The 144179-nt window shown below is 38.2% G+C and overlaps 7 protein-coding genes, 1 non-coding gene and 1 pseudogene across 13 annotated transcripts; 6 read left to right on the top strand and 3 right to left on the bottom strand.

Moving 5' to 3' along the window:
• Positions 1-18356: 18356 nt before the first annotated feature.
• LOC140856289 (uncharacterized) lies at positions 18357-18956 on the top strand. Its single transcript, XM_073253402.1, has one exon. The coding sequence runs from the start codon at positions 18357-18359 to the stop codon at positions 18954-18956; it is 600 nt and encodes a 199-aa protein (XP_073109503.1).
• Positions 18957-35489: 16533 nt separating this feature from the next.
• On the top strand, positions 35490-56125 carry LOC105041613 (calmodulin-binding transcription activator 3). 3 transcript variants are annotated; one of them, XM_010918574.3, is made up of 14 exons: positions 35490-35636; positions 35801-35931; positions 38762-38881; positions 40299-40414; positions 40951-41039; positions 44246-44288; positions 46438-46615; positions 46736-46861; positions 46962-47296; positions 48739-49125; positions 49288-49985; positions 50077-50659; positions 53842-54165; positions 55851-56125. In XM_010918574.3, the coding sequence occupies exons 2-14, from the start codon at positions 35892-35894 to the stop codon at positions 55956-55958; spliced, it is 3147 nt and encodes a 1048-aa protein (XP_010916876.1). In that variant the 5' UTR covers positions 35490-35636; positions 35801-35891; the 3' UTR covers positions 55959-56125. The 3 variants fall into 3 exon arrangements, 2 of the variants coding, with proteins under 2 accessions (XP_010916876.1, XP_029119343.1); XR_003800339.2 differs by lacking the exon at positions 35490-35636 and adding an exon at positions 55607-55744 and having other exon boundaries at positions 35650-35931; XM_029263510.2 differs by lacking the exon at positions 35490-35636 and having other exon boundaries at positions 35651-35931; positions 46739-46861.
• Positions 56126-58327: 2202 nt separating this feature from the next.
• Positions 58328-73922, top strand: LOC105041612 (uncharacterized). Of its 4 annotated transcripts, none has more exons than XM_010918573.4 (8): positions 58328-58803; positions 58878-59018; positions 65620-65847; positions 69054-69261; positions 70049-70185; positions 71238-71318; positions 72712-72778; positions 73515-73922. In XM_010918573.4, the coding sequence occupies exons 1-8, from the start codon at positions 58412-58414 to the stop codon at positions 73569-73571; spliced, it is 1311 nt and encodes a 436-aa protein (XP_010916875.2). In that variant the 5' UTR covers positions 58328-58411; the 3' UTR covers positions 73572-73922. The 4 variants fall into 4 exon arrangements, with proteins under 4 accessions (XP_010916875.2, XP_010916871.2, XP_019704455.1 ...); XM_010918569.4 differs by having other exon boundaries at positions 58331-58803; positions 72868-73922; XM_019848896.3 differs by having other exon boundaries at positions 58336-58803; positions 58882-59018; positions 72868-73922.
• A 579-nt stretch (positions 73923-74501) lies between these two features.
• Positions 74502-75201, bottom strand: LOC105041611 (multifunctional methyltransferase subunit TRM112 homolog A). The gene has a single exon (XM_010918568.4). It carries the CDS (start codon positions 75093-75095, stop codon positions 74727-74729), a length of 369 nt encoding a protein of 122 aa, XP_010916870.1. The 5' UTR covers positions 75096-75201; the 3' UTR covers positions 74502-74726.
• A 3937-nt stretch (positions 75202-79138) lies between these two features.
• On the top strand, positions 79139-85309 carry LOC105041609 (ubiquitin carboxyl-terminal hydrolase 4). The gene is made up of 6 exons (XM_010918567.4): positions 79139-79480; positions 81634-81750; positions 82785-82883; positions 83560-83745; positions 83866-84047; positions 84603-85309. The coding sequence occupies exons 1-6, from the start codon at positions 79358-79360 to the stop codon at positions 85000-85002; spliced, it is 1107 nt and encodes a 368-aa protein (XP_010916869.1). The 5' UTR covers positions 79139-79357; the 3' UTR covers positions 85003-85309.
• Positions 85310-88080: 2771 nt separating this feature from the next.
• On the bottom strand, positions 88081-89467 carry LOC105041775 (transcription factor MYB93). The gene is made up of 3 exons (XM_010918805.4): positions 89318-89467; positions 89078-89207; positions 88081-88942 (listed from the first exon to the last, which is right to left on the bottom strand). Exons 1-3 carry the CDS (start codon positions 89448-89450, stop codon positions 88264-88266), a joined length of 942 nt encoding a protein of 313 aa, XP_010917107.1. The 5' UTR covers positions 89451-89467; the 3' UTR covers positions 88081-88263.
• Positions 89468-100838: 11371 nt separating this feature from the next.
• Positions 100839-106663, bottom strand: LOC105041608 (tubulin-folding cofactor C-like; annotated as a pseudogene).
• Positions 106664-127087: 20424 nt separating this feature from the next.
• Positions 127088-136365, top strand: LOC105041607 (signal peptidase complex-like protein DTM1). Its single transcript, XM_010918566.3, has 2 exons — positions 127088-127533; positions 136095-136365. The coding sequence occupies exons 1-2, from the start codon at positions 127295-127297 to the stop codon at positions 136180-136182; spliced, it is 327 nt and encodes a 108-aa protein (XP_010916868.2). The 5' UTR covers positions 127088-127294; the 3' UTR covers positions 136183-136365.
• Positions 136366-137769: 1404 nt separating this feature from the next.
• On the top strand, positions 137770-137841 carry TRNAM-CAU (transfer RNA methionine (anticodon CAU)). The gene has a single exon. It is a non-coding gene; the product is annotated as a tRNA-Met (tRNA).
• The last annotated feature ends 6338 nt before the right edge of the window (positions 137842-144179 follow it).

Below are 144179 nucleotides of genomic sequence, written 5' to 3' on the forward strand. Positions count from 1 at the left end.
CTTCCGGTATTCAATACCCAGGCAGTAGTATCACAAATCGAAAAGTTGCAAGGAGTTATCATATAATTACCTTGCTTCTTCTTTGGCCTGTTCGGGTCCAGGGAGGCAATGTATTGAGGACAGTTCCTCTTCCAATGCCCGTGCTTCTTGCAAAAGAAGCACTCCGCCTGGCTCTGGTCATGCTTGCGCTTCTTGGTCTGACCCCGTGCTACTGTCCCAGCATGAGATTGCACCTTCTTATTTTTCTTCTTCTTGTTCTTCTTCCCCTTCCCAAAGGGTTGTCGACGAGAAGAAGACCCTCCCACTACATTCACCGACTCCTTATGGAGTTGGTGATCCTTCTCAAAGTTCTGCAGCAATCCCAACAATCCGTGGTAGTTTACTGCAGGCTTTGTCATTCGAAAATGAGTAAGGAATGGGAGGAAGGACTTGGGCAAGGAATTAAGGATCGCATCCTTACCGAGCTGCTCGTGCAGAGGAAAGCCCAATTTGCTTAGGCGCTCAATCATCTCGATCATATACAGTACATGATCAGTGACTGAGGCCCCATCCCTCATCCGAGCATTGAAAATAGCACAACTAGTTTTGTGCCTTTCAACGTCGTCAGGCGTGCCAAAGGAGTCGTTCAACATTTGAAGCATCTCCTGTGGCTGGGCGTTCTCAAACCTTCGGCTGAACTCGTCATTCATTGCTGCCAGCATAATACATCGAACGGTGGTGCGGTCATTGAGCCACTTCAAGTAAGTATCTCGGATCGCTTTACTAGCGTTCGGGGCTGGCTCCTCAGGTGCTGGATCCGTTACTACATAAAGGATCCGTTCATGCTCAAGGACGATTTTCAATTTTCGATACCAGCTATCGAAATTGGGTCCCATGAGCTTGTCATTATCTAATAATGATCGGAGCGACAGGGTAATGGCCATAGCTGCTTAAAGGAAAACGAGACCTCTATTAGTACATAAATTAATACTAAAGACTTGGACTTTAGTCTAAAGTTTTTTCCAATATTTTTACGAACTGGTAGCCTCATCCTCCAATTCGAGGAATTACTTTAATTCCTTAATGGGTATTAGAATCCACACAGACTACACACGAGCCCAACTTTGGTTGGTCAACCCATGTGCATCTATGGGTAGGTTCTTAACCAGTTGTTTCTCTAAACAACTTCTAGTAATTGATTTTGCCCCAGAACCTAATCAGTAGGCTTTGGCCTCCACTGAAAAGATCTGGTTAGGTCCAACCATTAATATGACTTAATTTAGTGAATCGGACCAATAAATGATCAGGCCCGACTTTGGCCGGCCAACCTAACCACCATCAGAAAGACTCAATCAAATTATCATATTATGAATAATAATTCCATTGGCCAATGAGCACCAGGCCTTTGGGCCTCCAATGATCATTGAACTAATAGACTCATTATCATTCACTTAATAGGAGGCTATGACTTAGTTATCATTATAACTTAATCATTTTAGGGACCTAATAATTTTGAGGATTTTATTAAAGAATAGTAGAGAAGAAATCATCCAGCCAATTTCAATCCTCCCACTGACTTCACCAAGTCAGATTAAAAAAGATTTAATTAAAGCTGGCATTAGGAGCACCTAAATCAGTCTTACTGATTTACCTAATGACATGGGTGAGCTCTAATCACCAAGTGATCTAATCAAAATCTAACTTACCAGATTGGCCAGGTAAGTGAGATCAGTGGTGGGGATTTGCCATTAACTCGTCAATGATCAAATCAATGCGAGTAGCTCCCGCTTAAGAACCACTGGTCAAAACTGCCGAACTTACCTTAGACACCAACCGGTTCATTAGTTTTAATTTTGATCAACTTAGTAAATAGAGCTCCACCGCGTAGCCATGAATTAAGTCCATCTTGGTCTAGTTAAAGACATGGACCCATTCAACTACAACTATTGAAGTTGAGTCTAGAGTATCCTTGACCTAATCTAATTCAACTTTTGATTAGATTTGACCAATTACTCCAATTCGTCTATTTTTTAAACTAACCTTAGGTCTAACCCAATTATGGACCTAATTCATCTAACCCATTGACCCAAAAGTTTATGCAATTATCTTAGGTCTTAATTCACAATTCTAGACCTACTAGACAACACTTAATTCCTTTAATTAAGTACTTGGGCTGATGGGTCAGGGTTTGGCATTTCGAAAATAATTTTCAAATTTGAAAGATTTTATTTTCTGTTCACCAAATGTGTTAACTCATTTCACAAACGGGTCAGCATATTTCATAAACAGCAATTCTATTGCTTATTTCATAACAGAAAATAACTCAAAATAAATCATAAATTTTCTTTTAGATCTAATCTAACATATTCATGATAAATTTCTTAATTAAGTCCTTTCGCTGCTTCATCGGCATGGGATATAATTGCATCAGCACCCCTACCGCCATAGGAGACCCCATCGAATGGGAAGAGAGGGCCTTTAAACCTTACTTTTCTCCTATGACCGGACGGCCATGGCAACCAACCCAATTAGATTACTTGCTACTTGGATCAAGTATATCTAAATATACAAATTTTAAAATTTAAATTTTGAATTTCAAATTTCAAATTTTAAATTTTAAATTTTAAATTTCAAATTTGAGATTTCAACCAAATTTTAAATTTCGAATTTTCAATCTTTGAATTTTAAATTTTGAATTTTGAATTTTAAATTTTAAATTTCGAATTTCAAATTTCAAATTTGAGATTTCAACCAAATTTTAAATTTCAAATTTTGAATTTTGAATTTCAAATTTCAAATTTCGAATTTCAAATTTCAAATTTGAGATTTCAACCAAATTTCAAATTTCAAATTTTGAATTTCAAATTTGAAACTTCTAACAAATTTCAAATTTCAAATTTCAAATCTTTTTGAATTTCGAATTTCGAATTTTGAATTTCAAATTTAAACTTATAGATTACACCTTAATCTACGCATGCATATGTATATCATATTCTAGAACCTGCTCTGATACCAATTGAAGCGAAAATTTAGTACAGGGGCAAAATGGTAATTTTAAAACTTTTTCAAAATTACTATTTTACAGTGAAATTATTAATTAATCTCATTAATTAATACTAATTAACCCTACACTAGGATCTAAATAAGATACAACAGCATGCATTTAAATTTGAAATTCAAATTTGAATCAGTAAACGTTTTACAGTACTGTGTTCAGAACACATCATCTTTTGCGGATAGTCGATCACCGCAATCTGATCACCGTCGGAGGGCTCTGATCATCGCGTCGCAGCCACCCAACTGTCTAGCCTCTGCGGATCATCCACACGAAGCTCCCGTCTGATCAGCTCCTCACGAATGCTAGTTCGTGATTTCACCCTTTTGATGGCAGATGTTGATCGAACTCCTTCGATCGATGTGTGCCGACTTCTCAGATGCTCTGGATCGTCTGCACAATTACTTGAGAGGCTGATGGATCTCTCTCTGAAATTTGGAGGACTCACGATACTCGTGGCACACCAATCTCACTTCTCGAACCCTAGGTAGAAACCCTAGGGTACACACCAAAAACCCTGCACCCAATTTTCTCTCTTTTCTTTCGTTTTCTCTCGGAAGGTTTTGAACCTTCACCTTGCGCAGAAGCCTTCCTCACGCCCCAAAGTTTCTCTCCTAATTTTTCTACCCACGTCCCACCTTTCTCCTCTTTTTAAAACAACGTCGAACGTGTCTTATCCGCGTGAGAGGATAAAGACAAGAGGTTACACATTTGAATTCAAATCAAATTTGAATTCAAACGAAAACCAACTTATCCCTATCCTTTTGGGCGTGAGAAGAGAAGGGGCGTGGCTCTTTGTGCGTGAAAAAGTTTCACGAGAAACCTTTTCTCGTGTAAGTAATGTGGCGCACAAAATGGATAAGGATGAAAGGGCAAGTGATAAGTTATCCATTCAAATTCAAACATGCTTTGAATTTGAATGGCTAACTAATTAATTTATCCATCCATATGGCGCACAAATGAGAACGTGGGGAAGGGTTTTACGTGAGAAAAATTTCACGAGAAGTTTCTTCTCATAAATTCAAATGGGTGCAAGGAAGTTGGGTGACGCAGGGAATTTAAAACAAGGTGGTTTGATTCAAATTGAGCCAACCTAGTTTAAAATAGGTTGAGCACAATTAGACCAAATTAAACCTAACATAATTAGGCTTAATTAGGCTTAATAAAATCCTAATCAAATCAGGAATTAACTAAACCTAACCCCTGATCAAATCAGGGACTAAACCACCTTAGCGATTAGGTCAACATTTAACCTTTCGGGTCAATCCAAACTGAATCCAATTCAATTGGACTTGATCCAAAAATAATTACTCAATCAAATTGAGTTAATTAGTGATTAAATTACTAATTAAACCTTTCATAAATGTTGAGTCCAAATTCGATGGGCAATCAGGCATCAGAGACCATCGATATGAAACCCTGATCAAAGAATTCAAATTTCAAATTCAAAATTCGAAATTCAAAATTTTGACCTCGGTACCCAAAATGTGTGGAACTCATGATTAGAGAATCCTAATTCTCAATCATAGAGTTCCAGATAGATAAGACTCATAATCAGCCATCAGATCAGAAAGGAACCTCTAATGTGTGTGACCCCGCAGGTTCGAACCTAAGCCGGTAGCACAGGAACCAATTTCTGTACTAATCGAAGTGACCATCTAGCAATGATACCCGACGACCGGATAGGTCGAATAATCGTAATCGCAACATTCAGAACCTACGTGAATATGGTTACCGTATAATTCATCCCTTTTGACCCCTGTGTTTAGGATGACTCAGAGTTAAACTGTCAACCCTGATGATATCTTCCGAATCGTGCTCAACTCAATTAGTCCTGTGACTCCTCACTAGGACTACCCTGGCCAAGGTTTTGCTAAATTGAAACACGACTGTACACAGCTCCTAAACTGGAGTGGTCAATCCCATCTTGACACACGCACCGACAAGTCAAGTACTTGACTACACCCAGCAACCTTCCGTCACTGAATTAGAAATTCAGGTAGTCCAGTGCCTAAGTGCAGTGAGTTGCTTGCAAGTCACCGTGGCGGTCTCAGATCGGAGAGACATTTATACCCATATCCCATCGGAGCAAATCTTGACAGCAGAAATAGCTCCGGAGTTGGTCACGTTCAGTGCAGATGTACCATTACATCTCACCTGTATGCCATACCAGTGTCTCCACACTCTTTGGTTATGAGGACAACCAACCCATATGGCACACAACGACCTATGCTCGATAAATATTGTCGTCCTTGGTAACAACGTATCATTTGGTCGCGAACATGTTTAAGGACTAAACGACAAATCCTCCTTTGTCGAGTCTAAATAGTCCTAAGGACTTCACCACAACACAGGAGTTCATTAGAAGATGAAACATTTGTGATGAAAAAATATTAAAATAACTTTTATTTATTTATAATTCATGTACTAATACAAAAGGAGCACAACCGTCAACAGGCTGACGATTGACTTTGGGACACTATTCCCAACAAATAGAAGTTCCGCCAACGTGATTTTCTATGACTGCTTCTCCCACATGCGAGACTTTCTTCTAAACTTCTCAAATCAGTCAATATTCCTCTAGTCAGATTTATAGGTGACTCGATCAAAGTGGAGGGCGAGATCGAACGTCTCGTCACAACTAGACAATCACCTCGACAGTCGACTGTTCACCTCAACTTTCTCGTAGCTCGGGTCCCATCCGCCTACAACATCATCTTAGGATGATCCGAATTGAATGCACTTCGAGTAGTTGTCTTAACTTACCATTTGCTTGAGCGCTTCCCGACAAGAAATGGATCCGATGAGATACGAAGAGACCAACAGTTGGTTCGACAATACTACTTAACCACTCTCGATGGAAACAGACAAGCTGAAGCTCTCCTCATCAATGACAGACTGGATTAGAGAGAAGTTGAAAGTCAGAGAGAACCCACGGAGCAGCTCATCTTAGTTTTCCTATACAGTGGAGACCCGACTAAAACTATTCAAGTCGAATCTTCATTGAGCAAGGAGCTGCGGGAGAAGCTAATTAATTTTCTAAGAAAAAATGCTGACGTCTTTGCCTGGTCTGCTTTCGACATGCCAGGCATCCCTCCAGAAGTCATTGTCCACTGATAGGGTTGCAATGTTATCCTTAGGACACCGTAATTATCAAATTAATTTTAATTTTTAAAAATATTAAAATCATATAGAAAATAGTGAGTCAGATTAAATCCATAGAGAAAGCAGTACTTTGATTTAAAATATTTGATTTTATAATATAAAATAAAATTTTGAGAAAAGCTATTTAAGTCAGAAAATAAAAATTAAAAGTATAAAAAATAAATCAGATACTAAGATCTACTATTTAGATCCTAACTTCTACTTATAATAAAAATAAATAATAAAAATTTAAAGAGCATAAAAATAAATTGATACTAAGGTCTACTAATTAGATCTTAGCATCTACTTATAATAAAAATAAAAGATAAAAATTTAAAGTATAATAAAATAAATTTTATATTAATTAAAATTAAAATTTAATTAAAAAAATTAAAAAAAATAATAAAATAAAATAAAACTGTAACAAAGATCTGAAGTCGATCAGTACAGTCTCGTCGGAAAGATGGTTGATGACCTCTTCTTCTTTTATACTTCGTGGAGAGAACTGACTTTTCTTCTTCTTCTCCTTAGATCTCTAAACGTTTCTTAATTTTTTTTATTTTTTTACTAATTTCTCTATCTTTTTTTTTATTTCTAAATCTTTTATTTATAGATGAATTTTTTACCTTTTTCTGATAGTAAATGGAGTTCTAAAATCCCTCAAAATCGTGTTAAATCCGTGTCATCATTTCTGGCCGTTGGATCACATTTGGACTGCCTAGATCGCATAAAAAATCTTTGTTCAAAGCCTTATCTCAGTTGGGATCAATGACAGCCATTGGATTGCCTGATGGATTTATTTTCGATCGTTGATCAGCGCTCAACTTCTCCTATTCACAGTCGGGAATGCTTCTGACTGTCAGATCAGATGATGGATCGAATTTTGACCGTCGGATCGCACACAGGAATCCTTCTTAGTTTTCAGCCGGCAACCAACCACAACCATTGGATCTCGCTCAGGATTGATTTGGATCGTTGGATCGTGCACTGAAAGTGGATCCCACCGTTTAATATGGTAAAGCTCGTTCTGGACCGTCTGATGTCATGTTTGGATTGATCTTGACCGTCTGATCGCACAAAACTCTTCCACCTACCTGTGAACCACGTCAAAGATCGCGAACTGTTTCTATGAACCGCACCCCTAATTCTGTGGACCAAGCGGCCGGTCCTCTGTGCACCGAAGGCTATTTTAAATGAATTTTTAGATATTTTGGCTTGATTTTGCTCAGATTTTATGTCTGAAAAATAAAAAAATATGAATTAAATTACTCATTAATTTTTTATTATTTTAGTACTTAAATTGCTCAATTAACTTGACATCTATTTTTCATAAATATATTCTAATTTTATATTTTTTTAAAAAATATTTATTTTGATAAAAAAATTTAATTTATTTATGAAATTAAGATTTTTTAGAAGATGTTAGCACCATTAATTACCTAAAATACCTAAAATAAATTTAAAAATATACGACTTACGATGCCCCTCAACTTGAATTTTGCTTATCTTCGAGTAAAAAAAGAATCTAGAATTAAGTACTGTTTAACTTAGAGTTTTGAATTTTACAGGACAGTTTTCAAAAAGGATTATTATATTTAGTAGAGTGTGAGTGAGATATATCATCGAGGTATTAATACTAATCAATGTGGGAGTTAAGTCAAGAATACTAAATTTTTTTTGAACTTTTTCTTAATTATTCTACCTTTATCTCCAAATCATCTAACTTTCATATGGATGAGTATATTGTTACTTCTATTTTTTATTTATTGATTGATTTTTTTTAACGATGTACTGCTATTAAGTGTCTTAACCCCTTGAGCTTTCTGTTTAATCCATGTAGCAAGCTTTCAGCCAATGACTCTTGAATCAGATGGCTTTAAGACACTAGGTATAGAATACCCCTCAGACTTACTTACTCGAATCAAACAGGTTACAAGTTAAAATTAGTTTTATAATAGAGTTTCTTTGTCCTTCATACCTTTTGACATGAAACTCAATACTTGCTTAGGCAAAGAGGTCCGATTACTCAGCATGAAGTACTTGAAATTTTTTTTTTGGTATAAAAAAATGTATAGTTATCTTACATAAGTTCATAAGAAGTAAACTCTTCTTTGATATTGGTAGAAAAATTTAAAAATACTTAAAAAAAACTGTTTAAGTTCTAAACTTAACTCTTTATTGAATTTTCTTAATACTTGATCCCTCGATATCTTATAAACTCTCTGGTCTATATATTAATTTTTTTTTAAAAATACTTGATTTAACTTGATGTTTAAGTGTAATCAGATGCTTAAATGCTATAAATACTAACTTACTCAAAGACTTAAAATTTTTGATTATTATTATTATTCTCTTCTTCCAACTTAATCGATATTATCCTCAATAGAGTAAAGAAAATAAAGGGTGCATACAAAGAGAAAAAAAAAAGAAAAGATGTCACTTGATCCGAAAATCTTTTCAAAATTAGTTCTTCCCCCTACTTAGCCAATATTATCTTCAAATCTCTACAAAAGATACTAAATAAGACTCGATTAACCTAAATAAAATGTAAAAGATATCAAAAAGTAAAAGCTAGATTGTCTCCCAGAATGTGCTAAGTTTACTGTCTTCAGCCAGACACAATGCAACTCAGTTCAGTATGGATCTATTAATGCTACTTGGTCAATGATTTGATTTAGTGACATTCCTTCAATATATGGTTTCAATCTTTGATCATTTACTTTAAAAAAAATTATAAATATAGGATCATAAAGTTTAATTACATCATGTGAAAATACTTGATTTACTACGTAAGGTCCATCCCATCTAAACCTTAATTTTTTTGAAAATAATTTTAGCCTTGAATTAAATAACCAGACTTATTGATTTGGCTCGAAAGTCTTTCTTGAAATGTGTTTGTCATGAAAAGCTTTCATTATTTCTTTATAAATTCATAAATTTTCATAAGCCTTTCATCTCAATTCATCCAATTCATTCTGTTGCAATCTCTGGTTGGAACCAGCTTGTTTCAAATTAAAATTCAGTTGCTTGATTACTCAATATGCTTTGTGTTTAAGTTCTATCGGAAGATGATATGCTGTTCTATAAATCAATCTGTAGGGAGACATTCCAATAGAATTTTTATAAGCTATCCTATAAGTCCATAATGCATCATCTAATTGATCAGATCAATCTTTACGATCAGGCCTGGATGTTCTTGATCTTCCTATTGAATACTTCAACTTGGCCACTTGTTTGCGGATGGTATGATGTAGCTATCTTATGTGTGATCTTATATTTTTGCAGCAGTGTTCGAAATTGATAGCTTGTGAAGTGGATACCTTCATCACTAATGATAGCACGTAGAAATCCGAATCTAAAAAAGATATTTCTTGGAATAAATTTTATGACTACCTTATGATCATTGGTTCATGTTGCCATTACCTCAATCTATTTAGAAATATAATCAACGGTCACCAAAATATATTCAAAACCATTAGAGGGTGGAAAGGGTCCCATAAAATCAATTATCTAAACATCAAAAATTTTAACTACCAAGATGGAGTTCAAAGGCATCATGTCTTTCTTTAAAATGTTTCCTAAAGCTTGACACCTAAAACATTTCTGGCTAAAATTATAAGCATCCTTAAACAATATGGGTCACTAAAATCTACTTTGTAATACTTAGACCATAGTTTTTCATCCAGAAAAATATCCTCCACAAGCAAGAGTACGATAAAATTTTAAGATATTCAATTGTTCAGTTTCAAGAACACATCTACAAATAATCTGATCAGCACAAATTCAAAAAAGTTTAAGATCTTCTCAAAAATAATATTTAATTTGAGCAAAGAATCAATCTTTTTCATTCTTAGACTATCCATCAAGAATTTATCCAACTACTAAGTAATTCACAATATCTGCAAATCAAGAGACCTTTGTATGTGAAACTACTAGAAGTTGCTTATCTAGAAAAGATTTTTCAATTGATGTAGATTTACAATCTTCAACTAAGATCCTCGATAGGTGGTCTGCTACAATATTTTCAGATTTTTTTTTGTCTCGAATTTCAATATCAAATTTTTGTAGCAGTAAAATTCATCTAATCAATCATGGTTTAGCATCGTTCTTTGAGAGCAGATATCTCAAAGCCGCATGATCTGAATAAATCATGATTTTTGATCCTAACAGGTATAATCGAAACTTCTCTAGGGCAAACACTATAGCTAGTAACTCTTTCTCAATTGTGATATAATTCATTTGAGCTTCATTCAGAGTTCTGCTAGCATAATAAATCACTACGGGATATTTGTTTACCCTTTGGTCTAAGACATCTCCTATAGCAAAATCAGAAGCATCGCACATGATCTCAAAAGGTAGTGACCAGTCTGAAGGTTGGATGATTGGAGCTTTGATCACAGTTTTTCTCAAAAATTCATAAGTCTTAAGACATTCTTCATCAAAGTTAAAAGGAACATCCTTAGCGAGCAAATTACACAAAATACAGAATATTTTAGAAAAATCTTTGATGAAGTGACAGTAGAATCCTACATAGCCAAGAAAAGATTGGATTTGTTTGATAGAAGTGGATGGAGAAAGTTTAAAAATTAGTTCAACTTTTGCTCTATCAACCTTAATCCCTCTCTTTGACACAATATGCCCTAAGACGATCCCCTCTTGAACCATGAAATGATTTTTTTTCCAACTTCAAACTAAATTGGCCTCAATGCATTATTGTAACATTCTTTTCAAATTGTTGAGGCAACTCTCAAAGAATTCTCCAAAGACTAAAAAATCATCCATAAATATCTCTATAAAATCTCCTATCATATTTAAAAATATTGACATCATGTACCTTTGAAAGGTTGTGAGTGTATTACACAGTCCAAAAGACATTCTACGAAAAGCAAAAGTTTCATAGGGATATATGAAGGTAGTCTTTTCCTGATCTCCTGGGTAGATTGCAACCTGATTATATCCTGAGTATCCATCTAAAAAGCAGAAATATTGTTGGCTAGCTAGTCTCTCTAGAATTTGATCAATAAAGGGTCAGAGAAAGTGATCTTTACGGGTAGTTGCATTGAGTTTTCTATAATCTATACAGATACGCCACCCAGTGAAAAATTATGTTGGCACTAGATATCCATGGTCGGTACAGACAACCATGAGTCCAGATTTTTTTAGAACAACTTAAGTGAGACTCACCCAGTGACTGTCAGAAATAGGATGAATGATACCAGCATCTAACCATTTAATTATCTCCTTCTTGACTACATCTTGCATATTCGGGTTGAGCCGTCTTTGTATTTTTCGAATGGGTTTGGTATTGTCCTCTATGTAAATATAGTGTATGCATATTGATAGACTAATGCCTTTTAAATAAGCAACGGTTCAACTTATGGTCTCTCTATATATTTTAAACACATTCAGTAATTGGTCTTCCTGCTCAGAGATTAGGTTAGAAGTAATGATTACTGACAGAATTTTTTCAAGTTCTAAAAATACGTACTTAAGTGATTCAAACAAAGATTTCAGTTCAAGTTGTGGTGGGGCCTGAATTGAAGGACGTAGTGGTAGCTTAGGTAACGGCTCAATTCTCATTGACCAAAGTAGTGAATGTGATGGGTGAGGTGAATCAAGCAAGACATTGAACTCCTAATTTTGAGTTTCTTCAATGGGTTCATCCTGAAAATCATCTTCCATCAAATCTAAGGAGGAATCGATTTCAACTATCTCATCTATTAGATCAATTACTGAATAGCTTTCCTTCTTTTGAGCATACTTTGAGACATTAAAAATATTAATTCTCACCTTTTGATCCTCAAAAGAAATATTCATAGCTCATGTTTTACAATTGATATTGGTATTGACAGTGGCTAGGAATGGATGTCCTAAAATTATGAGATTTTGATTCAGTTCTTGAGATGGTTCCATATCAAGTATAAAGAAGTCTACTAAAAAATAACATGTGTTTACTTTAATTATGACATCCTCGATCAGATCACATGACATCTTTACAGATCTATCAGCTAGTTGTAAAATAACCGACATCAGTTTCAGTCCTCCTATCTCAATTTTTTTGTAAATCGAGATTGGAAGTAGGTTAACACTAGCTCCTAAGTCTAACAACGTTCGGTCAAAGGTGATGCCTCCTATAACACATGAAATTAAAGGAGCACTAGGATCTTTCATTTTCTGAGATAATGGATTCAACAGGACTGTACTTACATCCTCAGACAGCATGATTCTCTCTATTATTCTCGATTCACGCTTTTGTGTACAGAGTTTCTTAAGAAATTTTACGTAAGTCAGAATATGCTGAATCACATTGAGGAGGGGTTGATTAATATGAACTTACTTAAATAACTCCATTAGTTCTTCGTTGCGTGCTCCTTACTTTTTGCGGAAAGAACCAGCTTCTAAGGCTGAAAGAAATGGGACTCTTAGTTTATATGTCTCGGGTAACTTATCTACTCTCTTCTTTCCTTTATCTTTCTCACTTAAATTGAAACCAGCATCAGTACCGATTTTAGGCTAAGATTCTTCTATTGAGTTATCTCAGTACTAATATTTTCTTCCAAATCTCATTTTGACTCGCATCAGTACTAGCTTTTCTCACCTGATCTTGATATGGGTCCTTAAGAATCCTACCACTTCTAAGTTCAGAAATTGCTTTGGCATTCTCAAATTGAAAATTCTTAGGTGGGATATTGGATTGATAACTAGGTCTAAGTAGTTGGTGGGTGGATGGATTGTTCCTGAGATTTGGTATCGATTGACTTGGCAATTGATCTGATTCTCTCCTAATGGTAGACTCAGCTAACTGTCTTATTTATACTTCTAGTCTAGCGATAGATTGCTGTTAGATCATAATCAATTGTTAGAGTTGATTAAATCTATCATCGACTAGATTGATCTGTTGAGGAGGTGGGTATGACGGCTAATTATGATATGATAGCTGGGTAGGCTGACCTCTATTATAGGCATAATCTGATATTGGAGCCTATTTTGATAGTTTTGCACTAAAAGAATTTGGGTCTAAGCCTGAGTTTGTTGGGGTCTCTAAGAAAAATTAGGGTGGTTCCTCCAATCTGGATTATATATATTTGAGAATGAATCATTGACAGGCTTGAAGTAATCTTAGGTAGCTTGAACTTATTTTTGGATGAAAGGTGAAAACTGTGCAGCCATTGGACATTCACTCACATGATGGGCTAGACTAGCATAGATAGAACAAATCTTTTAATAATTGAGAGGTGGTATGTATTACGCAGGAGATTATTGACTAGGATTAGAAACTAATCTAACTTTTGGATAAGAAGATTGATTTTTTCTAATTTTTGAGCTATTAGGTTCAAGTTAGCCTTAGAACTAGAGTCTGTTCGTTTGATCTCAAAAATTTCTGTCTGCTTTTGGTGAGGGATCGATCTTTTATAGGAAGATAATGAAGCATGGTTGATTGAGTTTTTACTCAAGATTTCAAATAAGGTATAGGCTTCATCGTCACTCTTACTCATGAATGTACTTCCACAAGAGGCATCTACCATATGTCTATACTAGTTACCTAAATCCTCATAGAAAGCTTGAACAATTTGCCACTTAGATAGACCATGGTATGGATATTTTTTAAAAAATTTCTTAAGTCTTTTCCATGACTCGTGAATTTGTTCCCCTGAAAGCTGAGCAAATCCAGTGATGGCTCACCTTATGGTGTTAGTTCGACCTATAGGATAGAATTTCTTAAGAAACTCATGCTACATTTCAGCCCAAATTTGGATTGATCTTCCTATTGTGCCAAGCCAGTACTTGACTTTGTCCTTAAGTGAGAAGGAGAATAGAGTCAGTCTAAGTGCATCATCAGTAAAATTTTGAATTTTTACCGTAGAACAGATTTCTAAAAACTCATCTAGATGCTTGTAAGGATCTTTATTGGTATTCCTATAGAAAGATGGGAGCATCTGAATTGTGGTCGACTTGATCTCATAATGGCTTGTAGGGATATCAGATAAGTAGATACAAGTCGATGGATTATAGGTGGAAGGAATAAAATATTTTTTCATCAGCCTAAGTAGTTTTCTATGATTTTCAGTCATTTGATTTTCAGGTTTAATGTGAATCAGTCATTCAATTTTTGGATTAAGTTCAACTAGATCAGGGTAAAGAGATCTCCTACCATGCATGTACCAGTGCAAATCCTAATGTGCATGGTTGAAATTTTTTTAATTTTATTATTTATTATTTTTTAATTTTTTTATTTATTTTTTTAAAGTAGAAGGAGAAAGGAAAAAGAAAGGGAAGAAAGAGAGAGATTCTAAAAGTGAGAACTTTATAAATGCTCTAGACCTAAAGATAATAGATGAGAAGAATTAGTTGTGGTTAAGTATTAATTACAATCAAGTTAGCAAGCAATTAAACCTAGACACCTACAGATTTCTTAGACCTAATAATTCGATGTAGAGTGGCTCGGTCTAGATACAAGTTGGGTATGTTCTCACTTCCTTCAACTAGCCAGGTAAGAGATGAGGTCGTAGGGGTCTCCCATTGTTTGCCTTAGACACTAATTAGATTGATCAGATAAGCTAATAAAATTAATTAAATAACCACGAGTCTACTTAGGTTTAGCTTTTGTAACCTCTTATCGTAGACACCAGTTTCAGGGGTGAGTTCAAACTTACTTTGCACTTGACTTCACCACAATACTTAAATTGAACTTAATTGATCCTAGGAGTCAATGTCTACTTAGTTTTAATTAGGCTTGGATTAATGTGGGATGCTGGTTGGTTATTTTTGGACTAAGTAAGGGTGATAAAATTTTTACCTTATCTTATTAATGGGTGTTGCCCTTAAGTTGATTTGAGATGAATATGCACAATCAATTTCAAACAAGAGATTCTATGCAACTAAATTAAATACATAAAACTAATTAAATCTAAAAGCTTATCTTATCTCCAACAATCAGCAAAAATAAATCTAAGTAATGAATGCTTCTAAATAATTAAGTTTCTACTCTTGTCATATGATTTTTATTAAGTTTATATGAGTGAATTTTATGTTAATTTGAAAATAGTAATTAATACTAAAAAAAAAATTTACGGTTAGGAATAGGATTGATCTCATCAACTTGAAGCGTGTCACTCTTCTTTTCTTCTCTTTTTATTTTTTCTATTTTTCTGCAAAAAGATAAAAAATTAAAAAAATTAGTAAGCTATATTCACAAGAAAATTAAAAAAAATCAAATGTTAAAATTGGTGCCCTCCCTGACAACAGTACCAAAAATTGATAAGATCGCGATGCTGTCGTTAGAACACCATGATTATCAAATTAATTTTAACTTTTAAAAATATTAAAAATATGTAAAAAGTAGTGAGTCGGATCGAATCCACAGAGAAGGCAGTACTTTGATTTGAAATTTTTGATTTTATAAAAAAAATAAAATTTTGAGGAAAGTAATTTAAGTCAGAAAATAAAAATTAAAAATATAAAAAATAAATCTGATACTAAGATCTACTATTTAGATTCTAACTTTTACTTACAATAAAAATAAATAATAAAAATTTAAAGAGCATAAAAATAAATTGATACTAAGGTCTACTAATTAGATCTTAGCATCTACTAACAATAAAAAATAAAAATTTAAAGTATCATAAAATAAATTTTATATTAATTAAAATTTAGTTATAAAAAATTTAAAAAAATAATAAAATAAAATAAAACTATAACAAAGATCGAAAGTTGATCGGCACACTCTCGTTGGGAAGATAGTTGATGACCTCTCCTCTTTTCTTCGTACTCCGTGGAGTGAACTGACTTCTCTTCTTTTTCTCCTTAGATCTCTAAATCTCTCTTAATTTTTTTTTATTTTTTATTAATTTTTTTTATTTTTTTATTTTCGAATATCTTATTTATAGATAAATTTTTTATCTTTTTTTGGTAGCAAACAGAGTCTTAAAATCTCTCAAAATTATGTTAAACCCATGTCATCATTTTTTGATCGTTGGATCACATTTGGATTGCCCAGATCTCATAAAAAATCTTCACTCAAAGTCATATCTCAATCAGGATCAATGACAGCCATTGGATCACGTGATGGATTTATTTTCGATCATTGATCAGCATTCAAATTCTCCTATTCACAGTCGGGAACACTTCTGACCGTCGGATCGGGTGATGGATCGAATTTTGACCGTCGAATCGCACACAAAAATCTTTTTTCATTTTAATTTTTAGTCGGCAACCAACCACAGTCATTGGATCTTGCTCAGGATTGATTTGGACCGTCGGATCACATACTAGAAGTGGGCCACCACCACTGGATATGGTAAAGCTCGTTCTGGATCATCCGATCTCGTGTTTGGATTGATCTCGACCGTCTGATCATGCAAAACTCTTTCGTCCACTTATGAGCTACGTCAAAGATCGTAAATTATTTTTGTGGACCGCGCCCCTGATTCTGTGGACTGAGCGGTCGGTCCACCATGCATCGAAAGCTATTTTAAATAGTTTTTTTGGATATTTTGGCTTGATTTTGCTCGAATTTTGTGCCTGAAAAATAAAAAAATATGAATTAAATTATTTATTAATTTTTTATTATTTAATACTTAAATTATTCAATTAACTTGACATCTATTTTTTATAAATATGCTTTAATTTTATATTTTTTAAAAATTATTTATTTTTACAAGAAAATTTAATTTATTTATGAAATTAAGATTTTTTAGAAGATGTTAGTACCATTAATTATCAAAAATATCTAAAATAAATATAAAAATATATGACTTATCATCCATCGATTTAATATTGATCTCGAGTACAAGTAGGTGAGATAAAAGAAAAGAAGCTTTGTTCTTGAGCGACAGAAGGCCATCGATGAAGAGGTTGGTAAATTGTTAGTAGCTGACTTCATCCTCAAGGCAACCTATTCGAATTGGCTTGCGAATGTCATGATGGTCAAGATGATAAATGGTAAATAACGGATTTGCATCGACTACACTGACTTGAACAAAGCTTATCCCAAAGACAACTTTTCACTTCCATGGATTGATCAGCTAGTCGATGCGATATCCGACCATCAGCTACTCAGCGTCATAGATGCTTTCTCTGGCTTCAACTAGATCCGGATGGTGTCCGAGGATGAGAAAAAGATGGTATTTATCATCGACAAGAGTCTATACTGCTATAAAGTCATACCTTTTGACCTCAAAAATACTGCAGCAACGTATCAGAAGCTGATCAATAAAGTCTTTAAAGATCAGATTGGATGCAACATGAAAGTCTACATCGACGACATGCTCGTAAAAAATATTGAAGCTGTCCTCCATATCGATGACTCGATGGAAGCTTTCGATATCCTAGAAAAGTATCAGATGAAACTAAATCTAACTAAGTATGCCTTCGATGTTACATCAGAAAAAATTTTTGACTTTATGGTGATGAAGCGAGGCATCGAGGCCAACCCCGAGAAAATCAAAACGGTCCTTGATATGAAGCCTCCAACTTCTCGGTGGGATATCTAGAGATTGGTAGGATGCGTCATGTCCTTAAGCCGGTTCATCTCCAAGTCTGCACAGCGATGCTTTTCCTTTGTCAAGACCCTCGATAGATGAAAGACTTCACTTGGATGGAGGAATATCAAAAATCCTTTGATGAGTTGAAGTAGTACCTTAGCTCTCCTCCACTTCTGACAAAGCTTAGCACCGATGATGAATTACTCATGTACGTGGCAATGACTTCTGAAGCCATTAGCTCGGTGCTGGTCCGAAAAGAGGATAAAGCACAAAAGCCCATCTATTACATAAGTCGGGTGCTGCGTAATGTCGAGATAAGATATTCTCAGATTGAGAAGGTCATCTTCGCAATCATAACGACTATTCGGCAATTACGACCCTATTTCCAAGCCCATTCAGTAAAAGTCTTGACTGACCTCTCCTTGAGGACTCTACTTCAACGGCCAGATACCTCAGAGAGAATGACCAAGTGGGCGGTTGAGCTCACCAAATTCGACCTCTCTTTTATTTCAAGATCTTCAATAAAGGTCCAGATTATCGTCGACTTTATCATCAAGTATACCCCAACCAACAATGGCCAAGTCGAAGATCACTCTCGAGAAGACACTTAAGAATCTGTGTAGATTCTACACGTGGATGGGGCTTCAAATGCCCAAAGATGTAGCGTGGGCCTGATTTTGATCAACATCGACAAGATGGTGATTGAGTATGCTCTTCAATTCGATTTCAAGGCTTCAAACAACCAAGCAGAGTATGAAGCCCTAATAGCCAGACTGAAGATCGCTAAAGATCTCAGTGTGAAGCGCCTATGGGTATTCATTGACTCGCAACTCGTCGTCAAACAGTTCCAAAGAGAATATGCGGCTCGAGATCTTGTTCTCTCCAGATATCTACAAAAACTCAAGTCTCTGCAGTCATATTTTGACTACTTTGAGATCTCCAACATCCCTCGCTCCAAGAATGCCCAAGCCAACTCCCTGTCTCATCTCACTACCTCCGATTGTGGCGAGCTTGAAAAAATTTTCATCGAGTATCTTGAGAGCCCGAGCATCGACTCAAAAGAAGAAGTTCACCAAATCCAAGTCGGACATGAGCCGAGTTGGATTGACCCGTTCATCGACTTCTTGACGGATGGAACCTTGCCGGCTGATCTTGCTGAAGCACGTCGACTAAAAGGATTGGCAACTCAATACATGATTATTGACAATCAACTCTATAGAAAGTCAGTGTCTTTACCTTTGCTCAAGTATCTCCGACCTTCTGAGGCCGACTACATACTTCGAAAGGTGCATTAAGGTATTTGCGGTAATCACTTGGGGGGCAAGTCACTGTCTTGTAAAATCCTCCGACAAGAATACTACTGGCCAACTGCATAGAAGGATGCTTACAACTTGGTGCAGAAATGTGACTAATATCAAAGGTTCGTCAACATCCAGAGGATTCCGTCCAATCATCTTGCAGCCATTTTGACACCCTGGCCATTCGACCAGTGGGGTGTCGACATACTCGATCAATTCCCATCTGCTAGCGGGCAAAGAAGGTTTTTCGTAATGGCTATCGACTACTTCACTAAGTAGATTGAAGCTGAACTACTGACTCAGATAATGGAGCAGAAGACTACCAATTTCCTATGAAAATCCATCATCTACCGATTTGGCCTACCCTGGGTGATCGTCACTGATAACGACCAACAGTTTAATAATGTCAAATTCGAAGAATTCTGTGCCAGATATCATATCATCCACAAACTCACTTCAGTCGGACATCCTCAATCTAATGAAAAAGCTGAGGTGACCAACAGGATAATTCTCCAAGGCCTAAAGACTAGAATTGGTCAAGTTAAAGATAGCCGGACTGATGAACTTCACAGTGTCCTATAATCTTACCGAACAACTCCTCAAATCTCAATTGGAGAGACTCCATTCAAGTTGGCATTCGGGACTGAAGTTATAATTTCTGTTGAAATCGGCTTACTTTCAACTCAGGTGGAACACTATAATGAATCAACCAATTCGGACAAGAGATGAGTAGACTTGGATTTGCTCGAAAAAATTCGAAAACAAGCTCGACTAAGAATGACCTCCTACCAACAAAAGATAGCTCGATATTACAACTCTTGAGTCAAATCAAAAATCTTTCGAATAGGAGACTTAGTCCTTAGAAGAGTAGAAATCTCCAAGTCCACTGAGCAAGGGAAGCTGTTTCCTAATTGGGAAGGTCCCTACAGAACCTCGATAGTTTTGCGATCGGGGGCCTACAAAATTAAGAACTTGGATGGCACCGAGATCCCTCGAATCTGAAATGTCGAGAACCTATGGATGTATTATCAATAAGAATGCCTTCATCAATAAAAAGATCTTCCTTTCTGTAAATACTATGACTTACATATCAAGTTCTCGGAGATCTACAACACAACCACTCCCTCGTCGGCTTGTATCCGATGAAGCGCTAGTCAGCTTGTACCTGATTAACGAAGGCGGGAGTGGGTCCGTTCCTAACAACGGATGGGTCACTCAACCATAAGAATGCTTGCCAAAAGCTACAATGCTAGGTTGAATACGAACCTAGGCAAAATCATTACGTTAGTCGGCTAATACCGGATTAGTGGGACCATGAGGTCCGACATCCGATAGCATACCTGCCCGAGTGCCAATGAGCCTGACAAGGTCCATAAGCCGTGGAGCCATAACACCTGATGAGACAAGTATGATGTTCGATAAATAACCAAATATCAGAGTCGCATGGTCTAGCAACCACCATCATACTCGCAACGGCCCAAGGGCCGCGAGCATGTAAGTTGCAGTTCATCATACGGTCCGATAAAAATAAATTATAGTAAGTCAGCTCAACACCGACTGGCCAAAGATCCACTGGTCCTAAATAAAAATCTTCTTTAAGTTCCTACTTAGTGAAACAATCTACGATGAAAGATCTACGACTATGACTTTAGTCTGATTGAGTTCGCCTATAAAAATCGACTACATGACTTAGAGAATTTTCTAAGTTCGTTAATTCGACTACGACCTACTTACTTTGCTGCTTCCTACCGATCATTTTGCTTTATTACCGACTTCATTACTTAGCCAATTTTATAGAAAGATTACTGAGTAAAGGAGGAAAGCATGCATAAAGATCAAGTCGGATAATCCATAAGTTAAAAGACAAGATAATTTTATTTTATTTCAAAAAAATTTAGTACAAAATGAGAAGAAAGTACATGATAGAAAATCGAAAAGAAAAGGAGTACAAAAAGAATCTAAGAAGTTGGATGGGGATGGTCCTCCTCGACTTCTGCTTTCTCATTGCCCAACGTCCGATTCTTTGTCAGCTTGTATGGAGCTCAGATCTATCTTAGACACAAGACGACAGATCTGCTTCTTACACTCTGTGAATCCGAGCTAGTATGCATCTGAGCTGGCATCGACAAGCTTCTCCTCATACTCCTTTGAATTACGGAACTCGACCAGTGCCCGAGAAATAGCTTCCTAGGTCCGAGTTTCTGCCATTGTTAATTTCTTTTGTAGCTTAGCGGTGGTCTTCTCAGCTTCCTTGGCAGTTTTCTCAACCTTCTGTACCCTTTTCTTCTCTTCGATGAGGGCGCTCTCAGCCGACTCCATCTTCTTCTGATAGTTCACCTTCAACTTTTTGAACTCCTCTTTTTTTCTCTGTTGGGTTGTCAAATTTATCAATTCGGCCTCCAATAGAGTTATTTTCTCTATACTTTTTTTCTCTCACTCCTCAGTAGCTTGGAGGAGATCGTTAGAGACCTTGGCCTGTGCATGAACAGTCTAGGCCTGGTCCTCCAAATCATGGTTGATCTGAGCATATTTGATCGATTCCTTTGATAAAAATATAATATCATGGATCATCTGTAAAACAGAAAAAATAGCTAAGTCATCTACTCTGCCAAAAATAATTCAAAAAGAAACTGAATAAGGAAAGATCGAACACTTATCCCGATCAACGATATGTAAGCACCCGACTGAATCTCTGAGATTGGGCATGCCTTCTTGACTTTTCAGTCTACGGGAAGCATCATCATTCTTGCCAACTCCCTGACGAGTCGGTGATCTTGAAGTGCCTGATCAGTGGCTCTGAAGCGTATTCCGATCGCGATAGTCGGCTCCTCAAAAGGCATATTTGGACCGTAGTCAGCAGTAAAACTAGAGAGCATCAGTGCCTTACTTTTATCGGCACCCTTGTCGACAGCTTTTCAACTAGCTGCCTTATCTTTTTCGAACCCAACTTGGATCAAGAGAGCTTGTACCACTTTGGCCGGTCTAATCGGTGATTCGATGACCACCACATCATCATCGGTCGAGGGAGAAGCCACAATTTTGACAACTTCAATGGTAGGTGGTGGAGATGAGCACTCCGACGGTAGTTGGGGCGGAGATGGCGGTACTCAGGATGGTGATGGTGGTTGCGTACCCCTCGATATCTGAGAAGAAGACTCTTCTCTCAGCTTCCTTGGTGGCCGAGAGGGACTGTCGAGCTCGGATGCCATCTTGGTCTTCTTCTTCCGGACCACCTCCTTGAGAGATCCCGTCATAACTCTCATGCCTGTACAAATACAAAAAAGAAGAGTCAGTCTACGAATAAAGCAAAAACTATAAAAAGTCTGTAAGAAAGAAGACTATCGAGATGACTAGTCGGGCTTATCCCGACGTCGTAAAGAGACTGCTCCTTGAGCAGCTCCTGATGTACAGGAACCTAGACTTCGAACAGCTTCTCGTATATCTCTCAATTTTTTTACAAGACTATTTTATTTCTATTCAAGGAGAGATTAGGAGTCATCTAAGTCCAGTCGAAGCCCCACGGGTAGTTGGCGGCAATGTAGAAAATTTGTCTTTCCATCCGTGGATGGAGGAAGAAAGCTTCTTGAAAAGTTGCTGATGGAGTCGAGGACAGAAGAACCACCATCTCCATTCTTGAGGATGTTTTTTCAATACAAAAATGGTTCGAAACATGAAAACTTGAGGCTTGACCCAAAGAAGATAGCAAAAGATGACAAAACAAATAAGGATACGAATAGAATTGGGAGCGAGCTCAGTGAAAACGACCTTGTGCAGGTTGAGGATATTGGCAAAGAGGGTGCAGAGAAAATCGAAGTCCCGATGGAAGGAACTCCTCATAAATGACAATATAGCCATCAGGAGGACAAACAACCTGACCTCTTTCGTTGGACGCCATCAACCGATACCGACTAGGGATATGATAATGTCTCCTTAGTCAGTTAACAGCTAACTCCATCAACTCGGACCTCTTGATAAGAGGTCCAAAGAGGTTCTTGATAGTCGGTTGTTCATCCAACTCATCCAGATCCGACTGACTCTATCGAGAAGATGCCTCATCGGGCTTATCCCGAGTAATCTCCTCGATCACCCTCTGGACAGTTGGAGTCTGAGAACTACGGTCTTTGATCGGGTTCTCATCTCTGGACTCTCTGCCAATAAAGGCCATGAGAAGAAGAAGGGACTTAAACAGAAGATCAAAAAGAGGAGAAAAAGATCAAGAAGAACACCTTTAGAGGAGAAGATCAATGACGATGATGACGGCAATGAAAGATCAATGCCGGAGGGAATGACTCGCCGATGATGAAACCTAAGCTCTCTGCTGGGAAAGGGGCAGACAAGATCTGAGGCAGAGCGAAGGCAATGGAATCGAAAAAGAGGACCAAGGGTCTCCGATTTATAGATCCCTTTGATGGTCGGAATCGACATCGAGTAACATGCCATACTCGAAGATCTTGACACATGGTGGCAATCTCGATCGATAATCTCGGCACTCATTCGATGCACCACCACTCAGATCTCGCCGAATAAGCTGAATCTGTGTGATGATAAGCTGAGCCAACTGACGCCCGATATGCGGATGACTTTGGTACGCATGTTCATTATTATCCTGTCAATCGATCTTCTGCCATCAATACGGAATATCGCCTTGAGCACCACGGTATTAACTGCTACATGACCTGTGATGGAATGACACTGCTGCACGTTCTACGAAAAGATAAGGCGACAGTCTACCCCATAAAGCGACATGACAATCTAGTGACAGTCGGTAAAAGCAACTCGGATCTGCTTAGAGACAAACTTCGTTCGTCTGACTAACCACGCAATCGGACTTGGGAGTTAGGGGGCAGGTATTGGGGTAGATCCCCATCGCTTAGTTGACTACCAAGCCTTCTCATCTCCAAGCCCACTAGAAGAGCCACACTGACTAAGCTACTGCTGCTCAACCTGACTAAGATTGATGAGTCCCGATCGGTAAGATCGATGTCGGCCACCATCATGGATATCCGACCAACTAAGGGCAGCATACTCCCAATCGGCACAAAGCCAACTAGGATTTACATGCTACCTATAGCCCACTATGTCGAGCAATGCTCGATGTGCAATCGACTTCATGTTCGGCATACGGTTGACTACATCAGTCGATAGCGGGATACCACCCCTTGATGGCCTCATTCTGACGACTCCAACAATATGGGTCTTTGTCGACTAGCTGAGCACTGAACATGCCCATCATGCAATTCTGACAGGTCACATTAACATTATATCACTCAGACACTATACTCCAATCGGTTAGCTGCACGCCGTAATGGGATACTACAAATTCATTAAATGTGCTCACAGAGTCATTTATTATACCCCACGTCTAGTAGCATCCATCGCTATAAGCGCACCGAGTAGAAGGCACATCCGTCGTCAGCATTTAAAGACGTCCATGCGGCACCATGCAGCACCATATGATAGGACATGATCGACATGATCACCTGTCCTCTCACCATTCATTTTACTCCCTCTATAAATAGAGATAAGCGGGGACCCCTTCAGGTATGCACACTATCTGCAACCCAAAGATTCTATTGCTTTTTTTTCTCAAACCATCTCACTGACTTGAATATTGGAGGATCTTCATCGGAGCCACCTCTGACGAGATTTGTTTTGCAAGCCCTTCCACTCCGATGCTGAGTGGAGCCCAGCACCACCCTTCTCCGATCAACTTTGCCACCCTCAATCTCGATCTTGACTATGTGCACCTTCTCTGATGATGGCACATCATCTTTCGACACTCCCGTCGCCTTCCAACAGGCGTGGATCCTAGTCGACTCCAGATCGACTACCAACTATCCATCGGAGAAAGGCCGCAACAATCAATTTTTTAGATCTTTGTTGTTTTGGTCGAGGAGACAAGGAGAGGGAAATAGAATGGATTCTTTTGCGAAATGAGAGCTCTTTGAGGGATTTCCTGTGATGATATGTGGATAGCAGTTGTTTGGATGAGTAGCTGGAGGTCTCTATGTCTACTTGAAGCTGTAGTAGCTTTTATCTAATTTATTCTATTCCACGAGCTAAACTCTAGAGTAAGAAAGGCAGGTTTGAGAATAGAATTTCCTTTCCTTTTGCTTCTCAAAACTTCATGGAGGAAGAGTCGGGTTGTATATTTTTGCCCTAAAAAAAGATTCACCTCCCTTTGCACCAATCTATCATTGGATCACCCATGAGAACCGAATCCATCCCTTCCTATCTCTCTCTCTCTTCATCCCTCCATGGACAAACCTATTTGGAATTTTTTTTTGAAAAAATAGAATATTTATACAAAATAAATATAAATACAGCCTAAGATATCAGAAAAAAGATGTCGTGAAAGGACATCAGCAAAAGACTAAATATCCACTCCAAAATGATTAGCAACATAGCTAGCCACCCGATCAGCAATGCTGTTCATCTTCCTATATACATGTCTGACCTCGATGGTGATGCACTCTGCAAACATGCACCAGACGTCGTGTATGAGTGCATTGGAGGCTGAGCTCCCACTCTGTCTCTGCAACCAACTGACCACTGTGACTGAATCTCTCTCCATCATCAAACGATCAGCTCAAAGCCATTACCTCTGAAGGATATGCCCTCCCCTATGGCCCGTAACTCAGCAGCTGGAACAATAGTCTGAAATAAATGACTCCCGCTCATCGCAATAAATTTGGAATCTGGGTCTCGAATCACAAAACCAGCACTACCATTTTCACCAGTCACACTACCATCAAAGTTGACCTTGAAGAAAGTCGGAGGGGGGAGCTCTCAAGAAATGAACACCCTACAGTGCATTAAGAAAGTGAGGGGCTGGGGAGGGAAGTCCCAAATGTCCTGACTTCTTAAAGTCGGCCTTAGTAGCAAGACTCCAGAATCTCAGTAGTCTAGAATGGGGCCCTCTTGAATACAAATCTCGCCGATATCCATCCAGCCTCAAATAAACCAGTGTTTCAGGCCAGCTAAATTTGATAAACCACATAAGCTGCCCTCATATTCTCTAACCTCATAACCTGATCTTGAGTACTCTACTACAAGACTTCCATGAAGGCATGACTAGACTGCCCATCAAGAATAACCATGGAAAGAAGCCCAGCAAGCTACCACAATCGGATCGCCCAAGCACAAAGAAAGAACTCTTATCTCCATATATAGGCTATCTTCTTCGGAATCTCTATGTATTTGATTCGTGTGGGGCCGATTTCATGGAAATGGTGCAATTAGCTGTAGAAATTTTTTGAAAAAAGACACTCCATCACTTCAAATTGGGTGCTTTATTTCACAACAGAATCATGGTTGCAGTAGAGATGAACATAAGTGACTGGGACATGGTAGCATTTGTCAACCTGATCTCAATCGAACTTAGGCATTACCTTTCATGCCAAAAAAAAAAGATTCATCTTTTTTGCATGGATCACTCATTGCTTGCTTTGAGATTTATGTAGCCAGATAAATAATAGAGTTCGGATACTTTGAAATCCATGTGGTGGGTAGTCTAGTAATGGAGGATTTTTTTTAAATAATATATTTTTAATAAAATATTTTTAAAATATCATGATTCATAAACTATTTTCAAAACTACTATCGAGAGGGCACGTTAGATAAATTTGTGGGTTCAACCCATGAATTTTGAGCCCAGGTGGATAAATCGTGGGTTGAACCCATGAATTTTGAGTCCACATAGATTTTTGCATGAATTTTGATATTTGAATTCATGGGTTAGAGCTACGAATTAATCTAAATGGATTCATGAGTTCAACCCACAAATTCAAGAATTCATGGGTTCAGCTCATGGAATTATCAATGAATTTTTTAAAATTTAAATCGAAAATTCATGGGTTGAACTCATGTATTATTGAATTTGTAGGTTGAACTTATGATTTTTGTTTAAAATTTTTTATCATTGGGACCGTTGTAAAAATTCATGGGCTGAACCCACGAATTCGAAAAATCATAGGTTGAACTCACGATTTTATTCTCTTTAAATCTACCCTAAGCCCTCTCTACTCCCTATTGAGATTTTTTCAAAAATTTTCTTATATTAGTACATTTAGTCCACAAATTCTGATCCCCTAATTGATTATGACTTCAAAAAAAGGTAGAGTTTTGTTGAAAGAAAAGAAGGCTCGAATAGAGAAAGGAAAGCAACCATCTCATAGGTATAAAGAGATATTTTTTCTAAATAGTGAGTGTAGTAAAAAATTTTAATCAAATTTTTTTGAAAAAAAATTGTTAGAGGTAGAATAGTCGATTTAAATAGTTTTAAAGATTTTTGTATTAAATTTTTATTTGAAAAGATGGGTTGGCTATTTATGATTACGCTCAACAAGCCAACATATTCTACTTTGATTTATTATTTTTATAGTAATTTTAGTTTTAATAGTAAGTCTAGTTCTATTTCATCTTATGTTAAAAGATAAGTGATCGAATTTGATTATGTAGTTTTAGGTTAAATTTTGGATATTTCATTAGATGGTAATAGATTTTTCAGTAGTAGTATTGTTTGGAATCATCTAGTGTTAGACTATGCTTCCTATATTAGAACTATTTTTGAAGACAATATAAGTGTGATCGTTAAACCTGATGCAAATCTATTACCACTTGAAACTATATTAATCCATCATATTTTTATGTTTAATTTTTTGCCCAGAGGAGGTCATAGAGAACACGTATCATATTTAGATATTTATCTCCTCAGAATGGTTCTTTCAGGTGATAGGGTTAATTTGTCCCATTTAATAATATTTTATATGAATGAATGTTTTCAAAGTTCAAAAACCATCTTGCCATATGGAGCTATTTTGACTGCTATATTTGAGGCATTTGATGTCCATATCACGGTTGATGATGAAGTTATCAAGGTTAAACGTAGTGACATTTACAATCATGCATCTCTGAGGCGTATAAGGTATACATTTCATGATGGGGTATGGATGCATACGTCTACAGTAGATGAAGAAGAATATGACGGTGAAGGAGGTGGTCAGCCTACCGATAGAAAGCAGCCTACACATATTACATAGTCCAATCAGCAGTCATCCGATCAACATGCATTGTCTGCTCGCATAGATGTATTGGAGATATCTGTTAGCGAGATATTTGTACATATGGATGCCCGATTGGATGAGGGATTTATATAGATGGGTGTCCGACTGGATGAGGGATTTGGACAATTAGATCAATTCATATAGTATTTGTATCATCAATTTCCTCCACCACTATAGGATCTTACTCCGGATCATTAAACTTCAGTAATTGGTTACAGTATGTGAGGCTTCACCCAAGATCTATCATCTTTTTTATTTATTTTTAAATAAATATACTTCGATTTGATGTAAGCATATGTAGTTTTTTTTTGTTGCTATCATTTTAGACGAGAAATTTTGTATTTTGATCAAAATTATGTAAAATTTAAGATATGATTTTGGCAGCAAAGTGGTTAATCAATAATTAGTGTCCAAGAACACCCTAAACCAAGAATGCATTAGTGTCCAATCAATAATTATAAAAAAATTGAGTAAAAAAATTTATAATTTAAAAAATATATTGAAAATTGATCAAACTGATCGACCACCTGAGGAAATCGATCGATCGAGGCCCACCAAGCCAACTAGTCGAGCCCGAAACCTCAGGCCAATCAACCACTATGGCATGCAAGTTGTGTCATTACGGTTGACTGCCTGAGAATTCTGATCGACCATCACCCATCGAGCCCATTGATCGAGCCAGGTAGCTTAGCCCAATCGACTAGGAGCGCAATTTTCCTTTACATGTGGTCGACCGCTTGGTGATTTCGATCGACCATTGTACACCGAGCCGATCGATTGAGCCAGCTTGATCTGTGTGGTTGACCACTGTGGCACGCAAAGTGTGCCAATGTGATCGACCGCAGGATCTAGTCGGTCAACTGCTAGGTCAGTTCAAATAATTTTTTAAAATTTTTTTTATTAAATTATTAGGACCATAATTTTTTTATTAAATTTTTTTTGCTTAAATAATCTACTTTGGCATGCCAAAATGCATTAAGTAAAATATGTGTGATACTATAAATCCATAAATCCATACATCCTACAAATATGAAAAAATATAAAAATATATACATCATGTGCCACAAGGCGGTCTTCATTTTTTTCTTGCAGGTTGCACTTGACGACCTATAGGTGGAGCCTCACTCGATCCCTCCTCAGTACGATGCTCGCCCGAACCCTCAGTCGGACCGTCGTGCTCCTTAGTACGATGCTTGCCTGGATCCTGAGTCGGACCGTTGTGCTCCTTGGCATGATGCTCGCCCATACCCTCAGTTGGACCCTCGTGCGATTCAGTATGATGCTCTATCAAACCCTCACTCGATCCCTCGTACTCAACTACTGCATACTCAAAATATGCTACAGTCTCCTTTATGGACTGAAACTGGATCATATCGTCATGCATATATACGGGCGAGGGCATATATGAACTGAATGATGGACAGTCCGGGATCAAAAATGATGATGAGCAATATCATCTGGTACCTCCTCTATGCAATGCAGGTGCTCCTGATGATGAGGGATGCAGGAAAGGTGAAGGAGTGAACTCTGCAGTGCCACGGCAATGATCGTAGATATCGATGGAGATATGAGCATGCTGTCGGACGGTGTGGAGACCTGAAGTATAAATTCTTGGATGAGTTGTTCGAATGTGGATAATAAGTCTAGACGAGCCAAACGATGAATCCTCGTCAGACTGTTACTCTGACACAAACAAAAGATGAGCAAGAGGCAAATAAACTTATGTTAATTATAGAAAATAAAAAGTAAAATATGAAATCTTACTAGATAGTCAATCATCGCTCCACTACGACAAATGAATCGACGCATAATGCGACGATACCACTCCATGTAGTCATTATAATAGTCCATCATACCGTCGGCTACTGGATCATCTACAATATAATCCTATCGATTTTGCCAAAGTGCAACCCACTGCTGATGAATTCTGTCCTAGTCATGATTGGCTCACCTCTGAAGATCGACATGATGAAGTCTGAAATCCGTATCACAAACCTCTAAAATAGTCTGTCGTAATCTAAACTGGTGCATCACTCTATCTGGATAATGTCACTCGATGATAAAAAAGTATAGAAGTGTCATCCGACACTATCATATATGCTATCCACTAAAACAATAATCTGGTAGACCTACTAGGACCAGAGAAGTATATTGCTGCCATACAATCTTTTCATCCATAAGGTTAAGTATAAGTAATATGAACATAGTCGTTCCAAGAGATTATCCAAATAATGTAAATCAGTTATGTTTATACCTACTCAAATTCAAGACAATCAAGATGATGCCGATAACTCATTAAAACATGGATGGAAACCTCAGTCACCTCAAAAGCATCTCTCCACCTGCATAATGAAATTATTTAAGTTACAACTATACTTTAAATATAAAAATTTAGAGTTTGAACATTATAATGGTACATATAATTACATACCTCATAGCTAGAGGACCAGCTGGTAATGCACCTCTACCTGCCAAATCCATAATAGGATCTATAGGAGGCTGAAGTAATCTACGATGAGCTATAGATGAAAACCTATCCCAGACCCACATCTGGAGTAAAATCAAAGGTCCCGTAATATCATGTGCATCTATTCTATTTGCCCTACAAAGCTCTCTATACAACCATACTAGGCCCGCACTACCCCAGTTGTAGTGTCCTGCGGCCTCAAAATCAACAAGTAATGGCAAAAATATTATATGCATCATGTTATTTGATTTATCTGCATATAAACACCCTCCATCAATTGCAGAATATATGTCCTAGCATAATACTGTATGGCTATAATATCTGCATCTAGTGGTAGCTCGAAAAACTGATGTCCCAACCATACAAGATTCAATCAGCAACCCTTAAGTTTATCAGCAGGTGGGACAACACCTAGCAAGTCAAAGCAGATCTGATGCCAGTCCTGATGTGTGCTACCTATCACTGGAAGACCATCAACTGGTAAACCTAACTGAATGTTGACATCCTCTAGAGTGATAGTGCACTCATCAGGTGGCAGGTGAAATGTTGACGTCCTTCAGAAAGTGTGCATTTTTTAATATATCATTAAAATATTCAGATAAATTAGTGGTCATCATTCTAAATCTTCGACCATCATCATGTGCACAAGATCATTTGTCCACGAGAATTTCATTCAACCATTGAATAGCTTCTGAATTCACCTTTTCAATCTTCATCATACATTTATTGAACATTCTAAGTTGTATTTGCATTCTAATTATTTTTACCAAATCTCGAGTCTGAAGTCCCAAAATCGAGTATTGAAGTTACTCGCTATGTGACACAAGTAATAAACATAATGTGCACCTGGTAGTTGCCAGTCAAGATATTCATTCTGTAAAGCCGACAATATACCAGAATGTCGATCTGAAATAAGACATATACTATGACGTGATGTAATACAGCATCTAAGACAAGCCAAGAGCCAGCCCCATGTATTAGTAGACTCTTTATCTACTATAGCAAAGACAAGTGGAAATATTTAGTTGTTTCCATCAATAGCTGTTGCAATCATCAGCTTCTTTCGATATTTCTCATAAATATAGCATCGATATTGATAATCGGTCTACAGTATTTGAAGCCTTCAATTGATGGTGCAAATGCCCAAAAAGCATGATCAAATACAGCCAATAGAAGATAATCGATGGAAGTGCTGATGAACTTCACCCAAGAGCTAGGATTAAATTTCTGTACAGCATGCAACCATTTTGGCAATAAGTCATAAGATTTATCCCAATCTCCATATGTCAATGCTATTACTTTTTGCTTCACTTCCCACAACTTTCTATAACTGGCCGTGTAGTTGAATCCATTTTTAATAATTGCACCGATGTCGGCAATAAAAATTATGGCCATTTCTTTGACAATATCCTCAATTTCATTGGCAATAAAGTTTGAATCAAGAGAATGATCGTGAAAAAGCATAGTGGAAATACATGTATATGGACCAATATACCTTGTGATTTTAAAGTAATCGCATCGCTTAACGGCTCGGAGCATCCAATTGCATCTTGACTCTCTATTTTTGTATTTTACCACCAAAGCTTTGGCTGCGACTTGACAACTCTAAATTCATAATGTCTCTCAATATGATACTATTTTACTGCAGTTTGTAGTTCTGCCTTATCTATAAAATGAAGTCCTTTTGACAACTCGATACCTCTTTTTCAGATGGTACATTGTGCCTCTAATCTAAAAGACACTAATACATTAGCTGCTGTCCAATCAATTGATCTAAATATTTCAGAAGGAGTTTCAAATATCCCTAAATTTGGGTGCTCTTCCACAGGCCGGCACCCTATATTAGTAGAAGTACTAGCTTGTTGAGGATAGAAGTCCATCTTATCTCCACTTCATATTTCATCTTCCTTAAATAATCGATTATCTATGTGCACCATATCATCGACGGGTGTATAAATTGATGATTGTTTGATAGTGACACTTGCCACATCAAGATCCACTATAGAAAATTGATCCTCTACATGTCTGAAACTTTGAGTTCCTAGTACATGGTCGGTGTCCTGAGTTGTTCTAGATGGACCAATCTATTCAGCATCTTGAGTTGTTCTTGTATCACTATCGACTACTTTATATTCATCCTGTTCAGCTTCATAGGCTGCACTTCTAGATATAACTCTATACTCGATAAACGTGAGTGCAAACTAACTGCTGAAAAGATTATTTTAATATCTTCATCTTCACTAATCGAAATCGGTTCATACTTTAATAATGTCGGCTGTACAACCTATGGATATCTATATATTATCGTAAGTCTATTCTTGCTTCTGTCTACATGAAAGACTCTGCATAATTTATTCTCCAACTCCTCAAATACTCCTCAAATTTAATTTCAGGTTTAATTCTAATTGCTCTTTAAGGACGACCAGTGTATTCAATGACATTTGGCCCATAAACTATAGAACCATTTATGTAGCATAAGGCTGTGATATTTCTTTCCATCACTACATGTATAACAAATATAATAATTTTAGCATGCTCGACATAAAATCACCAATTAAATATAAAATAGAGTAAACTATATAGCTCAAGATCAGAAATTAAAATAAAATCTTCTAATAACAATTCACTTGAACAAATTATATGGCTCAATAATTTTTTACAATATTGTAAAATTTTACGTACTTAGAAAAAATTTTACAATTATTAATTTTATTTTTTTTCACTTCTAACAATTCAAAAAAATAAATAATAATATAAAAAAATTTACCAGAGGGGGGATGATGGGAACACCGATGATCAGATCGGTGAAAGACAATCGGACCCAAGATCCAACAGAAGGAGCAGCCGAAGATGGGGAGCGGCTGAGTGATCGAAAGATGACCGGAGAGATGGGAAAGCGGGGGTGTGGGGGAGGGGGACCCCACGATAGGAGGGAAGGGGAGCAGCGTGGGGACTGACTGGGGTCAAGGGGGAGGGGGTGGTGGTGGGGGGTCGGAGACCGTGATTCGAGTGTCGAAAAGAAAGGGAGGGGAGTGGGTGGGGCTAGGGGGCATGATCCAACGGTGCGACAGAAGGGGAGCAGAGTGGGGACTGTGGAGGGGGCGGGAGGAGGGAGGTCTGAGGGACGCGATCCGAGGGTGATGACACAAAGGTAGCTGGAGGGGGGACTGTGGAAGGGGGCAGGGGGAGGGGGGTCCGGAGGGCGCGATCCGAGGGTGACGACACAAAGGCAACTGGGGAGGACCGTGGAGGGGGGGCGGAGCCCAAGGGGCGTGATCGTTGTCGGAGGGGAGGAAAGTAGTGCGGGACGGCATGGAGGAGGGGGGACTAGATGGTCAGAAGAGAGGGGCGCAAAAGCCCAAGGGCGGAGAAAAAGTGACTTGGGGCCATGAATTAAAAAAAAAATAATTCGTGGGCTCAAGCCACGAATGCTTGAATTCGTGGGTTAAACTCATGAATTAATCGTTTAATTCGTGTTTTCAACCCACGAATTTAAATATCAAAATTTGTGCTAAGGTTCACGTAGATTAAAAATTCATAGATTCGACCTACGAATTTATCCCATATGGAATATAAGTTCATGAATTGAACCTACGATTTTATCTTACGTGGTCTCCGAACGGTAGTTTCGAAAATAGTTTATGGACCATGATATTTTGAAAATATTTTATTAAAATAATATTATTTAAAAAAATCCTAATAATAGATTGATGTGAAGAAAAATAAATTCTTCTTTTGTGCTATAGATACAATCCAATGCCACCTCAACCTTGGAGGGGAACAAATTTGCCAACATAACTACGAAGGGTCAATCGAGTTGTAATCACTTTTCCTATCTTTCCAATAATGGGCTCTTCAAAAAAAAAAAAAAAAATTAAGCATAAGAGTGACAGTCAGATCAGGCTAGATATAAGCCAGCTCAGATACAATAGAGATCAAAAATCTATCAACCTAAATTTAATGTGTTTATTAAGCAAGTCAAAAATTCTGATCCAAACCGAACTCTTTTATCAAATAGATAATTCAATCCGGCCTCCATTAAGTAGAATTAACTAAACAGATTAAGCACTATGATTACTATGTTCTACTTTTTTTAAAAAGGCGCTATGACAAATGCTAACCAGTATTGTGTTATTACATGTCTTTCTTTCTTGGTCTAAAATGACGCTTGATGAATGATATTCCCAACTGCCGCATACAATGGCGGAATGACCGGGAGCTCTGGCAATGTAATAACAATACATTTTTTTCCTACGGAACCCAATCCAGAAGACTTGTCTATTTTCTTTTTTTTGGCTGATGTCTTCTTAGCAAAAAAAAAAAAAAAAAGAAAAGTCATGGCTTCTTAGAAGGCTGAACGTAAAGTGGATCTCAAGTCTGCAAAGGATATCATAACCCGTAAGACTCTGCTGAACAAATCAACAGATTCAAGACTCCGTTTGGAGACCGGCAGCCAGCAGGGGCTTGTGGGCGGTGGAAAGGAGGGAAATGGAAGTCCGATAACGATATTGGGACAAAGGAAACTCTTGTCCCCCCCGTGGCCGGGATCCCTTAATTTCAGGGACAATGTAAACCAGACAAGAAATATCATCCCAGAAAATTAGGAATAGTGATCCATTTCTCTTTCCGGAAGGCGGTTTATCAGTGCGCACATCCATCGGCCACCTGTCCCAGTCTTTTGGATGAACGGCGATGCATCCCGACCATAGCAACCTAATCCTCACCGACGGTTACCGCATCCGATCGGATGGAAGACGGCAGGACCCTATTGGTATTGGATGCTCGCGTTCAACGGCCGACTGTCACCGATAACGACTTCACCGGTCACCAGAACCACTCAGTCCCCTCTTATTTATCCTAGAGACCCCTCGCGTGTTCCACTCCATGCGGCTCTATATCTACCCTCCGATCCTCTCCCAACCACATCTGCTCCACCCATAAATCCCGTGACTCCTCGACGCCATGAACGAACGGATAGGATGCGCTCAGGGGGGAGATCGTAATATCGCCTGTCCAGAGCGGCATTTTCGTCAAACAGGCAGTGTCCTGCCCCCTTTCACGTCTTTAGTGCCCGTCTCTATTTTCTCTTTCCTTATTTGTCCTCCCAATTCCATCTCGGCGGCTATTATCGGCTTTCCTTCGAAGGTTCCCCTTCTAATCTCACTCTCATCTCTCGTTCCGAAATTAAAAAGAATTTCGATCTCTCCAAACCTCTGATCTCGAATCCCTTCTTCGTGGAAGATTCGCTGATCCCGATTCCTTCTATTTAGCCTGGAATTTTACTTGACACTGTGCTGTTTTGGCTGCAGTTTTGGGCTTTGACTCTTCGAGTTCTGATGCGAGAAGAGCTAGGGTCTTGAGATCGAGTCGTGGTTGTGGGATTAGTTGTTGGGTGAGACGATGGCGGATGCTCGGCGGTATGGATTGACCCCTCAGTTAGGTGAGAATTGGAGGAAATTTCCGCTAGCTTTTAGTTGCCCCTTTTTTTGTTGCTCTGAGATTGGAAATTTTCGATCTTGACGTTGGGGTTTCGTGTCGGTTTTGACGGATTTGGTAGTGGCTGTGGGGGGATCGGCGATTTGTTCTTGCTCTGTTTACATGTTGTATTATCCATATATTGTGCAGACGTTTCTTAGTTGCTGTTTTAGTCAATTTAGTAGTGTTTTTGGAGTGATCTGATGATATGTTTCTTCTTCTTTTCATTTAGAAGGAATGGTAGGTATAGCTGTGAACTGATTTATTGTGGAATATTAGCGAATTTGGTAGTTTGACTCCTTTACATGGCCGTGGATGATTTAATATGTCAAAACCGAATGTTAGATGGTAATATTTTGATGAGAGATTTTTTACGTGCAAGGACAATGAGTGGAATTGATGTTTTGTTTTATGTATTTTTTGGTCCATTGGAATCGCAGTCATAAATCTAAGTCATACATCGAGATCATTTTCACATAACTAGCGGTAGAAGTTAGGAGTATTATATGGATTGAATTCTAGGAGATTGCTCAGGTAGGCACTGTGCGGTGGATGTTTTGAGAAGAGAAAATAGCGGACATGTTGGTGGTTTATATACTATGTAGTAAAGGAATTTTCTTTTATATGATCTATTCATTCTGTATGGAGGTTAGCTTGTCAGAGACTATATGGAAGTAGTATGAGAGGAGCTTAGGAAATCTGTTTTGATGGAGGATGTGGTGTTAACTAAAAACTGATGGTGAAACAATAGTAGAGATGCCAAATTGATAAGACAAATTGTTAGTCATGCTTGTTGCTGTTAATATATTCTGATATAAATTTGATGTATGTCTGATTCAAAATCTGTGTACAAGATATTGCATCTGTATTTTTAAAAATATAATCAATTATACTGATGCAGTTGAGTGTGCAGTAGAGTTTATGAAATATTCTTGGTGCAAGTCTGTGAGAGATATCTGGAGTTTCCAACTAAGAATAGTTTACAAGTATGGTTCTTGACATCGAGTGTGATTTCTTGTTAAAAAAATAAATAATAAGGTCCTATATTCATGGTTGAATCCCACTGAAGGTGTCAAAACAATGATTAACGAAAACTGAAGTGTAATTGCAATGAGTGTGTTGTTAACCAAAGTGAATATGTCTGGGAGGGGATGGCTGATTAAATCAAGCATGAGTTATTGCAGTATATGTGATGGTCTGAATGGAGTAAAACTTGGATGCTTGTTCATCCTAAAGTGTTGTCAGGATTGCATTCTATTAACGTTTATTACCAGAGGAGGCTAATTCTGTAGTAAGTGAAAATGTAAAAGATGTTATGTTATCATTTGGAGAACTGTATTTCTGATGGCTGCTGAACATCAATTATTTGAATCCTATTAGCCAGGTCTGATGTGGATCAATTTTGAGAAGCCATGATGATTTTGCTGTTTTAGCTTTTTTTCTCCCTTGAAAAAGGGAGAGAGATTTCATTCATGAGGGAAAAATGATGGAAAATAATTTCTGAAAAGTGCAACGGATTGCAGTAGTAACATAAATTTTTGATTAATGATTTGACAGATATAGTCCTTTGATAGATATAAAGGATTAAGTATAATAATCTTTTTGTATGTAATTTTTGGAACTTGTATCACATGATTGCTTGTGGAAACATGTTTATATACTGGATTATGTGTCTCGGAATGATGCTTTTTCAAAATTTGTTATACTTGTTCAAGCAATATAATCTGAGCTTCAGCACTCATCATTTTATGCACGTTTTGTCACTATTTTTTTTCTTTATATCTATAGTAGTTAAGCTATGGCTTCTCCCTCCTAATTACTCTTTTGACATTACTTAAGCATATATATTTAACTCTCTTGATAATGACAGTACTGATATTTCTTTGAAATCACATTATACTTCATGTTTTAGGTTGTATGTGAATTTGCATTTTATGGTCTTTCGGTGGAGATTATATGTTCCTTTGATGACTGTTATTTGAGCATTTGAAATGCTCTCCCATTACACAATTAAAAGTATTGGCTTATCAATCTCCGTAACATTGACATGTTTATTGCAAGTAACTGATCATCTAAGAAATCTGCACTCTTGTTTCCTTGAAAATCCAATTGGAGTAATAATAATGCTTCTAAGATCTTGTGAGAACCTAGAAACCTCGTAAGAGGTTTTCCCTGTCCAAAGGAATAAAAATATAGAGCTATCTTTTAGAATCCGTGTGTGTGTGTGTGTGTGTGTGTGTGTTGTGCTTAGCAGCACAACTTTTTAGGTGACAGAACTGCCACTAAGTTTATTCTTTGCCTTGCCTTCTAATTTTAATCTGTGTTTTGGTCTATTGCTGTTTCACATATAGAAGTAAAAAGCCGGGAGCTTCCATTTTAGTTCAGACAAGGACAAGTTAAGTGGGCTTCACATCAGACTAGTATGATGCAAGAGCCTCTTGTGAAGGCATTTTAATGTTGATATGAATAATCTCTGCATTTCTTCCCTCATTAAAAAGTTCTTTCTTTGTATGCACACAACCTTGCTTTCAGGATTTAATTGCTACTATGAATTTTTCATGCATGAGCAAGTATTATCTGTTGCATTGCCAAAAGATCCATCCTAGGTTAGCTTTTTCTTTGCCCACTTTACAATTTTGATGATTGTAAAGAATCATTTTCCTAATAGTCTTTTTTTTTTGACTCTGTCATGTCTGTAGTGACCATGTGGATAGATCACTTTTATTCAATTTTAGGTCTCTCATTGAATATCTATGTATTGGACACTAAACTGGTAACTGACTGTGGATGTGCAGATATTGAGCAGATACTTTTGGAAGCACAACATCGATGGTTACGCCCTGCGGAAATCTGTGAAATTCTTCGAAACTATAGGAAATTTCACATAGCCCCAGAATCACCAAATAAACCTCCCAGTATGACCTTTAATTTCAGCTTCTTGTTATGTCAGTTGTTCCTTGATTAACTAATCTAAATTCATGCATCCTATATTTTGAAAAACACTTGATGAACTTTATTTACTTATACTTGAAAAATCACCATTTTTTCTTGGCTGCATGACTGCATGATTGAAACAATAAACAAAATTCCACATTTGGAGGTTCATTGTTTCTTACTAGGAATACTATAGAACATAGTTACTTCAGTTAGATTTTTCCTACTGACACTTTTGCAACATTAGGAAAACACGATTTTTTCCTGCTTAGGAGCCAAAATCTTCAAAGGCTATCTAGAATCTTGTACATGCTTATACTCTCTCTCTCTCTCTCCCCCCCCCCCCCCCCGCTGCCCCCTGCACCCTGCGCTCTTCCCGTCCTCCTTAATCAGCTACCTTCTCCTGATTCAGGCAAGTAAAACTTTTAGCCCTCTGTGTATGATATCCAGTCCTTTGGTCCTTTTTTTTTAAAACATATTTGTGGATGCATATACATGATGTTAAATTTAAATTTATACATCTGTCTGTTCAAATGTATCCACAAGCATCTAGAGTTGCATTTATACATGCAGTCATATAGTTGTATGCATATATGCATTCAATGTATTCATGCTGGTTATATATGCATATTTTTAGACCTATACTAGTCCATTAATGTAATTTATTACTTGACTTTCCTCAGATGTGCTATGATTGTTTTGTACTCAACCGTCCTGCGCTGCCGCCCCCCCACCCAAAAAAAAAAAAAAATTGTTTTCTGTTTTACTTGTAGATATTATTAGATTGGGCAAATTTATTTATTGGTAGAGCCTATGTCAATTAGCTGGAAGCCTGGGAGTCTGGGACAGTACTCATTAGAACTGGTTGTGGTGATCAGCATTTGTATTTGAATGAAATATTTGCTCTTTAGGATTTGATTATAATTTATAAGTTTTGTTATACGAGGCAGATCAGCAGGTTACTGATCAATGCCTCTTGTATTATCCACCATTTCAGGGTTATTGGCATCCGTTGCATCATCCTGGCTATTTCTATAATCAGTTGGCTGGCAGCCTGGCATTAGTTGAGTTCAGGCATTTGTACTAATAATTGCACGCATTAATGTATTGATACACATATTATCAAAAATAAAAGGCTATGTATATTCAGTTTTGGATATGGTAGATTTTGGTTTCTTTCTGTTGTTTCTCAAGTTGTCTATCTGTTGTTAGACTTGCTGTGATATTGCTTATATTCTTCTTCTTGGTGAATCTCAGAATAGGTATTAGAATTTGAATGGTAAATGTTCCTGAGACTGATATGAAATGATTATCAACTAAATAATTATGTATTACATTGTGTTATTTAATCAAATATTTGCTTCAGGCAGATCCTCACTTGGCATGTATTTGCACTAGGTGGTTCACTTTTTCTTTTTGATCGGAAAGTATTGAGATACTTCCGGAAGGATGGCCATAACTGGAGAAAGAAAAAAGATGGAAAGACCGTGAAAGAAGCTCATGAGAGACTAAAGGTATGTAAACTCTGAGTCATGCATTTGCCCATGACTCCATGTTTATCTTGAAGAACAGATGAGAAAGCTTGCTGCATATGGTTATCGAACAGATGAGTGTTTGTATTCTTTGTTGTTTTATATTTTTGTAAAGATATATTCTTGAGTGTTTGGGAGATCTTGTATGGCCATTGATGTTGAAACATTGTCTTGGTCCTTAGAAGTTCATTGCATAGGTCATGCCGTGCACATGCACATCTGAGTATTAAGTCTCTGCATGTGGTGCACGCACACATTGTTTAGGGTGAGCAGTTTAAGTCTTTAATTATCTAACTTTATCTTTTTATTTTTTAAAATAATGCTATTCTGATATAAATATTTTATTTGTCAAAGATTTATTTGCCACAAATTGCTTTATGATAAGTTATGCAAATATGGCTTAAGTTTCAAGATTCTGTGATTGAATATACACTTTTTATCCTAGATTATGTTCTGGATGTTTTGGTGCAAGTTTCATGAATGGATGCAAGAAAGCTGATGTGGTCTACATTTCTCAGGCTGGAAGTGTTGATGTTCTACATTGCTACTATGCTCATGGGGAGGAAAATGAAAATTTTCAAAGACGGAGTTATTGGATGTTGGAAGAGTGAGTATGGAGGCTATATTGTTTAGTGCCTCCTTGTACAATATCTATTGTAACTTTTGTCGTTCTATTTAATCAAACAATTGCCCATTTTTGACTATAATTTTGTTTTTCACAATTCATATTATTGTTACTACATCAGTTCCTTAGAATGCTGTATGATGTGGTGAATAGATCAGCTTATTGTGTATTCCTATTATAGATTTATGTCTTCTTATATTTTTATTTGGCAACTGGATAGTAACTTGTCTTTTGCTTTGTTTCATTAGTTCCTCCCCAGATACTGATTGTTTGTACGTTCAAGTTAATTCTGAGAGAACATGTTGATGCAGGCTTTGATGGACTAGTTTCATGTGGATAAGTGATGGAGAGAGCAAAAAACTAGCACTTACTTTCTGGTTGCTAATAAGAAATTCTAGGAATAAGATGTGTTCTTCTGAGGGCTTTGGGCATGAGAAGCAAATGCAAAGTGAAACATCTACTAAAGTGTAGTCTTGAAGGGGGGGAAAACTAAGGCTAGTCTCTTGCTGGAATATATACTATCATATTAGACTGACATCTAGGTGTGTATATATATATATATATATTCGCTGTGTTCTAGGATGATGTGATTAGATGTACATACCTCAGTGGTGTACCTAGTGCATATAAGCTCAAGATCAAGACACTAAATTATAGATTCAATGTTTCAAGGCTGTGGGGATCTTATGGAAGCTAGGGCTGTATGTTCGACATTAGATGCGTGTAGGAAGAGAGAATTAATAACTAAATTTGTGTTTCAAAGTAATTTCCTGTGTCAGTAAGGCCAACACAAGTAAGATCACATATAAAAATGTAGAGAACAACAGTGAACTACATCAAAAGGAGTGATTTTGATAAGGTGGGTAGAATAACAACCTCAATTTGACCATTAGGTATTATGACGAGATAACACCGAAGATTTTTGACTGGTTAAAGTGAAATTAATCATGAGTAGGAAATACAAGGAAGAATGAGGTTGCAGACTTATTAAAATTCACAAAGGAATGAGTCATCACATCCAAAAAAAAATTGGCATGATAGGGGCTGAAATTGTAGTCTCTAATGATTTTGGAGGATTATGAACTAATCTTGAAGTGTAGGAGATGATTAATTATGGAAAATATTAGGTTTGAAGAATTGTTTACAATGTGATGCAATGAGAATGACACACAGGATTCACTTGAAGGATCCCTACATGGCAAGGAACCAACCAAAGGCTCGTCGGTGAGTATGGATCTCATCAAAATGATGTGAGATCCCTATAAATTTTAAGATTAGATGGTGATGCCTGGCTCGAGGAGACCAAGCAATTAATGAATATTATAAATTCAACATATAGTTAAAGAATCATGCTTTGGTCCTATCATGAATAATGGGAAGATGGCCCCTCTTCAACACGAGAGAAAAGATGTTTTTAATTGAATATTAAACATGAGTTATATAATTTTATTGAGCAACCTGGACAGAAAAAGTGCTAGGAAAATTATTCTAAGGTTTTGTTTTGTAACTGGAGAGGGTCTGCAGCTGATCTTGAAATCGGGAACCGGTTTCTGGACCGTGTGTTGGAAGAAAACAACACTTCAAAGTAAAATTTATAATGAACATTTGAATACTTTTCTTTTTAGAGTTTAAGAAATGTGAGACAAATTTAAAGGCGCAATAATAAGAAATATTTATAGCTTTGAATCTGCTGTAGTAATCAGAAATAATAGCAGCAGAGAAATCAGAACAGCAAAAGAAAAAAAGATCAAGAGAAAAGGAGTTGAGAAAGGGTTGTAGAGGGGGAAAAGAATAGAGATGAAGGGAAAGGCTGATCGTAACCTTGTATATTCTTTATTTCCAAGAAAAACCATGTATATTGAAATGACTTTTTTGCTCCTCATTACACTGCCATGGACACTTTTTATAGAACTAGAATAGGAGAAATATTCCTGGCCAGAATTAGGGTGAGAGAAGAATTCAAACATAGGTCTTTGGTACCAACACTCAAACACTTCTCCAGCTGCACTAATTGGCACTGTGAATGCCATAGCCAATATTCTATGAGCATTCTAACCTTGAACTAGACTGCTAAACATGTAGGCTATTATCTCTCATACAGTGCTGTATGCTTACAACTCTCTTTTCTGACAATCATCTTTAATAAAATGTCACAATTCTACAAGGATCATACTTAACGCATATATTTATTTTATTTTATTTTATTATTTGTCAATCTTTTACATCAGTATTCAAGTCCCTGGACTCCTCAAAATGGAACAATTTCTCTAGACCGGACTAACTTGTGGCTCCTAAGTTTAAGCTTTTATTGGAATCTACAATAACCTCAAGTGCAGCATGCACAGTCCCATAAACTACAATTCAATTCCTCCCTTGTAATTATTACAGCACATTGTGTTGATTTGGCCTCCTGTTCATTCCAAACTTATGCACAAAGCTCAGAAGTGGACTCAGGAGACCTTTTGCTTCATAGATCCTTCATTAAGCTCTTTATTATCCAAATCAGCAATAATATGCTTTCTTCTGTAGTCTTATGGCTTAAGCTGTGGTCTTTTGAGCTCCACGTTACTCATCCTTGAACTGCTTGCACTCCTTGCGTTGGTCACCAGCACTTAGGCATTAGCAGCCTCTCTTCCAGGCAATTGCATTACTTGGTTATTATTAATAGTCTTGGAACAGTTTCTTGCCTTTGTTTCACACATATGAGCATTTTATAGGAATATTATATAATGGCATCCAAACCTTTGACTAATGATTTGCTGGGTAATTACGATAGCAACTCCAGGTCAAGAAGGTTTCACCTAATAATTGAGCAGATATCCATTGTAAGCTGTCTGGTCAATACCACCTCTCTCGCAAACTACTTCATGCCACTATTCTAGGTTTATGCCATTGGGGGAAAACCTAGAATGGCAAAAAAAAATTGTGTTCCTTTTTAAGGTGTGTTGGCTGCTGAAGTTAAGCAAAAAGTGTTTGCCGTGATCATTTTATTATTTTGTTAATGCATGTTTTAGTTAGCTCTTGATTAATTTATCTTTGTGTTTATTTACATTATTTTCTTGTATTATGCAAATATATGCAGACAAAATGTTCGGAATGACATCTAGTGCACATAATCACCTATTTGTTCAGTGTGTTATCCTACTTTTTTGACAACATTAATCATTTAATTTTATCTTGTGTTGCAGGGACTACATGCATATTGTTCTTGTACACTATCTTGAAGTCAAGGTTATACTTCAGTTCCCTCTTCAGTTGTTGCATCTTATCATGTTCAGTTTTAAATTTTAATATCATACAAGTTCTGTTTGCATTTGTCATTTTTACACCCTAAGGAAACTAACTTGAGTTCCATGGTCACAGTCTTCTTTCCATTTTCTTGTTCTTAGGGTGTGTTCGTTTACTGATAACTGAGGGGCGCGAACTTAACTTCAGTTGGAAGTGGGCACTTCCAACTATTTGTTTCCTGTAATAAGCTTGAACTTGGGACTCAAGTTCCCAGTTCACTGTTCACCAAAGAGGCCAAATTCAACTTTGGATGGATGGGGACTCGTAAGTCAAATTCCGGGTGAAAAAGCAAAGCATTTATGCCACTAATTTTCTCTCGCTCATTTTTTCCTTATAGATGAACCATTTAAGCAATATTTAGGTGAGATTTAGTAATAGTTAACGATAATTATGGTGTTTAGATATTGCACTTTCTACGCACTAAGTTCCAACAGAACAACCAGCAGAACTAATGTATTCAGGAACTAAAAGTTGTCACACTTCTCTCACTTGCTTGGAAATAAACACATCCTTTTTGTTTTTGTTTTGCATGGATTCTTCGCCAAGCCCTTTATAGCTGTATATATTTGTTCATATGATGTCGCATGCTAACCAATACTCTACTAATTTTGTGGTAATAAACAATGATCTTTTCAGGGCTTCTAGTATCTGTTGGGATATCTTTTAGCTGATCTCATGCATTTTCTGCATAAAGTAAAATTTTTATTTCAACTTGTCACTAAAATGCCTCTTTACATGCTTATTTTGGGTTTTAACTCTTCATATTTAACAAACTTCTTTTAAAATTTCTACTGTCTCGCTACTTAGCTTGTTCCATTTCTGGATCAATAATTTTGTAACAGATAATGTCTTCATGTATAGACATGCTCGATTCACCCCCATTTATTGATTGCCTTTCTTCAAATTATCCTTTTTTTAGTTCCTAGGTTCTGGTGGACCAAGCAGCCAAGCAATGTTGTCAAATCAACTGCGTCATCAAATTGGAGATATTTCTTGTTGTTTCATATATTGAACACACACATACACATGTATATATGTGTGCGAGAGAGCAAGAGGGGAGAGAAGGGGGAAAAGAAAGGGTGGGGTCATGGCAGCAGAAAACGCATTAAATATCGTGGATTGTTGATCCAAACTTCTTCCACTTTTAACATGTGAAATCAAAAAAAAAAAAGGATGAACACTTGTAACTCTTGTAATCAAGTGTTTATCATAGCACATTTCTTGGCTTTCAGTACACAAATAAATTTTAAAATATATTAACATTTGTAGTAGGCTGCATGTCAATAAAACCATGAAAAGTTATTATAGAATTTCTACACAGGATTTTAAATCCCGTGGGACAAAGATATCCCAGTTTCTCCATGGAATGTGACACCCCGCTGTCCCGTCCTGTCCTGTTCTGTCCCATCCCGACACCAGTTCCAGTCATGCATCCCAGTGGATATCCTTCATTTTTCTCCCCTTCTTCTTTCCTTTCTTTCTTTCTTTCTTTTTTCTTTTATCTTTCTTCCTTCTTTTCTTTTATTTCCTCTACCTTCCTTTAATTCCTTTCCTTTTCATTCTTTTTTTCTCCCTTCCTTTCTTTATTTCATTTTTCTTTTTCTTTTCTTTTCTTTTTTTTTCCTTTTCTTCATCTTTCCTTCCTCGTTTTTTTTTTTTTTCTTTTCTCCCTATGTGGATGGGTTTCAGAGTTCTGAGCCCGTCCTGGTCTTGTTTTCTTAGAGGAACAGGACGGGATGGCAGGGATGGCTCCCATCCTGCTGGGACGTAAAACTTTGTTTTTACATGCTATCCGATATTGTAAAAAGTATTTGTTGCCATGTTAATGGAAGATGTGTATATTTTATACAATTCATTTTCATTGTTACATTTGTTTTTTTTTCATTTGAAATGAAAACTATTCAAACCTAACACCTGAGGTACTGGTGCTCAACTAGTGGGATATTTCAAAATGTTCCATTCCAATATTGCTATGGTGATGCTAGCTTAACAGGAACTATCCTCTATATTTTTTCTGCATTTCTTTTATGTAATAGGGAATAGCTTTGATTCATTCATAGGTCGTGCTATAATGTAGAATTTTGCTCTTCAGGGTAACAAACCAAGTTTCAGTCGTACTAGAGATGTCGACGAAATTGCTCAAGTTGCCAATATGGAAAGTCCTGTATGTTCTAATTCATTCACAAATCATAGCCAGCTGCCTTCACAAACTACAAGCGCTGAAAGCCCAAATAGTCCACACACTTCAGAATATGAAGATGCTGAATCTGGTATTACTCATTCCATCTTGAATCTGTCGTGCATCATCCTACACTGTTTATTGATTCACTGATTCATACTTCAATCATGCACCCTTTCTTTCAGTGTATCTAAAGCGAAATTCGATGCAGCAGATAATTATCAAGCAAGTTCCAGATACAACTCTTTCCTTGAGATGCAGCAGTATGGGGATGGACCTGTGATGGATGCTCATCTGTTGAACCCTCATGTTCCAGTTGATTCCATAAACAACCAATGTGAGTATGGCAGTAAGCATTGTTGCTTTCAGTTCGAGGCTTGTACTATAAATGGCATACTAACAGAAAGCCTTGGTTTGGGAATTTTTTCTTCTTTCAGGTGATATTCAGGGAGCAAAGGCTACAGAACCTAAATCAGACTTTTATTCGGTTGTTCAAGAGAATATAACTAGAGTTTTTGATGAAACAGGCCTTGGATTCACATTTAGTGGGTCCAGAACACAGTTTGACCTGACATCATGGGATGAAGTCCTGGAACATTACACAACAGGGTTCCAAACACCATCTTTCTACCCAGCAGTTGCTTCTACACCATCATCCACAGTGGAGGACAATCTTAGACTCGAGACTTCAACACTTGGGGAACTACACACGGATGACCTTGGGTTCAAGCAAGTGGATGTTGCCAGTGCTCAAGACAAATCATTGTGGCAGGTATTCAGCTTTGTCCGTCTGATAAGGTTAAAACTTCCAGTTTGCCCTAATATGGCTTCAGATTAAATTAGGAATTCAGTTTGAACCATCAAAGGTAGCCACCACAGAACTTTAAAAATTAGATGATAAAAATGTCTGACTTTCCTTAATGCATGAAAAGATAGAAATAAAATCTGTTACGAAAATTGTGGTCAGTGATACACCATCATCAGACTAGTATCAAATGGAATTTCATATGGCTTACCATCTATGATTTAGTAAATGTCAAATTTATGAATTTATTCTCTGGACATTCTGATGGTATTTTATTATGTGTACTTAAATTGGCCATCCTAAGGTTTGGGCCATATTTTAAGTTGCATAGGTAATATTTCTGTCATGAAGTGTCTAGTGTAATTTGTCTGCAACAGTACAATGCCACTGCATGCCTCTTAGCTGCTGACTACTTTGTTAGCTGACATTGGTGACTAGCCTTGTTTACTTTCAGTGGTGTTAATAACCTGTTCATGTAGCAACTTCAGCGAGATAACAACTGAATCAATCCTTAGTCCTATGCTGCTTAGGCCATTATTTCCGAGTTTGGCATGGTTGTTTATTCTGTAGCTTGGAACCTGTAGAAGTCAACCCATGTATGCAACAGTTGTAATTGGATTGTCTCCATTACCATATTTCTTCCCTGGTGATGGGCCTTTTTCTTCCTTCCTTTTCCTTGTGTGATAGAAGAGCCCATAAGCAATGAGCTACACAATGGTAGGGTAGCCCTTCCTCAAATACCCATGCTAAACCATGGTGAAGGCAGGATTCAATCCCATGGTTCGTCCAACTGCCAAATGGCTTCACCAGCTTGATAAGCTGGCACCTTGTGTCATTTTTCATTAATACCAATTCTCACACACCCGGACCTACAGAATTACCTTCTTATTGTCTGTTCGTTCATCACCTGCATTACCTCCTATTTCTTGTTCTCCCTCATTTATATATCACTTCATCTCACCTTCTGGATTGAGCATCTCCACATTTTTTCCAACTTTGCCCTGTTGGCTATTCTTCAACCATGGTTTACAGCTGTTTCCAGGAGGTTTATGGAAAAACAAAGCATTTCATTATATTGTTACACTACAAATTCATTATTCACCCTTTTTTCTTATTGGATTATTGTACGCATTATGTTGGTTTGCCTTTTTCTTGTGGGGATATGTTGGGAATGACCCACCTAGTGTTTTGAGTGTTGAGATTGGTGTTAAAGAAGACATATGGGGCCTATTGTTTTGCATTTACTTCACTGAACGTTCTCATGCACTGTATGATTTTTTGCCTCATGGCATAGTCATTATTGCTCAGCAATAGTCTTTGCATGAATTTTGAGAAGCTTAATATTGTTGTAGAGTGTGAGCAACAATTGTGACCTTAACAGTTATCTGAAGCTATATTTTCTGTTGCAGCTTTCTAGTGCTGACATTGATCCACTTGTTTCATCAAATGTTGGTCTGCAAAATGGTGCATCTATAGAGGAAAATGTCAATGCCCCTTCCCTTATAACACAGGCATCATTAGATTTCTCTAATATAGAAGGAGAAGGCCTAAAGAAATATGACAGTTTCTCGAGATGGATGAACAATGAGCTTGGAGAAGTAGATGACTCACATATGAAATCCAGTTCTGGGGTTTACTGGAACACTGTTGAAAGTGAAAGTGTTGTTGAAGATTCTAGCATGTCTAATCGTGAGCACTTAGATGCATATATAGTGAGCCCCTCACTTTCCCAAGACCAGCTTTTCAGTATAATTGATTTCACTCCTAATTGGGCATATAGTGGCATGGAGACTAAGGTATGTCCACTCAGATCTTTCAAATTTATTATTAATTTAATTTCTTCCTGAATGATCTAATAGATCCTGAAATTTTAAATGATTCTCTGCAGAAAATAGATGTTGTAAAAGTAGACTAGCATTTAATTTTCTCCTAATTATCGTCTCCTGTTAATTGGACAGGTTTTAATCACTGGAACATTCTTGAAGAATAAAGCAGATGTAGAAAAATGTCAATGGTCATGCATGTTTGGGGAAATTGAAGTTCCAGCTGAGATTTTAAGAGATGGAACTCTTCGTTGCCATGCTCCATCGCACAAATCTGGAAGGGTTCATTTTTATGTCACCTGCTCCAACAGATTGGCTTGTAGTGAAGTGCGGGAATTTGAATTCCGGGAAAATGATGTTCAATATATGGAAGCTTCAGATTCTTATGGTTCCAATACAAATGAAATGCGTCTTCACATACGTTTGGAAAAGCTACTTACTTTGGGACCAGTTGACCACCTAAAAGCTGTACCTGATAGTACCAAAGAGAATCTTCATTTAAGAAATAAAATTAGTTCACTGATGATGGAAGCTGATGATGAATGGTCCAATCTGCTCAAGCTAACTCATGAGGGGTTCTCTCCTGACAGTGCAAGGGACCGGTTGCTTGAAAAATTAATGAAAGAGAAACTGCATTCCTGGCTTCTTCACAAAGTAGCTGAAGATGGTAAAGGCCCCAATGTCTTGGATAAGGAGGGGCAGGGTGTGCTTCATTTGGCAGCTGCCCTTGGTTATGATTGGGCTATAAAACCAACAATAACTGCAGGTGTAAGTATAAACTTCAGAGATGTGCGTGGATGGACTGCCCTTCACTGGGCAGCAAACTGTGGCAGGTAAGGACCCTTGAAATGTCATTGTCATTGTTACTCTTGTTGTATGGTGTGTATTGATATTTAGTACTGTTTGGTCTCCTTTTATTTTCAGGGAGCGGACAGTTGTTGCCCTTATTGCCTCGGGTGCAGCTCCTGGAGCTTTAACAGATCCTACTCCTGAGTTCCCAACTGGAAGAACACCCGCAGATCTAGCATCTACAAATGGGCACAAGGGGATTGCTGGCTTTTTGGCAGAGTCTTCTCTGACTAACCATCTTTCAGCCCTCACTTTGAAGGAGTCAAAAGGCATTGATGTCACAGAAATTTCTGGTATTACAGATGTTGAAGATGTTGCAGAAAAGAGTGCCATTCAAGTTGCTGAGGGAGATGTGCAGGCTGGACTTTCACTGAAGGATTCATTGAGTGCTGTTCGCAATGCTTCTCTAGCTGCAGCTCGAATCTATCAAGTTTTCAGAGTTCATTCATTCCACCGAAAGAAGGTCACTGAGTATGGAAATGACAAATGTGGAATATCAGATGAGCGTGCTCTTTCTCTCATCTCTCTCAAAACAGCCAAGCCAGGACAACATGATATGCCTCCGCATGCAGCTGCAATTCGTATACAAAACAAGTTTAGAGGGTGGAAAGGAAGAAAGGAGTTTTTGATTATTCGGCAGCGTATTGTTAAGATCCAGGTGCATTATTATTGACCCACCTATTAGGTTTGCTTATAAAACTATGCATTTTAAGTTTTTCAGCATGTCTTCTGTGCTTCAGTCACCTTTTCCTGTATATTGTACATTTATTTTGTTTCTTTCCATTTTTTTCCAGGAAGCCTATTTTATCTTCTGCTAAAATTATCAAGTTAGTGAAACACATTGAAAAATATTCTTTGTTGGAACATTCAGGAATATTATATGAGTTGGTTTTCATATATTCTGAAAATATTAGATGCTTATAAACTGATGAACAGAAGATGGTTTATATCTTCTACTAAGTTGGTTGGTAATCTGATTATTAACGGTGCGTACTGGTATACCTGGAATAAGATTGGTGATTCCAGCTATAGATTTAATTGTAACCATGTCTGTTCGCCTATCTTATAAAAATTCACTTCCAGTTAGCTCTGCTCATCCATGAACCTCAATAAGACTAGTTTTGGTTCATCATATTTCTCTGGAGTTTTATTGTTGATCATTAGTGCCTGCTAAGGCTTTAGATCTTCCATTTTTCAGAGACCAGATTGACATAGTCCACAGCTAGTCAACTTGAATATAAAAGAATGACAGCAGTAAGCTGTTCAATTAGATGGTGGAAACACTTGACCCAGCTGCATCACAATCAACTACTCCCATCATTTAGAAAAACCACGGATAAATAATAGCTGTATATTTGTTTGTTCTATATTTTTATTTTTAATTCTACCTTTGTTTTTTTTTGAGGGGAGGGGGTTCCGATTATGCATAACTCATGAAACCACTGGGATGAAGTCCTACATGTGACTAAGAAACCATTTGGAGATGGTTTTTTTCTTTGTAATGAAAATGCAACAGGAAATGATTGTTATTTAACATGCGGTGTTGGAGCAAATAATGCACCTGGTTTATAATGTGAATCCAAACCTGGATTCAATGTAATAACTTGGTGTATGGTTAACATACATTATTGAAACCTTTGACAGAGTTGACACCCATTGTTTTTTTTTTTTTTGTTTTTTTTTTTTTTTTTTTGAGGGAATTACACCCATTGTTCTTGTCATGGTAAAAGTAGCCTTTAGTCAAAAAGAGAACGACAACCACCTTGTGATATGTATAGGAGTTGACTTCAGATCTTTCCAATTCTCTCTTCTTCATCCAATATATTGATATTTTTGACATTGTACACCTATTGAAGTTCTAGCAAGGTGCAAGCCCTCATATCTGTGATGCTCTAGTTGCTAGAATTGACGGATGGAATTGAGGATTGTAATCTTGTTTTATGTCCATATTAGGCAAGGATGATGTCTTTGATAAATTTATTTTGCGTTAAGACAAGCAAGCTCTGTGTTTACTTAATTTTGTGATTCTACAACAAATTACTACTATTGGGATGATTATAACTTCAGTTTCTTTACATCCCTGAGAGGGTGAGCCTTGGTTCAGTGGTAAGGTTACTCTATTGCGACTTGGAGGTCAAGGGCTTGTAACATGGAAAAAGCCCTCTCCACACGCAGGGGTAAGGCTGCATATATTTGACTCTTATAGATCTTGCAACCGCAGGAGCCTCATGCACTGGGCTGTGTTTTTTCTTTTTTCCCTTTTTTCTTTTTTTCTTTGGAGGGATTTTTTGTTGGGGGTTGCGGGAGGGGGGGGGGGGGCACGCACCCCTGAACATTTCTGTTCCTAAATTTTCTTTGTTGCTCCTAAAGTTTTGTTTGATACCTGTGACTACAACAAAGTCAGAGTTGCTGATGTTTTTCACATCAATTAACATGTCATCAACATAATCAATAGGTAAATCAGGGAGTAATTTGCAAGTGTTTCTAGTAGGTCATTCAGTCACGTCGCCTCTATTGTACCCATGTCTAATTGTATTGCCAACTTAAATAGAAGTTGTCATCATGTATTGCTTCTGTGGTCAATGGAAGGTGAATTGGGTTGCACTTTACCGTCATTGCGAGTATCTTATTCTGTCAAATATCTATCGGTCTCCTTTGCAAACCTTCTTGATTAGCCACTGTCACTATTTCTTTTTTGCACCTATTTTATGGGACAAGAACTGCATTCTATTCTTGTGAGCTTTCATCTCCACCTTTCTATTTATTTGTTGATTGCCTACACCACTCTCTTGTGATTCAGTAATTCTCATCTTTTTATGTTGTCGATTATTTGAACATTTGCTGACTTTAGTTTAAGATCTTTAGAGATTTGGGCTTCTAACTGATTTGAAGTTCCTAATTCTGCCATAAGTGTATATAATATTTATGCCTTTCTTATTCAGAATTTCACTCCACCTCTTTCATGCAACAATATTGATTTCATGACTAAATCTCATCTGATTGGCTGAGGTGATTAAAAAGGTTTGCAAACCAAAACTTTATCCCTTCATCCACCTATATAATTCAGGAAAGATGTACTTCTTTGTGTAGTTGTTTGGATATCCATGCAAACAAGATTTTGTTAGCCTGGCTCATTTTACCAGGTGGCATGGGCCATCTGTTATATGCACGTGAGCCTTGTATCTGTTTTGCATTTTATTAGAACATATGCTTTTGACAAGGATGGCGTTTGAGCTCAAAATCTATAGATTCTCCAATTGTGACTGAGGCCACCACCCTTGCTGAACTTTCATGGAAAATGACAGAAATGAACTTTTCTTGATCATTTTTTTTACTTTATGATTTGTATTACCACAAAATGTGATCAAAGGGCCTTTTTTTTTTTAATCATACAAATGTTAGCTTCACACATGATTATAAACAGGTTAATTTTTGTTTTATTAATTTTATAATATCATTGTCTAAAACATGTTCTTTTAACTGGAGCTGTTGATGGCATGATATTGAGAATATGCCATGCTTTCGGTGGTCTTCAGAATGCTTGAAGTATCAGAAGCTATAAACAATTAAGTAGCTATTTTATGCCTTATATGTTAAAGTAATTTTCCTTTTCTACTAACCATGATTTACTTATTTCATGTTCTTTTTGTGAACGCTGACAACTCAATGAAAATCTCTGTTGTGCTCTCACAGGGTATCTATTGCTGTTTGTATAATTCTGATCTGTCCTATTTTCTGGTTCATTATCACACACAATACATAATTTTTTTTATCAACGTACATTTAATTTTTGTCAATAATATTTTTAATTTCAGACTATCACTTCCTTTTGTTGACTAGGCCCATGTACGAGGATACCAAGTGAGGAAACATTACAAAAAGATCATCTGGTCAGTTTTGATTGTGGAGAAAGCTATATTGCGGTGGAGGCGGAAAGGAAGCGGATTACGTGGTTTCCGGTCTGAAGGACTATTGGAGGGTCCTGCCATGCAAAACCAAGGAACTAAAGAGGATGATTATGACTTCTTGCAAGAAGGCAGAAAACAGACCGAGGCCAGGCTACAGAAAGCACTTGCAAGAGTTAGATCCATGGTTCAATATCCAGAAGCAAGAGATCAGTACCGAAGGCTTCTAAATGTTGTCACTGAGCTCCAGGAGTCCAAGGTAGCATCTTGTTCTCTCATGTCCTGAGCTATTTTATCTCCGTAAGTTTGGATTGTTATGGAGTTGCCATTCCACTAAATTTATTAAGGATTTGGGCATAATTATGGATTGCCCTCTTTTAGGTATTCTCTTGGTTTCTGTGCAATATGGGCTTCCAATAGGGACTGTTTGCTTCAGGGTGTTAGGAATAATGTAGATCGAGCTACCTTTGGATGTAAATCTTGCATTTTTAACGTGTCAGTTTCGTAACTGTACATTTGCAGTAAATAGAATAACATTGTTTGGCTTTACGTAACTAGAGAGAGATAACTATATAACTCTCTTTTACTTTATATTAATATTGTAGTATATGTTGTTATTGTTATACTCAATATTTTCATAAAAATATGTTAGCTGATGTACTAATAGTTTACCAATGTATTAAACCAGGATAATACTAGATGTGATGTACCATACTATTATAGTGTAAATTATTTGAGTAATATTATGTTTTAATAATACAGTAACGTTAATTTATTGATAAGAGCTTTTTTTTCTAATAAGAAGAAGGTCAAGGTTCTTTATTGATAAGGGAGGCTGGGATGCTTGTGAGAGCATTTGGCTCCAAATGCTTCCAAGTCAAAAATAATGAAGGTCCTTTCCAAATGAAAATCGGCACCATTGGTCATGATCTACAACATTTAAATTGACCAGAAGCCAAAAATTATGCACTTTTGAGTAGTATTTCAAGGGTATGATATTATATTTCAATTTGATCTATAATTTAGAACCATCCAAATAATCTAAAAATTAATTTGTACATTTTTTAAAATATTTAGATCGAGATCAATGGTTTAGAATTGAAAAATATGTAGATTTTTTTTGGGGGTGCTCTATAGGTATATTTCTACTGTTCATTTTTTTCCTAGTTTGATTCATAGGCAAGAGACCTTGAAATTTTTTTTAAAAAAAATATGATCTAAGTATTTTATATATCTTAAATTATGGTCAACAGTGCTGATTTTCATTTGGAGTGGTCCATTGTTTTTGACCAGGAAGTATTTAGAGTTGAAGCATCTCGGCCTATCTCTTATTCTTAATATCATTATCATTATTATTATAATATTGTAGTGTAGGTCATATATTGTAGTTTGGTATACGTCAAGGTGTAAAATTACAATGACATAAAATATCATCTCAGATATGATTTAAGCTGTACATAATCATGCTATTACAATACACTTACTATTATAAGATCATGTATCTACTGATATGTTATATGGTATAATCAATATTACTGGCATAATACTAAGTATATCAACATGTTCCTATATCTTATATATGGAACATTAATGTTTGTATTATAACAGCAGTGCTGTGTAGTTAATAAGATTTTTATATGATATGAACAATATTTGTTGTATAATGCATTCTACCCGCCTGTGTTGCAACTATATTTCAGAATGTCTGGTAGCTGTCTGGTCACAATATATGCTGCACCTTTATTCTTCTTCTTCTTCTTTTTTGTGGAGAACTATGATGAGACTAGTACCCAGCATCTGCATTTGCCAACCAGTGGACCAGCCTTGTTGGCTTAGTGGTGACTTTACTGCCTAAAAATTGATCTCATCTTAGTCTAATTATTCTGTCTATTATTTGTGGTTCACCTTATGGATACTTGGCATTCCTCGCAATTATTTGAACAGGCCATGCAAGATAGAATTACGAATGAGTCAGAGGAGGCTGCTGACGGCGAGTTCATGATTGAACTGGAAGAGCTATGGCAGGATGACACCCCCATGCCCACAGCTTAATATGGTTTCATATGATGAAGATTTGCATCTGTATACCTCCCAACTACTGCTGTAAATTATCTGCTTCGTGGGTTGTGCAATGGACGATCGACATATATGCTGTATATACATGTACTGGTCGTATGCAACTTAGGGATGAAGTTATAGATATGGATGCTTTGGATTAATTTCTCTCCGTCTGGTCTTTTGCGGTAATCATTTATCATTCTTTGAGTTTATCATTGGGTAGAAAGAAACACGACCACTAAATCCCATGAATTGAAGTGGGGCCGGAAAACAGTCGACACTGCAGACACTCGCTCTGATCTGCTAGGCTGAGAGCTGTTATGTTTAGTTTTGCCTCTGAATCAAATTTTTAACAATGCATGCTGACGAGAAGGGTGTATATACTGTATTAATTTCTCCTGTCCCCAATAGCGTTAGAGTCCTGTTTCTGCCCAACGAGTGAGCCATTGTTTTCTATTGTGAAGCTTACCAGTAATAGCTGGTGGTGATGTGATAGCTCGCATGCCTCCAGTCCAGTGTGACCATGCCCGGATGTTTGGTCAAGCACCAGTATCATGGGTTTTTTGGTGACTGGTAGATACTGAATAGATCTCGCGATTAATTTTTGGTTGGCCTACGAGGTTTTTGGTTTTTTCACTTCTCTTTGATTACAAGGGGCGCAAATCAAGATTCACTGCTTGGCTTGGGGCTATGGTTATGTCCTCGAAATCAGAGTTCCCTGAGAAATAGAACGGCAAAATAGGAGGGGAGGGGGGAGAAAAAAGAGTAACCAAAAACAATAATAGGTTCGTAGGAGGAAGCGCAGCTAACGCTAGCACATAAATGTGTCCATCTATATTCCGAAATTGATAGCCAAGAAAGATTGACGCTACCCTATCAAAGCAACATTCATAGTAAATCCTGCAAAATTAGTTGGGATTTAAATGGTTGGTTGGGTGTCACTCAGTCAATTGAATTGGAATTTTAGCTTTACCTCTGCGAGGTGAGGTTTTGCATTGAGCTTATTGACGTGATTGAAAAGGGAAAACCGCAATGATCCCATGGGTCTGAAGGTTATGTTCTCCATCAATTCCAATTGCTTTTAGGTCACGGCATCGATGGCATTTATTCTGTATCAAACTCTGGCCGACTCCCGTAACCTTCAGGAGGTATAAAATGGAAATGGTGGAGAATAAACTCTATTTCACACGAGTCGCAGTACAACGACTCTCTCTCTCTCTCTCTGAAGACTGAAGAGCATTGCTAATAATAGGACCAAAGCATTGGGCAGACATGAAACAATTGTTTCATGTGGAATTATCTTTCAGCATTGCCTGAGTCGGATCCTTGGAATATAAAATAATGCTAGTAATATTCGCCCCCCGCAGTCCGCACCAAGCACCCTATAGATGGCTGACATTTAGGACAGGAAGGAGCAAGATCTCATCCGGGTTGTAGAAATTTCTTACATCCTATGCACATGACAATCACCTTGATGATGGAGAGCTGATGGGGCATAACAAACTATTGGCATAGGCAATTTATTTATCGCTGATGAGATAACGAGTTAAGAAATATATAGCTGTGAGTTATAACCTACACGTCAGGACCCCACTTTGTATGATATCTTCAAGCTATGTCTTCAAGTCATTTCATGGTGTGACTTGTGGGCTCACGGGTGGTGGCCCAAGCGAGGCCTTAAATTAGCTTATAATCCTGAATAAGTTGTGCGAACCAGAAACCCTTGACCCTATCTAGCGACTTGCACCCTAAGCACCACCACAAATAGTAGCAATATTTTCCAAATAATTAAGAAAGATCCCAAGTTATTTTCACAGTTTTCTTTGATACGATGATTTTCTAAATCGTTCTACATTAACATTAACTAAGAATCATTTCATTATTTGCACACTTATTAATTTAAAAAAATCTTTATATATTGTCAATAATGATGCTATATTTTACTACGTTGGCTCATTCTTTATTATGAATCCTTGCTATTTGTATTTTTGTGTGTTTGAAAAATGCTCCACCACACCGCTTCATTTCTCACCCCAGCCCTTTGTGTATGGTGATAGGATGATAGGACAGGAAGTCAATTCGTTGCTCCCTATATTGCAGCAATCTCTAGTTGCTACGGCGAGTTGGTGCTTCGGCATTAGAAGAATACTGGATTCGTTACTAAATTGGCAGTCTTCCATTGATCTAGTCTACAGTATATATGATAGGCTAAGTCTGTCCAAAATACTTTTTTCCGCTGACATTCACCTGTAATAGTTTTTAAGTTATCTTATTTATTTTATTTGGTAAATTCGGTAAATTCATAAAATTTCAGAGAACCCGTTTTCTTGCTCCGAAACTTGTGTGCCCCCACCGAATTTCGTGTCGGACGCTTGGAAGCTTGGAAACGTGTGAGCTGGAGATGGTAAAAAAAAAAGTGTGCTCCACAGCTCCAGTTTGAAATACGGATGAAATCTAACGTCCGTTCCTTCCCACCTCTCTCTCTCATTCGTCCGGTTGGCGTGCATAATTCTCCTTCGTCTTCTCCAATGTCTCCGCCCTCCGACGACGGAGGCACCGACCGCCCCGCCAGCCCCTCGCCGGAGGACGCGGTGGTTTCCGGCAAGATCTCGCCGGATTCCGCCGGCCCGAGATGCCGGATCCCGGACCCTCCGGCCGCCCCCCGTCCTGCTCGTCCAGTTCGCATTCCGAGAACGGAGGAGGAGTGGAGGAGATTCCGGCGGTGCGTCCGGGCCACCGGTAAGGGTTTCGCCATTGGGGCCGGCCTCAAGGGGGGCCTCGCCCTCTTCTCGATCCTCGTCCGTCTGCGGAGCCGCAGATCCGCCGGATCTTCTGCCAGGTGCGGCCGATTAGGGTTTCTGTTTTCTAATATCTTGTGGCTTTTTCTGTCTAATGCTGATTTATTGGTTTTAGAAAGATGGGTGCGATTACGAATGAGGAGGCGGTGGTGGAGGCGGTGAAGGAGACGTTAAGATATGGATTGTTTCTGGGTACGTTTGCCGGAACTTTTGTTTCAGTTGATGAATGCATTGCTGCTATTGGGGGCGATAAGAGGTGAGTGCTACACTTAATTCGATTTTCTTTCCAATTGTTTCTGTTTTGCACCCGTCCAATGGTAAAGGATTTTGATAATTTTGGCAGAAATTGTTGCGTATGGTATGAAAGTTACGCAATTATGAAGTTAATTATATAATTCTATATAATAGTATATGGTTGCTGGCTCCTTTCTTGTCATAATCTTGTATATAAATATAATGCTGTGCATGCATGACTGATGCGACTGATCAAGGAAGAAAAGGTCCTTAGAAGATTGCTATAATCCCATTAAAATATTTGACATATAATTTTACCATGACAATTGATGCGTCAGTGTGCCAAGGGTCGTCGGAGGCATCGCCTCGGACCTCATGAAGTATTGTCCGCTCTGAGACGGCGCGTGCCCGCTACTGGGAACCACAGCCGCCGCCCCTCACGGTTTTGTCCTTCGGCCTGAGTGGCAGGCAAAAGACGCCTCGTGAAGGAATGCGTGCTCGTATCCCACTTAAGCACATGACACTCCAGAGTTTGTCCGATGTGGGACTATTAAGGGGGGTCCCCCCATGGCCTGCCCACAATACAGCCTCCCACTCTGGAGGGTTACTGTGCGAGGGCAGGGGACCGGTGCCCCTACCTGGCGCGCCACTGATGCATCAGTGTGCCAAGGGTCGTCGGAGGCATCACCTCGGACCTCACGAAGTATTGTCCGTTCTGAGACGGCGCGTGTCCGCTACTGGGAACCACAGCCGCCGTCCCTCACGATTTTGTCCTTCGGCCTGAGTGGTAGGCAAAAGGCGCCTCGTAAGGGAATGCGTGCTCGTGTCCCACTTAAGCACATGACACTCCAGAGTTTGTCCGATGTGGGACTATTAAGGGGAGTCCCCCCACGGCCTGGCCACAACACAACCCCCCACTCTAGAGGGTTACTGTGCGAGGGCAGGGGGCGGGTGCCCCTACCTGGCGCGCCAGTGATGCGTCAGTGTGCCAAGGGTCGTCGGAGGCATCGCCTTGGACCTCACGAAGTATTGTCCGCTCTGAGACGGCGCGTACCCGCTACTGGGAACCACAGCCGCCGCCCCTCACGGTTTTGTCCTTCGGCCTGAGTAGCAGGCAAAAGGTGCCTCGTGAGGGAATGCGTGCTTGTATCCCATTTAAGCACATGACACTCTAGAGTTTGCCTGATGTGGGACTATTAAGGGGGGTCCCCCCACGGCCTGCCCACAACACAGCCCCCCACTCTGGAGGGTTACTGTGCGAGAGCAGGGGGCGGGTGCCTCTTCCTGGCGCGCCACTGATGCGTCAGTGTGCCAAGGATCGTCGGAGGCATCGCCTCAGATCTCACTAAGTATTGTCCGCTCTGAGACGGCGCGTGCCCGCTACTGGGAACCACAGCCGCCGCCCCTCACGGTTTTGTCCTTCGACCTGAGTGGCAGGCAAAATGCGCCTCGTGAGGGAATGCGTGCTCGTATCCCACTTAAGCACATGACACTCCAGAGTTTGCCCGATGTGGGACTATTAAGAGGGGTCCCAAGGGTCGTCGAAGGCATCGCCTCGGATCTCACGAAGTTTTGTCCGCTCTGAGACGGCGCATGCCCGCTACTGGGAACCACAGCCGCCGCCCCTCACGGTTTTGTCCTTCGGCCTGAGTGGCAGGCAAAAGGCGCCTCGTGAGGGAATGCGTGTTCGTATCCCACTTAAGCACATGACACTCCAGAGTTTGCCCGATGTGGGACTATTAAGGGGGGTCCCCCCACGGCCTGCCCACAACACAGCCCCCCACTCTGGAGGGTTACTGTGCGAGGGCAAGGGATGGGTGCCCCTACCTGGCGCGCCACTGATGCGTTAGTATGCCAAGGGTCGTCGGAGGCATCGCCTCGGACCTCACGAAGTATTGTCCGCTCTGAGACGGTGTGTGTCTGCTACTGGGAACCACAGCCGCCGCCTCTCACGGTTTTGTCCTTGGGCCTGACAGGCAAAAGGCACCTCGTGAGGGAATGCGTGCTCGTATCCCACTTAAGCACATGACACTCCAGAGTTTGCCCGATGTGGGACTATTAAGGGGGGTTTCCCCACGGCCTGCCCACAACACAGCCCCCCACTCTGGAGGGTTACTGTGTGAGGGCAGGGGGCGGGTGCCCCTTCCTGGCGCGCCATTGATGCGTCAGTGTGCCAAGGGTCGTCCGAGGCATCGCCTCGGACCTCACGAAGTATTGTCCGCTCTGAGACGGCGCGTGCCCGCTACTGGGAACCACAGCTGCCGCCCCTCACGGTTTTGTCCTTCGGTCTGAGTGGCAGGCAAAAGGCGTCTCGTGAGGGAATGTGTGTTCATATCCCACTTAAGCACATGACACTCCAGAGTTTGCCCGATGTGGGACTATTAAGGGGGGTCCCCCCACGGCTTGCCCACAACAACAATTTTTAATGTATATGTTAGAAAATATGCTTCCACTGTTCATTGATGTGCTTTATTCTCTCTCCTCTCTATCTCTCTCTCAAACATTATGTAGAGAGGTAGAATTAAGATAGGCTTATTTGTATCAGGAGTGTTATGTGTTCTTGTTCACGGTGTGACATGTCATGGAAAATTCAAGTATGAGGATACATGCCAGATTCGATTTTCTGAATCTATGTTGTTATTTGCTAAATATTCGACATAGGTGTGCTTAGTATCAAACTTAAGCATTTGTATACGAGGAGAAGGCAAGAAAAAGGTGGAGAAAGAAGAAAGACTTCATCCACGCTTAAATTGTAACATACTTGGATGAGATCTTATGGCTCTGGTGTTTCACTTTTAATCAGCGGCTACAAACTAATAAGCAGGGAAGGTTCAGATGAGAGAAAGGAGTTCACCTACCTTCTTTGGTACAAATGGCTTGCCCGTCCCTTTTTCTTCTTCTTTTCTTTGTCTTTCTTATACTATTCTTTTTCTATCATGTTTGTGCAACAACCCAATACCTCACCCAAAAAGGCTAACCAAGTAGGCACTATTTAAATTCCTTGGCCCTGTATTAGTATCCAAGATTTGCCTGGTGTATAGCCAATGTGGGACTAAAAAAACTCACATTGGTCTTCATAAGATTTTAAATCCAGTGGGACGGGGCTGTCCTGATTTTTCTATAGAACAGGATGCGCAACCGTTCCATCTTGTCTCGACATTTGGGACAGAGGATATCCCAAGACGTCCTGATCGGGATATTGGGATGCTAGCGGGATGGTCCTGTCCTAACAAATAGGATGGTACCCCATCCCAGTATTCCGCTGGGATCTGAATCTTTGGATTTTCATAGGCTCCCTCCGTTTAACCGTGTCATTTTCGCTAAACTAAAAATCCAAATCCATTCATAAATATCATAAATCCAATCACAAATACCATGATCAACTCATGGTCAATCCAAATGGGCCCATTAGTCCATACGGGCCATGAGCTGGGTCTACTTTGGTACCATTTGTACAATCCAAGACCTCACCTAAAAAAGCTAGCTAAAAGGTGTTATTTAGGTTTTTCTTGTCTAGTATAACCATCCAAGATCTATCCAATGCATAACCAATGTGGGACTAAATACACGCTCGTACAGATTCTCACATACTCCCCTTGCTTGAGCCCTAGCATCCTATAGTTGTATCTAGAAAAGGAAGGATACGTTATGCATCACTGCATTCATATGGAACATGGTAGAGATGGTCGACCTTGTGGTTGAGTTAATGGTTGTTTGGAATAAATTATGGGGTAAATAAATATATGAAGACACAATGAGATCTAATCCAAACTGCCCATTAATTAAGCACTTAAGCAATACTTTACTTAAGTAACATAAAAAATTGAAACTACATTTCTAGAACCTCTAAGATCTAAAATTGACCCGTCATAGGGAAATCTCTAGATCTATGACGTTCATAATACTCCTTTCAAACCATGGGCTTGATCATCCATTTAAGCTACATTAAAGTGGATATATAGAGGCACCTCATAGTCTCATGCAAATGTCTAGCCATGTAATGAATTTGCTTTGATGTAATAGATGGTCCCTAACTTCTCTCTGGCATGTCAAGAGTTTATGATATCCCGTCATTTGTATCATTGTTATGTAAAAGGATTTTCTATGAACAGAATAGAGTCTAATTCATGTCTCCCACCGATTATGATTAATCAACACATGAACAACAAATAGCCTAGACAAATACTATCATGGTGAGATTAGCTATAGAGTACAACTATAAATTAAAAAATCTTCTTGTAAAGGTGCTGGTCAATAGAGCAGAAGGTGGTACAAACTGGCCTCATTTTTGTTCTTGTTTTTAGCCCTGGCATGTGAATAGGTGGTTAGGCACATGACTGGCACAACATGGCAGGATAGCATATTGTACCATACTAACTTGTAATTGGCATAGGTGCGACATATACTTTGATCCAAGGTTTGAAGCAAGATTCATGTGCTGGAACCGGACCCGTGCTGGTCGGCCGGCCGTATGGTTTGGTGCCCCATACTGTTCCATACCGGCCGGAATCGACATGGTAAAGAAAGCGGGGAAGAGGGAGAACCAAAGAGAGGAAGAGAGGGAGAGAGATAGAGGGGGAGGGAGGGAAGGAGAGGGAGACGACGGAGATGTCGATGGTGGCTGCCGAAGGGCTGTGGAGACCCTTAGATGACTGGAGGAGCGAGAAACTCCAAACCAAGAGAGGGAGGGAAAGAGAGGAGTGGAAGAGGGCAGGGAGGCCGACGGTGGCCACTGGAGGTCCACAAAGGTCCCAGAGGGCGAGATCTGTTTCCTTGCCCTTCGTCGGATCGAAACAGAGGCAACCTCCCCTGTTTCAATCTCAATTTCTTTTCCATAATGAAGTGGCAACTCTATTGCTAACTTCGCTAAGCCCTTCGGCGGCCATCGCCGGCCTCCCTATCCTCTTTCGATCTTTTCGTTCCTCTCTTTCCCTCCCTCTCTCTCTATCTCTCTCTATTTTCCTCTCTATCGAGGAGGGAGGAGCTCCTGAGGCCTCGATGGCCCTTCAATGGCCTTGGTGGGTCGGAGGCAGCCTCTCTGGCTTTTGCCTCTCCTTCCTTCCCTCCTCTCTCTCTTTTCCTTTTTTTTCTTCTCCTTCCACACTGGTGTTTCATTTTTCACATCGGATCTATCTCAGTCGGACTCTGGTATAATTCGGCACGCCCCGAACCGAGCGGTTCGGGACCGCTCGGTGAACCTTAAATTGAAATACTGTATTATGAGGGCATACTTGTCACTTTTCATGGCACTTATTGTTGTAGCCCCTATCTGCTCACGATTTTGCCAATATAGGCAATGCACGTGGCATGATTGGTCCTTTAATCCTTTTTTTTCTTTAGCATATATTGCAAATTTTTAGACTGCCTAAAGTTTTTCTTACACCAATTTTGCTAGTAATAAAGAGAGTCGAAGTAACATAAGTGTGTTAGAGGTTGGCATTATTTGTTGATGTGTGACAATTTAGGGAGGAATAGTGAGGAATGAGTACACTAGTGCATACATAACAGTTGCACCAATTAAGAAATGGAGCAGGAAAAACTGAAATACTTTGAGCACATGCAACAATGATTGGTGGTAGCCCACTAAGGACAGGGCTTTAATATGTCTTGAAAAATGAGGACTTGGTAGAAATATGTCGAAGGCTTTGGATAAGTGGATGTAAGTTGTGAGAAGTATCAATAACAGCAGATCAGTCAAAAAGAATGATTGGCAAAATACTCCAAATTTAAATCAATCATTGACAATTAAAAATTCACTGTTACTATTGATGCTAATAAATTCTACAAAAAACTTGAACATTCTTTTAAATAACCTTAATTATGCGAACGATGTCTTACCAATATGTAATTTATCTGGAAGTTTTCGATATATCCTCCTTTTTCTTCACAGATTCTCCTTATACATTTTCGTTGATATTAGATGGGTTCATTTGGATTTTGCCATGTCATGGATGGAATTAAGTGTTTTCTCAAGAATATATTTTCTGCAGCTGTTCTTGAAATTATAAATTAAAAAAATGTGATATTGCTATGTAGAGGCTCTGAAATATGACCCAGAATTTTAGCATGCTTTAATTTGAAGACTATGTGTGTGTGGCAACCACAATTATCATTATTTGCAGCCTACTCATGTTGCCCATATTTGTAGAATATTAAAGTAATAGTCCAAGAGCCTTCCAATTATTCTTATTCCACACAAATTTGTCATTTAAATGCACTATCAAGAACATCATCATTTTTTTAACGGGTTCTGTTTTTAGTAATAGTCACTTTGTGTTGATAAATAGAGAATAGACGTACCAATTTAATTCTTATGATATTGAAGTGGATCCACGCCAACATGCTCCTATAACAAAATAAACCACTTGCAACTCTTTAATGTGATATTGATGTATTTTGGCTAGCTGCAGATATATCAAACTCATAAAGGTTAGTTGATGTTGTGTTAATATCTGGTACTGTTGCTTCCTTAACATGTTTGGTTTGCTAAGTCTTTTGTAACATAAACTTCAATAATGCTTGTGCAGACTTAAACTTTGTCTGTTTTTTTTTTTCTTTTCTTTTCTTTTCTCCAAATCTGATTCTGCAATGGTGATATGATGGTTTATCTTATTTTGCTTCAGCACTGCAGGCTGGAGGGCACTGGTAGCAGGACTATTTGCTGGTCCATCAATGGTCTTGACAGGACCAAATACACAGCACGTTAGCTTGGCTACATACATTCTTATGCGTGCTTCTGTTCTAGCATCCCGCTGTGGGATAAAGAGCAAACGATTTGGAAATGTTTGTAAACCTTTGGCTTGGCCGTATGGTGATATATTCCTTATGTGCCTGTCCTCTTCACAAATATTGTATGCTTCCCTCTGGACATCTCATTTTCATTCAACATCTTACCTGAGCATAAAATATTTTATATTTAGATTAATTTGTTCCAAAAGATAATATTGTTATATATGTGGCATAACAACTGGGTTTGAGTTGCAGATCTCTTCATTCCATACTAAAAAATATCCAATTAAAATGACTTATTATGAAATGATGGAATAATGAGATATATGTGAATTCAGGTACCCTGTAAAAAATTAACTGCCATTCATCTTACATGGAGGCAATAAACAGAAGCAATAAAATAATTATAATAATGTGCTGAATGTAACTTCAGCTAGTTTGGGATTAAGGCTTACTTGAGTTGCTGAATGTAACCTAACCAACATAAATGTAGTTGGAAGCAGAAATCTTTTTATTTGAATTACTTTATGTATGGTAGCCAAGTGATTTCATGAATTGATGATAACATTTTGATTGAACACCTACTTGAAGGAATCTTCTTTATATGCAGACTAGAGATCACTAACTTTTCAGTTGAAATGATAAATTATTTACTGCAGATTGCACTGGGTGACTCTGTCTCTCTTCTTAGTTGTGATGCTGATATAATGTTCATAATACTAAATGTATAGAATAAGATTGCTTCCAGTATTGTTGATCTCAAATTACTGGTTGTTTTTACACTTGCTTTGTGACAATTTGGAGGCTCTAATCCATCCTTCTCCAGTTAGATCTCTATTGGTATTGGTTTTACGGATTTGATTTTTGAAATGATTTGATATGAGTTAATTTGTGGATTGAATTTTCAGATGTCTCAATGCCCCCTTCCCAAATGCATTGATTATGATTGTTATAACTTGAATCTTGGTTAGAGATGATTGAAGTTGGTGCTAAATTTTACCTGACTTCTACTTCTATTCAATGGTCATAACATTGGTAGTTTTCCTAGCTTGAGCTCAAAAGTTGGATATAGGATAATAACATTAAAATAGAACCAAAAATGTTCAAATTGTTGGTTTTTTGAGATCCATTTAGGAAAATATGTTGAAAAATCTATAAGAACTTTCATGTAGTCAACCTTGTTTACCAAGCGAAGAGTTGAGGATCAGAAACAAACATAGGCGTTGAACAAAACTGAAGTTCAAAAAGGCTACTCCAAAGTAACAATCTCACATGCCACTTGTGAAACGTATTTTACTGACCTTTTTTCAATAAAATTCTAATGCCAGTTTATAGGGTGGATTGTTCTGGATAAGCAAATAGGGAGTTGTAGTGACCATCACAAATGTGCCTGGAAGTTGGGAAACAAAATTGACATTCACTAGATTTTGCATTTTGTATAAATGTTTTTTTTTAAAAAAAACATGCTTTATAAGTAAGCAATCAGATATTGGAATGTAAGCAATATTCTCGGTGGGCAATTCTAGTGGATATCTTACACCTTAAGAGGAAGCTGCCACACTAGGGTTTCATGAATCTGTAGACTGTAAGGCATTCCATGAATTTTTTCATATAAAAAAAATAAAAGAGTACACCAAGAGGTGACATAGTCAACGTGCATCCATTTTGATGAATTCCTGTGATTGTGGGCTACTAGCCAAGGTTCAATTACTAGTACTGGCTGCTATATAAGTCACAATTAGTTATCATGCAACGAAAGCATCACCTAATTGGCTCATTGGTATGTCATGAACTGTATCTACATGTTTAGGGATCAAAAGCATTAACTTAAAAATCTAAAATACAGGAAAACATAAAAATAATAAAAAATGTGGAAAACCAAAAATCTGTAGAAAAGCATAAAACCATGTTAATAATTATTTATTTATTTATTGACTGCACTAGCAGCTAGCAAATCTAACATCATTGATTTCATAATGCCTGTTGAAATTTAGTTGTTATGCTTCTGCATATTCATTTCTAATACATACTCATTTTTTAATTTTCTTAATTCTAGTTGTAAAAGTAATGTAGGTACATTCTTCAAGGAATTGACCTCTTTCTTTTTCCTTTCTCCATACTTCAATTTCATGCTCCCAAGTTTTTACAAAGCTGATACATTGCCTGTTTCACTGGGTGACTGGTACCAAGATGAGCAAGTTGATCTGTTTATATCAGCCAAGATGGAAGGCTGGAAGAATTTTAAAGAAAAAGGTTTATCGAGATCTTGGCTAATATATCATGACTGAGATGTTGAAATATGGTTGATATAATTGAACCGAGATCAAGAACCCTTTTAGGCATAGAGTATAAAATTGAGTACAAATAAACTACTGAGGAAAAGAATAGAAATTTCAGCCTATACATTGTTAATGTATTAGCCAATATCACAGCATACATCAGTTTATTGAAACATCGATAAAAGGGCCAATTTTTTATAAATATTATATGAGCACTGATACAAACTGGTATCTTGGTTGCAATAACTGTTCGTGTTGCTGCAAAATCATTATAACATCAGAACAGCATGCTTTATGACTCAAATATTGCACTAAAATGAATATATAGATGCTGAATTGCCATTACGTGTTTGTATGTTGCCTTGTCAAGGTTGCACTAGCTAGTAGCCTAGTACCACTGATTTTGCAGGCCAGTTCAACTGCTGTGGCAGATAAGAATTTTCTTTCCTGTGAGCCAGCCAGATATTAATACATAATTTTCAGGTTCCTTTTTTTTTAACCGACTCAGCGAAACAGATTGCCTGATAGCTACCTCTACATGCAAGCATTGTTCATTACTGAAGAAAGTGGGTCAGTCATCATTGAATTAGCTCAGCTCTTATCTGTTTGTACAGTTCTCTGGCTATAAATTTATACTTCTAGAGATGCCTGTTTTGCTTATTTAGGGTTTTTAAGTGGTGAAAAATTATGCCATCTTTTACAACTGATCATTACAATTTTATATCATTCATCTATTATCATCTCCAAATAATGCTATCGGGCTGACCGCAAGCAACTAAACTGATAATTGTCAGCTTGGTTAGAGTCACACTGCACACGATACAACATTGTTGTACAAAGTGAAATAATAAGTAATATTTGGAGTTGTCTGAAATTTATGATCAGTAGTTGGAATGTGGCAGTAAAGAGTTTTTATCTCTTGAAGATAAAAGTTTATTTAACTTCTGACTTCACTTGCATTAATTCATGATATTTTTACCCATTTCTGTAGGACCTAAGGATAAAATAATAGGCATATAATATAGATCAATTTTAATTCTATTTTGCAGGTCTGCTTACATTTTGAAGCAGGACAGTTTACCGTCATCATACAAATCATTTCTTAATAAGCATGGTGCAAAGGATGTTGTTATTCTGCAGGGAGTGAAGGATATTGCATGTAACATTCCTTTCACCAACTTAGAGGCGATTGAGAAGTATTACGGGTCCTTGGGTGTTGACAAAAAACTAGACCCTAGTATGAAAGTACCCTGTTCAGTATGTATTTGACACTTTTAATGTCTTTTTCTTTTAAAAGGGCTTACACTCAGAAATATTTTATATGTGGACTTTTAGCGTCATTTATTCCATATCTGTTAGTTGTATATTGGTTGTTTTTTATATGTTTTGTAAGACAGAAAGGAGTCCTTGTTAAATGCGTTGTTGTTGCTCTGTTTCACTTGGGTTTTGGGGGGGGAGGGGGAGGGGGGGGGGGGGAAGAGATAGATGTTTGCTCTTTTTACATCTTTAGAGATTTTGATGGTGGACCATACCTTGATGCAATTGAAGTCAAACGTTAGAGAGAGAGAAAGAAAGAGAGTTATATCAAATGGGCTTTCTCTTTGTTGTCTTTTTCTAGAAGGCTTTCTCATAATTTTTTTGGTTAGTGCTTCTCTTGTACAATTTTCTTGGGTGGTCACTCTCATATCCATTCATATCTGAATCCAATTCCATTGAATTATTTTTATATCAGTTTTCAGCTGAATATGGATTAAAACAATATGGAAAATGATAAACAATATTCAGCAACTTTTATGTTTTTGCTGACCATTCCAATGCTGCCCACTTCTTATACTTTTTCTTATGCTATTTAGGGTGGATTCCTTAATTTAACATATATATTTCTAGCATGTAGCTCAAACTGGTTTTTTGGAGTATCATGCATAAATATTGAGCTGATATTTATAATTTTGTTGGTGATCTTTAAAAGGAACCCCCCATCTTTGCAGTTGTCATGTTACTGTTAATGTCATTAATTAATGAACACATGATTTTCTTGTTGCAGATTGTTCATGGTAATCAATCTTGTGTTGGGCATTTCTTTTCTTTCCTTTTACAAGCATATAGAAGGGCCTTGCCTGTTTATCTACCAGTATACTTGGTTCCTGCACTTATAGTTCATCGTCAGGGCCTCTTGAAAAGGTATGGATTTACTCTGTTACATTAATTTTTAGTCAATACTTTCAAAATGAGAAGTTGAAAGATTTTTTCTTTGTTTGAGATTTTTTTTTTGATGTAAACATTTAAATGTCATTGATTGTTAAATCCACACTCTTCTTGATAGTTATGTTCTACTTGAGAATAGTTTTATGAGTTAAACCACCCAAATCATCTGCATATGTCATAACCATTTATAGACTAATTGAGAAAGAATGATGAGACTTCAATGGTCATGAAACATCGAGGAAGCAAGAGGAGTTTAAGTTAAAAACAGAAGTAACAAGTGCGACATGGGTTGTTCATGGAGATTGTGCATAAAATATTCCTTTAATTTCCTATTTATTTGTTTGGTTCTCTTGTCATCCTTTTTGTTTTGGTGGAATTGATGTACTTCAACATGGTCAGTTGCAAATGCATTTCTGTTGTATATTGGCAAGAAACCACTAATACTTTCCATTCAACCAAATAACCCATGGATGGCATTCTTGTTTCTCATATTTATACATATACATATAGACACTTGTACTTTATATATATATATATATATATATATATATATATAGACACACACACACATACATACATGCACATACATTATGGGTGCGGTTATAGTACACTCATTGCATAAGTGAGGTACATAGATGCATACACACTTGCACATAAATACATACACACATTTATGGGTGCAGTTATAGTATGCTCTACTTATTCTTGGCAGTTCCATCTTCAGCTCATTTTTTTAATGCCTTTTAGATGATAAAAGTCCTGATGCAACTAGCTTATCTTTGATAGCTTTTCATCATCATATCTTGCTAGATAACATCCCTGTGTAAAGTGCAAAAAAGAAAGAAAAAAAAAGAGATATCTGGTATTTGTGGCTTTTTTATTATGGTAGCTTTTGTCATGGTGAAGTATTTCTTTTCCTTCTGTCTTTCCAATGGAAAACTTCTACGGTACTTTTTACGATTCTCATGAACTGTTACCTGTTTGTTGACAGTTTTGTTAAGTAAATATTTCTTACCTGTACTTTACAGGCCATACACAATTCTGGGGAAAAGTCTTCTGGGTACCGCAAGATCTAGTCTGTTTCTCTCCATATACTGTTCATCAGCCTGGTTGGTCTTCACTTAATTTTCTTACCAGTTATTCATAGTTATGACTTGCATTTGCTATTTACATAACAATGATTCCTTTTTCAGCTGTTTCATGATGAGAAACAACTATCTGGGAATTTTATGATTAAAGTGATGATTATGCAAGACATGTAGAAAGTATTTTATGTTTCTTTTTTAGGAATGCTTTGAAGATTGGGAACTAGTTTCATAGTTGTTATTCAGTGAACATCAATCCATACCATTTATGAGTGATTTTTGTTGCATTGTTGATTAATTCATCTTTGGTCGACAAGTTTTTCACTCTACATTTGAAGACCAACTATGAAAATTGTCTCATATGCAGCTTATACCTGCTTCTATAAAGAGTGAGACAGCTTCACTGTGAGAACTTGCAAGTTTCATATTTAAAATTAACATTTTATCAGACTTCCTGGTCATCTGCTGAATACAGAAGAATATATTACGGTAACCTGTAGGCAATTTTCTTCATATTCTTTAGAAATATGAGAATTAGTTGAACTAAAATGGAGTGTACTGACTCTACAAATGAACTCTGTAAGTTTCTTCTTATGTACAATAGCAAATCCCCGCTACACAAGATAGTTCAGTTTAGCAACTTGTAACTCTGGAAATGTTCAATTCTGGTTACATGAGATCTGCCTTGGGGAGCACAAGTTCTTATATTGAGAATTTCAGTTTTAATCAATAGCACCATGGATTTTTCAGCATGCCATTTGGCAATGCTTTCTTGTACTTTAGACGGACTTGGTTTGTTTGAGCACTGCTTGTTTAGCTAGAAATTTTGGAAGAGAACTAAGGGATGTATCCAGGTGCCTGTGCTATTTATTGTGAGTCTAACTGAGACGACGTTGTGAGTTATGTTTCATTATGATTTGACTCACCACTATATCAACAATTATGATTTAGGAGGTAAAATGAGGTATTCATTTTCCTCTCAAGCATAAATTTACATTACATGCTAGACAAAGGCATGACCTCCAACCTTCAGTAATTTTATGGATCTTACATACTGAAATTTACCATTTAGACAAAGCAAATACATTTTATTTAGAAAACTATGTTATCAATCCACCTTTCTGATGTACAATTTTCAAACATCTTTTACAGTCATGCTGGTGCTATATTTGCATATTGCATCATGGCGGTTTTATAACAAAGTTTCGTGATGTACTATCAGCAAGAGAGTTAATAGGAATAATTGTTTAGAGGCATGTTAATTACTCGAGTTGAAGAATCTAGTGATTTGGTAGTGAAAGGCATGCAGTGGTGAATCAAAATTTGGAAGTCTATTTAGCTATCATGCTGTGCTATAGTTTCTTTTTCGATGGTTCTAGATATATAGGAAAATCTTACTTCTGGATTTTGCTTGCAGGGCTTGGACTTGCCTGCTTTTCAGAACTCTTAAGAGATGCAATATTCCACTGGTTGCAATGGCAACGGTAAGAAGCTGCCTCAAAACTGTATATTATTTATCTCTCATGCATCAAACCAGGATTCTTTCAGCTATTTAGCAATTGTTCTATGGCAGTTTCCTACTGGCCTGGCATTGCTAATTGAGAAGAAGAGCAGGAGGATTGAGATATCTCTATATTGCCTAGCCCGAGCCATTGAGAGCTTTTTCACATGCATGGTAGATGCTGGACTGTGCCCTCAAGCATCAAAGCTAAAGCGAGCTGATGTAATTGTGTTTAGTTTTGCAACAGCCATCATCATGCACTGCTATGCACAGGAAAGAGAGGTGTTTCGCTCCAAATACCTGAATGTTCTTGACTGGGTATTTGGTGTGCCACCTGCGTCTGATGATGAGCATGATAAAAAATGCTAAGAGAATTAGGGAACATTGCTAGTTCAGCAGAGGAGTTCTGTAAATTTATATAATTGTTAGTGTGAGTCAGTTTTGATTATAAAGCATGACCCTATAGTGGCCCCATTAGTGCCGGTTGTGGGGTGGAGAAACCAGGCTGATTGATGTTTTCTCAGCGTACATTGCAGGCTTCAGCAAGATATCATTATTATATATAGCCTGTTACACACTAACCAGAGAAGAATTGATCTTTGAATTATGGCAGTCCTTCCTTCTGCAGCATATAAGAGGCAGAAGTAGGAAAAAGTAGTTTGATTTCAAGCCCTCATCATATTATCAGGCTCGGTATCTGACCCAAAATGTATCTCCAGGAGTCCGGGAACCGGTCAGCTCTTTTGATTAGCCAGTTGTCTAAGGAGGGTGCTTGATGGATTTATCATCTGCCCAGAAGTTCTTGAAGGAAGGAATCCTGCAATCACCCTAAGAACCTGCTGTTGTGTTACTTTAGAGAGTGCTGACGTATCAACGTGAGAGTGGTTATTTGTTGCAGAGTTTGGTTTTGATTAGCTAAAAAAAATAATAAAAAAAAAGTTTAGAATGGTGGAAACGTTGTTAATGCTTATCAACTTCATTGTAATCACTAAAACATGAAGACAGAGATTATAATCCGCGAGATTTTCTTCACCAGTTTTTTTGATATCCTATTATGTTCTTGTAACCTCTGTATTCAACAAAATTGCGACTTCTGTTGAAGTTTATGATACCTTGCTTTTTTATAATTTCTTCAGGTGCACTGGTGCAGAAAACTGTCAGTTGTCTTTTGCGGCAAACCACAGTTGGTTCTCTGCCTTGCGATCATGCTAATTAAATCCTTTTGTTTTGTTCTTTAAATCATCAAACAAGCTTTTCATGAGTCTTCCAGTTTGTGCTAGGCTCTGATTAGGATTAAAACTGGTGGCCGTTTGTGGTACTTAAATCTATTTCTTGAATTAAGAGCTGCCTGGAGAGACTGAACTATGTGGGATTCTAAAACTATGCAAATCTGTTGGGAATTAAACACATCTTGTTGGTGGATATATAGAGGCTTACCTCGAGTATCGTCTCATTTGTAGCTAAATATGTTTACAGGAAGGCCAACGATGTTTCCGACTCCACTGGGCTGCTACTCCTGTGACCAACCATAGTGTCATTGTCCTGTGGGAGCTCCTCCTGTTCCTGGATGTCTCCAAGATATTTTGGTGGCTGATGCCTGTGGTTTTATGTAAAGCAGCCAACAAAGAAAATATAATAATAATAATGCAGGGTTTTTCTGCTAGGGTTTTCTCTTCTCCTCCTTTTGTTAATAGACCACCACACTCTCCAAGAAATTAAAGATACATAGCATAAGATGTCAAAGATATGTATTACACCCAATCAAATTTGGACAACAAAACCAGATTTGATTTCCTTTAAACTTTTAATACGTTTCACCAAAGATTCGTTGCATAGCGATATGACCCAAAAATCAGAACTTCAACCCAATTTCCCTCTCACAAGATAGCAATCTAAAACCCTAACCCTAATCCAGCGGCGCAAGATTATCATCAGACCTCGTCCTCGTGGAGGAGCATGTTGGGGATGCCCTTGTTGATGGGGAAGCGGCGGCCGGTCTCGGGGCAGACTAGGGCGCCCTCCTCGACATGGAGCTCGAGCAGCGCGTGGTGGAAGCGGCGGAGGAAATCGTCGGAGTCGAGCATGGAGGCATCGGCCTCGTCGGGAAGCTGGTCGTAGCCGATGGCACGGGCGGCGCCGGCGAGGGCCTTCCACTCGATCTTGGGGAAGATGCCGCGGAGGAAGTCGGCGTTGAGCTCCACCTCCTTCTCCACCCACTTCTCCGCCTCCAGTCGAAGGGGGAATCCGTTGCTCACCCCCTTTATGTTGCACGATAGCATGTTGTGAGTCAAAAGCCTCATCTCTTCGTTCTCTCTCGCTTTCTCCCCCTCTATCGATCGCTCGCCCGCTCTCTCTCTCCCTAGGAACCGGAAGGCGGCGGAGCCTCTATTAATATAGGAAACCAAAAAAAAAACTATTCCTGATCGGGAATAAGGATTGGCTTATTGGAATAAGTATTTATCCTGCCAAACGGGTTCACAACGAGAATAAGGGAATGCGTTTTTCCCGTCAGAACCGAGCCTTGGTTTTCACCTTGGGCAAGATCTCAATTTTGCAAGAGGTATTTGGCCGTCACTGATGTATTAATCTATATAAAAGTTTGATCGTTTAACGTCTCAATTGATACAAAGGAATAAATTTTTTGAAGTATGGATGGATATGATATTGACATATTGATGGATATTTTTTAATTATTTTTTTATAAAATAAATAATACTGATTTGCTGATCCAGATTTCGATTTCAAGTCATTCCGATTTTCATTCCCATTCTAATTTCGGTTAACACCGTCTAAAAGGACCTTTGAGAGTTTTTCTTTTCAAAGATGACCTTTTAAATTAGTGAAGATTATTACATATGGTAAATATCTATATATTATTTTATTATTATTATACAGATAGATAGATAATAATTTAAAATATTTTTAATTTTTTATCATATTATTTATATTTTTATTTTTATTTAAAAAATATATAAAAAAATAAAATTTGATATATGGTATTGTGGGAGATTATCCTATAATCTTATACGTCAATACGAAATACCATTCCTAATATCCGTGTATTATTTTATTATTATTATATAAATAGATAGATTTAAAATATTTTTTTATTTTTATCATATTATTTATATTTATATTTTTTATTTAAAAATATAAAAAATAAAATTTTATATGTGATGTTGCAGAAGATTATCTTATAATTTTATGTATCAACGGGAGATGCCACCCCTAATATCTTATATTATTTTATTATTATTATACAGGTACTTTTTGAATAATGCTTGGAAACCTACGGTTAAATCAATCTTTATTACTCCTGGTGGTCCAATCATTTCATCTTGGTCGTAGATTTGTTTTTGACCTGTGCAAACTCAACGTCCCTCGTATTATTCCCCTTCCATTGAATTGAACTGTTTGTAAGAGACAGTAATACTTATCTTTCCTATTTTGTTTTATTTTTTACAAACATGAAAAGTAACATTCTGTCTCTATTATACATATCGACATTACTGTTATAAAACCTTCTAAGTATATTCATATCTTTAATTTTTTGGAACATTTCGTTATTTTTAAATATTTATTATTTGATGGGTTTCTCTGCCATCTACGTGCAGTCTAACCAACCCATGACCTAAACGGCCAAACATCAAAATAGATTTCTACTCAAGACAGGTTTTAGAGGGTCGATGTCGTCAAGTAATTATTAAAGTTGAATTTACCATGTTAGCTGAGATTCTAGTATGCATTAATAACTGGAAAAATTTAGGTTGCCACATCTTGTCATCACAATAGAAATTTTGATGACAAATCTGGATAAGATCCGCTGGTCGTCCTATATCCTGTTAACTTGCAGGTAGAGTTGGAACTGGGCCGGAACTAGCCCGAGACCAATTTGATGGGGTCAGATTCAGATCACGTTGTGGGGTTCAGTTGCGGAAAATTTTGTGTGCACCACAGACGGTGTAGAAAATTCAACGTGAAGTATAATATTTTATATGATTAGTTCATATAATTATTATTTTTTAATATATATTTAATATTTATTATTTTATTTTATTTATTTTAAAATTTTAAATAACGAAAATATTTTTATTTTTTGAAAAAAATTATGACATCTTATGTTTATATTATGATATTCTGCATATAAGAAGTCATAATATGCCATAGAATGTCATAATTTTTTCTAAAGAGCAAAAGTATTTCGTCATTTAAAATTTTTAAACGAAAAAAAATATAACGCTGATATTAAATGCGTGTCGGAAAGTGGTTGAACAAAAATGTCTCTTCTATATTATGACATCCTGATCTATATTATCACATCCTACATGCAGTTATATTATAAAATTATATGTGTAGAAAGTCATAATGTACCATAAGGTGTCATAATTTTTTTCAAAATGTAGAAATATTTTCGTTATGTAAAATTTTTAAACGAAAAAATAGAATTCTAGACATTAAATACGTATTGAAAAATTATCGCTATATGAATTAATCATATAAAATGATATATTTTATATTTAATTTTTTATACCGCCGATAGTGCATAAAATATTTCTAGTGCTTATATAGTATGAGAGATAGAGAGAGGGAGGACGTGTGATCCTCCGATCCCTCCTCTCTGTCCTCTCTTTCTCTTTTGAGGCGGATGGTGAGGTGGTGGTGGATGATGGGATATAATGATAGGATGGTGGGGATGCAACGGCGGTGGGCACCAGACAACATCGCAACAGTGAAAAGTGGATAGCACCATAATCGTTGCACAGGTGGATTTATTTGAGTCAAGCTCATCTAAACTTTTGAGTTGGACTTACATCTAACCTCGGAGAAAAAAAAAAATAGTCTAATCTAGACCCAGAGCCCACAAATTTGTTCACCATATTTTGAAAAAAAGAAATTCTTTGTACACCGCCCACGATGTAAAAAATTTGATATGAAGTGCACCGTTTCTTCTGATTGTACTACAAAACTATCACTTTCTAACAAATATTTAATATTTATAATTTTTTTATTTAAAATTTTAAATAACAAAAATAATTCTATCAAAATTTTGATATCTAAATAAAAAATTATAATTTTAATATAAAATATCGTAATATTGATACAGAATATTATAAATTTTTTAAAAAATATTATTTTTATTATTTAAAATTTTAAATAAAAAATAAATATTAAATATAAAAAAAATGATGATTATTTGATCCAATCGATTGATACGATGTGCTTTAAGTCGAATTTGTTACGCCACGAGTGGTGTACAAATAATTTCGCTTTAAAAAAATCCCATCCGACGCGATCTGGTTGGATCCCCCAGGGAGTACGGTCTGCACCAGTGGTTTACGTCGCCACCCTTTGTGAGTACGGTAGAAACTTCAATGCCTGTTGTGCAAATCTAGACGAGATCCAAAATTAGTACCGTGTCTTGCCGTTCCTCATGCAAAGCAGGCAACGGTGAGATAAACTAGGACGAAATGTGAAGCGGAAAAATTTAGAAAGGATAGATCTCCTGAGGTTTCTGGCTCTGTTTCCTGCTTTCCACGATGAACTTTGAGATACGGGAGGACTAGTGTATCACATCTAAATTCGCGTGAGTCAGGAAAGTTCCCCTTGCAATCTCTGATTAACATATTTTAAAAATTATTTAAAAATTTAACAATCAAGAATTTAATTTAAATCCATAACATGGTTATTAGAAAATATCAAATATATCAACTGATATATTGGAATATGTTAGCATGCATTGGCAGGATATCTGTCATATCTTATCGATGGGCATTCAGTACCGGCACAAAGCAATGCATGGACACAAAAAAGCGTCCTTAGCTCCGAGTTAATCCAGCTATTTTAGCCAAAGCAGCAAGTGGAATAACCATTTCTGCCGAATAACTAACTGTTCCCGTTCCACATCTTTCATTAAAAATATTAATTATTCCTATTCCACCTGCCCTTACGTTCCGAAATCAAATGATCGGATTGCTACACCTTCGGTAAGCCCAAGATTTCCGATACCGCGTCCAGCCAAACCCTCGGCCACTCATCGACACGTGGGGTTTCAGTGATTTCTCGTCCCCGTTTCTCCTCGTTATTATCTTCCATGGATCCGGGTTGTATTTTTTGCGAGAAAGAAGGATTCACCTTCACTTGAGCGAAACCACCGTTGGATCATTCACTGGTCACTTTGATATCTGTGCAGCTAATGAATGACACGTTCGGATCGCTTTGACATTTGTATGATTGGTGATCCAACGGTGGGTTCTTAGAAGGAAGGTAAATCCTTCGTTCGAGAGATTGATGCAACCCCTGTCCATTTTCCATATATATATATATATATACTGTTGGACTGGGTAGGTCTCTCTCGTTTCTTTCCTCGATGGCCAGTAGCAACAGATGAGAAGGATATACCGTGAAACCCTAAGAATCGCCGACCAATCCTTGCTCATTTGTCTTCGTCGACGGAGTGGGAGCTGCTGAGAGAGGGAGAGAGAGGGAAGACGTCTAGGGTTAGGGTTTCGATCGAGATCGGGCGCCGGGGGTGGAGCTTTTGGCGGCGGTGAGGAGGGCTTGGATGGTGATGGGAGCCGCGGGCTCCAAGCTCGAGAAGGCTCTGGGAGACCAGTTTCCCGAAGGAGAGCGCTACTTTGGCCTCGAGAACTTCGGCAACACTTGCTATTGCAACAGCGTCCTGCAGGTTGGTCTCGCTCTCTCCCTGTCATCCGACATCCAGACCCTGATCAAAAATTCCTATTTTCCCCCGATTTTTCTGCTCTCTGGATTCTTTACACGTGGTTGCGTTAGATGAAATTGCTTTAGAAAGTGCCGAAATTGGAGTCAAAATGTTGTGGGAGGAAATAAAGTAGAGGTTTGGTATATTTTTCTCTATTGGGCTTGTTGATGTTTGTGGATTTGATTTTAATTGCTTATGTTGAGTTAGGGATGACGAGGTTTTCTTCACTGTGCTTGCTAGGAGCTTGTGTTTTGATTGTGATCTTTGTGATGATACTGAAAATGATTGCCTTTATCCTCTTTTCTTTTTTTTTTTGGTAATTTGTTTCTCAACATCAACATTGCATTCCCCTGTTTCTTAGCGCTGCATGTAACTTGTCTGCTCGTTATGTTTTTGGCTCGGATTTATGCCCTTAAGACACATGTTAGCCATGCCTTTGCATATGGAAGCTTTATATCGATGTGAAATAGCCAAAACTGCTCCTCCAATGCATTTGCCTACCGCATTATGGCTTTCAGGCGCAGCACAAGTGTCTGATCTCACCAAAGTGAAGGTGGAAACAATATTCTTTTTGTTCTTGCACCCATGGTTAGTGCCTTCATTAGCAATAACACTTCTTGCTGATATTGATATATTGATACATGACATAGATCCTCAAGTTTTATGTAGATGCACTGGCAATTTCCTAATGATGAAATGCTCAAAGTTGATATCAAAGAGTAGCTGGTGAATAATTTAGTGGAAAATTTTTGCTACACATTTATATTCAGATTCTCAATGTATCAATACCTCATATTTGAGTAAGGCATAGTAAATCTACATAAATGATTGTACCACAAGATATAATTGTAACTGTTATAAGCCTTATGCCAACTATTTCTATTCAATTCCATGAATCTTGCCACACATTTCTTTTTAGGTCTGTGACAATGTCTCTGCAAGCTTGTTCAAGTCCTTTTTCATAATTTCAAATGAACCTGCATTAGAACTACTCTCTAGTAGTTTTTTTCCTGACCTCTAACACATATGTGAGCCCTGTTCACTGTCAGGTCCTCTTAACTTTTCATAGCACATACAGATACTGTTATTCTTTCTTGTTTTGCCATGAAGCTACCTCAACTTTGTCACCCATGAGACTGAGCTTAGGAGCATGGATCCTCTTTATTTGCTTAATGTTGTGATCGCTGCAGTTTTCTGGGCATTGTTGCTTTCTGATTTAATTTTCTTCTATCTTAGAGATATGTGTCCTGCAGTTACACAACAGCCCAGATGCTCCTCTCCACCTTTCTTGCATTGCTCTAGTTATTAAGAATTTGTCTTGTCTTTTTGTTATTTATTTTCTTGTATACTTAGTTGAATATAGTGGATGTTCCTCTCCATGTTTCTTGCATTGCTCTAGTTATTAAGAATTTTTCTTGTCTATTTGTTTATTTATTTTCTTGTATACTTAATTGAATATAGTGGAAGTTAGTGTGGTAGTCTCTGTGATTTTGCCCAAGGCGTGCCCATCTATGTGTTGAGTCCTGAATTAAGGTGCCCAATCCTTGTAGATTTGGTCATTCACATAGCATGTGTGCCATGTTCTGTAATGTCTATTAGCTTTTCTGGGCTTAGATGGTTGGTCTTGGTGCATGGAATTACTTCCGTTCATGAGGATATTTTAGGAAAAACTTGTGAGTCATAACATGGTAAAGGAAAAGGCAGAGGAGCTAACATCCTAGACATTGAGAAAGGGTGATCATTGATGACAAATTTGAACTTGCTTTCTTTAAAATATTATTCTTCAAAATTATTTTAATTGTTCCATGTGGTTCCTGAAGCAATATAGGAAGTCATAACACAGTTATAACCGTAACTAAATCCACAAACCACATCCCATCTCAACTTTGCATATCCTTCTCTGAAATCAGCAACTTTCAAGGGTCGTATCCATGAGTTGAAGAAAGAACTTGAGGTATTCGCTTGAGTAATTGAAATGAGTGAAGTATGAAATTGTAATAGAACTTACACATCAAATCTTTTATATTGATCTTTAGGTGATATAGCTTTATTTTGTTTCTAATTTGATAATCAATTGGCTGTATACTACAGAGGCAGTATTTTTTTTTTTCATGCAGGCTCTTTATTTTTGTCTCCCTTTCCGAGAACAATTACTGGAGTATTATGCAAATAACAAAACTGGGGGAGAAGCAGAAGACAATCTTTTGACATGTTTGGCTGATCTATTCACTCAGGTAATTGTTCCATAGGTTTATTCCATGTTTTCTAGTGATTCCTCCATCCAGGATTTATCTGCCCCATGTCAAGAAGTCTTAATTTCGCTGGTTTGATACTAGAAATGAATTAACCCTTCATTTAGGATCGTTGAGTTATAAATTAGTGGATTCTTGATTGTTTTACTCTGCCGTTTCAACAACTAATGCAGTAAGTGTTGGGCCTTTGTTTAAATAGGCTCTGCAGTACTTTGTCCTGGACTACGTGTGTGGCAGCATCAGACTCTGTTTGAAGATGCCCTTTCAGACATGCTTGCAATTTAATTTATGAATTTCTTATTTATAGATACTTTAATAATTGGAAAATGATTTTTCTTTGCATAAAAGTAAGGGAGCTAATGTAACCACAGTATAAAAGTCTAATATCGGTGTGTTTCCCTAATACATTCATATTATGGTTTGGCCAATATTTTGCTGTGGCATTGTTTGTACTATGAAATTTCAACTCATCAAACATGATTCTAATCAGGCAGTCTGTTGTCAAAGATGATCAAACAATAGCTGAACTGAGGTGCTGTTGCTGGTGCATAATATTTTTTTTTCTTGTGGATCATGAGATGAAAATAGGAAATTGACTACTTCACTATGAGAAGTGCATTATAGATGTTGCTTCCTGCTAATTTATAGAATAGTCATGTATTTTTAAATTGAATTATCCTCTAATGCATTCCTGTTACCTTTTCTCTGCTTTTGTTGGTTATGGATACACACGAACAAAAAAAAAAAAATCTCATTGCAATCTCCCTTATCTGCACAAATAGGTTATATAAGTTGCACAGTTAAAATTTTCAATTGTTTGTTATCATGTTAAAGTGGCGATCCAATAAATTGAACTTGTCATTTAGATTGTTATGAGAATTTTTAGTTTCTGATGCATGATTTTGATATCTCTACTGCACAGTTGATGTTTTCTAGTTTACCAGGAAATTGTTATGACATGTGTAGCCAGGTGGAAGGTATTGCTGTGATTAATATATGTCTGCTACTCTGTGCAGATTAGCTCCCAGAAGAAGAAAACTGGTGTGATTGCTCCAAAGCGTTTTGTGCAGAGAGTGAAGAAACAAAATGAGCTTTTCCGCAGCTATATGCACCAGGTAATCCAGTTTGAAAACAAAAGGACATGGACATGGTAGCAGTCTTCGGAATATTCTGACAAGGCAGGATGGCCCATGGTGATCAAAATTTGTTTTCTTCTACGAATGATAATATTGTTACCTATGTCTATTTCATATTGATTGCTAAGCGGAATATCTTAGAAGGATCATAATATGATGGTTCCTGATTCATACTCAACATCACACAAATGCTTAGCCATGAGGGTTTATTTTTCCTTACTTTATACTGTCAAAGTTTATAGGAGCCTCAATATAGCATCTTAAATGCCTGCATGTAGTAAATTGTCATAATTATCGTTGTTCCACTAGATAACTCATCAGTCTCCAGTCTAAAGCGGCATAGAGGGATCCCTGTGTTTTATTTTAGCCAACCCAACTAATAAGTCTTATGATTGTTTTGACCATCTGACATTCATACTTTGAGTCTTTTTTTCAGCAATTTGTCCATTTTCTTGCTTTTCAAAGTATATTGAAAGATGCAATCTATTGAGGACTTCTAAAAATACCTTCCTAATGGAATGACATACCTTCAGCATTTGCTTATTCTGAGTTTGATGCTAGAATACTATGGCTCATTATGGTGCCTCCTATTGCTTGCTGTGTTATATATTTAGAGTTGCTCAGTTAATGTCATAATGGTCTCCTCTTTTTGTAGGATGCCCATGAATTTTTAAATTTCTTGCTGAATGAGCTTGTTGATATTCTGGAGAAAGAGAATGCTGCAAAAACTTCCCCTGAAATCTCATCATCATCAGAAAAGATTGCAAATGGGCCTAGCCATCCTCAAGGCAATGGTGTTCGAAAAGAGCCAGTTTCTACATGGGTGCACAAATGTTTTCAGGTGAATCAAGCAACTCAGCCTAGTTCCTGAGTCATGGTGTTCTGATGCTCTGTCATGTTTGCTTTGATGTAATTCATGCAGCTATTTCTTTTTTATGACCATTTGCTTTCAAATGTATAGGGCATACTGACCAATGAAACAAGATGCTTACGGTGTGAAACTGTCACTGCGAGGGATGAAACTTTTTTCGACCTAAGCCTTGACATTGAGCAAAATAGTTCGATCACAAGCTGTCTCAAAAATTTCAGCTCAACAGAGACTTTAAATGCTGAGGATAAGTTCTTCTGTGACAAATGCTGCAGGTACCTGTTTTTGCATCTTCCATCACTTTTTTTTTTTTACATTATTTTTATATTTATCCAGGTCAATTTAGTCATGAGAAATTGTTGATTTAGTTTGAATGTCAAATTTCCTCCTGATGCTTTAATTGTTTGACTTATCATCTACAGAGTAACCTTAGCTTGAATTTTATATGAGAATAGAAAATGCTTGTATATGTATGATGAGCACATACATATGTGGATGCATGGAGATATGCATTTTGTGGGGGTGTGCATACGCACGCACATGCTCACCGAATTTGCTATATTTTTGTGGAACTGCCAAATTGTTTAATTGCAAGTTTGCAACTATGTTCTATTGGCGAAAATATGTGAATTCTTTAAAAAGGTGAATGATGGTATATTAGATTTGAAACTGTCGTTCATTTCATATTTCCTATATTGTTCACTTCATTAGATACTACTTCCAATTTTAATACTAATCCTTTTTTTCATGCATTTTTCTTACCAGCTACTTTTCTCAGATATGACATGTGGTACCCATTGAACTTAAACACTGTTTATTCTTCCATGCAGCTTGCAAGAAGCCCAGAAGAGGATGAAGATAAAGAAGCCACCAAACATCCTAGTGATCCATCTCAAGCGCTTCAAGTACATTGAGCAGCTTGGCCGGTACAAGAAGCTATCGTATCGTGTTGTGTTTCCTTTGGAGCTGAAGCTTAGCAACACCATTGACAACGCAGACTGCGAGTATTCTCTCTTTGCAGTTGTGGTGCATGTTGGGAGTGGGCCCAACCATGGTCACTATGTTAGTCTGGTCAAAAGTCATAACCATTGGCTGTTCTTCGATGATGAAAATGTGGAGATGATTGATGAGTCCATGATACAGACTTTCTTTGGGTCCACGCAGGAGTACTCGAGCAACACTGACCATGGGTACATCTTGTTCTACGAGAGGCTTGGTGGAAGAAGTTGAAGGCTTTACAAACTTCTCAGTTTGTGGGTGATTACACTCTGCTCGTTTCTTCTCACCATATCAAATATTTTTCCTCCATTTGGAATAGCTCACAGAAATCTTTATGCTGGAGCGACAGCATCCAATATCAGAGGTAGTCATGTATAGTGGATGCTGACGCATCATCTTGTTCATTTGATAATAAAGTGAAAATGAGTTTTGAGGGTTTCAGTGAGGAGGAGATTTCCTTTGTATCCTTCACTGTTGGATATTTCAATATAGCAAAATGCAATTGCCCCAAACAAGCTCTCTGGGAGGTTAGCTTTAAGTTTTTGATAGCAACATTCTGGAACTGCTTATAATTGATCCTTCAATCAATTCCAGATGCTAGGAAGTAATAACGGTTGTCTTTCAAAGTTCCAGGGGATTCATTGTTCTTCTCTAGCCTAAACTTTAAAAATGCTCTTAAAGTTGCCAATGAATGATATGTATTTCTTAAGCGCTTGCAAGTGATAGAATTCTGACTCTTCTGTTTTCGCAGTTGCCAGGCATCACTTGAACTGCTGTAGAGATGCATAATTTACGTTCTATGGAAAGTATATTTGCTGTAGTATATTCTTGATGTTTTGGCATGGGAATTGAGCCATTATTGCCTTCTTCCATAGAATGGAGCATCTTATTTTCATCTCCACAGTTTAGGGATCCACAGTTTCTTGGTTTGCTTTAAGCATGCTTGTTTCCTTGGTTGGAACAACAACAATTTCTTTTTGTAAAAAAGAACGCAGACTTGACATTATCATTGCCAAAACAAAAGCTGTTAATTTCCAGTACGGACCATATTTCTATCATATTGCAGCGGTAACCCAATATGTTGAATTCGTGAAGCGCGCACACAATAGTTCTATCATATTGCAGACTTGACATACTGCTTAGGTTACACAATATGATGAATAAGAGTTGATCGATCGAACAAGAAGAGCCATCAGACCATCCTACAGTGCAAGCCAGCGCATGAATACTTAATCTTCACAGGTTGAAGAATATCCCTTGTGTTGCAACTCGTATCAAACATTTCCTACTTGTGGCCACCAATTATGTAGAGAACTTCACACCATACCATTGGATATCATAAGCCTTTTGATAGTGCTCCTCAAATATAGGACTCTATGCTGTTCATGTTTATAGGGAAGCTAATCAGGCAGCCGATTGGCTTGTTTCTTTTGGCTCTACTCATGAGACTCTATGGTTTTGGCAGCACACTTTACCTGCTGATCTGGTCAGTGTAGTTGCTGCGGACAGGTCCGCCCATATCTTCCGTAGATCCTTAAATAATATACACTCGTGTGTGTGTATATATATATATATATATATATATATATATATATATATATATATATATATATTCCTCAGAAAAATATAAATCTTTCAAAGGATTTTGTTTCATGAGACTGAGTGTGTTTTTTAACATTAGGGCCTAGAACTTGGTATAGCTCCCTTTCCTTGTTAGGAGGATAAAAAGAGCTGAAGTGCAGGTAGGCCTGGTTCTGGCAAAAGCTCATTTTTAGATTAAGCTGAGCTTGAGCCAGCTGATTTAATTTTGAGCTAAACTCAAAGCTGCTCACATCTCATTGAAGGAATCTGTTGAGAGCCTGAGGTCCCTCAGGGGGTTTATACATGTCCTTCAAGCTAAATTCCATGGTTATATATATATATATATTAGCCTTATAATTCAAACATATTCTATTTTATAGAATTATGATTGTTTTAACAAATGATAAGCATTCTTGTAATAAACGATACCTAAATAATATATAATTCACTAATTTTTTTCAGCGGTACTTGAGTGGGATTGAGATGAGCTCAAGTGAGCCAAACCTAGCTTTAGTTGAGCTCGTTTACTAATGTAACAAGCCAAATTCAATACAAAATCAAGCTGCCCTTGAATGGCCTTCTCATTTGACAACTCTTTCGTTGCTATGCTTGTCATGCTTTTGACAGCCAATACCAGCCTCAATTCTAATCAGACTTCATAAGCAAGAAGCCTACTGAAGGCTCAAAAAAAATGTAAATATAGTCTCACTGTGCATATAATTAAGGCTTGCTTAGCATGGGCAATGTTGGTTGGTCCCTTGTAGGTGAAGTTATCTTCTCCACCTGCTCACTAGGAAAAATGGGACTTTGTTTCTTTGAATTAGGGGCATAGAAAGTGCATCCATTGCTCTCCACGAAGGAGAGCAACATTTGTTCTTAGACATCCCCATTTTATCTGATTGAGATTATGATTGATCATGTTGATAGATGGTAGAAATTAGATCTGCCTACTTAATCTGCATGGGCCCTTCATATTATTTCTTGTGGTCTCAAATCAACTCTCTTGAAATGACAAACTAGGTGAACTTACTAACTGCCTGAGATGGCTTGTTTCTTCTCTGCTTATTCTTTAATACTCTCACCTCTTTCTAGAAGTATCTTAATCATAGGCCTCTTGATACTAGTTGTAGGAAAACTTTCGAGTCCTGCAATATTTTGACCTCAAAAGATAATTGAGCAAGAAGGTCCCAATTTTCTTGTTATTGGAGGCAATTATGGGATCTTGAAGGTTGCAGGGACGTTTTTTTCCTTTTTCTTTCTCTTTTTCTTTTTCCGGATTAGAATGGTGGAAAACTGGTGGAAGATCAACTTGAGGGACGAGGGCGAATTCAAACCCAGGTCTCTAGAGACTTTACCAATGAAACCAATTGGCGTCCTTATGTTATAAACGAATGCCAGCAATTTGTAGCGATCGCAAAAGAAAACAGAAGTTGCATGTTTTATCGATGCTTCCACGAATGCAACATTATAGATGCATAATATTTCGTTGCTACAATGTGCAAGAATTTTATATATTAAATAAGCATACCCTTAACTTACGATTAATCTACCATCAATGTTATTTTATGAGTACTACAGCATTATTGTTATCATTTATCGGCATTGCTGCTATTAGTACCACAAAATTTACTACTGCTTCGGGTAAATCCTATTAGTGCAGCTAAATTATTGTAGTTGTTGGTCCAACACACCGGAAGATATCAACCAATAACTAGTAAGCCGTGAGAATCGGAGAAACAAGCATTCATACAGTGGCTTTTTTTGGGTACATAAATGTGTAAAGAGATGCATTGCGTTACTATCACTCTATTAGTAAGCAATGCATGGTGAGAAGAGCTAATAACACTATACAACAGAAAGGGACGTGCACCCAGCTCTTAATTGAGCTACCCAAAGTAAAAAGAGAGAAATTCACGCAAACTCAGTCAAAAGAGGCTCGTCAAATAAGACCTCAGGCCAGAATGAAGCAGTGACACTCCCGCCATAGCTAAAGCAGCTACAAGCATCTCCGCTGCCCATCGAGGCATCGGCTAGAGGAGGAAGAGCCGAAGGAGGAGGAGACACCATCGGTGTAGCCAGGCTTTTGGTCTCTTCCAGTCTAAAATCAATAGATGTGGAACTCTCTTTGGCATCACTGCCCCGAGGCTGCTCCAAACTGCATAAAATCTCCGACAAGTGGTGAAGTTGAGTTTGAGCATTAACAACTGTTGAGGGGCTATGAGAAAGATTTGAAGACGCGGTAGTAAGAGGTTGGTTCATAAAGTTTGTGGGATCCATTTCATTTGTAATGCTGCCAATAGCACTACCATTAATGGCAGCCGGGGACTGGAGGAGGTTCTGAAGACACTGGAGGTTCGCCAACTGAACCGCTTCTGCGCGTAACTGGTCATCCAACGAGCGGTAGCCCATGAGACCTCCGAGGCTGGCGAGGGCCATAAGTTGGGGCAGGGTGGCAAAGAGGTCGGTCCTTGGGTGATGGGTCACCGGGTCGATGCCGGCACGGATCAACTTCTTCTTTAGATGGGTGTTCCAAAAGTTCTTTATCTCATTGTCGGTGCGGCCTGGGAGGTGTGTTGCGATTGCCGACCACCTGAGGAAAAACCAAAGCAGTGAGATGGGCTTTGGATGAAAGAATACATATATGCAAAAATGGACTTTTTCCTTGGTCACTGGTGTAACATGGGAATGTAGGCTAAGTCTGGAATGTAAAGTTTGGTGGAAATACTTGTTGCCAAGGATGGAGTGAAGATGGAGAATGGTTTGCTCTTCCTCAGAGGAGAACTTCCCTCTCTTGATGTCTGGCCTCAGGTAGTTTGTCCATCTAAGCCTGCAGCTCTTGCCACATCTGTTGAGTCCTATATATATATATATATATAGTAGAACGAAGACTTTTACATAGGTATATGCGAGAAATATTCGAAAATATGTGATATATTATAACGTGTCTTTGAGGCAGAGAGGGTACCAGCAAGTTTTGGCAGGGCTCTCCAGCTGCCATGGCCATGCTTTTGGATGTATTGGATGAGCTTCTGGTCTTCTTCAGGAGTCCAGGGGCCCTTCTTGAGGCCAATCTCATCGCAGCAGGGAGATCTTCCCATCTTTTCTTGCTTTGGGGGAGTGGTGGCCAAAGTTAACTCCTTGGTCTTTCACTCCATGGCCATTTATACAGCCGCTAAGCCTGTGGATCTGATTAATTTTTAGTTTCTTTGGGAAAATGACTGGTTAGCCCCCACATCACCAGGAATTTTCAAGATTTCTGCCCTTTGGTCATGTTGAATATTACTTGACAACCGTAATGTAGAAAACAACATTTTTTTTTTCTTTTATGCATAACATTATTGGACATTGCAACAACTCTTTAGAAACTAAATTACATACTAGGTATGCATCTATATATTAGCAATGTATACCTAATATATATAGTCATGATGAGTGTAGCAATCTTTTGAGCAATACACATGATTTGAATAGATCTGGGCACTTTTAAAGGGAAAGACTTCAAAGGTGAGGTGCCAACCAACTTTGCTAATAGTTGTTGGCATGATGAGCATAGCAATCAGCTTAAAACCTTATGATCAAATGAAATTGGTTGTTTGAGAGGAATCATGAATTCTTTAAAATTGTTAAATTTGGATTAAAATATCCACATTATATTGATGTTTTGAGATTGCGTATAACTTGTTGGGATTTAGAATCTAAAGGTTATGAACCAGTTATCTCGCTTGGCATACCACGTGTTGGGAGTGAATTTCAAAAAACTTCCTTTTTTTCTCCTGTTCATTTTGCAATCCTTATGTGATAACAAGATATACATTTCTACAACTAATTTAGTTTAGATGGCAGTTTATAATAGGTGAGAAGTACCACTATATCAGTTTTCTTCTTTAAAATTAATGTTTCTGACATGCAACCCAAAAACCTCCATATCGATCACTAGTTGGCATTAGAAGGTGCCACCTAGCTTGGGGGTCACCCTTATTTTGTTGCCGAACTTGTCTACGTGCCACATCTAACCCCGCAAAAAAGAGAAGGTAATATGCACATAAACCGCTAATACTAATCTCCTTTTGAGAGGAAAGCAAATGCACCAACAACCTAAACAGCAGTTACTGCCGCTAATCTTTTGGCGGCAGCCGGATCAGATGGAGAAGAAATGTGGTTGGTGCTGAGCAGCGATGACTTAGTTTGCAAAATAAATTTTTAACTAGAGTTGGCTCCGATGAAACTCTCTAATGTTCAAATCACAAAACTAAGGAATAGAGGAGAATGAGCGAATATTGGGAAAGAAGTGATTGCATACCTTGAGAGTCTCCTTTAGTTTTCTATCTATAGGTGAGGTTAGAAGTATCGTGAAAAATCTGGAGAATCAAATTATTAGCCTTTTATTATTAGCAAAATATATTTATTATTCCTACTTTATCAAAAGAGATACATCATTATTTTTTGTCTTATTTGCTCACGACAAACTGTCATGCTGATTCTGAAATTTTTTTAGCTGGCACAAATCAGAAAATAATATGAAGTATAAAATTTTTTCGAAATTGTCAGCTTCGGCTAATCTTGAGGATATCTCAGATTGGTCAGGATCGAAGGTTGGCGTACCTAAAGCATCCAGTACCTCGACTTTAGCTGAGATAAGATTTTTCTTCCTGTATCAGCAGTTATTGATTTAAAACATGAAAATAGAATCCAACCACTTGTCATTTGGAAACAACCTTCATGATGTTAGTCAACTAGAAGCTGGTAATAGGAACAACTTGGTGACCATCCGTATTATTGAAATGCTCTTAATTAATTATGACTATGAAGATTCGAATGAGTATATATTTAATCCCACATCAATTATTTGTTGAGAAGATCTTGGATACTTATACAAGACTAAAAAATTCAAATAATACCTTCCAACTAGTCTTTTTGGAAGAGATCTTGCATTGTTACAAATATTATCAGAGTTGACGTAGCCCATAATCTATATGAACTGAGAGATATTGCAGCTCGAATTTATTAGGACTAACCATATATAGGTCGATCGTGATATATATTTATGAATGGATACATGGATTTAGATCTTTAGACTAACGAGAATGCTAGAGCTTAAATAGGCAGAGTATGTGAAGACTTGTGTGGATATATATTTAATTGTACATCGATTATTTACTAAAAAGATCTTGGAGTATTTATAGATAAAAAAACCCAAATAATACTTTTTAACAAGTCCTTTGAGTGAGGTTCTAGGTTGTCACAATGACTTTCAAAACAATATGCAAGTTATTAACCTAATCATGATTTGTTCAATATTTTGTGAATTATATTTGACATATGGGCTCGTAACTTTTTATATATCAATGATGTTTTAAGTTATGGTTAGTGGTGGTTTTTCAAATTTTTATTTGTTAGTTGTGCTTCAGCAAACTTGTTTTTGCACACATTAGCAATATAAGTTCATCAAAGAAATCACATATTATGTTATAATAATTTTTTTAGCATTTCTGAAGTTTGAATCTGATCCCTTAAAGGCTCCAAGGACCAAAACTTGTGAACTTGCGGAAGATGAATTGTTCCTCTTCAAACCCGTACTCTTTTAGTATCAAAAAATCGAAGAAAGTTAAGAGCTGGAAATTTCATATTTGAAAAATAAAGAAGTGAAAAAAAAAAAAAAACGATTGTAGTACAATGATGTGGGGCCATATAAAACAATTTTTTTTTGTGGCACTGTTCAATTTCTTGCCTGTTTTACAGGTGATAGTAGATAAGATACTGCTGAAAAGGGGACCATGCATGGCAGGGTTAGGACCTAGAAGGTGACAGTTTTCCCACTCTGACCGAACCCTCTTCTCATTGGCCCGCATTCTATAGTTAGATTTGGTTCATTTTTATAGTGCTAGCTGTCCAAGAGTTTACAATGCTATAATTAATTTATTTTTTCAGTCATGAGTTAGATAGCAATGTACCTGGCGACGATTTGATATCTAAGAACATCTTGTGATTAAAAATTGCAGCGACGTAGCTCAGCTTCTGGTTTGGTTGGGAATTAAAGAACTGGAAATTTTTCTGAGCAAACAAAGAAGTAGAAGCTCCATGATCGCATTTGTTTACTCAATTCTGACCCCTCAGCCTTTCTTCATATTCTCACATCAAAAAAGATAAAAAAAAAGGAGGACAGATAAAACAAAGATAATAGTGATGACAATGACCTTTAAAACTTTGAATTGGTCAAGCACTGTTACCATGGAAGCAAACATCTGGTGAATTAACCCTTCTTCCAAAGAGATGGGATGGGTGGGTTTGAGAGTACACAACGGCAAGATCTTAGGATAGGAAGGGTAGGGAAGGCTTGAGTGAGATAAGGACCTGATGGCGTCACAAGAACAGAGTAGTTGGTCCGCAGGTACCGAAATTTAGCACGGGTAGAGGAGAAAACGAGGAAATGACGGGATTCCTCTCAGATTATTTTAATGACAATTATAAACGAAACAGACTCCAAATGAACGATACTACAAAGAAAAAAGATCTTCCAGCTTAAGACAGGCACAGGTCATTTCACTTTGAATCACAGTATCATATGAAGTGAAATCTACTGTTAGAGCATTGTTGTTAATAACCACAAATAGATGGAGACTGTGATAAAGATCTGCAGCAAATTGATTAGCATGAATGGCCATCATAGAATCAAAAAGAGATTTTGTCAGGGAAACAAGCAAAAGAATTATTAACAAGGAAATACAAAAACTAGATCACGTTACTACAACATTTTTGTCATCTCCAGAAAATAGCAGTTCAGAGCTCTAGTCGTCAGAATATTTCAATGTCATAGAGACCAGTGGCCGCTACGTTTCATATTTTGATGATGCCATGGAGTTAGCGAAGGAGTAGGTGCAGGCAACATCCAAAACATTCATCTCCTACTACCATGCCTCCTGAATTACTTTCTCCATGGCTGATGCATACCCTGCTCTCTATGAGCTGAAAAAGGAGGTACCACCTTAAGGATCACCTCAAGATATCCGCTCATTCCACTTGCATCGGAGGACAGCTTCATGATGGGACATGCCTCACATCTGATCTCCTCTCTTCCTCTGCATTCCTCTAACCTAGAAAGAGGAGTGATGGAGTGAACATGGATGGATCAAAGTTTTAAGAACATTCAAAATACAATCACAGTCCCTAGTTATTAATCGTTCAACTAGCTCGAAATAAAAAAATGTAAAATTATAAAGCTCAACGACTGCATGCCACTGTGAGCTTAGAAATGATAGTTCCCTAAATTTAGTAACAGAAAACATCATATTGCAGGAGAAGACCTATTAGAAAAAAAAAGTTTTTTGAGGCATGTATTATAGGTCAATCAGAGAGCAAGAACTAGGACAAGGACTTTCTTTCCCTAAGTTTCCTTCTCGGTTGTTTTTGCATGCCTTTTTTTTCTCCCTTGCTTGCATCATTTGGTGAAGACAAGCTTTACGATAAGGTAACCCAGAGTTAGAGGAAACCTCCCCAGCAACCACTTCAATCAGGCTAGAAAGTTTCATATTCTGTAGGTTGCTTCTCTGGCTGAAGTGTCTCATCTGGTGGACCATCCTCAATCTCTAAGTATGTAAACATGATCTCTCTTATGTCACCCTTCTAATAGCAGATAAACAGAATGACCTCAGCTAACCGACTGCCTCGTAGACTTGTGTTTAGATCACAATCATGCTATTGGGTGATGTTCTTTCCACATACACATCCTGAAGTAATTTGCTAGTAGATGTTATCTCACTACGACCTTGAGGCATGATATTGGGTAAGAGAAAGAGAAGGCATAAGGTTCATTCAGATGATTCTCTTATAATTTCTGGTTCCCCATAGTCTAGTGTACAATATCCACAAATAAGCAATTTAGGCACATAAAATTTTGACTTTTAGCATGTACCAACAAAAAATTTGATACAAGATCAGACGATGCATGATCTACTGATCTTAGAATACATCTACAAGGGGGCATGGATTCATGGATGCCTCCCTCCCTCTCTCTCTCCCCTCTTTTGGTGTCATGAATGAAAAATGAAGAGATATGGCTAGAATAGTTTATACACGTCACCAAAGATTTTCCCTGTAGGTTCCATTGAATTACGTGATGAAGGCATCAGACAGTTAATTATAAACTGATGCAATAGGATAGGAAACATGAGTGTGAGATCACTATCATAAGAAGAGAAATGATATTTGCACGGGTATACAACATCCTATGCACGTGAGTCATAGTCAAGCCATAATATTAAAACCAACAAGCCCTCCTAAACTGATAGACCTGACAACTGTAGATGAGTCTCTATCTGCAATACAGTCCAAAGAAATGTAAAGCTAACCTTGTCAGAACTTTACCATTTCAATGATCATAAGGGTAGGATGCTAGCTCCTCTCTTTCCTTTGAGGGGGTGAATCCTAGTAGTTTAGTGTTATGACTTGAGTTTGGAATTATCCCACGTCATAGGCTGGATCCAAATTAGACCTATCACAATGTTGAAAAACGATTCTAGTATTTTTACAAAATCATATGAGGAAAAAAAGGAATAACAACAAAAGCTATTCCTATAAATTTTGATAACCATGGTAACAGTAACAGTTATAAAGCAAGAACAAGTAGATAATAAGGAAAAACAACATGAGCAATAGCCTGCTAAGAGTGAAAGATTCAAGCACATTGTAGTGCAAAATTGAAAGTGGGGAGTGTCAAATTTTGGCTTCTTCTGGCAAGTAGAATGGTATGCCACACCATCGTTTAGCAAGAAAAAGAAAAACCAAAATTTTATCCCATAGAAAGGGAATTGAATTTCCATGCCAAGCATAGGTGCAACCTCTGTCAAAGTTGTCATGCAAGTTGTACGCCTTTCACCTGGACTAAATAATATTTCATACTATTGGAATATGATAGACTATGGTAATATTAACAACCGCTCAAAATCTCCAGTTTTCCTTTAGTGTATGACAGGACCATAACTGTGGTGATATTCTTCGCCAGAAGTCATCAAATCGCCATTACAATAGATAACAGCTAAAACTAAAGAAAGGCGGCTTCACAACAGTGTACAGTTTAGGATCTGAGCAAAGAACTTCCTCGAATGTTGGATTTTCTCGACCACCCTGCCCAACATCTCAAGAATCTTTTGCTTCTGTGATTGATAAATTATTCGCTATGCTTGTGGAAGTTTATTTTGCAAGCCACCTAATCTTTTTCTTTTGTATCCTTTTTTAGATTTAATTATGCGTGTCAGCCAGCAACTACTACCATTTTACGTTTGCTCTAGTACAATCAGTAATGACCTTAGACCCTAGCTGAGACTCATGGAAGCATACGAATTAACTTATTTTATAGCATTCATCAACTTGATGGTTTGAACAAGGAAAATGATTGAGTCTACGTTCAATGCCTCCACTCATTTTTCTGTTTTGACAACTTTGAGGTTGACTTGAAGTAATGGATACGTGATTAGAACATTAATAGGTCTAAAATTGTTATTAGTATCTGCACAAGAAGACAAGATTAGCAGATTTGAGCTGATGCCTGAGTCTAATTAGAGGAGCAAGGGCCACAACATTGTGGAAAAAAGATGAAATTGCCCCCACAATTAAACATCAAGACTTCACACAGGCTTAGAATTATATAATCACAGTTATAGGTCAAGATAAAAACAGTAAAAATTGTAAAATCTTCCGAATGAAATCCCTCAGTGTGGATCCAAATCCATAGTGGTGCCCTGTATACATTGCCTTTGGCCATAAATCATCATCATCATTAATATGGCATGAATAAGTTGGTTAAGTATAATATTCTACATTCGTGTCCTCAGCATGGTAGTAATCAGCTTCCATGCATCTCTCTCTCATGCACATGCACGGGCATGCATGCATCCCCCAAAGGGCATGTTTATTTGCTGAGTACAAATTTCCACATACATGCACTTATATTCTCAAAATTCTTTATTCATTTAATGCATTCTCATATTAAGCGACGCATAATAATTGATTGGCCCATATTAAACCGCACTAGTTGAGGATTTTAAGCACAACTCCATTTCATGCTTCTTCAGTAACCATTTGTGATATGCCATAGGATAGTATTATATTAGCACATTAAGGGATGTGCCTTACCAAATCAAAAAAAAAAATTGCATGTAGTAATCATGCAGATTACCAAAATGTAGCAGATTCTATGAAAAGATCTGTTAATATGCTATCTACTTTTGTCAATAGGTCAGTTAGAATATCAGCCATATAAATATTAAGACTATAGTTTATTTCAGGTCTGACCTCATTTGAGCAAAATCTGATTCCATGTGGATGAAACTAAGTACTTGGTTTCAGCACAGTGGTTTTGCAGCCAACTGATTCATAGATATTTTACAGCAACATCCTAAATCCTTGTCAACACCGATCACTGCAATATCCTATAAGGTTCAGATACTCTGATGATAAATAATCATGAATCATATGACAAGCACCATCTTATTTGTATAAGACTAGTGGCGTGCTTAATGCCATTATCTAATGACTTCACTGGTCCACTTCTAGTAATCTCTTAATGATTTAACCAACACACATCTTACAAGGTTCTTTGTCCACTAGATCATGATACAATTGGTCATTCACACACATCATCCTATACTAGGTACAGAGTCTTGTGGTCAGTGATTGATCTACTTTAGCTTAATTGGATGAATCTAATTATTTGACTGATGGATTTTAACTATGGTTGTGCTCTTTCCAAGACTTGTCTATTTTTACTGAAAAAACTTATTTTGGTGCAACTTCTCTTTTATTTTTTGAGATAGGGGAGGGAAATCCCACCCTGTAAGTGTCTGAGCCGAATCAGGACATGAACATGCAAACCCAGGATTTTTGGTCAGGAAAATCCGCTGAAGGTTGAGCATCTGGAGGGATAACACCATTCAAGACTTGAACATTGACCCCTTGCTTCACCGCTGAGCTAAAGCTCAGGTCACAGCTTTTGGTGCAACTCATGCATGCATAATGCTATCTATCGGACCATCTGATGTATACAGCAACCTAATAGTAGAGATGGGACCCGAATAGCCTCAGTTTACAGAAATACCACACTCTCTCTTTTAATTCTTTAATGTCACCGACTCACATAACACTCATTTTCAGTGATTAGGGAGCCACTCTTTCAAGGCAAGCTCACATGTTAACACAAGTAAAAGCTAAGGAATGACAAAGCTTGGCAGCAACATATCAGAACTTTTTTGTTGGGTTCAACTTGCTGCATGAATTGTCATTGACTGCCACTCCCCTAACCATTCAAGCATTCTAAGTTTCTAACAGTTATACTCCTAATTCTTGCCACATGACTCTAACTAATGGCTTTTATAGTTTTACTCCATCTAAATTAAGATGATGGTAATATTTTAAAAAGGAGAAAAACAAAATCTTATAATATGGTTTATCCTCTATTTATTCTTCTTGGTCCCCCTAAATTCCTAAAAATTTCTAGAACTGTTGCTTCACAAAGTTGATGCCTTTGGAATTACAATCTGGTGGAGCGATGGACTTGCCATGCACGACTATCTTTAGTTTGCAAACATTATTCACCTGAAAATTTTTCCTTGAAAGTTGAAACTAACACCATTTCACAGGATGACATTTTCATATTTATATAAAATGCCATTCAAAGTTATACTGAATGAAGCATCTAATTCTTCCATTTATAGCATCATTATCAACTTGGCATCTGATTATAGCAACTCCACTCCAAACAAATTGGGTTCTGAACATAGTTAAGACATGAGATATCAAAATGTGTTGATAGTTTAAGAGGAAAGATGGACGTGAAGCCATCATAATGAAGAACATGACTGACTTCTAAGCCAGGCAAGGAAGGTTCTTATCTCATAAAATTGTATTAACTTGGCTTTCACAAAGACACCAAGAACCCAGGTCCATTCCACATGTCCAATAATCAACATGGAAAAAAAATTCTGACTTTTTATGGTTGCAGGATAAAATTTAGAAAAAATTACAATAACACCCCTTAAATTTTAGTTCAATTTTATTTATATTCCTATAATTTAAAAAGTATCAAACTAACCCTTCAAGTTATCGTTATATTCCAATATGGTCCAGCCAACCATCTATTTCCGTAAACAGAATGATATCATATGACTATCACATGATATTATTATTTTATAAAATAATGAAAATATCTTTAGCTCCACCTGCTTCCTCCTTCCTCCTCTCCGATTGATCCTCTCCTCCTCCATCATCGGCATCCCTCTTCCTTCCTCCTCCCTCCTTCCTCCACTTCTTATCCATTTCTCCTCCTCCACGGTGGCTCTCTCTACCTCCTCCCCTTCCTCATCATCTATTTTTTCTCCTCATCCTCCTCCTCCAAGCCATTCATAAGCCATCACCCTCCATGACGGTCCCCTCCATCTCTATCTATTTTTGTAGGCAACTTATTCTCTCCCCTCCCCTTCCTCTCCATCCTCTTCTCCTTCTTATCCTTCTCCTCCTCCAACCCATTCTTTGTTGGCGGCTCCTCTTTTTCCTCCTCATCCACTTCTCCTCATCACCTTCCTCCTCCAAACCCATCCATGAGCCTTTCTCCTCTACGATGGCCCCCTCCACATCCATCTCTTCTCACTAGTAATCCATCTTTCTCGCTCCCCTTCCTTCTCACCCATTTTTCCTCCTCCATGGCCGCTCCCTCCACGTCCGCCCATTCCTCTGTCTCATCCCATTCCTCATCCCTTTCTCCTCCTTATCCTCCTTCAAGCTATCCATAAGCCATCTCCCTGACGGCCCCCTCCACTTCTATCTCTTCTCACTGACAACCCATCCTTTCCCCTCTCCTTCCTTCCTATCCTTTTTTCCTCCTCGTCCTCCTCCTCCAACCCATTCCTCATCGGCAGCTCCTTTTCCCTCCTCTTCTTCCCCCTCCTCCCCTTCCTCCTCTGCTTTTCATTCTCATTCTCTTTCTCCTTCAAGCCCACCTATGAGCGAGGGATATTTCCATCCATTGACAGAAAAAACTAACGCTGTTTGTTAGTAAGTCAACGGCTGGATCATATTAAAATATATCGATAACTAGAAGATCCAATTTGATATTTTTTAAAGTACAAAAAATATAAATGAAAATGACTAAAGTTGAGAAGATATTTCTGTAATTTTTTTAAAAATTTTAAAAAAATTATTTATAAAAATATAATACACTCATAAAAGGAACAAGGTGGTCCAAGAGTAAAGATCCTAAGGTGTGTTTAGGACCATATCCTGTTATTCTACTTATGTTGCAACTTTTGGGTCAAAATAACGCTGGCCAGCATAAAAGTTATGGCACCTAAATTTTTGTTATTTCAAAATTTTAGCATGTTTATATTAAATCTCGAATGAAACACTTAATCTAGATGATAACGCTGAGATACAGATAAATGTCCTACAGATCGTGCTTGGGTTTTTAACCAACAAGTTAAGAAAGATATTTAAAATATTCTCAAGTGACTCTTCTAGAAGACATAAGTTGTAAATGGACTACCATCCTGAGAAAATTTGTAATCGTACAAAAATTTTGCAGGGAAAAGGCTGCTACAAGGCAAGTTGTATATGGAAATTCATATATATAGTATGGCATCGATAGATATGATTACTGTGGAACCAACTCTTTCAACCAGCAGAGCACCCAGCGTGAAGGCAGCCTTTTTTAGCGAAAGTCAATGGACTTCAGAACATGAACAAGTTTGTCGCTTTCATGAATAGTTGGGTTAACTGATGCCACATATTATGGTACGAAAGAAGATGCAATGTTTTAGTGATATTGCATGCAGCCTGAACAAAATGGTCAAAAATCTAGATACAAGTAGGATCTCAGTAGTTGAGACAAGACCCTATCTTACTTAAACAGTATTCTCTCAAGGTAATGGTTTACAAAGCAATTTTCATAAATTGAACTAAGAAAGGTGGATTTCCAGTGTATTTTACAGAAAGATGATGTTTAATATATCTTGATACATGGTTTACCCTAGAAGGCATTAGACAGATAATTTTAGCTCTTCCAACCACTCCTTTAAATTAGAAGCTAAAGCTGTGTGGCTTGCTTTACAGGCCAATCAATTAAGTGCATAATCTATTTCTAGATTATACACTTATAAAATCATTAAATGGATAACGGCAGACCCAAGGGAAAAAATGCCAACATTGTTAATCAATATTGACAGGCAGCAAGAGACTGAGTACATAATATTTAACTCTGATCAAATTCGAGAAATGAGAATGCTCTCATGCACTGGTAGTATACACAAACTACAATTGCAACCGCATTGACAATGCTAGAGCTCAAGGCCTGCAAAGTTACAAAACTGTTTAACCTTATTGTAATGCTGTTAAAGGTTAACGTAGTAGAAGGATTTTGCAGTCTCAACTACCCTATCCGAACCAGGAATCAATAACGTGATCTGCAAAGACAGTTCTGTATATATCAACATTTCAAACCCAAGTATCACAATAGCTATGAACTAGATAAGATGAAGAGAATTTTGGGTAACATTATATGCCAAACCATCAGTTGAAAGTCAACAGCTGCTACAACCATAACACTTGCAAATGTGTAGCTGCTTTTGTTTCTATCTCTGAGCATATAAAAGACTGATAGCAAAACTCCTATGGCAGACCAACATATAATAATGGGAAGAGGACCTTTTACCTTCTGTTTCCCTTCTGAAAGAGTCACGATATGAACACACATTTTCTGCTCATTATCAAACAACGCATGTCAAATGACAGCTATGCATGTATTCATAAGGGCTATAGCATTAAGAAAACTCAAGAGACACAAGGAACCATGCCATAAAATTCTTAGATGAACTGGACAATTCGTAAGTAAACATACCAGCCACAAATGACAAACCACTCAATCACCTCAAGATGTAAGATGACTTCTACTACAATGTTCATGGCCATTTGATTCTCAAAAAGATTAGTTGCAAGAACCCTTTAAATTTGATGTCCCACCAACTTTGGAACCATTTCATTTTTCACTCCAAGGTATTCTTCAGTTTTAGTGTCGTTACATAATGCTACTAGGAACCCTTTTTCCACTTTTAGAGAATTAAACTAATGCTGCTTTTCAATTTTGTCTAATTGCCTGATATCAGCAATTTTCTTTTGAGGAAAAAAAAAACTACTAAAATAAAACTTATTAGGTAATGAAGTGAAGAATGTGGATATTTCTTAGGAGCACTTGCTTCTTACAAATCAAGTATCCCTGCCTTACAAATATCCATCCTCATTCAAACTCTTGCTTTATGCAACTATACACAAGAAGACCATTAGTTAACCAGGACTCCCAACATTATTTAATATAAAACTTCATGCAACGTACTAAACAGGTCATGTTACTATTTGACGCAAGTGGAACAAAGAAAGAATGGGCAGCAATTATTATATAGGAGATGATCTTTGTATGTTAACAAGGACCAATGGAAACTTTTCGATGTCATACATGTAACGAGAGAGTCTAGCCATAAAACAGAAATAGTACAACCAATGCTGGGGGGCATGAAACTAATGGCGTACTACCAAAGGAAGGAAAATAGAGAATCAAGACTTAGAGAAATGGAAACAGGTCAGCAGTCCATTAGCAACTGAAACACAGCAAAGTAGAAAAATATACCCCAACCTCTACAACCCCGTCAATCCCTCAACCATCAAAGAACTAAACATGTTGTTTGTGTCCAGATGAGCTGCCTCAGCTTATTCTTTCATCCAAAATAAGAAGGGGAAGAAGGAGGGGGGAGCATATTTGTATGCAAGTCCTATCCAAATATCTGTCCTTTTTCTCCTCCCCAGACCTATAAGAGCACTAGCATGATGAATATCCATGTTTTTAAATGCTGAATCAAGATTTGAAAGTAAGGTTCCTGAAAAATCCTGGCCAGCTAAGATCACATTGGTTTCAGCCAAATCCAAAGCAGTTCAATTGTTTTTGACTTTCTTTGTTACAATCAAAAATGAGCGGAAAAAATAAATTATGGATAGTTCAAAAAGAAGAAAAATCCCCTATGGTAATTAAAAGCTAAAAAATATATTAAGTGCATTCGACCAGCATATGTCAACGATCTCCATATTAATGATTATAGATACTGCCAAAGGGCCCACCACTATCAAACAAGCCAGTATAGAGTGCAGCTACTGGTTAACAGATACTGGCAATGTGTTTTTCATTATGATCAGAACACTAGTCAGCATTAATTGCTCAGAAAAAAAAATTGTAAACATTAACCATGTGACAGGCATGTCCACTCCTTATTTTTTGATGGATATCTTCACTATCATTGATAACAAAACCAGTACCTACCTCCATCTACATAACCTGCCCATAATGATTTCAATCATGACTATCATCATCAATGACATCTATAACATAATTCTCAAATAGCCTAGCTGCTCTCCTCTTTGCACCACCCTTCTTTTAGCTTGAAGTTGGCCAGTCTCAGCCTGACTAGTCCTAATTTAGTTTGATAACATTGTCGATTTTTCTCTCCTTAATTAACACTTCTCGAACCTTCCATATGCTCATCTAGTCTGGTCATGAAAACTATAATAATAACAACAGTAATCATCTAGAAGACTAGTGGATATTCCTTTTGAGGACAACGTTACAGGTCAATGAGCTCCTCATGATCATTATACATCATCTTTGGAGTCTATCTTACTGGGGCTATTTTTAATCTCAAGCAGCTCATTTTAAAAGAAGACAACCTTCTCATGTCAACTGGATTTCAAGAATCTCAGAGGTGACGAATGTTAATATTCCAAGTGCTCCATGAATTATAACTACTACTTAGCCAAAGCATCATGAAATGAAACAGGTGTATGTGCATGACTCAAAAATGTTCAATTATTCTAGATTGTTTTTCCCTCCACAAATGCAATGCAACTTTAATACTGATAGTGCCGGTCAACAACAAAAACTGCATCAATATATAATGTGTAGACTTTTCAGATTATTACCTAATCTCACCATCACACTGTCTATTGGAATCCAGTTCCAAATAATCTATGACATTTTCTATCATATTCATCACCTATGGATGATGTTTATAAAATTTTAACAGACATAATGAGGAGAATCTTGGATATAAACAATAACTAGTCTTATTTCATCTTATATGAAGAACTAGGTGAAGTTTTAAGATGAGTGTGTATTAGGCATCCACTAGTTGCACAAATGTTTCGATGGAGCTGCTGACCTCATTACTTGCAATAATAAAGCAGCATTCCTTCCCCCCCAACATATTAGTGTTGAATAATTCATGGAAAGGGATAGAAGCTCAACCAGAGTAAGCAACCTCTTGAGCTTCTACCAGAATGTTCACAGAGCACATATCAGCTATTGTTCTAATATCAGCTTGCGAAGATTTAGTCTACCTCTTGACATGTCTCCGTTATCCATAACTCGATGCACTACATAGGAGCTTGCAGTTATTTTGACCATTCCAAAAATACATGCATGGGAAAGCAAGGGAGAATGATGTAGCTCATATCACTGACCTCTTATCACAAAAATCCTTCTTAATGAAATTACAGCAGCTTGCAATACTTGGTGTTCATAACAAATAATTGTGGTTCCAGATTATCTTCATGAGCTACCATGTCACACATCCTATCAGCATGATAGTTAGGGTGAAAAAACCTTTATTTGCCAACCTACTTAACAGCCTAATCTATATTAAGTGATACAGACTATATTAAGTGATACAGATAATCCCAAATATAACAGTAAATACATTAAAAGGACTTCAATAGGAAGTCAAAGACTCATCAAAAGGGAAACACTGTATCAAAAGTTCAAAATGATGATGAATCCCCATGTTGTGCATGTTCATCAATCAAACTTTAATATGAAGCACCTCCAAATCTAGAGCCTATTTAATCCTCGCCCACGAAGCACTGTTCCTAATTCTCTGTGAGGGGCAGATGGCTAGATTTCTGGCACATGCGAATCATAGGTTCACATGAAGTGAAAGGCATTTATCTTTGTTCAGATACAGTCATGGATAAACAACTTTTCAGGAGTAATCTCTCCATACATTTATATATGTCACGGATCTCTTTCATTGCAGCTTTCACGTAGTATGAGTACAACACTCCATTAGTCCAACAGACATACAATTAGACTATTCATTGACGTTATTGCCAACACTAGCATGTGTTGCAGCTTATTCATCCTTATGCAGATAATTTAATGCAAAGCAAAAGGAAATGCAGATGCATCTCCTAGGCTTGACTTTGGTGGCATGATGACCATCTTTATGGTAATAAGTTCAACTAAGGCTACATTGTCCTAGCCCGATCAGGATATTGGATCAGGTGAAGCTGATCGGTCTAGAATTTGGGTTGGATTTGGGTAGGCAAACAGAAAATCACTAACTAATTTTTTGTTTCGATTCAGTTGATGTTAGAGGTGTGGGTAGCCAAACCCATCCTAAGCTTGATCTGAGTTAATATACATTACCACCATGTGTGTTGTGTGACTATACATGTATCAGCATGTCTAGTCGTATTTAAGATAAAATATAAAGGAAAAAAAAATAAAGAGTGGCAATCGATAGAAAAGCACTTGGATACCTATGTCTTCTGGTGTCAATAATGGCATTCATGAGAATGGATGGACATTGATCATGCTAAGGTAACAACAATATGTCTCATACCACTTGCCTCCATAATCATGAGTCAGAAAAGATGATCGGATTAAAGGAAGAACAAATTAAGTCAGACATGTTGAGTTTGAATCAGTCAATAATAAAAGCATCAGACAAGCAATATCTCCAATGACTTCAGGGTAATCTAATGTATGTTCTATTAAAGAAGTTCATCTGATGCTGATCAAGTAAATAATCACTGCAGCATGCATAAACGATATTGTGCTATAACTTCAAAAAATCAAATGTGGATTCATTCATTCGCAATCAACAGAGAAATAAGCACTTCAAAACTTTCATATGCCTATACCAGAGGAAATTGCTCAAATAAAAAATAGCCAAATAAACCATATATGATTTACCTGGTTTAGAATTGTGCTTACTGACAGAAAATTGAAGTCAAAATAGACTATTCATCATCACAATGTTCTGCCCTATCTGAAGCATTAATGGTGTCTACACATTCTTCCTCGGGTATTAAACACCAATTTGGAGACTGTACAACTCGTAACCATTTAAAATCGTCCACATTGGCCCAAGTCCCTGTCTCCTCCCGTAGACCAGAATCTCTCAGCTCCTCATCGATTCCTTCATAAAATACCCGGAATGGGGCAAACCTCACAGCACTGCTGTCCTCTATGATTGGCCCACTCCGCACCCGGAGATAGAAATCGGTTGCCCTGGCTTGGTGGATCCTGATCGGGTGAGAGGCCAGCATGAACAAACAATCATTTACATCTTCTAGCAGGATTCATCCCCGAACAGGGCCAGCAAAGATGCGGCAATTCCTGAGCCGATGTACAAAGAGTGCTCGGATCCGGCCTTTTAGGTAGACGTCACAAGAATTAAGATCTGAAAGAGTGAAATCCCCCTCGCCCTCTTTAGAAACCCTAAAATGCTTCACTTAAACCGCGCCTTCCTTCTTCCTGAAACCCGGCGAGTCCCGGACGCCCGCAAGATTCGATTCTTCCGCATCCAGGACCTTGATCTCCTCCATTTCTTTGGCCAAAACGCTCGGATCTTTCTTCGATGTTTTGTTTTAGAAGGAAAACTTCTTCCTCGGCATCAGCTCCGATTTGGCGCTCTCCAGGGCTTCTTTCAACTCGGAGATGGCCTTGAGAGAGGAGCCGACATCGTAGGAGGGCAAGAAGTAGAAGTTATGGGCAACGATGTGGTCCAGATCGGCGATGGAGGCGGAGACCTTCTCGAGCTCGGGCGTCAGGTTGGGGGCCGAGGCCAGATCGGAGGCGAGGGCGTGGCAGCGGGAGAGGGCGACCTCGATGGAGCGCTTGGAGTCGGAGAAGCAGTCGAGGAAGGAGCGGACGGACTCGAAGGCAGGGGAGGAGCCGGTGGAGTCTGAGCGGCGAGCGATGGACTGCTGGAGGCGGCAGTGGTGGAGGTTGGAAAGGCGCTCGAGCATGGCGGCGTGCTTTTTCTGCACGATAGGATCTAGGGTTTCGGAGGGGAATGGGTTCGGCTGAGATTGGTCTTCTTCCTCCATTGCGGTTAACTCGATGGCGGAAGCCCGCGAATCCTCCGGGAAACACACGGGAGGTGAGTGGAGATGGAGCAGGCGAGAGAGAGGGCTTATGCACATGCCCAGCACACGAGGATTTGCATTTCGGGAGCCCTTTTCCTAATTAATATTAAAAAAAAAATTATTTATCTAAATAATCTAATTTTTAATCAGAATGATGTAAAATCGATAAAATTATTTTTAATAACATTTTATCATCGCGAAATCACCCCCTATTTCCTACATAGATTATGTCAAAAAATTAAAAATTAAAAATTAAAAACATCAAATAATATGATATTTTTAAAAATGTTATTTCAAATGATGTTTTTAAAAACGTCATATTATTAGATATTTTTTATTTTTTTCAAAAAAAATAAAAAATAAAAAAAATTAAATTTATAAAAAAATAAAAATTTTAATTTTGATAAAAATAAAAATTATTATTTAAAATTAATATCTTCATTTCAAATTATCTTTTCAAAAAAATATCTAAAAAAAATTGATGTAAAAAAAATTAAAAATATTATTAAAAAAAGAATAGAAAAGAAATAGCAATTATAATTCTAGAATTATTTAAAAATTAATTTTTTAAAAAAATCTCAAAAAAAGATCTTAAAAAAATAGCATAAAATAAAAAAAACCATAAAATTAATTTTTTCAAATTAGTTTTTTTTAAAAAATATAATTAAAAAAGAAAAAATTGAGAAAAAAATAAAATTATAATTTTGAATAAATTTTAAAAAATAAAAATTCTAATTCTAATTCAAATAAAAAAGGTAATTTTAAATTATTTTATCCATTTAAAATTAATTTTTTTAAAAAAATATCTAAAAAAAATCTTAAAAAATTTAAAAAATAAAGAATACCATAAAAAAATAAAAAATAAATAAAATTAAAATTAAAATTTTAAATTTTAAAAAATTAAAATTTTAATTTTAATTCAAATAAAAACCATCATTTCAAATTAGTTTCTCCGTTTCAAATTAATTTTTTTAAAAAAAATATTTAAAAAATTAAAAAATTAAAAAAATTAAAAATATCATAAAGAAGTCAAAATTTTAAAAAAATAAAAAAAATAAAAATTTTAATTTTAAATTAAAAAAATAAAATTTTTAATTTTAATTAAAATAAAAAACATAATTTCAAATTACTTTCTCCATTTCAAATTAATTTTTTTTAAAATATTCCAAACAAATAAAAAAATACCTCAAAAAAATTTCATAAAAATAGAAAAAAATGATAAAAATGAGAAAAAAAATAAAAATAAAAATTTTAAGTTATAAAAAAATAAATTAAAATTTAAAAAAAATTAACTTTAACGAAAATAAAAAATATCATTTCAAATTACTTTTCCCATTTCAAATTATTTTTTTTAAAAAAATATCTAAAAAAAATTGGTGTAAAAAATAAAAAAATATCATAAAAAAAGGAAAATAATTGAATTGAAAAAAATAGAAATTCTAATTCTAATTTAAAAATAAAAATTACAATTTTAAATTTAAAAAATTAAAAATTCTAATTATAAATAAAATAAAAAATGGTAAAATAATAAAATTTATAATTATTACTTTAAAAAAAATTAAATTTAATTTAAATAAAAAATTATCATTTCAAATTACTCTGCCCATTTTAAATTAATTTTATTTATTAAAAAATCATATAAAAATAAGTAAAAAATTAAAAAAATTAAAAAAACTATTAAAAAAATGAAGAAAAATACCAAAAGGAATGGCGTTTTTGAAAATGCCAAAGGGAATGGCGTTTTTGAATGGCGTTTTTGAAAACGCCATTCCCTTTGACATTTTTAAAGCTTAAAATCCAAAAAAAAAAACCCTCTCTCCTTCTTCTCCCTCTTCTCCGACGTTCTCCGACGTTTCCTCCTCTCCGACGGCAACCTCCCGGCGACGGTGAGCTCCCTCCTCTCTCTTTCCTCTTCCTCTCTCTCCCTCTTCCTCTCTCTCTCCCTCTTTTTCCTTGGCAGCCGGCGACAGAGGGTCGGCGGTGGGCCGGTGCCACCGTCGGGGCCGCCCGCCTCTCGGCGGCGGCGAGCTCCCTCCTCTCTCTTTCCTCTTCCTCTCTCTCTCCCTCTTTTTCCTTGGCCACCGGCGACAGAGGGCCGGCGGCGGGCCGGTGCCACTGTCGGGGCCACGACGGCAGCCCCGACGGTGGCTCCCTGCGGTGGGCCCTGGCCCTCCCCTTCCCTTGGCCGGCCCCCTCCTCTTCCTCTTCCTCTCTCTCTCCCTCTTCCTCTCTCTCTCTCTCCCTCTTTTCCCTTGGCTGCCAGTGACAGAGGGCCGGTGCGCCCTGACGGCGGGCCCCGACCCTTCCCTTTCCTTGGCCGGCCCCCTCCTCTCCCTCTTCCTCTCTCTCTCTCCCACTTTTTCTCTCTCTCTCCTCCTCTTTTTCCTTGGCCGCCGGTGACAGAGAACTTCCTTTCGGAGGGCCTCTTACGAACTTTGCCGATTTACTTTTTTCTTCCTTTCGCTTCTTCACTTAGTGCATTCCTTAGCTTTCATATTAACTTCCTGGCCGAAGTTCGTAAGAGGCCAACCCTCCCTGGACTCTTCCGGCTTCCGACCTTGTGCGGCATCTTTTTGAACTCTCCCGACCATCCGAGCTTCTACAATAAGCGGTCTCCATCCGGGCTTCCACGACAACCGGTCTCTATCCGAGCTTCTACAGTAAACGGCCTCCTTCCGGACTCCTACAAGAACCGGACTCCGTCCGAACTTCAACAATATAATTGGATTCCAGATGAACTTTTACAATGGACGGGTTCCATCTCAGTTACAACTGAGTAGTGCTGGATGCCAAGGAGGGAGTTTGAATCTTCTATGGCTCCACTATTATGACCTCCCAGTGATCGGCCCATGTGGTGGTGGTCATGGACCACGAGACAGGAAAGAAGCCATTGCATGGTCCTTGTTGGGATATATTGACTGACCCCCGTACGCCGACTTATCCTGGGACTGGTCCGACCGACGGCCGACTCTACCCACCGGATAGACAGGTGACTTCAACAATGACTGCCGACAATATCCGACCGAAGGTATGCCAGCCAAACAGACCAATACTGTTTTCAACCGGTCGAACGGCCGAACCCATATCACCGACTCACTATCGAGGGTGACAGCCGACGTTCGACTTACACAAGGCACCAGATCAGCCGACGGTGTTTTCGAGTTATCACTCGACATCCCGACAGCCGAATACCGACATATGATCAACCAGCCCGTCCAAATACTGTACAACCACTATGGGCTATTATCCTGTCAAGGATATGCTTGCGGCCGCCCTGGGGCATTGTCCTGCCAACGACATGGGTTAATTCTGATGACCTAACAACCCATGTCGATTTGACAGCTCCCGACGATTTGATAACTCCCCAGTTGTCTGCACCATTAATGGCGGGACCATATCAAATTCTACTATAAAATGAGGTAAGGCAACAGTTTCGGTAAGTTTTCTCAAGCTTTCTCAAGCTCTCAAAAAGCTCTTAAGCTCTAAGCACTATCTCTAAACTTTGCTGAAATCCCATTCGAGTGCTCCATTTCTGTTGAAGCAGAGTACTGACTTGAGCATCAGAGGGTCTTGCCGGAGCATCCCCAACTCCGGTTTAGACTTTCCTTGCAGGTCCTGGCAGTGGCCGTGATCCCCTCGACTCCAGCTTCTCCGTCATCGGTGGAATTCTGCATCAACAGAATTGGCGCTAGAGGAAGGGCCTGTGTCTTCGCAAGATCCTTGTTCTTAAAGGAGTACTCAACAGGACTATCTTCGGTCATCTTCTTCGACATCTTCTTCTTCTTCTTCGATCAGATCCCAACCTGATGCCTCTCCGAAAGGCATCCACCAGACGATCTACGGCCTCCATAGTCAGATCTCGGCAAGATCCATCGGCTCCGGCCCCGTCTCTAGTTTTTCAGGCTCCTCCCCCTCTGGCAACGGCAATCAGCATGGAGCAGTTCGACCTGCTGGTTCAGCAGGTCAAGGGCCTCACCGAAGCGGTGCAGGTCATGCAGCAGCAGCCGCAGGTATCTGTGCGGCTGGAAAGAGCATCGTCAGAGTTTCAGAAGCCGGCGATCGGGCGGCCCACTTAGGCCAGTCGCCCTGTATCCCCCGAAAAGGGGAAGCAGGGGGCAGAGAGCCCTCTGTCTGATCACGATTCCGCCCTCGGAGGGTCCCTACCTCCGTTCTGCCAGAAGACCCTCGAGATTCACGATCGAGAGGATCCCTTGGATCAAAGGTTCCAAGAGATGGACCGGCGGATCGAAGAGCTCCGCAATGCTCCCCTTACTTACGGTGAGAATATCTGTACTGACCCTCCTTTTTCTCAAAGGATTATGCAGGAACCGATCCCGTCGAACTTCAAGCTCTCCCAATTTGAGAGCTACGACGGGACCTCAGATCCGGTTGACCACTTGGAGGTCTTCCGGACAACGATGCTGCTCCATGGTGCACCAAACGCCATCCTGTGCTGAGCTTTCCCATCTACCTTGAATGGAGCAGTAAGAAATTGGTACTCGACATTGAAGCCGGGTACTATCTTCTTCTTTGATCAAATGAGCCATCAATTTGCGGCTCATTTCATCAGCAGCCGACGTCGCCAGAGAGGTTCGGAGTCCCTCGTTAACATCAAGCAAAAAAAGGAAGAATCCATCCGAACTTATGTCAACCGTTTTAATGCCGCCGCATTGGAGATCCGAAACTTGGATCAATCGGTTGCAATGGCCGCCCTGAAGAGCGATCTTCAAAAGAATGACCTTCTGTTTTTCCTGAAAAAGAAGTATCCCAAGGACTTCGTTGATTTACTGGCTCGGGCCGAAGGATATGCCCGAACAGAGGAAGCCTTCAAGCTGAAGGACGAGGAGGCCGTGAAGGAGCGGCAGGTGGGTAATCCAGCAAGCCCGCAGCTGAAAAAGGACTGAGTGAAGCTCGGCCGCACTCTCGAACTCTCCCCGGACACAAGCGTGTCTGAACTCCCCCCGAGCTCATAGGTAGAAAAGTCCAGACCACAGAGTTCGACGAAGCTCTCCCCCAAGAAGATTCCACAGCTACGCCTCTCTCAATGCTCCAAAAACTCAAGTGCTGATGGAGATCAGGGAGCAGCTGCCAAGGCCGGAAAGGATGCGCACACACCCCGAGAAGTGCAACCCTAACAATTTTTGCCTCTATCATCGTGACCACGGCCACGACACGGAGGAGTGTATTCAGCTTCGAGACGAGATCAAGGAGCTCATCAGATGAGATCGGCTCAACAGATTCATCCGATGCCGGTCTGAAGGTAGGAAAGATCGGTCGAGGGCCCTACCACCACCAGAGCTGCCAAGGAGGGTAGAATAGCCTGAAGATCGACCTTCAATCGAGATCATCAACACCATCTCTAGAGGACCCCGATGGGGAGCAGTCAGTGGATCGATCGGACCCCTCAAGCGGCAGAGAACTGAAGAATCTATAACCTTTACTGAAGAAGATGCCCAGGAGATTCAATTCCCCCATAATGATGCGGTTATAATTTTTTTAAATATTACTGACTATGATGTACGCTGCATCCTTGTTGCTAATGAAAGCTCGATCGATATTTTGTTTTACGATGCATTCTCAAAAATATCCATTCCGGATGATCGATTAGGGTCGATAAGCTCCGCATTGGTAGGGTTCACTGGCAATGCTATTCCAGTGGAAGGAGTAATAACTTTGATCGTAGTTGTAGGTCAGTGCCCGAAATAATCTAGAGTGCAAGTGAATTTTCTGATAGTAAGGACGCCGTCTGCCTACAACGCAATACTCGACCGACCTGACCTCAATGCCCTCTGAGCTGTGGTATCGACCTACCATTTGAAATTGAAATTTCCTGCAAGCCAAGGGGTCGGAGAGGTCAGAGGAGATCAAGTCCTGGCAAGACACTGCTATAACATAGCTTTACAAAGAAATGGTCAGTCTGACCCCTGTCCGGTTGATGCATTAGACACCCGCGATGACCTTGCTGAAGAACGGGGTGAGCCAATTAAAGATCTTGTCCCAATTCCTTTGAACGATGGGAATGAAGAGCACGTGGTCAAGATCGGCTCCAACCTGGGAGAAGAGGTACGGACATAGCTCATCAATTTTCTACAAAAGAATGCAGATATTTTTGCTTGGATTCCAGCGGACATGCCGGGGATTGAGATGGAAGTCATAGAACACCGTCTAGCTGTCGATCCCAAACGTCGGCCGATGAAGAAAAAAATTCGAGGTCATGCACCGGAAAGGCAGAAGGCAATAGCTGAGGAAGTTGACAAACTCCTGAAAGTCGGGTTCATCAGAGAAGTCAACTATCCGAACTGGGTCTCCAATGTGGTTCTCGTCAAGAAGGCGAATGGCAAGTGGAGGATGTGTATAGACTTCAAAAAGCTGAACAAAGCCTGCCCGAAGGACAGTTACCCTCTGTCCAGAATTGACCAGTTAGTGGATGCAACCTCGAGCCACGAGCTTCTCACTTTCATGGATGCATTCTCCAGCTACAAGCAAATTAGGATGCCACCAGAGAATGAAGAAAAGTCTGCTTTTATCACTGATCGTGATCTTTTCTGTTACAGGGTCATGCCTTTGGCCTAAAAAATGCAGGGGCGATATATCAACGACTGATGAACAAGATCTTTAAGGAGCAGATCGGCCACAACATGGAGATCTACGTGGACGATACGCTTGTAAAAAGCAAATCCCCGATGAACCCATTGTCGACCTTGAGGAGACCTTCAGCGCCCTCTGAAAATACAAGATGAAGCTAAACCCAACCAAGTGCGCTTTTGGAGTAACCTCAGAAAAATTCTTGGGCTTTATGGTATCGGGGTGTGGGATCGAAGCAAATCTGAAAAAAATTCATACCATCCAGAAAATGACCTCCCCGAAGTCAATAAAGAAAGTTCAGCATCTTACCGGGAGAGTAACAGCTTTGAATCGCTTCGTCTCAAGGTCGGTCGAATGGTGCCTACCTTTCTTTCAGACTCTCAAACAGCCGAAGAACTTCTGTTGGACAGCTAAATGTCAGCAAGTGTTTGAAGAATTGAAGAACTACCTCGGCTCACCTCCGCTATTGGCAAAGTCCGAATCTGGAAAGGAGTTGTTCCTGTACCTGGCGGTCTCCCCTGTGGCTCTTGCAGCAGTTCTGGTTAAGGAAGAAGCAAAAATTCAACAGCCGATCTACTACATAAGTCGAGTATTGAGAGACGTCGAAATCAGGTACACTAAGTTAGAAAAACTAACTTACGTCCTGTTGATTGCAGTCCGAAGACTCTGACCTTACTTTCAAGGGCACACCATAACACTGCTCACCGATCAGCCGATCAAGACAGTTCTGCATCGAGCGGATGCTTCCGAAAGGATAGCAAAATGGACGATCGAGCTCACAAAATTTGACATCAACTATCGACCTCGACTGATGATAAAAGTCCAGATATTAGCAGACTTCATAGTGGAATGCACTATCCTGGAAGAAGCCGAACTTGAACGAGGTGAAGCTGACAACTCAGGGCTCCAGCCGAACTCCCCTGAGGAAAGAACAGATCTCCCTGATGGTTTTTGGGCCCTCTACGTGGACGGTTCCTTCAACATGTCAGGCGCGGGCGCGGGCCTGATCTTGGTCAATCCAGAAGGAATTATCACAGAGTACGCGCTACGCTTCGAATTCTCTGCGATAAATAATGGAGCAGAATATGAAGCTCTGATTGCAGGAATGAAGATCGCCAAAGAATTAGAAGTAGTTCAGCTCCAAGTTTATAGTGACTCCCAATTGGTGGTGGGACAAGTCAGTAGAAACTATGAAGCTCAGGAGGACAGTATGGCCAAGTATCTCAAAAAGATAAAAGAGATCATCCCTGCCTTTGACAGCTTTGACATCAAGCAGATTTCAAGAGCGAAAAATATCAGGACCGATCTTCTCTCCAAATTGGCTACACTGGCGCCAACTGAACTATCCAAGAAAGTCCTCTTCGAAGTTCTGAAATATCTAAGTATGGAAGAACCGCAGCTTGTAATGGAGACCAGCCATGAACCCAGTTGGATTGACCCACTGATTGCATACCTCAACGACGGAATACTTCCTCATGATGCAAAAGAAAATCGGAAGCTTAGAAACCAGACCTCCCGATATATCCTTTATGAGGGCAAGCCGTACAAGAGGTCGTACTCTTTGTCCCTCCTGAAATGTCTCCGGTCTTCTGAAGCCGACTTTGCCTTGTGGGAGGTATATGAAGAAGTCTGCGGAAGTCACATGGGGGCCACATCTTTATCCCACAAATTACTCTGACACGGTTATTACTGGCCTACAATGCACCACGACTCCAATGAATATGTCAAAAAGTGTGATCGGTGTCAGAGATATGCGAATATCCAAAGACAGCCCGCCTCCGAACTTACACCTTTGAGTGCCCCATGACCGTTTGCACAATGGAGGATGAATATCCTTGGACCTTTTTCTATGGCGTCCGAGCAGCAGAAGTTTCTCCTGGTGGTAATTGACTACTTCACCAAATGGGTCGAAGCCGAACCTTTGATGAAAATCACAGAAGCTAAAGTGCAGGACTTCGTCTGAAAGTCAATCGTTTGTAGGTTCGGCTTGTCCAGAACTCTCATTACTGATAATGGGCTATAATTTGCTGGAGCAAAATTTTTTGAATTTTGTGAGGACTTAAACATCTCCTATAACTTCACGTCAGTAGCCCATCCGCGGGCAAACGGCGAAGCCGAGGTGACCAACAGGATTCTGTTACAAGGAATCAAGATGAGACTTGAAAAAGTAAAGGAAACTTGGGCAGACGAGCTTTATCATGTGTTATGGACATACCGAACTACCCAAAGACTGTCCATGGGGGAGACTCCCTTTGCTTTAGCCTTCGGAACAGAAGCCGGCTTTCGCCCTTTGATTTTTGAAGTCTCTTCCTCAGAACTTCGGACTCTGCTTCTGCATCCTTGACCGCCTGCTGTTCATAGGTCAGCTGAATTTTCAGCCGCTGCAGTTCGACCTTCTCCTTCTCAAGGGCTACGGACAGTTCTTTCATGGTCCCCCTCAAGGATCGGAGCTCGTCGGAGCCTTGAATCAAAACGGCCTGGGCTCTTTCGGACAACTACTTCTGAAGGCGAGCAATCTCGTCGGTCGCCATCTTGAGCCTCCTTCTGTAGTTGTCTATTTGTCCGCACCAGCCGACTCGATAAGTGTTGTAATTCATCTCGACGTCCTGTAGCTGCTTCTGGAGGTCAGAGAATTTCTTTGACCAGTTAGCCTGAGTTGGGAGCCAGGACGAGCTCCCTTCCAATTGGCCGATCTTCTCCCGTGCGGTCACCAATTCGATCTCGAGGGAGCTGATCTTGGAGGCCTGAGTCCAAGATCGATCGCTGGTGTATTTTTGGAGTTCCTCAAACTCCTTCACGAAGTTGGTCTTCTTCCGGTTGTAGTCCATGAAGTCCTTTTTGTGAAAGTTTCACAGGCGAGTAATCTCCGCGGTGGCTTCCGAATGGCTCTTCCTCAGCCTGTGAAGTTCGGCATCCATCTTCTTTGATTTTTTCGTTAGGTGACGAACTTTTCTTCTCAGATCCTGGATCATAGACTTCAAAAGAATCCCTTGCGATAGGAGAAGAGCTTCGGCAGGGCACTGTTGTCGGAAAACAAGAGCGTCACAAAGCAAGTCATTGCAAAAAAAAAAAGAAAAAGGAGCTCTCTATAAAGAGGAATTCAATTTCATTGATTGAATAATTCTTAAGTACAAGAAAAAAAAAGAGTTGTAACAAAAGAAAAGTATAAAATTAGAGGTTTCGGATCTCTGGAGCAGAAGTGGAAGAGCTCGACGCCTCTGGAAGGTCGGTCACGGCAGCTGCAGCAGTTGAAGAGGTTCTGGCTGGAGGGAGACCGGCAGCAGCTTCGGAAGGTCTGGCTTCATCGTCAGACACTTCATCCAAGAAGCTGAGATCGAGTTCGAAAAATTTTTCGACCACCTTCTCCTGGCAAAGCTCGAAGCCTTTGATAAAGGCGGCCTGGCCGAACTCGATATTCAAATCCCTCATCTCGGAGGAGGTCTTGAACTCCTCCACTGCTTGGGCCCTTGCCTCCGAGACTAGGGTCGGGATCTGTTCCTTCAGCTCGAAGACCTCGGCCTCTGCCTTCCTTCTTTCCTCCTCCAAAGCAGCCTTCAGATCCGTCGAAGTTTGTTCCTCCTTCTGGAGCGCCTCTTGGAGACTCGCGACTTCGGCGACCTTCTCTTTAAGACGGGCAGCCTCGGCCTAGTGACCTTCCTCCGCCTGGGCTGCTTTCTTCTTGGCATTGTTCATCGCCTCGATGTTGGCGATGAGCTGGTGTCCAATTTGCAAGAGCGGCCAGGAAGTCAATATGAAAGCTAAGGAATATACCAAGTGAAGAAGCGAAAGGAAGAAAAAAGTAAATCGGTCTACCTCAAGAAAGGATCCCAGAGAGTCCCAAACCCGTTGTTCAGGATCGACATAGATGATCTTGTGGACGATCTCGGGCAAAACACACTCGTCGACCAACCTTTTTATTAAATCCCTGTTGTTGAAGGGATTCTCCTCCGGATCCTCTTCGGAGCCATTGGACCTTTCGATGGCAGCCCTGCTGTTGCTGATTTTGTGGACCACCGTCTTCTTCCTTCTCTTCCTTTCGGCCCCCGATGCTTCCTCGGGATGGGACTCGGGAGCGGAAACCTCGGTCGGAGGGCTTCTTGAAGAAGCTCGGGGGACTGTGGACTTGACGTCGAAGGGGGCATCACCGACAATGGCCGCCTGGGCAAGCACGGCCGAGCTTGTCTCCTCTACCCTCACCTTCTTCGCCGATCCAAAAGTTGCGGCGCCTTTCCTTTTGTGGGCCTTGAGATTCTTGGATAGTATTCGAGCTGCATCTGCGTCCATATCTGCAATGAAAAAAGATCGGCACAGCTTAGAAACAGAACAAGAGAAAGAGAAAGCAGTGAATGACTTGAGAAAGAAAAAATACAGGCAGGGTTAAGAGGACTCAGGCCGACATTGAATAAAAGTTACTCCTTCAGAAGGTCAGAGAGGAGAGGAGTTGGATAAGTCTCAAGTTTATGGAAGGCTTCTAGATCGTCTTTTCCCAAGCTAGAAGCCCGACGGACGGAGTCCCTCAGGGAGCCCCAGGGGGGCAATCCCAGCCTCAGGGTCGGACATCGGACGTAGAAGTACCTCTTCTTCCAGTTGTGGATAGAAGATGGAGCACCTTTCAGCAACCCCTTCCTACCGAACTGGGAAGAGAAGTACCACCAGTCCTTTGCCAAAGGGTGATGATTAAAGGTATAAAAGTTTCTAAACAAGGAAAGAGTTGGCTGGACTTCAGCTAAATGATAGAGGGAAAGAAATCCTATCAGAAACCTAAAGGAGTTCGGCGCTACAGAAACTAGAGAAATATTTAAAAAGCGAAAAAGAGCAACAACAAAAAGCGGGAATGGAAGTCGAAGCCCGACGCAGAAGGCTTCATGGTATAAACAAAAGCGGCCAGGGGGAGGGGCGCTAGCCCGGTCAGTTGACCCAGGAAGCTCAAGCTCATACTCCGGAGGAACCCCGTACTGAATCTTAATTAGCGAGAGTTCATCCGAGGTCAAAGAGCTGGGAATGGTATCTGGTACAAAGATCGGATGAGGTCTGACCCTAAGTACGGGTTCATCTACAGTATTAGGATTTTGGGGGGCTGGAGCTAACGAACTTCTAGAACTGCTAGAAGAGAAAGTGTTGGAGGATATTTTGAATCAAATAAAAATCTCAAAAAAAAAATTCCAAAAATATTAAAAAAAATAGGAAACAAGGCGCTCGCAGAAAAACAGAACGAACGGAATGCAGAGGAGAAAAAATGGAAGAACAGTAAGAAAAACAAGAATTTCGGAACTAACCTAGGCTAGTCCGAGAGGTGCGGGAAGGCAGCGAAGGCGATGGAGGTCGACCTGAAGGGTGCCTAAGACCGAGAGGGACGTTGGAGGAGGACGAAGCTCTCGGGGAAGAAGAGTGGATCGAAGAAAAATCTCAGGCAAGGTGAAACCCCAGAAGGAGGGGGACGGGTTTAAACAGACTTTAGGGTCCGACGCAATAATGATTGCAGATCTCCTTTGGTCGATCTACAACTGCCGTGTGTGCCACTCATCGTGGCAGACGGCTGACGACTGACAGAATCATCATCGCACCGTACCTGGGGCGACGCTCCAGTAAAAATTCAGAAAAAATCTTTTCGGATCGCCTCGATTTGAAAAGACTCCAGCACCGGCACGCCAAATGTCAAAATATCTAAAAACAATCGAGTACGAAAATCAAGGAGAGCAACTTCGGCTGTAAAAACTTTTCTGTATTTTCTTCATTCGAAACCCAGACTCGGAAGTAGGGGGGCTAGTGTTGGGTATAAAATAACCCCAGCCGAAGTTCGTAAGAGGCCAACCCTCCCTGGACTCTTCCGGCTTCCGACCTTATGCGGCGTCTTTTTGAACTCCCCCGACCATCCGAGCTTCTACAATAAGCGATCTCCATCCGGGCTTCCACGGCAACCGATCTCCATCCGAGCTTCTACAGTAAGCGGCCTCCTTCCGGACTTCTACAAGAACCAGACTCTGTCCGAACTTCCACAACAGAATTGGATTCCAGACGAACTTCTACAATGGACGGGCTCCATCTCAGTTATAACTGAGTAGTGCTGGATGCCAAGGAGGGAGTTTGAATCTTCTATGGCCTCCACTATTATGACCTCCCAGTGATCGGCTCATGTGGTGGTGGTCATAGACCACGAGACAGGAAAGAAGCCATTGCATGGTCCTTGTTGGGATATACCGACTGACCCTCGTACGCCGACTTATCCTCGGACCGGTCCGATCGACGCTCGACTCTACCCACTGGACAGACAGACGACCCCGACAATGACTGCCGACAATATCCGACCGAAGGTATACTGGCCAAACAGATCAATACTGTTTTCAACCGACCAAACAGCTGAACCCATATCACTGACTCACTATCGGGGGTGGAAGCCGATATCTGACTTTCACAAGGCACCAGATCAGCCGACGATATTTTCGAGTCATCACTCGACGTTCCGACAGCCGAATACCGACATATGATCGGCCAGCCCGTCCAAACATTGTACAACCACTATGGGCTATTGTCCTATCAAGGACATGCCGTGCGGTCACCTTGGGGCATTGTCCTGCCAACGACATGGGTTAATTCTGATGACCTGACAACCAACACCGATTTGACAACCCCCGGCGATTTGACAACTCTCCAGTTGTCTGCACCATTAATGGCGGGACCATACCACATTCTACTATAAAACGGGGTAAGACAACAGTTCCGATAAATTTTCTCAAGCTTTCTCAAGCTCTCGAAAAGCTCTTAAGCTCTAAGCACTATCTCTAAACTCTGTTGAAATTCCATTCGAGTGCTCTATTTCTGTTGAAGCAGAGTACTGACTTGAGCATCGGAGAGTCTTGCCGGAGCACCCCTAACTCCGGTTTAGACTTTTCTTGCAGATCCTGACGGTGGCTGTGATCCCCTCGACTCCAGCTTCTCCGGCATCGGTAGAATTCTGCACCAACAAGACCTAAGCAGAAAGATAGATCAAAGTCAACAAGACTACGAAATGAGATGGATGATAGGCAAATAAGAAGTAAGAACCACTGTGGCATTTGTAAGGAACAGAGTCATGACCACCGTCGCTGTCCTAGGATACTTCAACACTCTTCAACTTCAAGCAGTGGAAGAAATTAAAGGCTCTAAAGATATATTTTTGTCATTATTTTATGTATTTCTATGAAATTATATTTGAATATACGTGTTTAATATCCTGAGATGAACTGAATTTTGTATTTAAGTTGTATTATGTGACAATATTGTGTTTAAAATATATTTCTCATAAAATGAATCACTATCATATCATATTTTTTATTTTTTAATACACTTGTGATAATATCATTATTTTAGATTCATTAACGTATTATGGCTTACGATCCGCGATATCCCGATCTTCGAGACAGTAGTATTCTTACATTGCTGGAGCACCATTGATCACAGACTATTTTAAATGGCGGCGTGAGCATTCCAATCCTATTTACTATTTAATTTTTTTTTGAAAAGTCATATACATTATCTAATTATTATATTTTATTACAGGAGCCCAGACACCTTCGTCTACGATGATCTGATGCTGACTTTTGGAGGACAGAAGACATCCCACATAGAGTGCTGGATTATTTACGATTTCTTGGATTCTATGGAGTATATCGGATCGATCGTATACAGATAGACATTAATCTTATTACTGCTTTGCTTGAGAGATGGCATCCAGAGACACACATTTCATCTTCCATTTGGTGAGGCGACCATCACTTTACAGGATGTCAGCATCTTTACTGGACTACCAGTTGATGGCGATCCAGTTACCGGAGTTGATCCCACGCTTACCATTCCGGAGTGACAGGCTTTGTGCTTGCGATTGCTACGGTTTGAGCCCAACGCATACTTTTTCGATCATTTACGACTCAGGATTGAGTGTTTGGATGATCGTTATCGATATTTTTATATTGCGGATGATGCACCAGAGGAGATGGTGCAGCAGTATGTTAGGGGTCAGGTGCTGCGATTATTAGGTGGTGCCCTGTTACTCGATACTTCATCGAATAAGATGAAGTTGATGTTCTTGCTATTATTAGAGGATTTAGACTTCGCTCGTAAACTCAGTTGGGGCAGTGCAGTACTAGTTTGCCTGTACAGAGCTATGTGTCGGGGTTCTTATGCTGATCAGAGTGAGATTGGTGGTTATCTTATATTATTACAGGTATGTGAATTAAAAATTTTTATTTTTAATATTCAATTATATTTCAAACATTGGGTATATCATGTATGATTTTTTTGAAATTTGCAGATTTGGGTATAGGAGCTTATGCCGACTATCAGTCCATTACGATGACAGTTGCTCGAGATGCTATCAGAGCAGCATGATCCTGATGTTCCATTCAGACTGGACGGACCATTGGGATATAGGTATAAAAATATTATTTTTTTATTTGAAACTTACTGTTTTAAATTCGATAAAATTTATTTAACATGAGTAGATTGTGAAACAAATGGAACGTTGCATTCAACATTCATCATGTATCGACGAGAGTGGCACGGGTTTATAGGTGCCAGTTGGATACATTAGTTGATACATATAGACGGATAAATTTTAAATTTTTTATAAATATCATTTTACAGTATTCATAATCTATTAAAATTTTAGCTTACTAATTTTTTTTATTTTAACTCTATCAATTTTTGTGGGAGCCATATATAGATGAGATATTGGCTATATTGCTGCAGATGTGTACAGTTGGACATGACATATGGACTGCTAGGGTGCCACTTATTTATTTTGATGTGGTAGAGTGGCATCTTTTTGATCGTGTCCTGCAGCAGTTTGGTCAAATTCAGAGTATCCCAGAGCAGTTTGATACCAGCCAGGAACTTCATCATATTGATCGACGAGGGAGAGCTCGTATTTACTGGTGTATCAGACATGCAGAGTACATCGATATTTGGGATGCATGTCGAGACACATTGTTCATGATGATCCCATTTTGAGAGGTCGTTCATATACCGATGACTACATGACTTGATTTTTTAGCATTACAGTGTGAGTCATTGGACAGCCTCGGTATGCAGTTCTCAGATATGAGGGCGAGAGTTCTGCTGTGCGTTTTTTGGTAAGACTATAAAAATTAGTTTATGTTGTTTGTGTTATATTTTTATTTTATATTTTATAGTATATTGACTGTTTTATTTTTATTTTATAAACTGATTCTATGTCGGGTCTTGTGTTGGACGCTCGTCGTGCTTTATTTATGACTGATGAAGATGAACAGATTCGGATACTGCGTGAGATAGAGAGAACAAATTTTGAAATATTGGTGGCGATTGATGTTGATCCATATAGCTGTGCGCTTTGGTATGGAGCAACCGATGTGCCAGATATGAGATATACGCCTCACTATATGTTCCACATATGTCATCACCACATATTTCGTAGATGTCATCACTAGATGCTGCACAGATGCCACCGTCTTTTGATCCACAGATGGCAGTGCCTTCTTCTTCCTACATCCTCCAGATGACATCACCGGATATCAGTTGGCCACATGAGTATGATACTTTCTTTTCAGACACATCCATGTATTCAGATGAGAGGGTTGAGCGGGTCGCTCAGTCCGTAGATGATCCGACAGCATCCGTTATTCCTAAGCAGCATGACCAGCAGACCTCCTCCACTGATATAGAGGAGGAGCCATCACAGCAGGAGCAGGAGCAGCCGTTGAGGACCTTTCTAAGAAGGTCCAAGCGACCACGGGCACCACGACGTCCTTGTGGGACTTAGTCTTTTTTAGATTTGTACTTAATATTTTTGAAACTTTTATTGTACTATTTTTTGTATGCTTGACATTTTTATTCTATTTAATATTATTAATTATTAATTTTATTTTATATTATTTAATTTTAAATGATCGGATATTATGCTTTGTGGATATGGTTACATATACTCTAATATATCTCAGAACATTAGGAGAGAAAAAGTTATGCTAAAAGGACATAGAAATTATAATGTAAATAATAATAGTATATCGGATAATTTAATTATGAGATGAATCGGACCGCACTGGTACATCTCGATCTGGTATGGGCATAAACAGCTACGTACGGTGTGGTATTGAAAAAATTTTGAATTAAAATTTTTATTTTTTTAAATTCAAAATTATAATTTTTATTTTTTTTATTTTTTTGATATTTTTTTTATGATATTTTTTATTTTTTTAACCCCCATAATTTTTTTGGGATATTTTTTAAAAAAAATTAATTTTAAATGAAAAAATAATTTAAATTTATGTTTTTTATTTGAGTTAACATTTGAATTTTTATTTTTTCTCAATTTTTTCTCATTTTTTACTTCTTTGTTTGGAATATTTTAAAAAAAAATAATTTGAAATGGAAAAAGTAATTTAAAATGGTATTTTTTATTTTAATTAAAATTAAAAATTTTATTTTTTAAAATTAAAAATTATAATTTTTATTTTTTCTCATTTTTTAAATATTTTACTCTTTTATGGTATTTTTTTTTTATTTTTTTGATATATTTTTTTAAAAAAATTAATTTGAAATGGAGAAAGTAATTTGAAATGATGGTTTTTATTTGAATTAAAATTAAAATTTCTATTTTTTAAAATTTAAAATTATAATTTTTATTTGGCTCTCATTTTTTCTTTTTTATGATATTTTTTATTTTTTTAATTTTTAAGGTTTTTTTGAGATATTTTTTAAAAAAATAAATTTTAAATGGACAAAATAATTTAAAATTATCTTTTTTATTTGAATTAAAATTAAAATTTTTATTCTTTAAAATTCATTCAAAATTATAATTTTTATTTTTTTATTTTTTCTTCTTTTATTATATTTTTTAAAAAAATTAATTTGAAAAGGAGATTGTAATTTGAAATAATAATTTTTATTTGAATTAAAATTAAAATTTTTATTTTCTTAAATTTTAGAATTATAATTTCTATTTCTTTGTGATTCTTTTTTTAATGGTATTTTTAATTTTTTTACAATAAATTTTTTCAGATATTTTTTTAAAAAAATAATTTGAAATGAAGATAATAATTTTAAATGATAATTTTTATTTTTATCAAAATTAAAATTTTTATTTTTTTATAAATTTAAATTTTATTTTTTATTTTTATTCTATTTTTTACCATTTTTTTCTTTTTTTGAGGGAAAAAATAAAAAATACCAAATAATATGACGTTTTTAAAAATACCATATTATTTGGCATTTTTAATTTTTAATTTTTTTTTGACGTGGTCTACATGGAAAATAGGGGGTGACGTGGTGATGATAAAACGCCATTCAAAATGATGTTTTATCGATTTTGCATCATTCTGGTAAATAAGTTAAAAATTAAATTATTTAGGTAAATAATTTTTTTTATATTAATTAGGCGAAGGGCTCTGCATTTTGGTATCTATCCCAAATCAAGCTCCTCCCTCCTTTCATTTGATGTTGGTGTAGAAAATTTAACGTAAAATATACCATCTTATCTGATTGATATATATAATTATTATTTTTAATATATATTTAATATTTATAAAATAATTTTTTTATTTAAAAAATTTTTATGATAAAAATATTTTTATTTTTTAATAAAATTATAACATTATATATACATATTATGACATTCTACGTCTAAAAAATCATAATTTTTATTCATAAAACATCATAATATAATGCAAGATGTCATAATACGTATAGAATGTCATAATTTTTTTTAAAAAATAAAGATATTTTTATCATTCAAAATTTTCAAACGAAAAAATCAATATGCAGACAATAAATACATTTTGAAAAGTGATTAGATAAAAATATTCTTCTATGTTATGACATCCTGGACTATAATACATTATAGGATGTTATAATTTTTTTCAAAGAGAAAAAATATTTTCATCATATAAAATTTTTAAACAAAAAAATCAATCTACTGACATTAAATATACATTGAAAAATGATGACTATGTGGATCAATCGGATGAAACGGTGTACTCTACATCGAATTTTTTACACTGTCAATAGGGCACAAAGAATTTTTCTTTCATATTTTAGGTTACAAGACCAAAGAGGAGAAAATGATAACCTTTGGGGCGAAGGGGGTTTAAAGAGGAGTGTAAGTCAGAGGGAATGGGATTTTGGGCATGACTTTTATTCCAAGTGAAAGAAAGGTTGGGGTTTAAGAACAAGAGATCTTTGGGCATAATAATGAAAAGAGAAAAAAAAAAATAATGTTCTTCTCTTTGAATCTCTCTGCTTCTGTAAAGAAACAAAAGAATAGATAAATGTTTTATCACCTTAGTTTCTCTTTATTTAACTATTCAAATGAGAGATTCTAAACTTTGGAATAATAATCTCTCATCCAGCACATTGTTGGATATTATTTTCTTCATTCTTAAAATAATCCCTCATTCTCCACTGTGCGCGCGCGCGCGTGTATATATATCTATCAACAAACAAGTAAACAGATAAACAAATGAGGAATTCTTACTCTCTCTTATATCTTTCTTTTCAAATCTCGTGATCCAAACAAGTCGTGAGAGGAGAGAGAAAGGATGAGAGAGAATAAGGTAGAGTAGTTTTGATCAAAGTTTCGATAAGTGCTCTAATTTTTGGTAGATATGCTTTATCCATATTGTGTGACGTTAATAAAATAAGACTTTTTACTCGGCACCGAGACCATATTGATGGGATTCACACGTTTGTCAATTGGTCAAAAATGAGTGTGCTAACTTTCCTCCTAATGATAATATTTAATATCTTATTTGGGCACAAAATTCATGAGGATATTAATTAATTAATTATATAAATACCGTGCTACAGAATTCAAGGGGTGTGATACAAATTAAAAATGCTTTCAATACTATTTATATATAGTGATAGTTAGAAGTGTATGAGAAGAAAAAAAAAATAATATATTTCTTAGTTTTTTTGTCACTTCATCCTTAGATGACTCTGATCCCTTGGGCCCATTCTAGTCCATATTAACCTCCTTCTCCAATATCTCCAATACTAACTCTTGGTGCCTACCCTACCACCTCGTCATCCCAATCCTCTTTGATTCCCTTCTAAACACTATTTGATTACGAGAGTTTATTAATTTTTATTAATTCTTCTCCCTATCACATATGTTGACATACAAGTCACCGTACTTAGAAATTTTTTACAACAATCAGCAAAGGAACAATAAGAAATATCTAACAAAAATTAATAAATAAAATTTTAAATAATAGATTATTTTAAAAAATATCCGTGCAAAAATAAAATATATATTAATTTATCATCTCATTGTTTATGACTGTAACGTTTTTCTGTTTCCTTAAATATGCCGGCTTGTTTGCTAATGACTGCTCACCAGCAGAAGATGCGGTATATTTTAGCAATGCGTCCATTTTAACCCAAAAAATCAACGAGTCCCCCGCCCGTTGTTTATTTGATCCGTCGCAACCCAACGGCCAACTGTGTCCCATGTACATAGTAGATCACGTACGAGAGCTCCCACAAAAAATTCCACCGCGTCCAATTCCCTCCGTGTTCTCCATACACGTGTCCACTTAGTCTCCGTCGTTGACAACCTGAACGACACCACTGGATACGCGGAAATGGGATCCACACAGACCGTCCTCGGACCGGATAAAATTTTTATAGACGGACCGATCTCATGATGGGACATGTTTCAAAAATATTCATCAAAAAATAAATTAAAAAAAATATAAATTTAAAAAATATTTAAATAATTTAGATAAACATCTCATTATCATTTTTTTTTCAAAAAAAATCGTAATATATATATATATAGCAGATGATAACGATCATAATTCTTTCTGTGGTCGTCCAACTAAAGAAGTCTTTTCCCCTCAAACCGGTCACGAAACCGATCACCAAAAAACACAATTCACGAAACCTAAGCGCCGGGGCTTTCTCCAGCTGCCACGTGGCGTGTGTTTAATTTCCTACCGGCTGGGCTCGGGAAGGTGGGCAGTTGGGGAGCTTTGATGAAGGCTGAGAAAAGCGGTGGCCATGGAAGGAGTCCTTCCCTCACGAACTCCTCGTGCTCCACGCTCATCTCCTTCGCTCCGCTCCGCTCCGCTGCTAGGGTTAGGGTTACGGTTTCGTTGGAGGGGCGGGGACGATGGGGAGGGACGGGGCGCTGCAAGCGTGCCTGGTGGCGCTGGCGGCGGTGGTGATCGTTGTCGGGGCCTGGACCTTCTCCTTCAAGAAGATGATGGCCACCTACTTCTTGGGCCTCCTGGGGATCGGCGGTATCCTCCTGCCCGACTGGGAGTTCTTCGATCGGGACTTCTCGCAGTGGTTCACTCCGTTGCCGGCCCGGAGAGGGACGCACTCTAATGTGGACCCGGATGCTTTCAGGTTTGGTCTCTCCCGGTCTCTCCGTTTTTCTCTCGCTCTGTTTGTCGAGGAATTTCAGCTAAAGTTTGAGTCTTTATGCGAAGAATTTTGTTTTTAGTTCTTTTTAAGGGATTGTGGAGGTTTAGAGTGTCATCACCTAACCAGACACAGCCAAAAAATAAAAAAAATAAAAAAAACCTTATATTGAACATAAAAGTTTCAATCCGAAATTCTAATGTGTGATTTGTTTAGTAAAAGAAGTTTGGACTTTAATAAATTCTAACAGCATCTTTTTGTTTGATAAATTGATTATAAAGAAAACTTTTGGGTTTGAAGTTGGATATATGGAATTTCTTGATATGAAATTCCAATCAAGAGCCTTATGAATAAAAGCTTTGAATTTAGAGAATGATTCACCTCGTTGTATTTAGAGCAGTCATTGTTCGCTAAATAGATGTTGCCAGGATTTGAGATAGCTCTCAGCAACACCGGAGATGGCCCATAAAAGGAGGTATTGCTGGTGAAGGATTCATCAATCCAGCCATAGATAGCTGGGAAAAGGCTCCATCATCATGGTCAAATTATTATTCAGCAAATCCTGAAAATTTTGGGGGGGTGAGAGAGATGCATGGTTTTCTTGATTATGAAGTTGTTCAGGTGAAAAAACAATCCAGGAAAAGACTTATATGCATGCACATGTTTAATTGTGCCAGATTATTCTTTCCTTACTGAATGAGATCAGCAATGATCCTTTTTAAGTGGAAGATTTACACTGCTGATCATAATTTATAATATCTATAAGACATAAACTAAAACTTATGGGTTTTTGAGGTTGCTTATTTGTAGATCAAGTGAACATACAATGAATGGCATTGATATTATTAGCATATAGATGTATTTCAGAGCACATTGACTGAGATTCCAAATCGTCAGTCTTCATTTAGACATCTTAAAATGCATAAAGACTAAATTTCAGCTAACTTAGGTGCTTCTGAAGCTTAAATCAAATCACAATGTTCTATCTTACCAATGGACTTGTCCATTTTTGTGACTCTTGTTCTTTCTAATAAATTGTTGGATGATTCCAGCCCCTAAGATGTTCCAAAAAATGGGGGAAAAAGGATTGTTGCATATTAGGATCAGTTGATGCATCTGTAGGAAAACTCCAAAAATCTTAATTTTTTATCACTATCTTTACTGCAGAACATAAAAATGTAGAATTCCTGAAGTTACATTATCACCTGTTGATTAGATCCCTCATATTGGAAATAAGGCACAGATACCTTTCATAAACAGTATGAGGGAAGAAATTCAAAAGACAGAACCAGAGGCTCCAACTAAAGTCACAGAGCAAAACTTTGGGATATTGTTCACACCTATGAGCACTGTTGGCTAATTATAAGACATTGTTTAAAAAGATTGTCAAAACCACCCGCTACACTACATTCAAGATGAACTATTGGGTCTTTTTTTTTTTTCGTTCCGTATAGATTTTCTAAGCAATATGAGGTGAGAAACTCAAGAGACAGCTCCAAATGCTGGAATTAAAGTTTTAGTGGTGCAAAAGGTGAGACATGATTGCTACCTAGGAGCACATATATGCTGCTTTTCACACAACTTTAGAAGATTGGAATTAACAACTTATTTTGATCCAACTCTGTACATTAGCAACCTAAGATAGTATCAGTTCATGACATTATAACTATTTTAAAATCTACTGATACATAAACGTGGTCTCTTTCGGTGAAAAGCACCTTTTTCTTGGTTGGGGGGAGTGGGGGGGGGGGGGGCATTGGGGAGGTGAATCATTTCTTAAATCCTAAAGAATAGATGGGAAATTAAATTACAAAATTGGATTGTGTACTGTGAGCTACACTGCAGTTATTTCAGAAATAAATACAGGCAGCTTCTTTTAGTTTGTATAGTATATGGTTTAATCAGATTGTTTCTATGCTTTATCTTTACATGTAAAGTTACTGTGCAAGTATCATATGTTTTCATTTTCAGGTATCAATAACACACACACACACATTATGTAATACTGAGACGGTGACCAGAAGAAGTAAATCCTTCAGCTGTATGCAACTCCATTTGGTTTTGAATCACACTAAGACACTACGGGTTGCTATTATTTTAAGAAAATTGAATAATCATTGATTATATATGCTTTTGATTTATGTTTACATTTGAATTAAGAGTTTAATTGCAAGAATGTTATAAATGTAGTTAATCATTAGATACTTATGACCATTGAGATAAGTATCAGTTTTGGAACCAGGAATAGGGAAGTCCTTAAGTTGAACATATAGAGAACCCAGTCTGTCCTTAAGCTTGTCCAGAAGAATCCTGGAAAGGATCATGTTGATTCATCTGTAGGTCTATAGTTCATTCATATTCAGAACATCTTGTAGTTCTAATAGGTGAAAGAAAGGAAAAGAAGTGGCACGGGCACCTTCATAAGAATCTGAACATGCCCATAATCATCCTATTACATTCGTCATGCTGCTTTGATATTGACTTCATGATAAACTATGAGAAAACTGTAACCATCAGAATGTGTCATATGCACATGGGCTTCTCCAAAGTCTATTAATCTAGAAGCAGACAGGGAAAACTATAGAAAGTATTAGAAAGAACAGCATCTGACTAAAATATAGTTATTTTGAGTAGTTACATCAATGTTTTCAAACCTAAGGCAGCACCTTCAGTGAATAGGTCTTCATCAGAATTCAGAAATCATACTCCACATAAATTATAGACTTATCAGAGGGCTGATGGGCTCAATTATTTTTAAAAGGCTCATTTATCTTTCCTCAATTATCTTTAAAAGGCTCATTTATCTTGAAAAACATTGCTTTTCTATGGCTCCATACCATCTTGAATATGAGTGGAATTAACTGGGAGATCTTAGAAGGAACATGTAGGAATGGACCATGTTCTTAGAGAGTTGAGAGGCCAGAAGCTTTTATAGAACAATCCTGCTTGGCTGATTGTTTGAGTAGCTTTTTTCTAGAAGTTCATGTTGGGTGGATGTCTGGCCAGGACACCACCTCCCAAGATCTTTCCAGTACCACGCGATGCAGCAGGAAGAAAGAAGAAATAAAACAAAAAGAAAAACAATCAAAATACGTGGATTAGCCACAAAAGGGCTCGCCTCCACGGGGCATGCAAACTTCACGATGAAAAAAAAATTTTACAAGAGGAGACCTTACCTTCAACCCTTGTACACCCAATTTTCTCTCACCTGAAGTTCCCCTCACAAAAGCTCTCTCTCTCTTGGAGACCCCCCTGAACCCCTGAAGAGCCTGGCGACCGCTGTCTAGGAGCCCTGCTCCTCTCACAGCAACGCTTCCGCCTCTCTCTCTCTTCTCGGGTTCGTACGGCGGCGAGAAAACCAACCACACACCCTGTTCTCTGTGTACAGGGCCTTTTATAACCTTAATCACGACTTAGATCATGATTAGGACTCCTTAATCAACCCAAATCACGTCCCAGACCGTCGGATCAAGACCGGGAGCCCCCTGGACCCTTAGATCGCGCTCCGGTTCACGGAATAGTGCCGTGGACCGCGAGAAACGCGTGGGAAATGCCCACGCGGTCCACAGGCCCCGCCGTGGACCGCCCGGTCCACGGTGGACCGGGGCAAGGGGGCCAGCAGGGCCAGCGGTCCTCCGCCGCCTCGATTCTCGTGCCGACTTCAAAAGCTCGTATCTCCTCCATCCGAGCTCCGTTTCGGGTGATCTTGGTCTCGTTGGACTCCGTTTTTCGCCGCGAACCTCGCTGTGGGCTGAATCTCGAGGTGTCAAATCTTAACAATCTCCACCTCGACTCGATATTCGGCCTCCTCCAAACTCCGAGAGCTTCTGGATCTCCTCGCCCCCATGCCCTGGGGCAATCGCCTGCTGATCATGGATGGGCAAACATGGAAGTCGAACTAGGCTGCTCGATCCCATCTCCGTCGTATGCTGTGCTCCTCCTGACCTGAGACCTGCTCGGGGCATCATCCTGCGGCAATAGGAATCTTACCTTGCGACGTCGCCTCTCGTCCTCCCGAGTCTCCTGTCTCGTGCCCGATCCGCCTCCTGGAGCTCCACCTCGCTCTGGGCTCCACCTGGCTCCCGAAGCTCCACCTCGCTCTGGGCTCCCTGCCAGGTAATAATGTCCTCTGCTCCCCTTCTTCCCCTCCAGCACAATCCTATCGCCGCGTAGCACCTTCAGGATTCCTCCACCGGCTACCATCCTGTAGCCTCTCGAATCCAGTCTGCTAAGTGAGATAAGATTCTGCCTGAAATCGGATATGTATCGGACCTCCCCCAATCTCCTCACTGCACCGTCATGTGTCCTCCAGCTGACCGTCCCAATGCCTCTGATCGCACAGCTCGATCCATTCGGCAGATATACAGTGCCCTCACTGTTCTCCAAGGAGTCAAGCTGCTCCTCTCTGCAACACACATGATAGGGGCATGCAGAATCTAATATCCACTGCTGGAAAAAAGTAGATACCTCGTCAGATATCTCCAGGACATCTCCATCTGAATCGCTGCCGGCCGTCGCTACAGCAGCCACCGTCCGATTTTTCAGTTGAGGGCAATCTCTGGCTAAATGCCCCAACTCCTCACACCGGTAACACCTGGTTTTGCTCAAGTCCCTCCTGGACTTGGACCGCCCTCGTTGCGATCTCCTGTCGCTCCGTCTACCGCCTCCTGCACCTCCAGAAGCCACCAAAGCTGAGCTATCGTCACCTGAGCTCGAAGCTGGGTTCTCCCTCCTGAGAACCTCGTTCTGGAGTATCGCCGCGGTGACCTCGTCCATCTTGATAGTGCTCTTCCCCACTAGAAGAGCAGTCACCAAGGACTCGTACGAAGGGGGAAGCGACGCCAGCAAAACCAGCGCCCTGGTCTTCTCCTCAACGTTCTCGCCAACGCTGAGAAGGTCGGTGAGGATCTTCTGGAAGTGGCTCAAATGCTCCTGCACGCTCTGTCCCTCAGTCATCCGCAGTTGGTAAAACTGCCTCCAAAGGAAAAGTGTGTTGGTGAGAGATTTCGCCATGTACAACTCCTCGAGCTTCGACCACAGCACCGTCGGGGAAGTCTCGCTCAGCACATGGATCACCACCTCATCCGCCAGATACATGCGGATGGTACTCACCATCTGCATCTGTAGCCGTTTTCAATCCCGCACCTCCATGGTGGTCGGCTTCTCATCGCACAAGAGAGCATCGATCAACTCCTGTTGGATTAGCACGTCCTTCACCCTTGCCTGCCACAAGGAGAAATTGCTCTTACCATCGAACTTGTTGATCTCCATCTTGATTGTTCCTGTTTTCTCCATCTTCAGTCTTGCTCACCACCACTGCAATCTGCGTCCTTGTACCGTCTTGCTCTGATACCACTTGTTGGGTGGATGTTTGGCCAGGACACCACCTCCCAAGATCTTTCCAGTACTACGCGATGCAGCAGGAAGAAAGAAGAAACAAAACAAAAAGAAAAAATAATCAAAATACATGGATCAGCCACAAAAGGGCTCGCCTCCACGGGGCATGCAAACTTCACTATGAAAAAGAAATTTTACAAGAGGAGACCTCACCCTCAATCCTTGTACACCCAATTTTCTCTCACCTGAAGTTCCCCTCACAAAAGCTCTCTCTCTCTCTTGGAGACCCCCCTGAACCCCTGAAGAGCCTGGCGACCGCTGTCCAGGAGCCCTGCTCCTTCTCTCACAGCAACGCTTTCGCCTCTCTCTCTTTTCTCGGGTTCGTACGGCGGCGAGAAAACCAACCACACACCCTGTTCTCTGTGTACAGGGCCTTTTATAACCTTAATCACGACTTAGATCATGATTAGGACTCCTTAATAAACCCAAATCACGTCCCAGACCGTCGGAACAAGACCGAGAGCCCCCTGGGCCCTTAGATCGCGCTCCGATCCACGGAATAGTGCCGTGGACCGCGAGAAACGCGTGGAAAACGCCCACGCGGTCCACAGGCCCCACCGTGGACCGCCCGGTCCACGGTGGACCGGGGCAAGGGAGGCCAGCATGCCGCTGGCATGGGCCGGCCCGCGCGCCTGGGCCGGGCGCCCGCTTAAGCCGCGGGCCTGGGTCGCGCGTCCCGCGCGGGCCTGGGTCGCGCGTCCCGCGTGCCGCCGCCTGCGGCCGCGCCGCTGCCGCCGGTCGCCGGCTGTCCTCCGCCGCCTCGATTCTCGTGCCGACTTCAAAAGCTTGTATCTCTTTCATCCGAGCTCCGTTTCGGGTGATCTTGGTCTCGTTGGACTCTGTTTTTCGCCGCGAACCTCGCTGTGGGCTCAATGTGGGATGAATCTCAAGGCGTCAAATCCTAACAATTCATCTAAGAAATCAGGACCTTATCCAATCTTAGTGCAAGTTGTGTCTGTTGGGAGTCTGCTTGAACCAGTTCAGTGTTGGAATGATTATTTAAGCATCTATTACTATTACTAGTACTACTACTACAACATTTTACAGTTCAAAAACTGGAGCTAAATTCATGTCTTGTCTATTAATGCTTAAGAGTGAAGGTCCATATTTGCTATCAACTACTAGTACTACTACTATTACTACTATTTTTTTTTTTCAAAAATCTGGAGCAAATTCATGTCTTGTTCATCAATGCTTAAGAGTGAGGGTCCAAATGTGCTATCAACAGCATTATAAACTCTACATAGAGGGCTCTGTGCAATTCATTTCGGACCCAAAGTTGTTCCTTTTAACATAGCAATCATGTCTATCCTATCACAAGTGGATTCAAAGATAACTTTGAGTTTATGGAATCCCTTAGAAGCTTCTGGTTGCTAGGGACCAAAAATAATGTAGCATTTAAGTTTTCTTGTTTTACAAGGAGCATTGAAATACTATTTTAAGACTGCTAACAAAGAAAACCAAGTATTTTTATCTCCAATACTTTTTGTTGGTTGGATATCCATAATTTCTTCTCTGGACAGATTCTTTTGGGTAGGCATGCAGGGTTTTTAAGGTGGAAAATGCAGTTACATGCAGAAATGGTAGCACAGATAAGTGGACCTAAGATACTTGGATGGAGGGAGCACAAAGGGTGCAATGAATCCCACACTAAAAACAGACTGATTTCTGGCTTAAACTTAAAACTAAATGGTGGTGGGTATTGTGTATCATGGATCCTAGGGATGCGGTAATGGTGAGGAACATTATCTATGGAAGTACTTCAGGGGAAAGTGGTTTGCATTCATTGTAGAATCATTCAGAGAGAACTCTTACTTTCTATTTATTCATTGTAGAATCATTCATACATTCATTGTAGAATCATTAAAAAAAGGTCTTACTTCCTATTTATTCTTTTGAGGGCCTGTTTTGGATCCCCCCAGCCCCCTTTTGCTTTCCCCACAACAATTATCTCCCTCTACCTCCCATCCTACTTACCTCCATGCGCTCTTCTCTACCTACCCCACTGGTTCAGGAATGTTGCAAAACAGGCCCTAAATATGTTTCCTTATCTACTGATTATTAGAGTGAGAACTAATTGTTGGCTATAAACAATGGTGAACAAGTCTACCTCTGAACTGGCTGTTGTCAAATTGCATTAGAGTAGCTTTTTGTTGGGCTGTATGTGAGATGGTTCACATCAGATGTAAAGCCAGGCATAGCTATTTCCTCAAGCATAGTAACCCTTCCAAATTTGAGTTCTGCTACGGAATCCTCCTCGTCTTGATTGGACAGTCCTCCTTATGGTGAAACACATTACCATCAAGGTTGTTAAGTTTCAGTCTGTGCCTGCCTCATTGTACTGTGCTGGACTTGTGCTTGCGTGGGGCATGCATATGTGCTGCATGTATGTATCATGTATGTATGTACGCATATGCCTGTGTATTGGTTTCAGCATAACATGGCATGCTGTGCTGGGCGACCTGCAGGTTATTTATGTTAGATTTGGTAAATTGAGGACAGCAAGAACCTTGTTTTTTTTTTATTTAAAAAAAAAAAATAACAATTCAATGTTTACTGTCTGCAAGAGCAAAGAAATCCTTATTGATTGTTTATTAATACAGTGACTCCAAGTTAGAATATTCTCTGAACATGAAGGTCATGACCATGCTAGTCTTTTAAAATTTCTCCACAATATGAAGCTGATTTAGACAGCTTTCTTGATCAAATAAAGGATGGAATATGAGACCCATAATTTCACATAGTTCAGCATTGGTTGTGTTATTTTTAGTGGCTAAGAATGGTTGAAGAATGAAGTGGTCTTGAAAGTTCTGCTTGAAAGCAGGAGAGTAAATGAAAACTAAATGGTGGTTGATTTTTCTAGCTTGAAAGATGATCTTATCTATATTTCCTAGATTTGGACTTTCCAGTTTCCAAATCTTTTCCTAGTTTTTCGAGCATCAAAACAAAGCCAATAATAAATCTATTTCTATGCAGAATTGCTGTTTCCTGTTTTTGTTATTTTCTTCCCCTTTGCAGTGAATGAAATCTAACAGACTACGCCTGATCATTTTTAGATGTTTGTTAGTTTAATGTGTTCAGCATGTGGTCATTCATCCCTTTATATCAGAACAATATTAACCATTTTGTTTCCTATTTTTGTTGAGCAGATTTAAATTTTATCCCGTCAGGGTTGCTGTGATCGCTATAATTTATGGCTTTGGCCTGTACAAGTGGTGGATGTTTGTAATCAGCTAGTTGTTTGAGCTTCTTCATGGTGTCTCATTCATGCTTCTCAACACTAAAAATTATTCTGTTGCAACTTCCAGAATTCTATTGGGTGTATCTACAGTTATAACGTATCTATTTTACACAAACTCTATCAGAGAAACTATAAATCTCTGGATCATATCAAGGTGATTATTACCTTTTATTCTTCTATTTAGTGCTTGGTTTTCTACATACTTTCCAACTTTTAATGTTTTGGATGAAGGCTTCGTTAATCTTGATTAGGGCTGACAAAATATGATCTGACCCATCAATCCAATCCGTATTTGATCCGTCATAAATAGGTTTGGATTTAGGCTAAACGGGTTCGGGTCATAAACGGATCGATCCGTTTAATCCGTTTAATAAGTGGGTCGGATATGGATTTTAGATATCTAATCCATTTAATATTTAGATTGGGTTGAGTCAGATAATCCATTTAACCTGTTTAACTTATTTCTGATACATTTAATCCGATCTGTTTAATCTGTTTAATTCATTTAAGATCTGTTTAATCTGTTTAAAATCTGTTTAATATATTTCTGATCTATTTAATTTGATTTGTTTAATCTGTTTAATCCGTTTAATCTAATTTGACCTATTTAATAAACAGGTTAAACGGATCGGGTCGGGTTACTTGTTTAATAAACAGGTCGAGTTCAAGTTTGAATTTTTGATCCGTTTAATAAACAGGTCGGGTTTGGGTTGATCCTTTTCTGATCCGATCCGTTTATGATCTGATCCGTTTATGACCGATCTTATCCATTTGCCATCCCTAATCTTGATTGCACTCTGATGCAAATGATGTGGTTTTGGTGAGAACTATCAACTCAGCATATTATTTACGTGCATTGCCGCTTTTGTTCAAGCTGTGATGCATCAAACAAAATATTGATTTGAAGCATGTATTTGACCCAAAGGAGGGTGCAGTTGGGTTGCTGATGGATTTTCTTCCATTGTTTTCTCTAATTATCAGGTCAAACATGGGGTTGAGACTTTCTAGTGAAAGGCGGGAGGAGTGAGAGGAAACCTAAGTCCAATAATACTTGGATTGTCTTAATGAAATTTGAGGAGTGGCAGGAAACATAAGTCTAAGAATACTTGGAACCATCTTCGAAACATATAAAATGCTTCAAAAAGTGCAATGACGTTCATGCAGATCCATGTCTATAGATTTCCATTTTACCAACGAGAGGTCAGAAAAATACAGCATCCACAGGGCACAGGCCCAAAGAGGAAGAGGCAGAGGCATATAAATGGGTTTCGGATCAGGTCGGGATGGGTAAATGATGACGACCGAATTAGACCCAAGCATTTTTGATGCATCGGTTGATTCAAAATTTGCAAACCAAGAGGCAAGCCGGTATTTTAAGGGGGTCTCATATTTGAATCCAACCTAAACCCATTGGTCTCGTGTCGGAGTGGATCAGGTAATGGGTCGATGGGATCCATTTCTGGTCCTACTTGTTAATTCTTACTGGTGAGTTTTTTTGGCCTCCAAAATGAACTAGGAAATGAAGGAGTACGCTCTCATAATATTCATGATATAATATTTTGAGGTTGAGGCATTCTCCAACCATCAGAGTGGCGCAGCGGAAGCGTGGTGGGCCCATAACCCACAGGTCCCAGGATCGAAACCTGGCTCTGATACGGAGCGGCTTTTGCCAGTTTTTTTTTTTGTTTTTATTTATTTCTCAAACGCTTGGCACTGTTTTCTTTCTATTATTTCTCAAAAACTTTGCTAATGGCCCCACACAAAACGTCAGTGGAGCTTCCAGTCTACTTTGTATTCCAAACTGGGTTTGATTAATTATATTCAACTTGTTCTATCCTAGCTTCATTTAATCCAAATCGTGGATGGGTTGAATATCTTCAGCCAATCATTTGCTTTGCACTGTTTTCTTTCTATTATTTCTCAAAAAATTTGCTAATGGTCCCACACAAAACTAGTGGAGCTTCCAGTCTACTTTGTATTCCAAACTGGGTTTGATTAATTACGTTCACCTGTTCTATCCTAGCTTCATTTAATCCAAATTGTGGATGGGTTGAATATCTTCAGCCAATCATTTGGATTAAATTGTGGATGGGTTGAATATCTTCAGCCAATCATTTGGATTTGGATGATTGGTTTATTGTGGGGTTACGTTTGGTTTTTAATTGGCTGCATTGCCTTGATTGATTCTAACTTGATTATCTATTCGTGGGTTAGGTGATCATCATTTTTTTTAAAGATAACAGAGGAACCAAATCACTTCCCTACGATCTATATAATAATAATAAAATAATATACATACATTAGAGATGGCATTTCATATTGACATTTAAGATTATAGGATAATCTTTCGCAACGCCACTTGTCAATTTTTTTATTTTTTTTAAAAAAATAAACAATAAAAATATAAATAATATGATTAAAAAAATATATCTATCTATACAATAATAATAAAGTAATATACGAATATTAAGAATAACATTCCACGTTGACATGTAAGATTATAAGATAATCAGCAACACTACGTATCAAGTTTTATTTTTTTTATTTTTTAATATTTTTAAAATAAAAAATAAAAATATAATAGTATGATAAAAAAATAATATCAAATGTAACAATATTTATTGATTTGGGAGGCCATCTTTGGAAGAAAAATTCATAGAAATCCTTTTGATATCATCATAAAATTAATTGATGAAAATAATTTTTAATATAAAATATTATTATTATTATCAATTAAATCTCTGCAACGCAGGAATTGAATGTTAGTATTAGACAAAAGCCAAAGTGGCTCCTATGATTTCAGTGTCCACGTAAGTTTCAAATGTAGATGCAATTATAATCTGAACATCTTTGTTATTTTAATGATAGAAGGTTTTGCAACTGGATTTGGAAGTATAACCAGACCATTCGTATGATTGTACTTTAAGAATTTTTTCTATTTAATTAGTACTAAAACGTCGTATAGGTAGCTAGAATTTGAAAGTTTCCAATATCAGAAAACCACCAAAAGATAGACTTTGTGCACGATTTTATATTCTTAGCTCTATAAATATGCTTCTTTTTTTTTTTTTTTCTAGAAGAATGCCCACGAAACATTTCTTTGAAAATTAAACAACACTTCTCTCGGGGCAATCTCCTTATTATCAAAAAGGAAAAACTCTCTAGGTATCGGATCTCTCTCACGTACACTCTCTAGCTGCCCTCTTCTCATTATTATATGTGCACATGCAAAAAATTGATAACTAACATAAAATCCGAATGAAGCATGTAATACGGTTTTTTCTCCACCTATTTTTAAAATATAGCGTAAGATAGATATAATAAAGTAGATAATGGAAAGGTTTTTTCTAAATTTTTTTTTTGACATCAGTATCATGATATATTATCATTATACATATTTTTAATAATTAATATTTATATAAAATAATAAAATAATATATAAAATTAGGAATTATATTCTACGTTGATACGTAAAATTGTAGAGTATTTTTCCTATTTGCCACATGTCTTCATCTATATCCACCACACGAATGTGGAAAAAAAAAAAAAAAAAAAAAAGGTGCCCACCTTCCCGTCCTCAAGCAAGAGTTCCAATAAAAAAGACGCGCCTTCCTGTCCTCCAGAGTTCCAATCGGGCGGGAGGTTTGGAGCGGTTTGAGCCATTAGGAGTTTCGATTGGATAGAAGACTTGGAGCGCTCGAATAGGAAAGCTTAGACGGTGGCTTGGGTTTTGAGTTGGATTTTCATGGGCTTTCATCTTCTACTCTTTGTATGCAAATGTTTCGCAAGGTTTCTTGGATCCATATTTCCTTTTTCTGCGGTTTTCCTCTTATTTTTATATGGATTTTGATGGATATCCGAGGGAAAAAAACGATTGGTTTGGGAAAAGGTGTTTCGATTAAAAGATGACGATAGATATAAATTTCGATCTTGACGGGAGAGTTAACTACTTTTATTATTTTTGAAACTTCATATATAGATTCTTCATGGGTTTTTCGTATCCGGATTACTTTTCGGAGTTGTGTTATTTCGGATTTGGATGCATGCGGAGTTTAAAAAAGAAAAAGATCGGTTCTGGAAAAAGATTGGATTTTTCATTATTGATGAATGCTAATTGGATCTTTTCCCTGCTTAAAATCTTTAATTGGTTTTATTGGTTTCTTCTTCTGTTTTCTTGATATAGATCGATAGTTAGGATTCAAGTTTGTTCCTTATTTTATGAAAAAATAAGAGTGAACATTCGGATTTGGATTTACTCAGTACTTTTTTCTTCTTATGTCTTAGATCTTTAATTGGAATTTACTCTGTATGTTTTTTCTCTTTTCTTACCTGGGTTATTTTCCTTCCCCTTTCATCATTCATCTATACGCAGAACTTTGATCGGTGAGATATTTTTTTAAAAATTTATAAAACTTTGGAGTCTGTACATGGTTTCGGGTGTATAACTTTTATATTATGGAGTGAGCTTTTGTAATTAGCTTTTGCCGGAAGGAATAATATCAGTTCTCATGCAGATAGATAGGTGTCGAGTTACTTCTTGCATCCTTGCGGTTGAATGATATGAGTTTTGATCTTTGGCTTCATATTTTTGCCAGCGAACAGGTGTGATTGCATGCGGCACCATATAATTTGGAAGGATGCCAACCGGTGGATCTTGCAAAGCACCCTTCAGGCATTGTTCCCATCCTTCACCAAGTCCTTTGGTTAATGCGACAATATTCTATGAGAACAAAAATCCTCAAATTATCAAAGACACTTGGATTCTATTGTTGATTTCTTTATTGTCTAGCTAAATGATTCTTCACTTATTTTTTAGGTGGTCCAAATGATTGAGAATTATTCAAAAACTCATGAATTTGACAATCTATTCTCAAACATACATGATTGCAGTACTCTCTCTTGAAAGAAGATATACGTGATTGTTTGTTGGCTTTTGGCTCTTGAAATAGTTTTTAAATTTGGACTTGCACAATGCGTCTGGATGATTCGAAAGAATAGGAATGGAAAAGGCAACTACAATAATTTTGAATTATCGTCAAGAAAGGAATTGCCTGTTAAGGTTTTGTTTTTTTGAAAACGAAACTTAGCTACAACATAGGGAAAATGGAAGGAAAAAAAAAAAAAAAAAGGATGTTATTGAGTTGATTTTGTTTGCTATTATTGGGAAGGATATGCACTTGGGTGGGGCTGGGCATGTTTATTTTATTTTCGGGTGGTTGTTTTGTGAGAGTCCGGTGATCATGAAGATTCTGCAAATGGTGTTGTTATTATTAAAACGCACCTTTCTGTCCTCCAGAGTTCCAATCGGGTGGGAGGCTTGGAGCAGTTTGATTCTGTAAGAGTTTCAATCGAATGGGAGACTTGGAGTGCTCCAACAGGAAAGCTTAGACGGTGTAACAATAGTCCCAAGCTTTGAAGCAACTCATATAACGAAGAGAATTCCATGATGGAGTGTAGGATCAGAAAAATAAGAGCATGAGTGATTTCTTTTTTTTTTTTTTTTGTGTGTGTGTGTCTTAGATTAAGTGAAATATTAATTAAAGGTTCGAGCTGAGACATGAAATTAAAAAAAACAAAAATCTTTGGCGCATATATTTTTAAGATTGGCTAACATTAATATATACTTATAATCAATATTTTCATTTTATATAGACTCAACATAGTATTTCTATTGACCTAAGGTTTTGAGAGCTTAATCTCGGTAGAAGCATGATATTTTGCAGGATTTGGGAATTTTTGGTCTAAAGGATTCTTTTGTAGTTATAAAATTTACAATTTATGAGTCTATGTTCTTTACTAGATGTGGTAAGCTTATCTAGCATTTTACAAGTATCATCTATGCAAACACAACGTTGGAAGCATGCAGGAATTTTTTGGTCTCAAGGATTCTTCTATAGCTATAAAAATTATAATTTGTGAGGCTCTGTTCTCTACTAGGTATGGTAAGCTTATTAATTTAGTTTGGAGGCTAATTTTTTAGATCAATCATAATTAATTTTTTTTTAAATAAAAAAGAAAAAAAACTCCGTGCGTCACATGGGTTAATATGCTAGTATATATATATATATATATATATATATATATATATATATATATATATATATATATATATATATATATATATATATATATATGTAAACATGATTTTTATTTATATTCTATCGATTGAGTACACTTGTTAAATTTTGATTTTCATGATAAGTCATAGTATGCATCATCGGAAGATGTAAAACTAACTGTTCAACTATTAATTTCCTAAAATATATATCAAACTGAAAGATTGTCCATACAGCTTCATATGCAGATAGATATCTACAGTCCAGATATATCTTTATTTCATCAACTTGTTCATATCACTGTTCTCCGGTGTTTATATTTGTTATCATATTTTTTGTAATAACAATTTTTATTCTATCTATATCTTTATTGATATATTTAAAAAGATATTTAATCATTTTTTACTTATTGTACCATTCAACATTGATATGAGCTTGATATCGAACCAACAAACTTAAATTATAAGGAACAATATATCTATTCTCAAACATAATGCCATTTTTCATAATATAATGTCCGTCATCTCTCCTCTTATAAATGACAAATTCATTTTTATCGATCGTTGTTTCCGATCGAAACTTTATAGAAAAATATTTGGAACAGTGCCCTTTCAACATACACGGTAATCTTGAATTATCAAATCCACATGGTCCATGCATCATAAATTTTTCAACTATTTCATATTCAATCCGATCATTATTTTTATCAGGTATTTCTGCAGATATTATAGAATCTATATCTGATGCTGTTTAGATACTTAATTTTTGAATCCAGCCATAGTAGGATATAAACATGTGAAAGCCCTCATTTTTGAAACTCTATTGTATACAAATTGAAAAAAATTATGTTAAAAGATTATTCAGAAGTAGATATCATGTTTTCACTATAATAAATAATAACACATTTGCAACCAAATTTTTGAAATTTTTTTTAGGTAATATCTGATATCAATTCCTTTAATTTGAAAACTCTACTAACAATATCGAATCTATCTTCAGACTTCTGATTAGGAATAATATTCAAAGCTTCTTGGATTTCAGGTCATTATGCATTACAGATGAATGTAATAAAAGAATCAAGATGTTCATAATATCTATAAGTTGTCATTGCATCTTGCTAATTTTGCATCATGTATCTCGAACTTCTGATAAAATTTGATGGCAATATAATTCTTTTTTCAATCACGTTTCTATCAACATCTCCTCTTACAATTATATCTTTAATACCTTTATAAATTTTTGATCTCAAATCTTTTTGATTCGTTCTGATGTAAGCCAGTCTTTCTTTTTCAATATATGAGAAAGCATCCACTATATATATATTGTTATAATAGTTTACTTCTCTTATTAATGTTCTTCCTTCATTCATTTTTTGTTGCAATCTATAAGCATAAAATTTTCTCGTCATTGCACATTGTCTTATAGTTGATCGTTTATGAAGACCATCTTTATATTTTATATCTATTCTACAACCATCCTTACCAAATGGCAATAGAATCAAATATTGCATAGATATGAAGCTAGGATGTAGATCATAGATCCATTTCAATCCTTCCATTTTATGCTCAATAATGATATCACAATGACGGTCAGTTTGTTCAAGATCACCAACTATTAAATCAACTATTTTGGAACATATAGGATTGCAATATTGTATAGTATCTCCCTTGCAAAATCGGATTCTTTAAAATGATTTCTAGCCATTCTAAAAGCTTGTACAATATTGGCATTCATGTTTAAGTTCTCTAATGTTTAATTGTTCATTATATATACCTACATAATAATGATAATAAAGTCAAAGGATGTCTTAGAATAATATGTAGAAAGTAAAAGATTTATTGTCAACAACTTACTAAAATGTCCAGAAGCAGTTGTTGTATGGGTATTTTGTTCAACCATATCTATATTTTTGTTTTATTGAAGATTTGAAATCATAG

This window comes from Elaeis guineensis, chromosome 3 (assembly GCF_000442705.2).
Source record: "Elaeis guineensis isolate ETL-2024a chromosome 3, EG11, whole genome shotgun sequence".
Classification (NCBI taxonomy): Eukaryota; Viridiplantae; Streptophyta; class Magnoliopsida; order Arecales; family Arecaceae; genus Elaeis; species Elaeis guineensis.

Bases quoted from the DNA above. Each gene is read 5' to 3' on its own strand.
- LOC140856289 (XM_073253402.1), top strand. From the start codon at position 18,357: ATGGTGATTGAGTATGCTCTTCAATTCGATTTCAAGGCTTCAAACAAC.
- LOC105041613 (XM_010918574.3), top strand. From the start codon at position 35,892: ATGGCGGATGCTCGGCGGTATGGATTGACCCCTCAGTTAG. The intron at 35,932-38,761 runs GTGAGAATTGGA...GTGGATGTGCAG, and splicing joins TGGATTGACCCCTCAGTTAG to ATATTGAGCAGATACTTTTG. The intron at 46,616-46,735 runs GTATTACTCATT...AATTCGATGCAG, and splicing joins ATATGAAGATGCTGAATCTG to CAGATAATTATCAAGCAAGT.
- LOC105041612 (XM_010918569.4), top strand. From the start codon at position 58,412: ATGAAATCTAACGTCCGTTCCTTCCCACCTCTCTCTCTCATTCGTCCG. The intron at 59,019-65,619 runs GTGAGTGCTACA...ATTTTGCTTCAG, and splicing joins GCTATTGGGGGCGATAAGAG to CACTGCAGGCTGGAGGGCAC. The intron at 65,848-69,053 runs GTATGCTTCCCT...TCTATTTTGCAG, and splicing joins CTGTCCTCTTCACAAATATT to GTCTGCTTACATTTTGAAGC.
- LOC105041611 (XM_010918568.4), bottom strand. From the start codon at position 75,095: ATGAGGCTTTTGACTCACAACATGCTATCGTGCAACATAAAGGGGGTG.
- LOC105041609 (XM_010918567.4), top strand. From the start codon at position 79,358: ATGGTGATGGGAGCCGCGGGCTCCAAGCTCGAGAAGGCTCTGGGAGAC. The intron at 81,751-82,784 runs GTAATTGTTCCA...TACTCTGTGCAG, and splicing joins TGGCTGATCTATTCACTCAG to ATTAGCTCCCAGAAGAAGAA. The intron at 82,884-83,559 runs GTAATCCAGTTT...CTCTTTTTGTAG, and splicing joins TCCGCAGCTATATGCACCAG to GATGCCCATGAATTTTTAAA.
- LOC105041775 (XM_010918805.4), bottom strand. From the start codon at position 89,450: ATGGGAAGATCTCCCTGCTGCGATGAGATTGGCCTCAAGAAGGGCCCC. The intron at 89,208-89,317 runs GTACCCTCTCTG...ATATATATATAG, and splicing joins AGCCCTGCCAAAACTTGCTG to GACTCAACAGATGTGGCAAG. The intron at 88,943-89,077 runs GTATTTCCACCA...GTTTTTCCTCAG, and splicing joins CACTCCATCCTTGGCAACAA to GTGGTCGGCAATCGCAACAC.
- LOC105041607 (XM_010918566.3), top strand. From the start codon at position 127,295: ATGGGGAGGGACGGGGCGCTGCAAGCGTGCCTGGTGGCGCTGGCGGCG. The intron at 127,534-136,094 runs GTTTGGTCTCTC...TTTGTTGAGCAG, and splicing joins GTGGACCCGGATGCTTTCAG to ATTTAAATTTTATCCCGTCA.